At 35.7% G+C, this 132750-nt stretch overlaps 3 protein-coding genes, 1 long non-coding RNA gene and 1 pseudogene across 5 annotated transcripts in view; all 5 read right to left on the bottom strand.

Moving 5' to 3' along the window:
* Positions 1 to 44818: 44818 nt before the first annotated feature.
* LOC147388355 (galactan beta-1,4-galactosyltransferase GALS3-like) lies at positions 44819 to 48300 on the bottom strand. Its single transcript, XM_086421964.1, has 2 exons — positions 47068 to 48300; positions 44819 to 45362 (listed from the first exon to the last, which is right to left on the bottom strand). Exons 1-2 carry the CDS (start codon positions 48213 to 48215, stop codon positions 45017 to 45019), a joined length of 1494 nt encoding a protein of 497 aa, XP_086278090.1. The 5' UTR covers positions 48216 to 48300; the 3' UTR covers positions 44819 to 45016.
* A 1213-nt stretch (positions 48301 to 49513) lies between these two features.
* NUA (nuclear pore anchor) lies at positions 49514 to 98402 on the bottom strand. Its single transcript, XM_086421963.1, has 49 exons — positions 97950 to 98402; positions 97691 to 97837; positions 96870 to 96968; positions 90041 to 90169; positions 89860 to 89952; positions 89704 to 89769; positions 88840 to 88929; positions 88668 to 88745; positions 88267 to 88376; positions 86247 to 86367; positions 86032 to 86124; positions 85359 to 85407; positions 81836 to 81939; positions 81690 to 81758; positions 80554 to 80694; positions 80345 to 80449; positions 80102 to 80215; positions 79848 to 79932; positions 78019 to 78062; positions 77864 to 77937; positions 75364 to 75466; positions 75130 to 75264; positions 74897 to 74995; positions 74787 to 74828; positions 74628 to 74681; positions 71278 to 71457; positions 71073 to 71120; positions 67553 to 67600; positions 66575 to 66658; positions 65767 to 65841; positions 65467 to 65651; positions 65233 to 65335; positions 61777 to 61893; positions 60185 to 60277; positions 58472 to 58630; positions 58287 to 58340; positions 56913 to 57026; positions 56725 to 56802; positions 56429 to 56578; positions 56268 to 56339; positions 54131 to 54286; positions 53971 to 54024; positions 53738 to 53825; positions 53579 to 53658; positions 53392 to 53499; positions 52575 to 52637; positions 51370 to 51559; positions 49947 to 51268; positions 49514 to 49832 (listed from the first exon to the last, which is right to left on the bottom strand). The coding sequence occupies exons 1-49, from the start codon at positions 98253 to 98255 to the stop codon at positions 49749 to 49751; spliced, it is 6255 nt and encodes a 2084-aa protein (XP_086278089.1). The 5' UTR covers positions 98256 to 98402; the 3' UTR covers positions 49514 to 49748.
* An 11702-nt stretch (positions 98403 to 110104) lies between these two features.
* Positions 110105 to 112562, bottom strand: LOC147388353 (uncharacterized). The gene is made up of 5 exons (XM_086421247.1): positions 111810 to 112562; positions 111565 to 111622; positions 111400 to 111483; positions 111149 to 111284; positions 110105 to 110662 (listed from the first exon to the last, which is right to left on the bottom strand). Exons 1-5 carry the CDS (start codon positions 112456 to 112458, stop codon positions 110387 to 110389), a joined length of 1203 nt encoding a protein of 400 aa, XP_086277373.1. The 5' UTR covers positions 112459 to 112562; the 3' UTR covers positions 110105 to 110386.
* A 12147-nt stretch (positions 112563 to 124709) lies between these two features.
* On the bottom strand, positions 124710 to 126111 carry LOC147388352 (uncharacterized). The gene is made up of 4 exons (XR_015171259.1): positions 125891 to 126111; positions 125656 to 125807; positions 125146 to 125218; positions 124710 to 125025 (listed from the first exon to the last, which is right to left on the bottom strand). It is a non-coding gene; the product is annotated as an uncharacterized LOC147388352 (long non-coding RNA).
* A 1134-nt stretch (positions 126112 to 127245) lies between these two features.
* LOC147388351 (ent-kaurene synthase-like 1) overlaps positions 127246 to 132750 on the bottom strand; it is a 12951-nt pseudogene continuing 7446 nt past the window's right edge. The window contains exons 3-12 of the transcript XR_015171166.1: positions 130627 to 130844; positions 130426 to 130546; positions 130251 to 130348; positions 129950 to 130176; positions 129747 to 129859; positions 129554 to 129649; positions 129240 to 129458; positions 128974 to 129115; positions 128501 to 128746; positions 127246 to 127668 (exon numbers count right to left, since the gene is read on the bottom strand). The product of XR_015171166.1 is annotated as an ent-kaurene synthase-like 1 (transcript). The remainder of the gene's footprint in view (positions 127669 to 128500; positions 128747 to 128973; positions 129116 to 129239; positions 129459 to 129553; positions 129650 to 129746; positions 129860 to 129949; positions 130177 to 130250; positions 130349 to 130425; positions 130547 to 130626; positions 130845 to 132750) is intronic.

Below are 132750 nucleotides of genomic sequence, written 5' to 3'. Positions count from 1 at the left end.
TTATGTATATGTTGTCTTATTTTGATATATAAAATGAAATGCATGTTTAATGTTTCCATTTGATCAATTAGATTTGTATAAAAAAAAATACTATAGTAGGTATTGTTGATTGATGTAATGTAAATTTTAAAATGTTTAGTTGCTCATCCCTGGCTATATGTACCAGTTAATCGTAGTTTCTTATATAAAATTTTGCATATTTTAAAATGATTCAGTATGTTTATTCGTTAATGTTAGAAGAGGTTATTGAAAGAAATTGTTTGCTTCCTTATTGGGTAACCATTGTTACTCATCCTTTCTTTTCTAATTTTTTTGTTTCAGATTCGAAACTTGGCAAGGCAGGTGTAGCAAACGAGTGAAGACTATCTGTTAGGTCAGATAGACGATTAGAGTCCGTTACCTGGTGAGTATTGGGGCTATACTCTTCCAGGTAGTATTATTGATTTTTTATTGAGCGTTAGGACTTTTGTTAGAGTCAAGAGTTGTATATAATACTGTATTTTAATTATCCTTCCGCACTCTGATCTATCATTCGTTATTAGATGTATATAGGCTTCCGTTGCTATTATATTTTGTATGTATATACAAGATATTATGGATGTTGTTTATCAGGTGGAACAAGTTTAATGCCTTGGAATGTTAACATAAACAAATGAGACCATGCCGAAATTTCAAGGCACCACCTAGTGTCTTGAGATCAACATGGGGCTTTGTGTTAGTGTTTGGCAGGGCGCCAGAGTATCAGAGCAGACCCAAAATCTCTCTGAAACTTTGAAACCTAGAAATCCAAACCTCTTAAATCCTTGAAAATCAAAATAAAACACATTACCTACTTTGGAAGTTCTCTAATCAGGGAATTAGATTGAGGGTTCCATCGTGTTGAAGATCGCAAATCTATTAAAGATTTTTTCCTTCAAGATTGGTTCGTGATTCTGTTATGATCAGATTTTGCATTTAGTTTTGGTACGATTTGTTGTAGAGAAGCAGATTTACGACGATTATTGGAGATCTATTGGTGCAAAGATCGACGGAGTTGATTTTCCAATTTGAAGGTTTCTCTCATCAGATTGATTGTAAGAGATCCAGATCGAAAGTTCTTTTCAAAAATCTCAAAGTTGAAGAGATCTGATAGTTTTTTTACCTAGAGACCTTGTGATTGGTTCGTGCGTACTTATCAAAGGAAACTTATCACCGAAACAGCAAACTCGTTCACTTGTTTGCTTTTTTTTTTTAAAGGAAAAAAGATGAGTGAAAAAATTATTAAATCATTTGAAACGAAATTGATTCTGATTGTTGTTCAATCCGAAGGTATTTTTAATGCGGTGATTATTCTTACTGAATCAAATTATGATATTTGGTCCCAGTTGATGGAGATGCGTATTGTTGAAAAGGAGAGACTCTCCTATATTCGTGGCAAGACGAAGCCACTTACTGAATCAGAAGATGGATATGAAAAGTGGTATGCTGAAAATCAGAAAGTGAATAGGTGGCTCTTAATGTCTATGAGTCCAGAAATTATGAAGTGTCATTTACGCTTACCCACTGCCCATGATATCTGAAGTGTTTTGTCAAAAGCCTTTTATGATGGGAGTGATGAGTTGCAAGTTTTCGCCTTTAACCAAAAGGTCTTCACCGCCAACCAAAATGGAAAATCTCTATCTAAATATTATGGAGAGTTAATCGAGATTTTCCAAGAATTGGACCATCGCGATAAAGTAGTCATGAAATATCTAGATGACATTGAAACGTATCAAAAGTCTATTGAATGATTGGTTCACATCTTTCTTACCGGATTGGATGATGATTTTGAGCAAGTTCGTGGAGAGATTCTACGCAAAGATCCAGTTCCAGACTTGGAAGGATGCTACTCTTTAGTTCGACGAGAAACGATACGGCGGGTAACTCTGAAAGGGGAATCCAAAAATTCTGAAGCTTCAACCATGGTGGCTCTAAACCGGTCAAATCAAAACTAGCAAGATCATACTCGGCCCAATCAACCTAAAGCCACCAACCGTGCAGACAAGTCCACTTGCAAATGCACCCATTGTAATCAGACTAGTCATACCAAAAGTCGTTGTTTCGAGCTTGTGGGATATCCGGAATGGTGGTATCATAGCCGTTGGAAAAAGAATTCAAAGAAAACTTCGACTCCAGCAGTTGTTGAAACAAAGACTGAAAATATAATTGCTGAAAGGCCTTAGGGTTTGTAATAACTACAAAAAATAATGGTAAGGTTTTAAATATTTCTACACATGTTTCTAATAGTGCATGGATAATTGATTCTAGTGCTACAGATCATATGACTTTTGATTCTAGACAAGTCTCATCTCTTAATCCGTCCTCACAAAAATGTTTTTCTTCTGCCAATGGTACTTCAAACCCACTTATTGGGGAAGGATCTTTGACCCTCACTGATAATCTGAATTTAGATTCTATTTTAGTTGTTCCATCTTTAGATTATAACCTTTTGTCAGTTTCCCAAATAACCACAGGTTTATCGTGTGTTGTAATCGTTTGGCCTGATTTTTATGTGTTTCAGGACATCCAAACAAAACAAACGATTGATTGTGGTATTAGGTAAGGGAAATTGTATTGCTTGGACTTAATGTCAAAAAGTTCTGATAAGCTACAACAAGCATTGACAGTGGATGGTTCGAAGAAGGACAAAAATAAATCTGAAATCTGGTTGTGGCATCGATATCTAAGGCATGCTTCCTTTGGTTATTTGAATTATTTCCTAGTTTATTTGCAAAATTTAATGTTTCTAGATTATGCTGTGATATTTGTGAACTAGCAAATAGCCACCGTGCTTCATTTACATTATGTTTGAATAAAAGTCCACTTCCTTCTATGATTATACATTCTGATGTTTGGGGTCCGTCAAAAGTCACTACTTTGGGTAGATCACATTGATTTGTTACCTTTATTGACAACTGTACTAGGATGACCTGGTTGTGCTTGATAAAGTCCAAAGGTGAAGTGCACTGTTATTTCAAAAGTTCCATAAAATGGTTGAAACTCAATACAATGCACGTGTTCAGGTTCTTCGCAGCGATAATGGGGGAGAATATTAGAGTTTTGACCTTCAGTAGTATTTGGAAGCACATGGAACTATTCACCAAATCACTTGTTCCAATACACCCCTGTAGACACCCGAATTTGAGTGGGCCCTCGACGCAAAATACCTCCAAAAATCGAAAAATTGGAATGGGCCCCAAAGTCCAAAACTACAAGAACCCAATCCATTTTCAACTAATAAATGTCTGAGGCCACTCACGTGACCCATGGACCCGCACACCTCACCACTCTCCTACATCCTTAAATTCAACCCAATACTATTCTACCTAAACCCAATCCATCCCAAAACCCAATCCATCATAAATCCAATCCATCCCAAAACCCAATCCATCATAAACCCAATTCAACCTAAACCCAATCCATCATAAATCCAATCTAACCTAAGCCCAACTCATAACCTAAGCCCAATTCACTACCCAAACCCAATCCAACCCATCATCATCACATCAAACCAATCATCAACTAAATACAAAAAATGACACATGTCATCATACCCTTCCACCTCCCTCATCGAATCAACCCACTCCATCACTTCTCTCCATAAATCAACTCAACCCATAACCCTACCCTAACCTAACGTATTCCCCATCCTCTCATCATCAACCACAAACATCACAACCCATACCCCACATACCCTAACCTACTCCCCATTCTCTAATACTATCAACCACCTACATCACAACCCATATCTATCCATCACTTTCCCTTAAAACACTCCCACAAAATCACCTCAACCAATACCTCCCACCATCACCCCCATACCCTTCTCTCTAATCAACCAACCACCATCACCAATAAACCAATCTCATCATCTCTCCATTTGCCACATGTCATCATCACTTCAATTCTCTCAAAATCAAACCAATCACTACCCATCCCCCCAAATCAAACACCTTACCTCTTCAACCATCTCAACACTCCTTCTCCAAACAACTCTTTTACACCCTACATTCCTCCCATCAACCATCACTCATCTCACCCCACCAAACACTTTACCCAAATGGATTTGGGTAAGATCTAAACCATTTGGGTTAAAACACAACCCATTTCCCTCATTACAAAACTACCCTTATTTACATCTTAAATTTCATACCCCTCTCCTCTCAAACCCATGCCATTATCCATTACTCTTTTCATTCACCCCATTATACCCTTAAAATAACCTCTCAACCTCTATAAAAACCCCTCCATTCTCCCCTCACCAAAACTAATGAAAAATCCAACAAAAAACTCTCAAAAGAACTAACAAAAGAAAAGAATCAATCTCTCAACAATTCTCCCTCAACTCACCTTACTACTCTCAACCATCAACTCTCCACTCTCAACTCAACTCAATCTTCTACAACCTCAAGCAAGTCCAAGTCAATTCAAAGGAACACATATTTGAAGATCAACTCAAGGACAAGGTGGGTTTGAAAAAGGAACACCCCCTCCATCTCCCCTCTTCTACTCTCCCTTTTCCTACACATTCACACACACCACCATGGTTTAAATCACCAAAGGGCCCCTTCTTCATAAGGGTGCCCTCAATGATTTGAACCGATATCGAAAGCCCCTTCACACTTGAGGGCACATTATGTTTTTATTTTAACCATTTTCTCTTTTTATTTTAAGAAAACCGAATCCGAGGTTACCACTTATGGTGGATGGAGTAGGGTGCCTAACACCTTTCCTACTCCATAAATGGGACCCCTTACCCGGAATCAAGGTTGGACTAAACGTGCATTATCCAACGAGAGTCACCAAACGTACAAAATATATGATTTTTTGAAAAATGTGACATTGGGTGACCATTCACACCCTTTTACCAATTTGAATGGTGGCGACTCCAAAATACCCCAAAGTGGAGGGATGTTTTAAAAATATTGAAAATCCCATGTCCACAGCTTGGCGACTCCGCTGGGGAGGACATACTAGCGGGTCCGACCCTCTTCCTTGATTCGGTTATTCCAAAACAAAACAAAAAAGTTTGTTTTCTTTTTGTGTTGTTTCTTTTGGTTTATCTACTAACGCGTTTGTTTTGTTTCTTTTTTTATTTTCACAAGTTTCATATGGGAATGGTTGTAATATTTATTTACATGTACCTTTTGCTTTATTTTTATTTTTGGACAAAGATTGTAAGGATGGATACATTTCAAAAAATGCACGCACATGCACATGCGATTCACCCCCCTATGCATAAGCCACCCCCCTCCCCTTTAAATTTCTAACCCCGGATGCCGGTACTCTCAAGCCCCCGAGATCGCTATTTTGGGTGGCTGGGAGGAGAACATCCACCCCATTCACCAACCTAAGACATGTACACTTCGGTGTACATCGAGGTTTGAAGAATGGGTAGCCGAAAAAATCACCTACAAACCGCATGCATCGAAGCGTAATTAATAGACAAAGGACACTAAGGCTTACAAAACCAATTTGTATCCATCCCAAGTTCATATGTGATGTATTTTTTTTAAGCCCACGAAGGCAAGCTGTATAGATTTTAGGATTTTTATTTTGTTCTCGTTTATATGTCCCCCTAGGTAAAATGGGGAAATCTGTTTTCTTTTTTTTTGTTATCATGTGCATCATCAAAAAAAAAAGTGACATTTTTGTGGCCCAAGCCAAAAAACAGAGGCTATGTGCCTCAAAACCCAGAAATTCTAGGTTAAAATGGGATGAGGACCAAAAACAAAGGAAGTTTGGAAAGCCAGAAAAGGTTCTGGTCCGTGCTTGAAGCACGGACTCAAGAAATATTGTTAAGTCCGTGCTTAGAAAATGGACTTGGCAAAATTTCTTAGGTCCGTGCATGAAGCGTGGACCAGTGCAAAAAAAAAAAAAAAAATTAAGGTTCTGGTCCGTATTTGAAGCACGGACCAGCCAAAAAATGTTAGGTCCGTACTTGAAAAACAGACCAAAAAAAATTTTTTGATGTTTTGGTCCGTTTTTGAAGCATGGACCAGCCAAAAAGTGTTAGGTCCGTACTTGAAAAACGGACCCAAAAAAAAAAAAATTTTTTTGCTCATTTTGTTCCTTATGTCAGTCCTGACAACTTTCCTTCTTGGAGTTTTTTTTTATTTCGAGTTTTAAAGCTCAAAAATGATTAAATGAAAAACTCAGGGCCTACCACTCATAATCGATCCCGCTCAAAATGGATTTTGCCCAACGTGGCTCACTATCGATCTCGGTCATAATCAAACCCGTCCTTCACTGGGTATCCATATCAAACTGGGTCCACGACCCAGATCCACTTCAACTGGGTCCACAACCCAGATCCACGTCAAATTGGGTCCACGACCCAGATCCCTTTCAACTGGGTTCACGACCCAGATCCAATCAAACTGGGTCCACGACCCAGATCCATGTCAAACTAGGTCCACAACCTAGATCCATTTAAACTGGGTCCACGACCCAGATCCATTTCGTTTGGGTCTACGACCCAGATCCACTCCAACTGGGTCCACGACCCAGATCCATTTCAGTTGGGCACGACCCAGATCCACTTCAACTGGGTCCATGACCCAGATCCATGTCAACTGGGCACGACCCAGATCCAATAAAACTGGGTTCACGACCTAGATCCATTTCAACTAGTTCCGACCCAAATCCATTTCAACCAGATCTATGACCCATATCGAATTAACAAAGATAACAACCGATCAATCAATTCAAATACATGCAACTTTCTCTATAAAAAAAAAAAAAGATTTCAGAAAGTACCAATTGCAGTCCTTGTTCAAAGTCGGTGCCTAGAAAGATCTTACCCTGTTGATACGAGGGGAATAGACTACGTCTATTCAGGGAACAAGGTGATTTAAGATTGCCATTGTGCACCGCCTCTTCCTTGGAGATCGGCCTGGCCGACGATGATTTCAGATAACTGAATTGGAGCCTACCACAAACATGGATTTTTTCATCTCGATTTATTTCAGAAACTACTATTTTAAAATACTTTACCGACTCCGTGTCAATGCCAGCTCCGCGCTGATGAAACCTCTTTTTCAAAATATTTTACCGACTCCGCGTCAATGCCAGTCCCGTGCTAATGAAATCTTTTTTTTAAAATGCTTTACCGACTCCGTGTCGATGCCAGCTCCGTGCTGATGAAATTTTTTTTTCAAAAAGATTTACCGACTCCGTGTCGATGCCAGCTCCGTGCTGATGAAATTTCCTTTCAAAATATTTTACCGACTCCGTGTCGATGCCAGCTCCGTGCTGATGAAATCCCTTTTTCAAAATGCTTTACCAACTCCGTGTCGATGCCAACTCTGTGCTGATGTAACTTATTTTTCAGAATACTTTACCGACTCCGTGTCGATGCCAACTCCGTGCTGATGAAATCTCTTTTTAAACTGCTCTACCGACTCCGTGTCGATGCCAGCTCCGTGCTGATGTAATTTCTTTTTCAAAATATTTACCGACTCAGTGTTGATGCCAGCTTCGTGCTGATGTAATTCTTTTCTCTTAAACAATCCAGCTCTGGGCGGACAAACCGCATTTTCAAATTCACCTAACTAAATTTCCCTTTTGAGTACCATCCCTGATAACTTCCGGACTTAATAAAACATCATGCATTTTCCTTCTAGTAAGTAAGATAATGACACTTGGTCTTCTGTACCCACAGGTGGCCAAACGAAAAAAGTACAAGCACCTTGAGAAGCTTCCATACTTTCTTCGATCATCTTCATCAACTATGAGTAACTCAGATGAACCACAGCCCGCTACAAATGAACTGGCTGAAGCTAATGCGATGATAGCAAAGTTAATAGAAACAACGAAAAGACAGGAACAAATGTTGATGGCCGTTTTGAGTGGTACCAACTTTTTACAAGCCACCCAGCACCAAGCGTCTGGGTCGAACCCCGAACTACCCGAGCAACTCCGACCAAATCAACAAACCACCCCACCTCCTACTGTGCCAATATATCAGGGTCCTCCACTCTACATACCACAGAATCAACCACCTCCGGTGGTGATCCCAGATGATGAGTGTGACTTTAGGGCTCCTGAAGCTAAGAGTGCTACTGACGACAAATTGGCCCGACAGATCGAATCTCTCCAAGAAGAAATGCGACGGATGAAAGGCACAAATAATCTGGGGGGAACAAGGTTCAGAGACCTGTGTTTCTATCCTAACGCACAGTTTCCGGCTAAGTTTAAATGCCCGGAATTCGAGAAATATAATGGCGTTGGGTGTCCTCTGTCACACCTCAAATTGTATTGCGGATCAATGTGCCAATATGGAGAGGATGACAGGCTATTGGTGCAACTGTTCCAAAGAAGCTTAACAAGACTGGCTCTCAAGTGGTTCTCGGGATTGGACCATACACTCATCAAGAGTTGGCAGGATTTGGCTGAAATTTTCTGACAAAACTACCGGTTCAATACTGATGTGGGGCTAGACCGAAACGATATGGCCAAAATGACAAGAAAGCATAAAGAAACGGTGAAGGAGTATGCACAGAGGTGGCGAGAATCTGCCTCCCAAGTAAGGCCTGGAATGACCGAGCAAGAGATGAACACCACGTTTATCTCGACACTATGACACGCCTTCTATACTCATCTGGTGGGGCATACCACAGGCACATTCTCAAATCTGGTACAGGTAGCGGATCGGGTCGAGGACGGGATCCGAACTGGCCTGATATTTGATTTTACAAGTTTAGGGGCAGCCGCAGGGATCCCCTCTCATAAAAAGCCAATGCCTCAAGGAAAGAAGAGGGAAGAAACACAGGTCAACAATGTACAACCAAACCGACCCCTCTTCATTCCAACTCCAGCACCAAGACCAACAGCGCCATCAACTTCATGGGCACCTGCACCGCCAATATGGAACCCCCCACCTCAGAACCAATTCCGAGCAAATCCTCCACCTATTGTACCACAAGCACCACTTTATGGGCAGAATCAGCAGGCACGACCCAACAAGGTAAACAGAATATTTACCAGATTGCCCATGACACCACTCCTACTCAGAGGTGAATATCTGGTGAAACGTCCATCGAACCTTGAGGCTGCCAAAGGGCCAGGCTACAATCCCAATTCTTTTTGCGAATTTCACATGGGTACACCAGGGCACTCTACGGACCAATGTTGGCAGCTCAAGCATCAAGTACAGGACCTGATCGATAAAAAGGCTCTCATTCTAGATGGGCCTGCCAACCCGCCCCAACAACAGAACATCAATCAAAACCCCCTACCTACTCATAATGGGGAAGGGAGTGGGCACAGGGTAAATGTCATCTGCGAAGAATTTGACTTCAATCCTTCAGATCTGATAGCACCTGCCAGAACGAAAATCAGGGTCCACTTAGCCCAAAAGCAAAAACGTCAACAGTTAACACAGTCGACCATTATGCAACAAACCCATCACATAATACACAACTACCTCTCAAAATGGCCAATCTCACCATCCATTCCCCACATCAAAATACTACTACCCGACCACCTTTAGTCATACCTTACGGATCACCCCATCATCAAAATACGACCCGGCCTCCCCTTGTTATACCCTACACATCACCATATCCACAAGGATCAACTCGACCCCCCTCCATATACCATACACTTCATCTCCACGTCCACCACTCGTCATCCCATACACTCATCGACTCCACCAACTTCCACCAGCACTACATCCAAATCACCACCACCTCCTCTCATTCTCAATATGAAACCCGATCCACCCCCCATAACCATACACTCACCTAAATCATTCCCCTATAGCTCCGATCAGGCAATTCCCTAGAGCTATTAGACTACCATCACCACAACCGCCGGGGTCGAAACAATGAAGAAAGCAATGGTGGCTAATATCGACCGTATAACCAGGGCGGGAAAGTGCCAGAATTTATCAGAAAATGGGGTGAAAATCAGGAAAAAAAGCAAAGAGACTGCAAAAGAGGTGACCGACGAAGACAAAAGAAAAGCAAAGGGAAAAGGCAAGTTGTATAAGGATGAGAAGATGGAAGAAAAAATGAAAGTGACAGACAAAAAAGCCACAGACTTTATTAAACTCATCCTCAAGAGAGAGCATAACATAGTAGACAAATTGAACAACCAGCCAGACCAAGTCAGCATCCTAGGACTAATGCAAAAATCGGAAGAGCACCAAAATGCATTGTTGAAAGTCCTAGGGGGATCACATGTACCTTCGACACGACACCAGCGCAGTTAGAGCAAACAGTCGGCTAGATCATGGCCCCCAATCCTATTATTTTCACAGAAAATGAATTTACACCTGAAGGAACGGGGCACGTCGAGCCACTAAACATTATGGTCATATGCAAGGGCATGATGGTTGCCAGGGTACTGATTGACAATGGCTCAGCGCTTAATGTTTGTCCACTTGAGACCTTCCGAAAGCTGAACGCCGATTGGTCGCATGTGAAACCCAACAACAAGGTTGTTCGAGGGTTCGATAGTTGGAGAAGGGACTCGCTGGGCGAAGTAGAACTACCAATCACAATAGGAACGTGCACCTTTGAAGTGACGTTTTGAAGTTATGGAAATACCAACAACCTTCAACTTGTTACTAAGCAGACCTTGGATCCATACTGCTGGGGCTGTGCCTTCCTCGTTGCACCAAAGAGTCAAATTTATCATGGGACAGAGGATGATATCAGTATTGGCAGAGAACCTTATTCCAGCTGGGAGAGCCCCAGACGTGCCATTCATTGATATCGAAATGACAAAGGACAAGGCACTCTACCATTCGTACCAATTCGCGACTGTCAACCACATCGAGAAGGGAAAGGAGAAGGTAAGGGCAAAGCTATCGAGAGCAAACCTTATGATTGGTCGGGTCATGAAAAGGGGAGGATACCGACCCAAGCAAGGTTAAGACCAGGAGGAAGAGGAAGAGCTACACCGGTCGAAGCAAGCAAACATACTCCTTATTTTGGTCTGGGGTTCAGGCCCACAAAAAAGGATATAGCAGAAATGAACGAAAAGAAGAAAGAACTTCGACTAACAAGAAAGCAAAATTGGGAATCGAACGTCTAGAACCTGAGCCGAGTCCCTCACATTAGTGCTAGCTTCTCAAAGTCCCATATCAGACTCGACAACTTATCAGAACCACCACAGGCAAAAAGGGCAAAAATGGTAAATATCGCACCACTGCACAAAGACCCAATCGTCGAGTCCCAATCATCCTTCGTAGAAGGCATTGACATTTTGTTCAATGGGGATTTCGACGAAAGTTCATCAGAGATCTCTCCAAAATCCATCAAAGTGGAAATCATTACTAGCCAAGGGAACGAATCACCTTTTCCCACCGGCATTGACTGGGCATCAGTCGTCATCCCACCGAGTTTGAGAGGGACTGTGCCCCAACCTGACAACAACAACAATCAATCGGAGATCCTGGTTATCTCTGAATCACCAACCAAATCATCCAACACATCACTTTCACATCTCATCCGCCCCCTCAGAGCAGGGGAGATTTTGAACAATTGGGACGAATTCCCTCTAACCCTTGAGGCTACCATAGCCTCGAAAGAAAATGCTGTTAGGCGACATCAGTTTGCCCGAGGTTCATAACGAGCCCTCGTCCTCGGGTAAAGACTGTTTTGAGGGCTCCCTATCTTTACTAATGCATGATTGTTCTTCTTACTTCAGATGTCCGGAAAATAACACTCAAAAATCAAAAAAATCAAAAATTCTTCAAAAATCAAAAAAATCAAAAAGTTTTCAAAATCTCAAAAAAATTGATATATTCCAAAAATCCAAAAAAGAGTTTTCTCAGAATTTAAGGGGTTTGTCTCAATCGGATGGACCTTTGGACAGAACAAAATATGAAAAGGACGAGTATGACTTCGATCTTGAACTCAACTTCGATCTCATGGGAATTGAGGAAAAGTCTGAGGACGAAGCGGAATACCCTCCTAAAGAAATCAAGGACCTGTTAGAACGACATGAAAAAGGTGTTCAGCCAAACATTGAGGATACAGACTCGGTTAATCTCGGTACTAAAGATGACCTACGTGTTGTGAAAATCGGAGTCTTGTTAATCCCTCAGTAAAAAGAAGAAATGATCGAACTATTACGTAATTATCAAGACATCTTCGCCTGGTATTACAAAGATATGCCTGGTTTGGACACGGATCTTGTTGTTCATAAACTACCGATCGCTCCTGGGAGCAAGCCGATCAAACAAAAGTTAAGAAGACTCAAGCCAGAATGGACACTCAAAGTCAAAGATGAAGTGATGAAACAGTTCCAAGCAGGATTTCTCGCAGTCTCTACGTACCCTGAATGGCTAGCCAACGTCGTTCCGGTACCAAAGAAGGATGGGAAAGTAAGAATGTGTGTCGACTATCAGGATTTGAACAAAGCCAGTCCTAAGGACGATTTTCCATTACCTCACATCAACACCCTAGTCGATAGCACAACGGGGCATGGTATGTTCTCATTCATGGATGGTTTCTCCGGGTACAATCAGATAAAAATGACAAAAGAAGACCAAGAGAAAATGGCATTCATTACACCCTGGGGCACTTTTCATTACAAAGTCATGCCATTCGGGCTTAAAAATGCAGGGACAACCTATCAACGTGCAATGACGGCTTTATTCCACGATATGATCCATAAAGAAATGGAGGTCTATGTGGATGACATGATCGCTAAATCAGGCATAGAAGAAGATCATCTGATAAATCTCAAGAAACTGTTCGACAGGCTAAGAAAGTACAACTTAAGGTTGTAGACACCCCATTTTTGCATCCGCCTGATTAATCAAGTCGTCAACCCGATCGCAAAGGTTCCCAATGATGGATGTCTATTCCAATGCTTTATTTTGTTACCAGATATGTTTCAGAAATCCGGATGAGGTATCTCGAACTGACAAAACTTAGAAACCACGCTACGCTAGGAAAATACTACCCCAGAAACATAGAAATCATCATCCTGCAAACCAAAAAGAAGCTTCACGATAAAAATCACTAAAAATGACCAAATTACCAAAATACCCCTAACATCAAAACAACCTTAGAGCCTACATTACACTTAGGAAAATCTGTTCAAATACATAAAACGACAAATCGAAACCAAATAAATCATTTCGTCAATTTTCACAAAATTTGACAAAATTATAAAAATACCCCTCATAAAATTCATGATCATTTCACACAAAAAATTTCATAAATGACAAAAACCAATATTCACATTGAATTCCTTACGAAAAACTGATTTCAAAACATCCTGGAATATTAAAAACCGACTTAAAACGTGAAAAGTCCTCTCCGGGGGCAAAACGATAATTTCATAATTTTCATAATTAAAAAATTTGAAATTAATAAATAAAATATTAAATAATTAAAATGAAACATTAATGAAATTAATTTAAAATTTGAACCTAAAAAATCGATTAATCGGACTCTCAGCAAAATTGTTGAGGGTTCGTGGGATATTTCTTTAAGGACCCCTCCATTTGGGGGTCCAAAGAATCAAAGATATAATAGAGGGGGGTTCTCCAAAAATTTAAAGTCAATCAAGCAAGACTAAAGTCAAGATATTAAAGTCAATCAAATAAGACTAAAGTCAAAATTAAAGTCAATTAAGTAAGACTAGAGTCAAGTATTAAAGTCAATCTCATAAGACTAAAGTCAAAACCCTAAATCAAAATCCTAATCTAAACTAATCAAGTCAGTCTCATAAGACTAAGGTCAAAACCCTAAATCAAAACCCTAATCTAAACTAATCAAGTCAATCTCATAAGACTAAAGTCAAAACCCTAAGTCAAAGCCCTAAAGACTAAGTCCATCTCATGAGACCAAAGTCAAAACCCTAATTAAAACTCTAAAAGAAATCCTAATCAAAGCCTAATGCTTCTAAAAACTTTATAAATAGGAGCCTCCACACCCTATTTTCGGATAAAAGAAAAAACCCTAGAAAAAGTAGTGAAGAAGCCTCCACAACCCCTCCAAAGCCTAATTTTGGAGCCCCAACTCCTTCCCTAAGACCCCTACTCTGATTTTAGCCTAAAAAAACCCAAAAACCTCTCTGAAACATCCTAAAAATCCATAACAAATTCGAAGCACCCAGATCCAAGAAGGAGATACCTTACCTCGGAGATCAGAAATCAGATCCGGAGATAGAACGAAGTAAGAAACACAGTACAAGGAGTCGTTTTCGCCAGATCTAGGGAATAGCACTTTTGCAATCAAAGGTAAGTTTATTTTTATTTTTATTTTAATCTAGGTTTATCATTAGCGATGTAGATCTATTTGGGATAAGTAGAGACCGGCATTGGCCGGGCGGGGTTGGTGCCTAACACCTTCCAACCCCGTAACATGATCCCCGGATTCAGATTTCTATAGTAGATTAGTTTTTTTTATCCATTGTAGGGTCAATTTGGTTCCTAGACCGTAATAACTAGGTGGCGACTCCCTAACCTCAAGGGTCAAAAGCGGATCCGCGCACCCCGCGGATCGAGGACGCTTTCAAAGGCTCAATCCAGCAAAGTGTGTCTTCGGGGCAACATCAGGCAAGCTATTGGGCTTCATCATTAGTAGAAGAGGCATTGAGATAGATCCAACAAAGACCAAGTACATTCTTGAAATGAAAGTACCAGTATCAGAAAAGAATGTCCGAGCATTCCTGGGGAGAATACAATACATCAGTAGGTTCATTACGCAACTCACGCCTATCTGTGAACCAGTATTTAAGCTGCTTAGAAAAGATATGCCAAAAGCATGGAACCAGGATTGTCAAGAAGCCTTCGACAAGATAAAAAAATATTTGCTCAATCCACTAGTCTTGGTTCCTCCTACGCCAGGGCGACCCTTACTGATGTATATCTCGGTGCAAAAAATGTCTATGGGCTGTGTACTGGGGCAACACAATGAGTCAGGTAGAAAAGAGCAAGCCATTTACTATCTCAGCAAGAAATTTACTGATTATGAGACGAAGTATTCGGCACTCGAGAAGACTTGCTGCGCACTGGTATGGGCATCTCAACGACTACGCCACTATCTCCTCAGTTACTCGACTATGCTCATCGCTCGAATGGACCCTCTCAAGTATCTCTTCGAAAAGCCAGTACTAACGGGTCGTTCTGCGAAATGGCAATTACTATTATCTGAGTTTGACATCACCTATGTCACTCAAAAGGCCATCAAGGGGCAAGCCATCGCCGACCACTTAGCCGAGCATCCATTGCCTGATTACGAACCATTGAAAACAAACTTTCCTGACGAAGCCATATTGCTCACTGAGATTGAGGACGATGATGAAGAACCAGGCTGGAAAATGTATTTTGACGGAGCGACAAATCAAAAGGGGAACGGAATAGGAACAGTCTTGATCAAATCAAATGGGTCCCACGTGCCAATTGCAATCAGACTGAAGTTCCAATGTTCTAACAACGAGGCTGAATACGAAGCATGCATAGCAGGGTTGAAAGCAGCATTGGATCTCGAGATAGATGAGATCGATGTTTTCGGAGACTTGAGCCTAGTAGTCTATCAGACAACTGGAGAATGGAAGACCCGAGAGCAGAGATTGATTCCTTACCATGAGTACCTCGAAGAGTTAAGCTCAAGCTTCAATAGGATTTCATTCACATATATGCCAAGAGCTAAGAATCAATTTGCTGATGCACTAGCTACGCTTGCTTCTATGATCAGTATTTCGGAGGACTTAGTCATTGATCCTATTGAGATTGGACTTCAAGACGAGCCAGCTTACTACCTACCCGTCGAAGTTGAAGAATCTGAAGAAAAGCCATGGTACTCAAACATCAAAGCCTATCTCGAAGATCGAACTCTCCCATCGGACGCAACATCTAATGATCGAAGGACTATTCAGAAGTTTGCAGGTCAATTCTTCTTAAGCAATGACATTCTGTACAATAAATCACATCATAAAGTCTTACTTCGATGTGTGGCAGAAATAGAAGCAAAACGACTGATCGAAATCGTACATGGTGGAGTCTACGGACCTCACATGAATGGCCACATGCTTGCTAAGAAGATCATGAGAATGAGATATTACTGGACTACCATGGAAAGTGATTGCTATCAACACGTCCGTAAATGCCATCTCTGACAGATCTATGCTAATAAGATCAACGCGCCACCATCAGAATTGCACAACATGACTACTCACTGGCCCTTCTCACTCTGGGGCATGGACGTTATTGGACAGATTTCACCAAAAGCTTCAAATGGGCACCATTTCATCCTAGTCGCTATCGATTACTTTACAAAATGGGTAGAAGCAGCTTCTTATGCAAATGTCACCAAGAGCACTGTTCTGAAGTTTGTCAAGAACAACATCATTTGCCGTTACGGACTTCCCAGCGGATTAGTGACTGATAATGCTAAGAACTTCAACAACAAGGATATGATCAATATGTGCGAAGACTTCCAGATCACTCATCATAACTCTGTACCTTATAGACCAAAAATGAACGGAGCCGTTGAGGCTGCCAACAAGAACATCAAAAGAATCATCGAGAAGATGGCAGTCACTTACAAGGATTGGCACGACATGTTGCCTTTTGCCCTTCACACTTATCGGACTTCGTTTCGAACTTCAACTGGGGCAACTCCGTATTCATTGGTATATGGAATGGAAGCAGTCTTACCCGTCGAGGTTGAGATTCCCTCCCTCCGGATCTTAAAAGAAGCAGAGTTGGATGAGACAGAATGGGTTCAAGCTCGATTTGATCAATTAAATCTGATTGAAGAGAAACGCCTGCAGCTATTTGCCACGGACAGATCTATCAGAGAAGAATCGCACGGGCTTACAACAAGAAAGTCAAACCCCGAAATTTCTCACCAGGAGACCTTGTCTTGAAAAAGATTTTACCGATACAAGAAGATGCTAGGGGAAAGTTCAGACCAAACTACGAGGGACCATTCATTGTGCAGAAGGTGATGACGGGAGGAGTTTTGATCCTTACAGAGATGGATAGACAAGTCTTCCCCTCAACCGATCAATGCTGACACCGTTAAGAAGTACTACGCCTGAGATTTGATCCTGAGATGACGAAAGGCCATCTTTGCTATACTGAAAACAACTATCTAACCCTAGTCAACCCCTTTGAGCCATCACGTTCATTTCACAACCTAAGACTGGGCAAGTCAACGTTACAAAAACCAAAGAAGAAAAAAAAAACAACAAAACAAAACAAACAAAAAAAAGCAAAAGAAAAGAAAATCAGAAAGTCAAAGCATCAGTTTACTCCTGGCCCGCATGAGGATAAACTGTGAACGGCTAAAATACAAAAAAATAAAAAAACTCAAAAACTCGGACACTTGATCTGAGCTCGATCCAAATCTCCAACCTAAACAAGTTCGAGAGACGTTGGAAGGAGACATAGATCACCTTTTCGAAACAAAAACAGACAAACCCCATGTCTAGCCCACTTTAGATGAACTAAGACCCAGACCTTAACCTCTTTTGTACCTTTCCCCTACACTTAGCCTTAGCCAACACTTCGTCCCACCAAAAGTCCTTTCGGATCAGGAAATGTTCTAAGGCATCATAACGACGGTAGCAGCATCAATGATCTTGTGACTTGGTCCAGACCTCAAAGTCTTGTTAGTCGTTGGAAGATTCGAAAGGGGAGTCCAGGTCGGATATTCAAAAAAAAAGAGTACTCGAAGTGCAGAGTAATCGATCTCACGGCTCAACTTGAGTTGTCAAGCCACGAACAGTCGTCAGCAAACTCGAAAGGAGAATCTAGATCTGTTACTCAAAGAAAGAGTGCCACTACAAGAGTAGAGTCGCCGATCTCGCAGCTCAACTTGAGTCACCAAGCCACAAAGACACAGGGGCTCCAAGCAAGATTTGCAATGTAAAAATCCAAAAAAAATACAAGCATAGTCTGAAAGGGCATAGTGAAAACCCGAAAGGGCGCTATGAGTAAAAGAATCAGACTATGGCAAGATCAAAGCCACCGGCACGATGAAAACCCAAAAAGGCGTCGATGCGCAAAAATGTGGAAAACCGGGTCTGGTGAAAATCGTAACTGGCACCAGGGGCAATAAGGGGAAACAAAAAAAATAAAACAAAAAAAAAACAACTCCTGGCCCGCATGAGTATAAACTGTGAACGACGAAAATTTTCCAAAATCCTAAGTCCCATTACTCAATCGATATTGACCCAGTACTGGGGCACTGGGGATGACTCTAAAAAGAGCCTAAGAACCACTGGCATCTATGTCCTCAGTAGTTGGCAAAAACACCAATATCATCGAGATAACAAAGGTTTTTTGAAAATCTACAATATCTATTCGACAAAGACAAATTACCAAAAATTCAAATGTTTTCAAAAGTACTATTTTGGCCAATAACGAAAAATCTAGGACTTATTCAAACATCATGTTTTCAAAGCAATAGATACACCTGAGGCCAAGTAAGTAAAAAACCTATTTTCCTTCCATTTCAAAAAGTTTCACATTACATTTTGTAAACACAAAAATAAAAACAAAAAAAAAAAAAAAAACAAAAAAAAATAGAAATGAAGAAGGAATCGAGTCTCTCTTCTAAGGTGCGAATGCGGGCAGCTTGCCTCATCATTACCACCTCAGCGTCTGAAGCATCACGACTTACCAGGTAGGATGCAAAGGCATCAAAACAGGGACCTTGAGCAAGTCTCTCCCGGAGATCATCAATCTCCGCCTTCAGAATAGAAGACTCTTCATTCTTCAAAGACTCAAGTCGAGCTATCTGGTTCTTCAGATCATTCTCAAAACGTAGCCAAATCTTCTCAATCCGCTTATGAGACACCTTCATCTCCGCCAGTCGATCACGGTGGTCAGAGGAATGAGAACCAGAAGACCTCTTTGAACTGAAGGCGTGGCACAAGTTCTCTCAGCAATCTGTTGTTGCATCCAAAGTTGGTAGTTCTGAAAAGAATAACCGGGAAATACAGGACGATTGAGAGTCACCATGTTCTTCCAAGCTTTCTCTAATCGATTACGCAATTGCCATGAGGAGGGAGAAGGAGAAAAAGACCCGACCAACTCTCCAAAATCTCCATGAGTCACTATACCCTGTTCTTCACCAAATTGCCGCAACACACGAAGAGGGATGTAGTGAGTAGCTCCAGTCAAACCAATCAATATGGCAAAACAACTCTGAGATAAGGAAAGAACAGGTGAAGCCGAAGGCTGGAAGGTGCTAGCCAACGTATCTCTTCATCCGGCATACCTTGCAAACCTTCAAGCCAACCCAACTTGCCACCAGAATGGACAGGGAGTTTCCTTTGGTTCATCAAAACTACTAAATCAGCGTGAACATTGAAAGGACGACTAATGGGCGCAGTCAAAGCCAAGTGATCGAAGAACCAAAGCTGCACAAAAGGGAAGTCAACTCTAATCACAACACTTCAAAATTTAAAGGCTTCAATCGTGATGTTTACAAACTTGAGAAAAAAAAAGGGATGTTACCTGCAATAATGAAGCACACCCGTGATACACTCGCTCTCTCCCGCTCGAACAAGCCGTGAGAGACAAATAGGTTTCTCCTAGAAGCATAGGAGCCAATCTAAAACCTTGTCGAACGTGGTCGAATACGCTTATCAAAGCTAGTTGGTTCACTACCACCAAGGTCAAAATGTCAAAACGAGATGGGGAACTCGTATCCCCAAACCATCGAAACAAAAATTCCTTAGAAACCTTGAGTAGATTTGAGTTCCCATCAATCCGTCCTAGTTGTTGCTTGGTGACCCCAAAGAATCCCGACGCTTCTTTCCTATAACTTTCTCGTAAGGGTGGTACAACCACCCTAGGCGATTAGCTAAGGCCAAGTATCCGTTCAAACTCCTCAATCGTAGGAGTCATTTCTTTGTCTCCAAAGTGAAATAAATTGAGTTCCGGGACCCAAAATCCCATAAGAGCCTCTATCAAGTCCCACATGATAGTGACCTTCGACAAAGAGAGAGTGAACCCAAGCTTGTTGGAATCCCACCTAACCTCTCTTCATGGGTCATAGAACTAAGCCATTGATGTAAAAATGGGTCTACAACGGCGTACCTTTTGAGATTTGGAAGGTTGAAGTTGCCTTCAAGAGCAGAAGATGAGCATTCGACCGCAAGATCAAAGTGGGTCGAATCCTCCAAAGCATGAGTGGGCTCCATTGATGCCCTAGGGGGTGTGAAAAGCCTAAAATTGTGAAAGAGAATGACCAAATAAGAGTTTGTGGGTTAAAAAGGTGAAATAAAAGGTTCTGGTCCGTACATGGAATACGGACCGAATAAATCTATTTGAGTCCGTGCTTCATGCACGGACCGAATAAAATTTTTACAGTCCGTACATGAAGCACGGACCGTTTAAAATTAGCGCAGTCCGTGCTTCATGCACGGACCAGTACATTCAAGATGTTGAATTGACGAAAAAGGGGCCCACAAACCCTAATTATTTGATGTTACCACCCTAGTTGCTCAATGATGGTTTCAATCATAATTTCACAAAAGGATCCAAAATGAAATTAACAATGGCATATATATAATCAAAAAGAGTTATACAATGAGCACAAAATACCAAAAAAAAAAAAAGAGATATATATACATGTATTTCAAATGTTCATAAATATATCCTAAGATCTATCGTCATCTGATCCAGGAGCATCTCGAGCAGCAGAATCAACGCCAGATAGATCTACGTCCCTCAGTCCGGAGAAGACAGAGCCGGTACCCGAAGAGGCAGGCAGATCATGCATCCCTAAGCCCATATCGGAAGCCTCCGAAAAATCTGCAGTAGAAGCTGGGGGTCGGGTAGAAGGTCCGGCACCATCCGAAGCCTGAAAAGATGAATAGATGCACTCAAATGACAGGCAAATATACAAGCAGGCTAATGAAAAGAAATGACTGAAATTAAATGTACCTGAGTGGGAGGAGGTGGATGAGCAGATGTACTGGCCCTATCATGGCGTCGATGATAGTCCTGAAACATCACAATCAGTCTACAGTGATAGAAATACTGAATTGAAAGAGGTAAAGGAAAAGAAGAGCATACCATCTCAGCTTGTGAACGAGACTCTCTCATGGCCAGCCTCATCTCCAACTCATGGATACACTCGGCCTGAGCTGCCACCTCTGCCTGAGCCGCTCTCCATCGAGCCTCCATCTCAGCACAACGGACCGCCTGGGCCTCGATCACACTGTACCCCTCTCGGAGGCGACGTAAATCATCAATCTGAGAAAAAAATAGAAAATTAGACTTGAACAGATATAGAGAATCAGAAGACAAGAAGAAGAGATAAGTCAAGACTCACGGTATCATCATGCTCATGAATGAAAACTCCACCGATCTCAGTAATCCCGGCACGCATGGGCATAGCAGGCATCAGGCAACCACTGGAGGCGGTCCTGAACCAACTAATGTAATCGCCCTCCACTAGAAGCCCTCGTGTTGGTACCCCACCGACCTGAGCCAAGTACTCCTCAGCCGATAGATCCATAAAAGAATGCGTCACTGGAGCTGCCGGGATACTGAGAGATCGATCATGCTGAAAGAATAGCCGCTCTCCAAAGTAGTATACGTAAAAGAGACGGCCGATGAAACAAGGATAGAGCTCTCGTCGCATGTCTCGATCGAAGGCTGCCCACACTTCTTGGCGCTCTGGACCGACTGAGGAAGGTCCGGAAAGGTGACTGAAAATATCTGCATAACAAGGAAAAAGAAAAACAATAAGATTCTAAAAATGTTGGAAAGAAACTCCAGTGCTACAAACCAAAATAAGTTACTCACCTCATGAAGCCTACACTTGTCAAAGTGGGTCCGAGCGCTACGGGCATTGCTCTTGATAGTGCGCCCGTCTCGAGTCGCCCAGAAAGCACCAAGAGGATAGCCCTCATCTGGATGACGCATCTCGGGAAGATAGTAGGGAAAGTATACATGTACAAAAAGTTGGAAGAAAAAGAAGCAACAAGATCAGACCGATAGATCATAAGAAGTGAGAAACCAAAAGTTCAAGGATTGAGAAGAAAGTACCTCAATAAAAGGCCAGAAGAATCTGGCAGAGATACCGCCACCTCGTGGGGAAGTGATACCCTCCACGATGCGATCTAGGCCACCAAGGATGGTGCCATAGATCAGACTCCCCCAGTCATAGGTGGCAACTCTGTGAATATCCCGAAGAAAGGGAAGGAACCATGTCATCATTGTGGAGTCATCCTCCAAGAAAAAGAAGCTCCCCAACAAAAGTAGAAAACTGAGACTGACGACTGCTGCAAAATCGGCATCTCCTCGCCTCACGGTCCGACCCCGCTGACCTAGGTTCGACCACAAAAACTGCATACCCAGCCTATGCAGCTTGCCGACCTCGGTGGCTGGAATATAAGGAGCCCCAATCAACTCGGCAACCTCGTCTAACGACAGCATATGAGGAAAAATGGCCTCTCCCTCCATAGAGATCCCAGTGATAGTGACAAAATCGGACGGTCGAATACCAATCACAGTCTCTGGCATATGAAACGTATGCGTGGCTGGGAACCACCTCTCCATCATCGCGACAAAAATGGGTCGGTCTGATCTGAAGTAGGGAATCCTTAAGAAAGCTCTAAAACCAGCCCGAGTAAACTGGCCTCTCAAATCCTCAGTAAACAGGGCGAACTCCAGCATAAAAGTCCTCTAACTGCCCCTGTAGCTGCTGGACGGGTAAGGAGGCGGCACGTCCATCCACACGTACATCGAGACATGCCTGCTCAATCCAGTGAGAAGAGGGGTATCTACTACACCCTCCCTAGCCTCAGCAGGAATCGAAGTACAGGCTCCCTCTACCCCTCGGCCTCGACTACCACTGCCACCTCGACCACCACTACCACTGCCACCGCTACCACCCTCACCAATACCATAACCTCGACCACCACTGCGACCATCACCATCACCACGACCACCCCTACTGGCCGCCTCTCCCGTCCTGCTCCTCCTAGGCACCCATCGAACTGCAGCACGACGTCGCGAAACGCCAATATCCACCTCACTCCCAGAGGATGAACCACTCGATGAAACTGAGTCGCCTTCTCTGTAGGTGGGACCCTCACTGTCTCATGCTCATACCGAGTCCTCGCAGACTGTCCACTCCCAGACTCGCCAATCAAAGCTGCCCTGCTCCCTCGAATGCGTGCCATCTACATTGAGAAAAACCAGCTACCCAATAAAAAGGCATACCCAAACCAAAAGCCCTAACAGTGATCAAACCCATTAACCTAAATCAGACTAACCAAAGCGTATCCACAAGCTAAAGCCTTAACCCGAACCAAGCCCTACCAACAACCAAGAAATTAACCCAACCAAGACACTCCCTACAAATCAAGCTCTACCTATCTCTCTCCAATAGCCATGCCTTACAACCTCGAACCTCGAAAGCCAATCCCAACCTACGCCTAACCTTCCCTAAAAGCACTCAAATCACTCTACTCAATTGCTTAACCATTGTCCCCATCATTTCCTCAAATCCACCACCATCTCACTACACCTACATCTAAGCAACCCATCCCAACATCCATGGAAAATCCTATGATTTATAGGAAAACATGTTTAAATATCAACATGATGAATAACGAAAGCATGTAAGGCAAAACGAAAAAAATTATAAGAGACGGGCCATGAACGTTCCATATCCAAAAGTACATACGGCAAAGATGTTCAAAAGAAGTACACAAGGCAAAGTGAACATGCTACAAGGGTTTTTCATACCAAAGTCAGAGCAGGCAAGGCAGTACAAGCAAAATATATTGGGCGTAAAATATAATTCAAAGGCACATGCGATGAAAGGTCCTAAGGAGGTGCAAAAACAAACAATAAACTCTCAACACAACGAGCAAGGCATAAAGAAACTTTATCCTAATAAGCATGCATATAACAAGACTTGCATGTTTAACGTGGATTGTTCGAAACAGGTGGTCATGCGATAGAGGTTTGCAAAATCAAAAAAAGAAATTAATCTAAAAGGAGGAAAGATAAACTAACCTCTATCGAAGGAGAAATCCAAAGAAATACCAAAAGTGCTCCAAATCCAAGTCTCCACGCGCCCAACATGCCTCTTCGACCACCCAAGCACGCAAGAGAGAAATGAGAGAGGAGAAGATGAAGAACCAGAGGAGAAAACGAAAGGGAATAGCCAAGTAAAACGTCTAGGCGCCACGTTCGGTTTTTAAAAAAAATGTTCTGGTCCGTGCATGAAGCACGGACTGAATTAATTTTGTGCAGTCTGTGCTTCAAGACGAACCAAAATAAAAATAAAAATAAATGAAGTTTAAAATAAAAACAAAAAAAAAAAAAAAAAATCAAAAAAATCAAAAAAAAAAATAAAAAAAAAATCATCAAAAAAATCAAAATGGTATTTTTGCAAAAGCCAAATTCAATTGCTTCAAGACTCGTTTGAAAATACCTAAGTCAGTTTTTCTCAAATCATCACAAATGTAAGACCTCACACGAGCTCCACGCAACGAGGTCGAGGAAATCAACCGGCGCCCTGTCAGACCCCGTGCTTGGGTAGCCATCTCTCCTCCATCAAATCAAATCGGTGTTTTCAAAAACTTGTCTGAGCAAGATCCTCGGGCCCGCACAAATCAGGGTTTCGTCTATTCTTTGCAGTTCTTTGCACGTAATTCCTACAAAGAGGGGCAGCTGTAGACACCCGAATTTGAGCGGGCCCTCGACGCAAAATACCTCCAAAAATTGAAAAATTGGAATGGGCCCCAAAGTCCAAAACTACAAGAACCCAATCCATTTTCAACTAATAAATGTCCGAGACCACTCACGTGACCCATGGACCCGCACACCTCACCACTCAACCATCAACTCTCCACTCTCAACACCCCACTCTCAACTCAACTCAATCTTCTACAACCTCAAGCAAGTCCTAGTCAACTCAAAGGAACATATATTTGAAGATCAACTCAAGGACAAGGTGGGTTTGAAAAAGGAACACCCCCTCCATCTCCCCTCTTCTACTCTCCCTTTTCCTACACATTCACATACACCACCATGGTTTAAATCACCAAAGGGCCCCTTCTTCATAAGGGTGCCCTCAATGATTTGAACCGATATCGAAAGCCCCTTCACACTTGAAGGCACATTATGTTTTTATTTTAACCATTTTCTCTTTTTATTTTAAGAAAATCGAATCGGAGGTTACCACTTATGGTGGATGGAGTAGGGTGCCTAACACCTTCCCTACTCCATAAATGGACCCCCTTACCCGGAATCAAGGTTGGACCAAACGTGCATTATCCAACGAGAGTCATTAAACGTACAAAATATATGATTTTTCGAAAAATGTGACATTGGGTGACCATTCACAACCTTTTACCAATTTGAATGGTGGCGACTCCAAAACACCCCAAAGTGGAGGGATGTTTTAAAAATATTGAAAATCCCATGTCCACAACCCCAGTAGAACGGGGTTGCAGAGAGAAAACATCGACACTTGTTGGAGGTTGTTTGTGTTTCATTAATAGAAGCTCATATGCCTTTATCATATTGGGGAGAAACGCTTACCTCTACAGCATATCTAATCAATCGAGTACCTTTCAGTTCTATTAACTTCCAGACACCATTGCAAGCTCTTACTGACACAGTTGTTACCCTACTCGTCCCCAATTTACCTCTTCATGTCTTTGGTTGTGTAGCATTTGTACACCTCCATAAGCATCAATGCAACAAGTTAATTCCCTCGAACATTACGATGTGTTTTTCTCGGATGTACTACTTAGCAAAAGGGATACTGTTGTTATCACCCTCAAACTCGACAAATGTTCATCACAATGGATGTTGTTTTCTATGAAGACTCGATGTATTTTTTCTCTATGCCTGAACTTCAAGGGGAGTACCAAAAAGAAATTTAGACTTTAGATTATAATTATCACATTTTTTAGAAAGGTGAATCCTCTAAATTCAAAGATAATGACCATGATGTGGACATAAACTTGGACTTGGATTCTAGTAGTGATGACTCACAAGTTGGACCAGCCAATCAGGAATTGGGCGAATTGGATTCAAGTGGTATAAGTTTGGATCAAAGTGGTGATGAATGCCTAGAAACAGAAAGTATGGCTCCAACCCCACCATCGTCTACGTTTGTGTCCCTCGCAACTGATATACCAAACCAATCGATTGTTGAGGATGTTCTTGATTTAATGCCTGAGTCACTCAAAACAAAACAACTACCACAGCGTCACACTAGAGGTATTCCTAAACCCACATATGAACCTGAACTTTATAGTAAAATTAAGTATCCTATGAGTCATTATGTGTCAAACCATCATTTGTCAAAATCAAATTTGTCATTTGTAAATCAATTATCTATTATATCTATTCCTAACAGTGTGTAGGAAGCCTTAACTGACCCTAGGTAGAAAGAAGCTGTGAACGAGGAAATCAAATCTCTGGAAAAAAAATGAAACTTGGAAACTCGTTGATCCTCCACCAAGAAAGAAATTAGTCGGATGTCAATGGATTTATACTATGAAGTATAAAGCTGATGGTACAATTGAACACTTTAAAGCGAGATTGGTGGCAAAAGGTTACATCCAAACCTATAGAATCAATTACACAGAGACATTCGCACATGTAGCCAAAATGAACACAGTTCAAGTCTTATTGTCTTTAACTGCGAACTTGGATTGGCCATTGCAACAATTTGACGTGAAGAATGCATTTCTACATGGCAAACTATCTGAAGAAGTCTATATGGATCTCCCACCATGATGCATGATACAAAAAGGGCATAGTCGAAAGGTGTGCAAGTTAAAAAAATCATTGTATGGGTTGAAACAATCTTCAAGAGCATGGTTTGAAAGATTCACAAAGTCTATGATAGCCTTTGGCTACCATCAGAGCAATTCAGACCACACTTTATTCTTGCAAAGACAACAGGGTAAGATCACGGCATTCATTGTATATGTGGATAACATCGTGGTTACAGGAAATGATCAAGAGTAAAAGAAAGCTCTCAAGGATTACTTGTCCAGAGAATTCTAAATGAAAGATCTAGGTCCTTTAAAATATTTTCTTGGGATTGAAGTATCTCGATCTAATAAAAAAAAATTTTTATCTCAAAGAAAGTATGCCTTAGATCTATTACAAGAAACTGGTATGACAGCATGTCAACCAACTGATACATCAGTGGAAGAAGGACTGAAATTATGTGTTGAGTCCAATCAAGCACCAGTTGATAAAGGACGATACCAAAGACTTGTAGGGAGATTAATATATTTAGCACACACGAAACCAGATCTGACTTATGCATTGAGTATTGTGAACCAGTTTATGCATAATCTTGGAGAACAACATATGAATGCAGTTGTGCGCATTTTGAGATATCTGAAATCTACTCTTGGAAAAAAAATTGTGTTCACTAAAAATGCTAATTATCAAAGCATAGATGCATATACTAATGTGGACTGGGCTGAAGCCATAGATGATAGGTGATCTACCTCTAGTTACTTTACTTTCGTAGGAAGTAATCTTGTTACATGGAAAAGCAAGAAACAAAATGTTGTTGCTCGCTCAAGTGCAGAAGTTGAATTTAGAGGTATGATGCTTGGATTCTGTGAAGCATTGTGGTCAAGACTTCTTTTGCAAGATTTGGGTTATCCATTTGGGCAACCAATTCGACTATATTGTGACAGTAAAGCAACATGTGATATTGCCCATAATCCAATTCAACATGATCCTATAAAGCATGTTGAGATAGACAGATTCTTCATCAAGGAGAAGTTGGATGAAAAAATTGTGGAGTTGCCTAAGATTCGATCTGAAGATCAACTGGCTAACATTCTCACCAAAGCAATCTCAAATCGAGTTTTTTCAAAAATTTTAGACAAGTTGGGTATGTGTGACATCTATGCACCAACTTGAGGGGGAGTGTTGAGATTTATTCTCTTGTAATTTGGGATCCACAAATTGTATAGCAGTAGGATACTGATTTAGAGCTAATTTGTTGGGAATTAGTTTCCCTATTCTTGTATGATTAGTTATCTAACTAAGTTAGAATTGTTTTCTATAAATTGAAACAATTTCGATCTGTAAACAAAGATTTTTATAATACAATTTGAATTCTTTTTCTATTTCTCTGAATTGAAATAGCCATAGCCACACGAATCAATTTGACATGTTTGATTTTCTGCGTGGATGAACTCACCATCTCCTTGCATTTCACCTCGGCTTTGGAAAACGAGAGATGACTTCAATGCTTATTTAGAAGCACAAGGTGCTTAATACTAGTGAATATGGTTCTTTAGGCATCCCTCAAAATTAGAGTTATCTACCCTCCATTTTGATACTCTCAGTTGTGCTTATTTGAAAGGATTTTACATAAACGTTTTTCTTTACATCCTTGAGAAGTCTCTGTCTTTCTAAGATCTAAGAATTTGGTCAATTATACTAAGGTTTCTTCCTTTTATTTTTATTGAAAAGCAAGCGGATTAGTGTCACGAGTAGGTGAAAAGGGTTTTGAATTCAGGTCGTGATATCAACACTTATAGACTTTAACAAACTTACACCTTCCACATGGGTACTTTGGGAATGTACAAACATGGTGGATTGTAAGTCAATTTTTGTGCATTTGTATGTGTCACTAACTCATTTCTATGGTTCAATTTAGATTAATTATGTAATTATAGTAATTTTTTAAATATTTTCATAGTTACACTATTGTTGTCTTTCAGTTAAAATATTAATCGATATTTCATTGCAATGTTTATTTTGGAGGATATACATGATTAATAATTATATAATGCAAAAAAAAAAAAAAAATACTTGATATAACGCATATAATGAGAGTGGGGATGGAAAGGGGATTCACTCACAAAGTGCGAGAACGAGGATTGAGAGTGGAAGTGGCACCCTTAACAGAAGGATTGGGTCACTAAGCTGATGGCCAAACACACATGCCATTAGGGATATCAATGAGTCAATCTTTAAATAGACCAACTTAATTGAACCTTGCAAAATCCAGCTCAAGTCTGACCCACTTATAATTTGGGCTAGGCCGGTCAGGCTTTTATGAAGATTTAATAAACTAAACCTCATCCGACTCCTAAATTCAATTGATGCATTCTTTTAGGGCGTGTTTGATTGTAGGGAAAATATTATGTGGAAAATCATTTGCCTGATAAATGATTTTCTAGGTAAATCCTTTTCTTCTATTTGAGCAGATCACGGAAATTTTCACGAAATATTATTTTTTGTTTTTGGAGTTCCATTAAAAGATAAAAACAAAACAATTATTTTAATTCGATTTTTGTGATAACTATAAATTTAGAAAGATGCTATTGGCACCCCAACTATTACTTATTACATCCCAATTTCTTATATTATGTATCAAACCACCATTAAAGATTAAAACACACTATCCAACACTACAAACGTTTGGCTCAAATTATTAGTGCAATCCTCTCCTTACTCACATAGCAAGATTTTGAGTCTTACTAAGAGTCATTTTGCCGAAATGAATAATCACATTAATAATCCAACACCACAGTCCATAGCCCTCTATATATCATGGAAAAAAATTCAAAACATAATTTCTTTTTAACTAAAACCAAGGTTTTGAAAATGGATGGCTATGGCCTCCAAAACGTTCACATAACTCCCAAACTTAAAAAAAGGGAATTCAACAATGAAACAAAACTTCATTTTTTTTTTATTTTTTTTTCAAAATTTATAGAATTTCGTCCTCTTCAACCCCTAAGCATTGGATCGTGTTTTTGGATGCCAAGTGGTGAGCACAAGGAACCTTAGTAAGAGTGAAATCTTTTCTAACTTAGTAAGGCAGTTGGACTCATAATAAATGAGTCCAAGTCTAACTAGCCTCCTTGGACTCAACTTTTGGCATCAAAACCATGATTCGATGTTTTAGGGTTGTAGAGGATAAAATTCTATGAACTTTGAAAACAAAAATCCAAAAAAAAAAGAGTTATTTTTCACCGTTAAATTCTACTTTTAATTTGGGAGTTATTTGTAAGTTTGGTAGCCACCGATTTTCAAAACCATGGATCAAGCGCAAAGAAAATTGTTTTTTTTTTTTTTTTTTAATCTGGATATGAGTTCTTCCATGCAATCTAGAGGGTTTTGGTGTTGGATTGCCAATGTGGTAATCCATTTGAGCAAAATGATCCTTAGTAAGGCTTAAATCTTTACTAAGTTAGTAAGGAAAATGTTTCTCAAGTATCATCTCCAAATTATACCACTCCTTCAATACACTAGTTGTTTAAGAGATGTAAAAAAACAAAAGGGTTTCAATGCACACCCCAGTAGTTTACAACTACTATAACTCTTCAAATCGTTAAGCTTACATAAAATCCTATCCTAAAGTCTAAAAAATAATAAATATATTAAAAAGAATGTGTTAGACTAAACTTATGATCCGAAGTATAAATCAAACAAGAACACAAGAATCTCACACGAAACAAGATATACGTGGTTCGGTCAAAGCATCAACCTACGTCCATTGGCGAAAAACGGCAATTTCACTATATTAACCAAAGAAGAATTAGGTTACAATTTCTCTCGATCTCTCGTATATCTCTCACGACCCTTTCGGGTTTCATCTCTTACCCTTTATATACTTAGGGTTACAAAGAGGTTAAACGGCTCAGATCCAAAACCAAACCAAATGGGACTAATATTTTCCCGGGGCCTTCGCCTCCGGACCCCCAATAATGGTGGGGAAATCCCACACATTACCAATTAAACGGGTCAGGCAGGTCGTTAACAGATCATCAAAAGATCCGGTTTGAATCCACGACAATCTCCATATACAAGAGTAGAAGACATAACCCAACATAACGAAATAGGTTTCTAATTCTATTATTTTATTTATTTTATTAATAGTTCGTATCTGCTGGCAAATCAATTTCCAAAGGGGGGGGGGGAATTGGATTTTCCTATGATCATGGAAAATCATTCGCACAGAAAAATCAATTTTCCGGCATTTTTTTTTTTTACTTGTTGCGTCAAACACGTGAAGATACCCTTTTGCTAGGACAAATTGTTTTCCACCTAATTTTCGTTGCAATCAAACGTACCCTTAATTTTGAATTGTGCTAAATCAAAGTTTTTGGGTAGTTTTGAGTTATTAATTGAGTTTATTGTGATTTACAGACAATGAGGCACACATTCAACTAAATCATAGTTTTGTCTTAGTTGAATTCAGTCACGTGTGATTGATCATACTCTTAACTATATTAGTTTAAATTTATTGTTTCTTTGATATGTATTTGCAGATTATGAATGGCCAATTTCTTTACAATGGCCAGATAAAGTTGCCTTATGCATACAAGAAAGATTCCAAAGGGAATGAGTTATTAGGTAATTTCTACTCTTTACTTCTTGACCTCTTTGCAGGTGTCTATTTTCACCTGTTCGATGTTTGATACAATTTTAATTTAGATATGTTTTTAAATAACATTTCTTTTCACTTATAAAATGCAGAAAGATATTTAGTTGCAAAAAAAAAAACTGGAGCAAGATATTCCCTCCTCTTGACCTTAGATGTCCATTTCATGCAACTAAGGAGTTTTTAAAAAATTAGGCAGATTTCATGCAACTAATCACATCCTAAATCCCAAAATAGAGTTAGTACAAAACTATTTTTGATGGTTGACTGTAATTTTCCTTTTTCTCTGAGGTGGTGGCATGGATATCTAAGATGAAGAGGAGGGGATAGCTTTATTACAATCAAAGAGCTTAATTTATGTATTTTGAAAGTGTTGAGAAATGTTATTTAAAAATATATCTAAATTAAAACTTGTATCAAGCAACATCAAACAGTTGAAAATAAACACCCGTTGCAAGGAGGTCAAGAAGTAATTAGTAAAACTTGCCTCTAGAATCTCATCCCTAGGAATCTTTCTTTTGCAAAGAAATTGGCCATTCATAATCTACAAAAACAAACAATAAATTCAATCTAATATAGTTGACAGTATGATGAATCACACTAAGGAGACAGAATTCAACTAAGACAAAACCATGATTTAGTTAAATGTGTCTTATCGTCTCTAAATCACAATAAAACTCAATTAATGACTAAAAAAAAAACCAAAAACTTTGATTTTAGTACAATTCAAATTGACTCCAGCATAGCTTTTAAAAAACTAAAAACAGGAAAGGAAACAAAAGAAAAATTAAAATTAAAATTGATGCACTCAACTGATTTGTGACTTTACTGACTAAAGACTTAACCCTTAACCCTTCAATTAGCAAATTTGGCTATAAGCTTCAAATTATTCCCAGCAGAAACAATAAGGCCATGTTAGAGTAAGATATAGAAGAAAGAGAGGTACTTGAATAGTTGCACATATGCTTCAAAAGAATCATAGCTAAGAAAGCCATGACCGCAGGATTTTCCGATTGTCTGATCTCTAATAATGTGAAATAAATGAACAGAAAAAATAAATTAAAACCTGACATTAGATAGAAATTACAGGAATTTCAGCAATTACAACAAGTTATTGTAGGTCAACAATTCAAAACACCAATATGCGGATAAATTTTTTACAATGAATAATTGCACTTTTAGGGAAATGGCCAAGTAGGAGAAACTATAATCCCTATTTGTTTCACTCACAAGGTTGGTAGCTATTGGAAATGGCCAAGTAGGAGAAACTATAATCCCTATTTGTTTCACTCATAAGGTTGGTAGCTATTGGAAATGGCCACTTAGGAGAAACTATAGTCGGTATTTGTTTCATTCAAAACTTTTCTAGATATATTTAATGGCATGCACAGAAAAACTACATAATAATTTAAATGTAACAATTGTAGTAGCTAATGTATACTTACAGTTTGGTACCCTAGTACCTACTCTTCCACGAGTAACCATATGATGGATAGAAGAATCCGTCAGTAGAGGGGATGGTATAAAGTCGTTGGATTGCATGATCGGGGCAATGGGTGTTAATGGAACCAATGGTTTAGGTGATGGAGGTTCAGTAGAGGTAACTGTGGGTGTAGCTGTAGATGGGACAGTGGTGGTGAAGGTAGGAGATGTGTGGTAAGTGATGGGTTAGGGTAAAGTACCACCGAGGAAAACGATTCCACCGGTGATGGTGTAATAACCTTGAGTGATTTATATGGGAAGGTGGATTCATCAAAGACTAAATTTTGAGACAAATAAACTCTCCCATCCTTGATGATTAAGGGAGTATCAAAGAAAAACACATTGTTTTGAGTGAATATTCATGAGGATGTTGGCATGAGCCAAAAGAGTAAGACCGGCGTCAACAATATGTCGGTGTTTATGCTCAGCCACCCCATTTTGTTCGGGTATATGAGGACATGACAATCAATGAGATATGCCATGTTCAGCAAGAAAACGCTGAAAATAATTATTAGAATTGGTATTCCCATATTCACCACCCCCATCAATTTGTAAAGATTTGATTTTACACGAAAAAATATTTTCAACACGCAATTTAAATTTCACAAAATTATCCAAAGTTTCATTTTTAAAGAGCATTGAAAAAACCCATGAAGATTTATGGTGAAATTGAAAAGAGCCAATATGAGAAATGTGCAAACCTGAATCATTCCCAACTGTGACCTGATCCTTACCATGGTACTCATTATAAATTGACAAATTTGTCAGATCTAGCTGTTTGAGAAGCAACCATTGCCGCAAGTTCCTTGGTTGGAACTCTACCTTCATAGGCATGACTCATGCAGTGATAGTAGTTGATAGCAAAGTGGCCTGGACGTCCACAAATCTGACATAGCCCAAATGAGTAGATAAAGGATGTTGTTTTGATGAACCTCGAGACAAGCCTCGAAAATGTGGTTTATTTGAAGAAGAACGAGATTGATTCAAACCTCGACCTCAAGATGGTTTGTCAGATTTTGGAGGTTAAAAGGTTGTGACTGACGATTCAAGTTTACTTGAATTTTGATCCATGAGACGCATTTCAACGTTCAATAATAACCAATTAAATCATCCAATGAAATAGGAGTGTCACGGGCTTGAGCTAAATTAACAGTTAGCCCATAAGTAGGTCCAACATTGTTAGTGACGAGATCGTCATCATTTATAGGTTTTCCCAGAAAGAGTCAAGTTATCAGCAATACTTATAATTTTATCGACAAAATCAGAGATGGTTAGGTCACCTCTCTTAGTATTTTCTAATTGATTTTTCAACTGAAGAACACGAGTTCAGGATTGCGAAGCATAACGTTTCTCGAGTGAAACCCAAACTGCTCGTAATGTTGTCAATCGAGCCACTGTGAAGAGCACTGTTGAAGTTAAAGATGCATTAATCCAACTAAGAATGGTTTGCTCTTGCTGTTGCCATTCAAGATAGTTTGAATTAACAGCTGATTTACCATCCAAATCAATATTGAGTTGTGTTTTATTTTGGTAAGGTTTCAAACCTTTTGATCTTGTTTCTTTTTCATACATCGTGATTTACTTCAAGCACCGCTACGCCAAGGGTTTGTTTTTCCAAAAAACTTATGTTAATTGTCTGACCATGCAACATTTCAAATAATCATTCATCTTTAATGTTCCTATTATTCTAAGTTGCCCAAGACAATGAAAATTTCGATGTTCGGGCCATCTATTTGTTAGAAATCTTGAGCATGTAATTGTCAATCTATATTAATATAAATGAAGATCTTTTATACGACACTTTTAGCACATTTAGGTTTTTGTTCAGATATCCAAAAGCTTTTTTCTCTTTGAGATTAATTTCAATTATTATCTACTTTTTTTTGTGCATACCTTTATATATATAAGAAATATTTTTTTTTTTTTTTTTTTTAAGGTGCCACTTAGCTAAGTGATAAGACTTGAGGAGGGTTGATCCCATCACTTAAGGTTTAAATCCCGTTGAACCCATCTTCACCCCCATTAACCACTAAACCCTTGCTTGTTTAGTTAAAATAAATAAATATATAAGAAACTTTTGAATGAAACAAATTGTGACTATAGTTTCAAATTATTAGAGATCTGACAACTGGAAAATCCCGTGGTCATGGCTTTGTTAGCTATGATTCTTTTAAAGCTTCTAATGTAGCCATTCAGGTTCCTTTCTTGGGGTTTATAGTCAACTTTGCTAATTGAAGGGTTAAGTGTTAGAGTCAAGTTTTTTAGGGCGTGCTTGATTGTAGGGAAAATATTACATGAGAAATCATTTGTCAAGCAAATCATCATTTACTGTTTAAACACATCATAGAAAATTTCATGGAAAATTATATTTTGTTATTTGAGTTGTATTAAAAAACAACAAAAAATAATTATTCACAACAACAAAAAAATAATTATTCCCAACAACAAAAACCATTATTTTAATTTGACCTTTTTTTTTTTTTTTAATAACTATACATTTAGAGAGATTCTATTGGCAGCCCAACTTTTACTTATTACACCCCAATTTCTTATATTATGTGTCAGACCTCAATTGATGAATATTAAAACACACTATCCAACATTGGGAACATTTGGCTCAAATTATTAGGAAATCCTTTCCTTACTAACATAGCAAGATTTTGAGTCTTACTAAGAGTCATTTTGCTAAAATGAAAAATCATATTGGCAATCCTACACCACAGCCCTCTAAATTTCAAGGAAAAACTCTAATCCAAAAGAAAAATTATTTTGAACTAAAACCAAGTTTTTGAAAATGGACAGCTATGACTACCAAAACTTTCACATTACTCCCAAACTTAAAAATGAAATTCAATGATGAAACTTAACTTTTTTTTTTATTTTTTTTATTTAAAAATAAAAAATAAAAATTCATAGAATTTTGTCCTCTACAACCTCCCAAGCATTGGATCATGTTTATTGATGCCAAGAGGTAAGTCGAAGGACCCTTAGTAAGGGTGAAATCTTTACAAACTAAGACAGACTAATTGGACTCATAATAATATGAGCCCAAGTCCAACTAAACTTGTTGGGCTCAACTTTTGGCATCCAAGACCATGATCCGAGGCTTTAGGGTTATAAAGGATAAAATTCTATGAACTTTAAAAAAAAATATAAAAAAAGAAGTTATTCTTCACCATTAAATTTTACTGTTAAATTTGGGAGTTATGTGGAAGTTTGATAGCTGTCCTTTTTCAAAACCTTGGATCAAGAGCAAAGAAAATTGTTTTTTGAAAAAAATATATCTGAAGATGAGTTCTTCCATGAAATCTAGAGGTTTGTGGCTAAGAATTGGATTTGCCTATGATTGTGGAAAATCCTCCATGCGGACAAATCAATTTAGCAGTAATTTCTTTTTTATTTGCTGCATCAAACTATGAAAATACCCGTTTGCCATGGCAAATTATTTTCCATCTAATTTTCCTTGCAATCAAACATACCCTTAATTATAAATAAGTAGATAGAATAAAGGGTGGTTCTTATGGTACAAATGGTTGGTGCAATTAGAGGAATTCTAGAATTAAAAAGGTGAGAATGATAATACTGCTCCCCAAGTGTACTAACATTGTGGATTATAAGCCTATTTCTATACATATGTACATGTGGTTTGGTTTAGAAACTCGTTTCCATGGTTCTATTTTATTTGATACCTCCATTGCAAAGGAAACTTGTCTAACCTAGTGTTAGGGTTAGAGTTATTGAGCAAAGCAGCCAATTCACCCTTTTTTTCCCTTTTAATTTAAAAAGGAGCCATGATCAATCGATGCGGCAAAACATACGCGATTTGTATACAGCTGACGTGGTAAGAGCACAAAACCATAGATCTTTTAATCCGGGATACACAAGGAAAAGATCAATGGCTTTGTACCCTTGCCACATCACCTGCATACTAATCGCGTATGTTTTGCCATGTTGATTTATCATTAGTCTTTTAAAGAGGGCACAATTCAACTCCAATTTTAATTAAGACGTAACTTTTTATTTGAATGTCCGTTTGTCTATTATTATTATATGCATTTTAGATACTTCGTGAAGATCTATATATGTGGCAGAAAAAACAAAATTCACTTATAAAAGTTGCATATTCATTGTTTTTAAACAAATAAAGCAACAAAAAAAAAAAAAAAACCTTGCCATTTTATAAAAGAAACGAATTCATTCCCCACTATAGATCTTCAAGAAATATCAAAAAAGCATATACAATAACAGCGATACTTGGGTCAAAAGTTACACCTAAATCTTTGAAATGATGAGTATGCTATTCGTTGTCACAATTTGTCAGAATGTAATGTTATGACCTTTAAAAAACTTAGGTAGGGTAAAAGAAGTGAGAAATTAAGGGTATTTTCAATATGTAAGAGTGTATATTTTCCTCCAGTCTAGGGTATGTTATACTCCAGTTAAGACCTGTGACACTCTTATATTCATATAAAGTTCTCCCCCGTCGATCAATCTTTTGGAGTAGTTGAGTTGAGGGAGCATTTAGTTGAAAAAACTAAGGATTTATTTGATTACGCACGAAAAATGGGTTAGGAAAATACATTCTAAAAGAAAATTGCACTTGGTTAAGTAGTATTCCTGAAATTCAATTTCCTTTCCAAAATGATTTTCCACCCTGGAAGAGAAAATCGATTGTCACCCCCCATTCCTTAGGAAAATGATTTTCCCACTTCCTAATGTTATTCTCTAACAATTATTCTCGTTCCCAAATGATTTTCAATAAATATTTAAAAACAATTTTAAATATATTAAAATAAATAGAATATTTTAAAATTATGCTAGTAAACAACAATCTTTTTGGTATTTTCCCATGTAAAATCGCACGGCGAAAAAAAAAATTTCCCATTGTATTAATCATTTTCCCAAAGAATTCGTGTATCGAGGGGCATTCCTAAATTTACAAAACTACTCTGGTTAGGTTACACGTGTCACGCAAAAGATAATCTGTGAAAGTTGTGACGAAAAAAAGTTTGTGAGCATCGCGAGCTACCAAAGTAAGAGTTGCCACCCATATTCACATGATATGAACCACACGATGGGAAGAATCAGACAAGCCAGACCCATGAAAAGGATCATTCTTTTTTATTTTTTTATTTTTTTTATTTTCCTTTAAAATAAATTAAGAAAACGTGACCCTCCCTAATTATAACCCCTAAAGAGAAAATTTAGATCGAACCGCCTCACTATACAATGTGGGCCATAGTGGCAATACGTGTTTATGAAAAGGTCTCCATCACCGTTAATCACCAGAGACCAAGACAAAGGGATCTATATCATATTAATCAACCAAGTTGGGCCCACATAGAGCTCATGTCAATATTCTCAAAATTGATGCTTTATTTGAAGGAAAATCCTCGGGGGACTTTGATTTTCACTGTGTTTTTTACTGCATTGAAACCATAGATGTGTTTCCTCGAGATACAAGTAAAAAAAGCATCTACAGCTACGTACGTACGCATCTCCATGTCAGAAATGTGAGAATCACAGTAAATCCCAATGTCACCCTAGCATTACTCATTATAGTTTTTCTATTATGTTAATTACAAGGTTAGTTATATAATGCTAAAATGACCTCAGGCTGGAATGTCATATCGTACTTCTTGACGTGAAAGTGTATAGGAATCATAGACATTTGCATCGAGATACGAATGAAAAAGTATATATATGGTTCCTATACATTTTCATGTCAAGAATTGTTGTATGAGGTTCCAGCTATCTCAAGGAAAGCATCTATAGTTCCCATACACTTTCACATCAAGAAGTGCGATACAAGATTTTAGTTTAAAGTCACTCCAGCGCGACTCAATGCAAAATATTCATTAGGGATATTTAGAATTTGCATAAGAATCTTATATTATAATAGTATTAAATATTAGAAGGGTGTTTTTAGAGTTATTTAACAAATTAACTTCACATTATATTTCAAAACTAATAAATCAAATCGGTCTAAAATGTTGAGATCAACACTTCAAAATGTCAATCTTGATACTTCAAAAAAAATTTTTTTTTCTTTTACGACCTTCACATTGGATAGATCTGTCAAAAATATTCAAAATGCATATATTATAGTGGCAAAATTCAAATTTGGATCAAACATTACAACTAAATCTTTAAAAGTATGAGTATGTCGTTCTTAGTTCATCATCATTGTAGCAAATTATCAAAATAAATCAAAAGTTACCTTTAAAATGTTAAAATTATGAGTATTTAAAATTTACATAAGTTAAAATATGTAAGAAAATGACATTTTGTTAAGGAAAATGTTGCAGTAACATTGAAATTGACATCATGGGAGACATTGGGGTGCATAGAACCATAGACGCTTCTCACTTGTATCGAGATACTTCTCACTTGTATCGAGATACTTCTCACTCGTATCTCAATGACAAGCATCTATGGTTCTAACACACATCCCCCCCCCCCCCCAATGATGTTACTCCAGCACTATTCTTTTGTTAAAAGACATGAGGATTTGCATCTTTTTTACGAGAGAAAAAAAAAAGTAAGGGCATTTGTGAAATCCAAATTCTAATGTCGAGCTATTTTTACCATGTTTTCTCTCATTGTAATAATAAAGATTAAGATATTTTGTTGGTAAAATCTTTAAGTGATGATATCAGAGACCTGGATTCAAATCCCGCCAACACATAATTATTGAGCTAGAAAACAAAGATAAAGAAGTTTGAGGTGTCGTCACAAATACTTGGTTCCCTGCATTGATAACCTTGAATAATGTCACACTTAATGTGCTTTTTTGATCCCACCTTTTGTTTGTCGTGTTGTTTGGTTCCCCTTGGTTGCTTCCTCCAAAAGATTAGGCTAATAATAGAATGTAAAGTCAAATTTTCTTCAATTACAAACAATTCAAGATCTCCAACGCATCACACTTGACGTTGAATTCTTAGTCTTTGGACAACGATGGGGTACCAACTAAAGAGGTTCTAACGCATAAGTTAGTAAGATTCTCAAATTTGAAAGTAATTAATGATCCAAATCCTTTTAATTACTTGCCTTTTCCCATTCCTTATATAGGATCTTTTTAGGAATATTTATGATTCCGGTTCATTGTTCATTTTAATTACCAAAACGTGAGTTATAACGAATTCAGAGGTTTTTAAACTAATTAATTGGAAATAACCACTTCAAACCTGCGAGGGGTTCACTTTAAAACCACCGAATTCGTTATCATTCTGAATTTTTTTTAACGAAAACATGATCATTCACATTTTGGTAATTAAAATGTACAATTAGCCAAAATCGTAAATAACTCATTTTCAGCTCGTGAAATGGTAATTCACCCATCTTTTTATTAATGCTTCCTATTAGTTAGTTTTCTTCTATCATACTCCTCTTCGATCGTTCTTACGATCTTAGAAATTCATGTTTATCCACTTAGTAGATTCTCATCCTCAGTTTACTTCTTGGATTGTTCTTGTTTTAAATCAATGGGAGTACCCCAATCTGATTGACATGTTGTCTCCGTTAATTTGTTTAGTTCATAGAAGGATTTTTGCAATAGACATGCTTAAATAAAGAGTGCAGATTTTTGAACTCAAGCTGACAGGGAAACTCACTAACGTGACATGAACAAAGAACAGTAGATTTTGTCCTTCGAGATACACAATCGACTTGACATCTGCAGATGTATATCCCGAGGGTACAATTGTGTATCCCAAGTGAAATAATCTATTGTTCTATGCACATGACACAGGTGAGTTTTGAGTCCGGTTGTTAGGTTGAGTTCAAAAATCATTAGTCTTAAATAAGTCCTTGACACATGTGTACTTTGGATTGGTTGTATATTTATCAAATAATTAATCATTGAGTACTGATTTTCTAACTACAAAGTCTTTACTAGCTAGGTCAATACTCGATTGACGTGGCACGGACACAGAACCATAGATCTCTTTCCTCAAGAAACACAATTGCACATCCCCATAAAAGAGTGGAGTTGTGTATCCCGAGGAAAGCGATCTATGGTTCCATGTCCATGTCAGCCGAGTTTTGACGGAGTGAAGACTTTCTAGTTAGAAAATCATTATTCTTAATAATTCTTGGCCATACTTGATCCTAATACTTTCACTCTGGCTAATGAGGAAAGATGTCATGATGGAACCAATGTCTATGAGGGTTGAAGGAACATGAGGTGATGTCGAAGGGTTGGTGAGATGGCTAAGACCACATCTCAAGAAGTGGAGGTCTTTAGTTTGAATCCCCTCTTAGCAGGTTGGAGCCAGGATTTTGCCCACATGGGGAGGAGAGCAATAGTGGTAGATTTTTTTTTATCCACCACTGTCACAATAGCTCATAAACCCTTAAGATTTTGATAATTCTTGTGTCTTGCCTCTTAGAGATTTATCTTTAAAATTACATGATTGGGAGAGGGGAAGGAACAGTGTATCCATTATAAAAGTGATGAATTCACTGAAAAACATGTTTTGGGAATTAAAATGAGTAGTGTACCGAACTTAGAATTTGGTCATATTCAACACAAGAAAATGGAGATTCACTTAAATTAAATAAGAGAACTTTTAATTCCACTCCAAATTTTACTAAGAGCACACTATTCATGTTATAACAAAGAATTTGGCCAAGACCACATTGGAGTGCTTTTAGTAAAAGTTGGTTTGGCAAAAGAGTCTCTCTAAAATAATATGATTTTACCTAGGGGTACAAATTGGTTCATTTGAGGTCAAATTGGAATCGAACGAACATAGGTCAATTCCACTAAATAAGAATCAGAATCGAACCAAATTCCATTGGAACCAAATCGAACTAAAGTCAGTTTAGTTCGGTTCGATTCTATGGGTTGCCAATATTCTATAAATTACAAGTAATATTTTTTAACGAAAAAATATATATATAATAAATATAAAATTTCATACAATAAATCATTAATCCATCCATAAAAAGTCATTAGTTTATCCATAAACGATCATTAATCTATATTGTAACTCTCAAAATACTTCATAATAATTATTATTTATTGGGGAAGGCTAACATCCAATATTGCATGAGGATTTTATTATTGTCCAATACTTTTTTTTATTTAAATAATACCCCTCCTTGTTTTGTCTTTTTGTGAAAAAAATAAATGTATATTAATATTTTATACAATAAATACTTATTTACATAATAAATTATATGAGCATTTAAGTATTTTGAATCAAAAGTCTTTGTTGTAATAATGTTTTGGCAATCCATACTAACATGATAAATGCATTTATTAATAATGGTATAATAACTGTACTTCTTATATAAAAGTCTAACATATCATTATCTTTTTCACTAAAAGATAAAACAAATAAGAGATATAATAATATATAAAAAATATGTTGAACAAAACTAACATCCCTATGACATTTTGGACGTTAGCATTTTCTTTATATATATATATATATATATATATATTTCATAAGGGTTCGATTCTCGATTTGATTCGATTTTATACAAGTTTTATCCAAAAATCGAATCAAATTGATCAATTCTCCATTTTTTATGATTCGAAATTGAATCACAACTTGTTTTAAATCAAAAGCAAACCCACCCAAAAAAAAATTGTCGGTCTGATTAGATTCTCAATTTGTACCTAACCAGGTTGCACCCCTAATTTTACCGTTTCTTTGAAAATTTTATTGATGTCGCTGTCGTTTCGTTTTCACTTTAAACTTGAATGGCAGAGCCACTAATGTATAATACAGTCCTCGAACATACATAAACCGTCATTTGTGTTTGGTGACCGTTCGATCTTATTGCTTTTGACGACTGGAACTTCAATGATGGGTCCACTTATTTCAATCAGAGCTTCTGACCCACTTTAATTTGCTTCGTCAAACACTGGATCGTCTCCCATATTTTATTTTTAATAAAGTTTAAAATACACCCAAAAAAGAAAAAGATAGGAAGCAGCACGTGCCCCCTCTCTGATTGGAGGTGGTCCCCACTCCCACACCCGAGTCTCATTCAATCACAAAACCAACGATAATTCAAAGGTGATTTAGACATCCCCCCTCCACGTTTTAGTAAATATCTGAGATACCCATATTTTAAAATTGATGATGACATACCCCATGACCTCAGTTTTAAAATACCCTATATTGTCGGCTGGCAACGGATCGGTTCTGTATCGTATCAGTACCACTCCAAAACTGATCCAAATTTTTTTAAACATGTACCCGAGTCAATTGGTTTAATGAATATGTGAATCAAATTCGATCTATTTCATTTCATCGTAAATCCGAAACCTATCCAATTCAAACACATGTCTATCAATATTCAAAAAATATAAAATTTTAAAAAATCTACTTAGGGAAATCAAAAAGACTAAAATGTTTTATTTATATGTATTTATATGAAATTAAGAATAAATAAAAAATTATTAAAAACTTGTTCGAATCAGATATTTTTTCAGAACAAATTGGGATATATTTGAATTCGGTCTGATCGGGTCGATTTGAACATCAGGTATATTTTGGATCATTGTCAACCCCAATAAAAATTGACAATCTAAATGATTTATGTTCAAACTATAAAATCGATGATTTAGAATCATCAATCTCGACAATTGTAAAAGGTTGAACAGGACAATTGAAAATAAGGTTAATTTAAATTGCTGATGTTGATAATTTGATTGGAAGGGGGTGAAGAGGCATTATGTACAGATAATCAAGTTACAGTAAAAAATTAGGGAATGTTTAGAAAGAAACCCTCCATCATGGTTCATTAAGTAATTTTCTCAACAAAAAAACAACGAATAAAAAGACTTTTCTTACCTTAAAGTATACACAACATCAAACATGGTAGAGATGTGAAAGTTTTCTTGAGTGATACTATTTGTGTAGAAATATGATTTTATTGAGAATTCTTGGATGAATATTACAAAGACTCCAATATGATATTTATAGACATTACATCAACCAAGTTATATGAAAACTACCTAATATAAATATTCTAGAATATTCCAATTGATATATTCTAAATATCAATATATATTCTAACTTCATCACAATCTTCCATTTGTAATGACATACACTAATAATGATATAGTGTTTCTCATGCATCTTATTCTCTAACATTTTCTCGCAATTGCATGGTCCTTTGAAAAAGGAATATACAATTGGTTTTGTTGAATAATTGCTTAATCTCATTAATGGATATGTTCATTGATCGTCGAAATGTCAATCGTGCTCGCTGGTGATCACCATTTGTCTATGCAGTCTATCACTGTCGCATCCCACTCTTTTTTAAGTCTGTTGAAGCCGGTGGCTTATTAGACTAGATCTATCATGATCTCTCCTAGAAACATAAAAAGTAGGATTGTGCCATTTAAGTGAAAAAACTCTCATTAAAGAGATTTTAGATATGAACAAAAAAATGAGATCGTTTAACATGGATGTGTGAAATTGGGAGATATGTAGAGATATAGAAGGAGTTATGATTTTTATTGGAAAAACAGAAAACCTAAAATAATAGCAAAAAAGAAAATAAAAGATATCTAGGTCCAGAACATAGAGAAAGATGGTATTTTTATTAAAAAAAATACTAATAACAAAACAAAATGATTAAGGTTCAACAATGACGGTGGCACCATCACCGAAGCACCAAGATCGATGTGCTCAGTGGAGCTTGAACTCTAATACCATGTAAAAAAATATGATTTTATTGAGAATTCTTGGATGAATATTACAAAAGCCCCAATAGGGTATTTATAGACATTACATCAATCAAGATATATAAAAACTACCTAATATAAATATTCTAGAATATCCCAATTGATCTATTCTAAATATCAATATATATTTTAGAATATCCTTCGTCACAACCTTCCATTTGTGATGAGATACACTAACAATGATACAATCTATCTCATGCATCTTAATACAGTGCATCTTATTCTCTAACAATTTGTTTCCTAGGGATCCATTTCATTTGCAAATCTTTAAGAAATATTCTTCCATCTCAGTGGTTCATTTTTCAAGTTAGCATTTTCTAAAAATAAATAAAATAATCATTTACCCAACCAATTTTTCATATTTATAGAGCCTATAATATATATTACAAAAGACAAAAAAAGTTCCTCCAAAAAAATTTCTAAAAAAAAAAATATATTGAAATCCTCCTCATAGCCAATGGTGGTCTGGTCACTGAGGGGTATGTTGCAATATGGACCCAATGTTCTTCAGCTCGAACTTCTTAACATTTGCAGCCACAGCTCGTAATGTGGTGTCGAGGACATAAGGCGTGCCCTCGAAAGTAAGCTTGGAAGCATTTATGAAATGGCGACATGGCTCATGCCTTTCAGCTATGCTGTCATGGTAATGGAAGTATTTGATCCGACCCTCTGTCTTGTGTTGAGTCTTTCCAATTAAGTTCTGGGACATGTGTACCCCCGTCGCAAACACTGCACGTGGTTGCACTGCATATTTACGATCCCTCCTTGTCACTTTCTTCACGTCCCTGTAAACTAGCTTCTCAAACCCCCATTTCCTATAATTATACATTAAGAAGAAAGAAAAATGTTAATCGCCGTCATGAGAATGAACTAATGCTTAAGTAATCCCGAGGGATGACATGTCGTCCGATAATGATTACAATTCAAGTCCAAAACATACATAATTGGATAATGATCACATCCCTCAAATCCTTTTTTTCTGTTTCTCTAGAATCTTTTGTTACACTCCTCCATAATTTAAGAATGGGGTAATTTTCAATGGCTATGATCACATTATCATATTGATCTTTTCGTTTCTTTTTTTACTTGGATGGTCTAATGGAATGGTGGGTCCTAGTTTATCCTCTATAAAAACAATCAAACTCCATAACAATATCAAGCACTCTATAAAACAAATTAGACACATTTCACTAATATAATTCAATGAAAAATGGAAGAATTTAAACTAAACCTCAAACAAATGTGCCAACACAATTTAACCACCTTGCAAAAAGTTTTATGGAGCTACACTCGAGAACTCTTCCCTGAAATGCAGAATTTCTGAACAACATTTTATGGCACGACCGTTGTGCATCAGAGAAAGTGATAGTAGAAAAGTAGGACTAAGGTAGGCTCAAATAGGTAGCACAGTGAGAATGGATGCACGAAATGCACCCCAAGTTGAGAGGGACGGAAGACCCAAGAAAGGTGCTTGGAGAAACGAATGATGTTTTTTTGTTTTTTGTTTCTTTTTTTTTTTGGATAAGTAAACAAGTTTATTAATGAATGATGTTGTAACGGTCAATTTGGGTGAGGGAAAAAAACCCAGGAAATGGCTTACTTAGAGAATCGAAGGATGATGGTGGGCAAGGAGGGTGTCGATACAATACTTGAGAAGCATCCCTTCAGGAATTATTCATGGTTGAGAGCAATACTTGTCTTTCTTTTAAATGACTTGTGTGCTCTCTTTTGTGGATGAGTGCCATGGGAATTTGGATGATCTCCTAGGACAACTTGGGGAAGGCTGACTTGGGCCACATTGGAAGATTAGTTCAAGTATCATAGGGACTACAATTGGGATGGTTTGGTCCATGACACATCGTGTTGCAAGCCCATTGAACTATTTTTGAAAAAATGGCAATAGAAGTATACCGCTTTGATCGCATGGAGAAATCCTATTATATGGAACCTTGGCTATTGAAAGATGCTGAGGTGGCAAATAACATACCCTTTGAGCTAGCCACGTCAGCTGCCACATCTAAAAAAAACCATGCTACTCCTGAGAGGATTTCTAGTGTGTGACACCAGAAAGCTCATCCCTTCGAATATAAAAATTTCTAGATAAACCAAATCACAAAGTTCCAATCACTCAACCACTTCACCACCAAGAAGTCTATATCACCAAATCAAACAAATTGACAAAGGTTGCAATTTGTTAATAATTCTGTTGAATCCAGCAGTAAAGACAATTGAACTTGAATCTCGATTTGAGTTGATAAAGCAACACAGTTGTTCAATCTAATTCAACAAGAATTCAGTAACAAAATTCAAAACCCAATATCAATTCAAATTGAATGGCCGAAATTTTCTCTATAAACCAAACAAATGATGTAAAATTCATTATTATTGACTGATTTTATTCCAAAAATTTTCAGTTTCTTGCATATATGTGTATATGTTTTCGTCATCACTATTACTAATAAGCTAAATCATCAGCAAATAAGGAACACAAATTGAGAAAGAAAACAAAGTGCTTCTAACCTCACAGCTTTTTTGGCATCGACGAAGAGACAGAGCTTATTAGACATGGGCATCTGTTCGATCGTAAACTGGGTATAATCCGATAGAGAATCAAGAACCGATCTAATAGTACTCTTGGACGGAACGTAAATGAACTCATCGACATCAAAAAATAACATCCACTTAGCCATGAACCGATACCGATGCAAACAATCATTCACAATAAGAAATTGATTATGATAATAACCATCAAATCTTTCTTGCTCCCTAATATCCTGCAATGTCACATACCCTTTATCCATCCATGGCTTAAGAACCTCAAACACACCATGATGAACCCCTCCGGCATCGTGTATAATAAAATGTGATTTCGACCCAAACAACCTTACATGATAAGCAATCCATTCTCTAACTCTTTGAGGACTTAAATTACCATATAAAGATGACCCACAATAGAGATAATCATACTTAGGCCGCGAAGTAAAAATTGAAGAATTAAAGCTCCCTTGAGTTTCAACCAAAGCTTCGATCTTTTCTATTGAATCGACATCTCGATCGCCACCTCCAGCAGTGGAAGCATGTAAAATTAATTTACCACCAAACCCATCGGAACCAATTGGTTGGGAGAAAGTGCAATTGATTACAACAACAGTGTAGACTCTACCATAACCCCAATCGGGAAGAAACTTGAAACCAATGGTTGTGATGTTAGTTTGATTGAAACCAAATGGAACCCATTCACATTGGAAATGAGGCTTACCATAGAGATGAAGAGGTTTTGAAGCTAGACCAATAATGGAGAAAGTGTTGAGACCTCCTCTGTAAGAAGACATGTGAATGAATGTGTAGGAAGCAGAACCAAATGGGTTGAAAGCTCTCTTGAGTATGGTTCCATTAATGATTTGATCTTGTTTGATGGAAGGTGATGGTAGTGGTGGTGATGGAAGAAGAGAGGAGGATAGTGGTGATGGGTTTAGTGAGGAGTTGAGTTTGGAGAAACAAAGGTGAAGATCAGAAGGGGGGAGAGAGAGATGAGAAGGGAGGAATTGAAGAAGAGTGGCTACAGAACAGAGGAAGAGAAGAGCTGTTAAGACGATTTTAAGCTCAGCTGCATAGTTGCACATGATTCCAACAAACATCTTCTTCTCTTTCTCTGTTTCTTTGCTCATTTATTTTTTTTTATTTTTTATTTTTTTTTTTTTGGGTTGAAAGAAAGCTGACACAAAAGAAGATTAAGGATGGAGCAAGAGAGAGAGAGAGAGAGGGTCTGTGGGTCACTCCACACTTTCCTTTGTGAGAAAGAAGAAGTCATTATTTTGGAATTTGGATTCATTGTACGTAGTTTGTAGGTTAGTATTGTGGAAAGTCACGTTGGAGAGCCTCTCTCTAATCTCTATTCCATGGTTTCAAAACTCGTCCGAGACTTAGACGTATCGTCCGAGTCATCTCGGTATTATCAGGCATGGACGAGACAGACGGATAAGTAAATTTTACGAATAAGATTTAAACCCCCACGTTCATGAAAACTCGTTTAAGATGACTTGATATGTAGCATGAACGAGATGAGATGAGAGATGTTCATGAAAACTCGTTTAAGATGACTCGATATCTAGCATGAACGAGATGCGAAACCATGAATTTGAACATTACAAAACTACCTTCTTTTTCAATACTTACGAGTTCAGAAAATTCTTTTTAGGTGTCTCTACAAATTAATACATCTTTATGTGTGTGGGGAGCAGATATTAACAACACCCCAACTTTTACTTATTACACATCAATTAAAAACAAAGAAAAGGGTGAATCTACACTTCGTGTGCTGAATCTGATGCAATTTTTTTATTTTTCCTTTTGAGTCCGGTGTACAAAACATGTTTTTCCCAATGAATCCATCACTTTCGTAATCAATGAAGAATTCGTTGTTCAAAAAAAGTGATGAATTCGCTGGAGAAACATTTTGAGAAATCTCTCTAAAGAAAATAAGCTCTCTCCCATTTTCTTCTCTTTTTTTTTTTTGTTTTTAGGAATTTTGGAATGTTGTATTTTAAGGTTTAAGGTTATATATGAGCCTAATCATAATTGCAATCAACTAATGAAATTGTTTGGATGAGTATTAAGTGGGGGTGTCATCATACATTTAAAATGGATGAATTTACCTATATGCCCTTGAGTTGCAAATATCCCTTTCTCTGACTTGAGCTTGAGCATTAAAGCAGTGATGATTTGTGGGAATCTTAATGAAATGACACATGGATGATATTTAAAAATACACGGTGGAAGATGATCCTTTTTTTTTTTTTTTTTTTTTTTAATAATCTTTAGGGGAATTATAAAGAGGATTCATAGATAAGATGATCATCATCATTAGATTACGACAATGATGATGAAAATAGATAGAGAAATCTCTCTCTAATATATTCACCAAAACTTGGAGGGATGTATCATTATTGACTTACTCATAAATGCATGCAGAGAATATAGAATGGCCTTTTCTTATGTGCAGTTGAGAAATTTTTTTAGTAAATCAGAAGCAGCCCAACCATATATGTTCTTACTTCAACTTCCCATTGAAAGTACCCATCATATTAAACAAAAATGCCACAAAAATAAAATGTTTCCCCTCAAAAGCTTTCAATCTCTCCTTCAATTATAATATATTGTTAAAGAACGTATTGTGTCGACCACTACCTTACTTTCAACACTCAACTTTGTCCCTTGTCATCAGACGATTGCCCACGCCCGCCTCGTCCACCTCGTATGCCTCGCCCACCACGAGTCCCAGCTTTCTGAAATTGCAGAATATTCATGAGAAACTTCCTTATGTTCAAAGCCAAAGGAAAAATCTACTAATTAGCCATATACAGAAAAAATTAAATTAAATAAGGAATTTTAGAAGTTACCCTGGGACCACCAACTGCTCGGCCACGACCTCTAGTGAATGGTGGAGACACCACACCAGCCTGTCTTAACATAGCCCTTTGTCTAGCGCTCTCCATCAAGTTTATGGTCCTGCCCCTTCCTCCTTGATTTGCCTCCCTTCCTTCATCTGTATCTGGTGGTATGGCGGCAGTGACACTATCTTGTTTTGACACACTAGACTCTGCAGGCTTACTTGGCGAAAAACTCTCATCAGCACCAGATAAAGCTTTAGGACTTTGCTCAGTCTCCACAACACCCTGATCATTGCTGTTATTAGACTTATCTGAATCTTCAGCGATCTCTTCCATTGTCTCACCCGTATCATTCTTTTCTTCAACTAAAATCTCGGAACTAGTTTCAACTATCTCACTAGCTGCAGAAACAACACCTTCTTCATCAATGCCATCGGGAGAAGCATCTGTCACGGGCTCGTTCTGACCCTCACCTGGTTCAGGGCTTGTCGTTGTAACAGGAATGTCACCGGCCTCCGGTTGGTCAGTCAGATCCGGTGGCAACTCTCCTTCTTCCCTATCACTTTCAGCCTCCACAGTAGGTGGTTGGGGATCTTCTCCTTCTACATCCTTCAACTCTTCGTCAAAAGCATCATCGATTTCTTTTGTCTTATCCAATACCTCTTCTGAAACAGCATTAAACTCATTTTGTGATTCACCTTGGCTCGCCCCATCTAATGGGGATTCCTTCAATTCCACTATCAGCTCTTTTGTAGTATCTACCTCATCCTTTTCTGCATCAACAGCCTCCTCATTTGCAGGACGAGGTAAATCCCCGGCAGTATCAAACGATTCATCTAAGCTGGGCAGTGTTTCAAGATTTTCTGTAGGAGGAACTACTACAGTTTGTGCTTCTACACCCTCTTGGAGAGAATCTGAACCCCTTGATTTCTTCGGTAGAGGTGCTTCATCATTGGAATGAATATCCTGTTGAATGATTGACTCGTCATGTAATTCAGAGCCTGACAAAGAAGCTGACCGCTTGCGAACAGATGGTTGCGTGGGTAAAGTAAGATCGCCTTGAGGTTCTGTATCAAGTGATGCCATGACCTTCCCCTTCGTATTAGAGGATGTGTCAACCTCTGACATCTCGACATCTCCTGAAGGCTCTTCAGGTCGGCTAAGCCGAGGTCGTACTAACTTCCTTCCTAGTTTACGAGCTTCAACATTGGATTTGGGTAAATTGGATCTTTTCTCTCTTTCATCTGCTGCAGTTTTAGTTTCTGAAGGACCTGATATTGTACCCACTGGAGGATGAATGGTGGTGAGTGCTTGAGAAGGAACTTGCCGAGCTGCAAACGAAGAATAAAATTTTATAGTGTAAGAAGTAACGTCTTCAGTACATTATAACACAGAAATAGATTAACTGTAAAGGAAAAATAAATAAAAATACCATTAGAAGCCACGGATGATGTATCCACAAGTGAAGTTGTCTCTACAGGGGTGCGCACTCCACCAAGCCCATCATTGAGAGTCGAATTTGCTGCCTCTTCTAAGTTTTCAACAGCTTGTAGATAGGCAGCTGTCTGATTATCTAAGACAGTTTCGGCAGTAGTTTGAGCCACAGATGGTGGTCCGCTACTCTGGGAGTTGTTGAAAAAAAGTAAGAAAATGGAAACACAACAGAAAAAGATAAACTTTAGGATGATGAAAGAGCAAACAAAATCAAGAGATTAGTTGACAAATGTCAGAATCACAGTTAATCCGCAATCTGGATGTAAGCATTTCAAGAAATTGAATAATGAAAAACAAATATATTAGATTGATATTGCACCTGCAAACTATAAACCAAATAAAAAAAATACTTATGCACTACATTTATAGATAACTGAAAATAATTTCATGGAAAGTAATTCCAAATTCATAAAACCAAACCAAACAAAATTGTACTAGATATTAGTGAGACTATTTCTCAATATAAGGGGACGGGATTCAGATGTTATTTTTTTCAGGAGAAAAAAATATATATCAATAAATAAAGCTTCTACACCATCCTAAAATTTACACGGGTACATATATTTTTTTTTTTTGATAAGTAAAGAATTTATTAAAAGGCAGTCCAAAAGACCACAATGAAAAAAAAGGGACTTGTTCTTTTTGGTCAGTGCAGATTTTTTTTTTATTATTGGTAAAAAGCATTTTTTTGTATTCGTGTTTAAAACATATATTGAACCTGCAGTGATAAAAACGAGTAAAAGATGTGTTTCTCAAACACATTTTAGTTTTATTTCTATTTTATCATTGTTTCCCAGTTTTTTTTCAGAAGTTTTTCCTTGCCATTTTAAATCCATACTCAACTGTTGTAACTATGGAGAAGAACAACCAGACGAACATAAAAAAGCAAAAACACAACCAAAAAACCACACAACTGAACCAAAGCAAGAGACTGAGATCGTATAAACCCATTCCTATCTCCACACAGTCTTCAAAAAAGATGGCCTTAAACTCTCTAAAAAGCTTACATCATAAAATAGCAAACAAAAAATAGAAATAACGATGTCCTGGGTAATGAATAACTGATGCATAAGCTCTAGGTCCAACATTCTAAATTTTTCAGAAGAATTAACAACTTTCAACTGAGACATGATAACTATATACCTCTGGAAGACTGTCTTTGGCTTGCTTGTGTCTATCAAGTTCGTCAACCAGCTTCATTTTCTCCTAAAGTTGACAAGAAATGATGTTAAACATGTCAATCAGGACAAACAACACATATCATACAAGAGAATGATTTGGTAACAAACAACTATCGTTTTGTCTAAATAAAAATAAGTTTGGATTGGATGCATGACGGTTTAATTTGGAGGAAAGAAACTTAAGAGGGGGGAAGAGACCAGTCTCACAGAAATTGACACGTGGATTATGAACTCAAATATCAGTGTAAGAAATGATACATAAGCTTCTTGAAGTAAACTCTTTAGGAGTTCAAAGGGGTCTTTTTTGAAGATTTTACGGTCAATTGGGAAAGGGTTGTAATTTTGACGCTGGGGTAGCTCGTTTGGGGATTGTTTCTTTCTTTTCCTCTTTTTATTTGCTTATTTGTTGTTTTGGGTTGGTCCCCTCAACACCCCCCCCCCCCTTTTTTTTTTTTTTTTTTTCCCTTAACAATAAATTTATCTCTACTGATAATAATAAAAAGTGATACATAAGCTCAGACCACCATGCAGATCACAAATGTTCTATAAGAGATTTAACAGCAGCAAGCAATGGCATAAAAAATAACCATTGAAGTACCGTTTTGTGAACTGGGAGGAAGTGTTAGAACCCCATGAGTTCAGTATTATAGAGAATGCCATCTTTTGCTTCAGTAATTTGTATGTGACGGTATCAAGGAAGCAATGGTCTTTATCTACACTAACAAATCAATACTTTGTCTCAAATAAATAGAAACGTTGCTGAAAGAATGATGAAAAACCTGATGAACAATCATAAGACGATCCAAAACTGCCTTCTCATTCTTCAGACGCCTTCCTTTCTCTTTCTTGTGGTCTTCCCTCTCCCTCTCAAGAAGTTTTTCCAGAATCTGAAAGGAAATTTGACTAAGAATGAAAGTAACAAGTGTGCGGAAAAAAGAAAAGAATTGAAGAAATTTCTCTGGAAACCTGTATACGAGTGTCCTTCTCCTTCTCCTTTTCTTTCATGGCCTGTTCATTTGAAGTATCCCCAACTAACCTCTTGCCCGCTAAGTTCAAATTTTAGGATTAATGAGTGCATCAGATCAACTGAAAAAGTACTTTTTACAGAAGAGCAGAAATGTGTACCTTGTCTAGAGTCTTCTAACAGTTTGGAAAGGGACTGTTTCTCTTTGCTTAGTTCCTCCTTTTCCTTTGTCAAAGTATCAGCCCTTTTCTGTGATACAAGTGAAAGAAACCATATGAATATATGTAGATTATGAAAGTAACAATGAACAAATGTTTTACCATAATAATAATGGGACTGAGAAACTGATAGAATCGTTTAAGATTTCATTTAGGAGACGGGGAAATATCAAAACCTTGAAGTGAGCAACCAACTTCTTCTGCTTTTCAAGATCAAACTTGAGAGAAGCCTGCATGTAATTCTCAATCAAAGATTTATCTAAAGAATGCTGCACAAGTAAGTCACAGGCTGATGCTAGATCATGGAAATCAAGAAATAACAAGAATGGAAAGTACCTCAACTTGAAGAAGGTCATTTATCCTTTTTTCCCTTTCAGTTAATTCCAATTGGCTGTTCGCAAGGTCTCCCTCCAAGCGTGATATGACATCCTGCTTCTCAGAAACAAGCTTTCTACTTTCCTCCAATTCAGCTTCCATCCCTCTCAGCTTTACCTGGACCACAAAATATATAAATGTAGAATCACAGCATGAAAATTTTCTTAACATATCATACAAGAGATAGAGTTGCATGGGCGCAGATGGAGTTGTAAATCATCCCCTTTCTTGAGGAAGTTGGAACTGCAGAAAATTTGGGAGAAATTGTAAGAGATGTGAGGATTTTGTGAGTTCTTCTCAGGAATTGACAAACCCAAAAGTGGAGTCAAGTCACAAGAGTTAACTCTTTCTAAACAAGCCCTTATAAAAATAATTATAAGAAGCCAATAAAGTTGGTTATGCTTTATATACATGAACTTGAGTTTGTCCGTGCCTACTGAAACGGGCATCAATTTTGGATTAAGGGGGTAGAAGAGGAAGACAATAAAGTTGGGAGGGGTACCATTGGAAAAAAGAGAGAAGAGGAAAGGCAATATAAAAAGTTGAAGGGGTGGGTATTTTTGGAAAGGGAGATAGAGGAGGGAAGGCAATAAATTGAAGAGAAACTCTTCGAAAGGAGAGGAGAGAAGAGAAGACAATAATGTTGAAAGTTTTCCTCAAGATTTGTGGTGAGATCAAATTCCAACCAGGACGAAGCCAGGATTTTGCCCATGTGGGGGCAACTAAGAGCGGAAAATCTTTTGCGGGGGCAACCAAGAGCAGAAAACTTTTTGTGGGGGCAATAGCGGTGGGTTTTTTAATTCGCCATTCTATTTGTCACAATAGCTCACACCCTTCTAGATTTTGAAAAATCTTGTAGGGGCAAGTGTCACCATTGTAATCTGGCCCTGATTCCAACCCCTTTTTACTGGGGGTATAAAGATTGAGACAAAGGGGGAGGGGACCACCATCCTATTTTATTATATAGATGTTGGGCAATATAATACAATGTTCATTGATTAAATGTAGTAAAGATGAGGAGGTTGGGATGGATGAGTGGAGAGACTATAATAATAATAATCAAATTACAAATGAGAGAATTCATGAAACCCTAAAAAAAGCCCCATTACATGAAAAACTAAGGTTAAGTCGATCGGGGTGATTTAGCCCGTACACCAAATACAAATCCCATTAGAAGGTAAGAGTTGAAGGTTCTAAAAGAGCGAGAAGATGAAAAAAGATATGGATTGAGGCAATGACAGCAGATATGAACAAACTTAAACATGGTAAGTGAAAAGAGGGATACGACCCGTTCATCAGACCCCATTTTTTGGACTAAGGCCTTGAATGATGATGTCATGACAGAAAATGAATTTCCAATCCTCAGTTGCAAAAACTATGGGGGAAGCAGGGAAGACTGTTACAAAACAAGTGTGATCGAAAAATATAGAAAATGTGAGTGAGACCCAAAATGTGAATCCAGAATGGGAAAGACACCTTAGGCTAGAAGGTTGCTGCGAATAAGATGCAATCCGAAGCGGGGTGTAATGACTGCAAAAAAATTTAACAATCTGGTATCCACTTGACATGTTGATATAGAAGACCAAGTTATGAACCCAGAGGGAACCAAGTAACAAGTTGAAACTCTAGAGGTGCCAGGCTAAGAAGGCATACACAAAGGCTTCATATCTCAATGCAAAATGAGGAGAAAAAAGTGTAAATGGACAAGAATCTAATGAGTACAAGATGAAACATCAGATTAATACAATTCATGATAGTATTCACTGAAGCCACAAAATAACATGCATCTAAATATTTTTCGCTAGTGTATGCTCCAATAACTTTGACAATTTCATAATTGTTTCTTTCTAGGACAAAGTTTTCAATCTAAACTTGTATCTCCTGTCCTAACAACTACTTCAATGAAATGTACGAGATCTTCTTTCCAAGAAACAAAGCAATGTTTTATCACCCGTATATGAAATTGCACAACTAGTCATAAAAGTATAAAATGGGTAAGCATAATTAGTCTTCCAAGTGCAGGATGCCATCATAATAAAGTAAAAGCACAATAAATTGCATTCCATGTACATGGCCAAGTATCAGAAATCCAGTTTACCTGCATCTGTTGAAAATCATCCTTCATGCGTTCATAGGTCTCCAAATCAACATTTTTGCATGTTTCAAGCAACTTCAAACAGAAGTAAATATCAAAATTCTGAAATAAGGGGAAAATGAAAAAGAATGTCATTCAAAGAAAACAGTTTCAATAGGCAATACCTCAGAAATCCTGCTTTCCAAGTGCCCTTTCTCTATCTTTTGCATCTCAATCTCTTTCTGAGAAGCATCAACCTCAATTTGTTTCTCCCTCAGAAGAGTTTCTAATTTCTCAGTACCAACTGCAGCTTTTTGCGCTATTTCACGCAATTTCTAAGGAAAAAAAAAAAAAAAAACTTCTATGTAAGTAAAAGGCAAAGAAGTTTCAATCAGATTCTTTCCAACATTGATCAAAAGGAGGTCCTTAGCATAAACAACTTGGGTCATCTAAAAGAGGTATAAATTTCCAAGAGAAAAACCTGGCACTCCTCAAAATTATGCTTGTTTTCCTCTCGAAGTTGCAAGTTGCTTTCACGAAGCAAGTTCATTTCTCTGACCTGCAATAATGCCCATAAGATAGGTTAGACTGTGTTAGGCCAAGGATGCATGAAAGAAAATGCAAAGTCATAGAACACTTTTCAAAAAAAAAAACAGTCATAGAACTTACCTGAATCTGCAGGGATTTAAAATCTTCATCAGTGAAAAGTAATGCTCTAGAATTGGCGCGCTCCGCATAAAGTTGTGCCTGAGCTGTCTCAGATGCCTTCAATGCACTCTCAAGCTATAAAGAATAAAAATGTATGAGAAATAACGGTAAAAACACAGACAGTATGATGAATTGTCGTAATAATTTATGCCTTGACCAAATATTTGGATCATACATGTAATCATTTTCAGTAAAGAATGAGAATTTCATCAAGATAAATCTTAGACATACTTAGAGCATGTAAGCAACATAATTACCAAAGACCAAGAGACTGCATGCTGCTGGAAATTGTAAATTCTATGGTTTAGGATACATCTACATGTGCTCATTATTATTATTAAATAAGATAAATGTCATAAATTTGTGCAGGTCATCAAGCTGTTAGTTTTCTTCTTTATTAAAAGAATTAATCCTTGTAAACTTGTCGAGGTTATCATTACATACAATATAGATATCTAGTAAACACTTCTTGTGTATACAGGTTTAGGGAGATGAATGAGAGAGGAAGGGCACAGCCAAGAAAGGATATCATAGTCAACAAGAGCTTGGGATCGTAACATAATGATTTAAAAAATATGGGATACTAGGACACATCTACTTCGCATAACGAATTATGAACTTCATAATAGCTTGTCACTTAGGAGCTTTGAAGTGAGATGATCAGAAAACGCGGGGGGGGGGGGGGGGGGGGGGGGGGGGATGGTTTTAGGCTAGTGGTGATGATTCATCAGTCGCATCAATGAAAAACTGAAACTTTCCTGAATCAGATGCCAAGGGACTCCATGTTTCTCAAAATATAAGAAATGGATATAAACAAGGACATCCCATCCAATACCTTGATACCATGCTTTACTTTTTACTATTTTAAGTTACGTATCCCATTTTTGGATTTACAACATGATGTGAAGAAGCTACTAATATTGCAAAAAAAATTTGAAGACAACTTTTATAATATACAAATCCCAAAATTTCGTCAAAAAAAAAAAAAGCACGAACACATCTTCAGTCGAATTCTTAGTAGGATGGTCTCTTAGTCACCTTCTTTGCATCTTTTCTCCCTCTACTAAAATTACACTAAAAAGATATGAGAAGGTAGGAAGAACACTCACAATGAAGAACAACAGAATTTACAAAAAAAAAAAAAAGGGACAAACTAGGAAGCCTCGAAAAATGAGGCAACCTAATAAAATCACTTCAGAATACTAGTTCGCATTGTGTAGAAACAAACTAATAAAATAAAAATGTAAGACAATATGGAGTTCCATTACAAACTAATTAAACTAAAAAGGTGAAAATATTAAGGAAACCAATGTCAAGGGAAGAGTGATAACATACCTGTGATTGCAAGCGCATCTTTTCCTGCTTTAACAAGGAAATTTCTGTTTCTCCCTGCAGAAAATTAGACAATTTTCATTTGAGAACAATATTAATGTTTGCAAAAAACAGTACCAGTTCACCATTTCTACCTATCGAACATTGACAAGTTGCAAAATTTACCAAACAGATATATGGAAACTTACGATTTCCTTCGTTCGCCGGAGATATTTGACTACATTTTGAAGGTCACCATCACCCTGTTGATCTGAACCAGTGGCTCCCATTGAAATTCCGGCATAATTTCGCTCCTTCTCAGCTACTTTAATGTGCATAGCCTCCAGATGATCGTGCAATATCTTGTTCTGAAGTGGGGAGATAGAAATCATTATGGAAATAATTTTATAAAAACAGAAAGAACCTACAAATGCCATTATAAACCATGAATGCTACAAAAAGAGTTTGAAGCGAACACCATAGCAAAAAAATATTGTAGTAGAGACATGTTTCAGTAGATAGTTCCACTCATAATCACCAAGTTGGAGTACGGATTTAAAATGGCATGGAAAAACTTTCGAAAAAAATGAGAAAAAAAATATAAAATATAAAAAATTATGTAAAAACGGTGTGCATGCACACATTTATACTACGTTAAAATTTAAAAAAAAAAATAGCAAAAAAAACTCAATTGAATATCTATGCATGATACCATGTTCACACGCACATAAACACAAATGCTATGATGATAAATAATTTTTTTTTTTAAGTGTAACCATTAGCATATCTTATGAGCAAAATAACACAGTATTGAAAAAATTACAACCATAAAATCGGAACATTATCATCAAATCCCACATTAAACTGCATTCGTGAATCATGAAAGCCATGTTATGTATCAAATCCCACATTATACAACATTCACGAACAAAATCACAACCCATGAAGACACAAAAATTAACCAAAGGCCCAGGAAAAAAATTGTTTAAATTTTTTATTTTTTGAAAAAAAAAAAAAAAATCTTAAAAATGAAAAAAGGCGAAACATAAAAATCATGTTTAAACATATTATTTTATTATTTACAATTTTTTACTTGTTTTACTCACAAGAGGTACATAATTCATTTTAAACACAATTTTTCAAAAATAATAATAATAATAATATTTTTTTTTTTTGTGAATGGCTGCACCAAGTAAAATATAAAAAGCATGGGTACATCATATTGACAAATACAGGCTTCTACCAGCTAGGTTGGATTGTGAAGTTATTAAACAAGAAATGAGAATGGTATTCTTCTCATTTAAAGAGGGTGTTTTGTAGTCTTTAACTGAGGTAAAAGAATTTTAGTTTACAAAGTGATCAACTTTGAAGGTGCCAACTCGGTGAGATGTTAATTTTTTTTGGTAAGTAAAATTATTTAATCAATGGCAAGTAAGAAAAAAGTAAAGGAAATCGAGGAGACCTGATTTACGGAAAGATAAGAGAAATACATAAAGCAACCCTACGAATGTGTAGAGAGGCCATTACCACAAACAAACTCCCATTTGAACAAGAAATCCTCAAATAAGACCTAAGATGTTTCCCCACCACAAATTGTCATACACACATTTGCCATTCCACAAGAATCCAATTTTTCAAAACTCTAACCCTCCAGATTTACACTCTTCCCACTAACCAAAATGAATTTTCTCAATTCATTCTTGCCATTCCACAAGAAATCCTTCGATAAATTGTAGAGTTTTACTTGCACAAAAATTTGGGACGAAGAAAATAGACAAAATAAATAAATGGGAAGATAGCAAAAGTGCTCTTGATCAAAGCTATTTTCCCAAAAAGTTGTTTTCATTAACTACGAAAACATGCAGAAACAAAACGAAATATATTAGCTAAAAATAAAATCAGTGGGGGCACAGAAAAACCACCTGTTCATTAATTTCATTGTACTTCCGCTCGGCTTCACACTTTGATTGTTCCAACACTGATATTTCTGTTTCCAGTTTTGCCTTGAGTATGTCCTGCACAAAACCCACAAGCAGGTCATGCCAGAGAAAAAAACTACTTGCAACACAGCTTCTGTAACAAAAAAAGGTGCACTTTTTTTTTTAATTTATTTTTATTTTCTTAAATTAGAGTTTTTTTCATAAGCTATGCTGTAATTGGAAATATTATGGTATTAAAAAATCTAAGATAAGGAAAACTTAGGACTGGATCACCACAGCCAGTCAATTTGAATGACATTGATAGGCAATCGGAAAACTTTTTTTTTTTATTGATAAAGATGAATTTATTAAAAACCAAAAAGAGCGGGGGTTTGAGAGGACCCTCCCAGAACAAACAAAGACAGAAAAAACGCTACACAAGAAAATTAACCCGACAATGAGCAAACCCTATCCCATCTTACAACAAAATCCTCAAAGAAGATCCCCCTAAATTCTCTATAAAGTTTGCTCCAAGTGAAGAGGAGCTCCAAGATTGAGCAATCGGAAAACTTTAAATCAAACATTGATAAAACAAAGCAGATCAATGCCGGTAAAGTCACAGCCCACAACGGTTTAGCTGCAGATAGTATCAACAACAAAGGCACATCTCTAGGTAAGCGACCTTTCATTGTGTGTTACTTCCAGACCCATCATGAATTCATGATCATGAAATTATGAAGTCCTGTGAAGGTTCAGTCAATTTGGATGGTATAAAATCACAAGCAATCCAGTGTATTTCTTTCCTAATCTTAATCCCTCAAAGAACCCATTTGGCACTCAAGTTAATGAGATGAATCCCAAGAGTCCTAGGAACTCCCATTAACTCACAAAGGCACTCACCTTCTCAAGTCTCAAACAGAACAAAGTAATTTTCCATGAAATTATACTACTCTTGAAGCATGGCTACAAATGATGACTGCCACCCTTTTACATAGACTTCAGAAAGACGAATGAATGGCTTGGATTAACACATGGCAACAATCCAACAGACATGAAACTCTGTGCTCCATCTGGAACTCTTTTACCATATACAATACATGACCCAGGGTAACAACATCGGTACCAGCACTCTCCGGGCTCTTCCAGATGTTCCTAAGTTACCTTGATCATGTGGAAAGGAGAAACCTCCGGTTGCACAATGTGCCCAGATCAATGGTGGTTACTGTATGGTATAATGGATGCTCTACTGGACAGAAACTTGTACATGTCACACACCAAAAAATTGGAAGTACAGTTCCAAATAGAAGAGCAAAAGCAAAAGTGCTGGTCTTAAAATGAACTGTGTAGCCACCTAAACACACGCCAATACTCGAATCTCTTAAAAAAATGCTACAAAAACTTACGTCCATCTTTGGATCTCATTTAAAATCCTTTTCAAGATACATATAAATCAAATTGCACCCAAAAACCAAGCCATTCCGATAGGGTCAAAGAAAAAACAAAATTAGATTTAGCAACACTACCAGATCAATTAACATAGTTAAAAGAAGCTCCAAAGTGAATGCAAAATTTGACCAATATAAAAGGGAAGTTACATTTTCACTTTTTTGAGTGTCTGTCAATTTACGTAACTCGGATGCTTCATCTTGTAGTAATGCCAATGCTTGTGAAGTTTTTGTTAACTCCTGAATTGTCTCAGACTGCAGGATAACCTGAAGAATATAGGTGTAATAAAATCACCAAAATTTTAGAGCTCAAATGAATATGATAATAAGGCATAAAGCTACTTACTAAAAATGATTCGTAACAAGGATAAGAAAATTTAAAAAAAATAGCTGCCAGGAAATCACTAATTAAGCATTATATGATACTGTTCTAAACTACTCTTACTTATACAAATCAAATAGAACTTTTTTAAGAAATTAAGAGCAATAATATAGGACAGCAGAGTTGGGTTATATTGGTTCTAACAAGGGTAGAAGGACCTGGGATTTAGAGTTTAATTTTCCAGAAAAAAAAAAAAAATTGGGCTCAAGGTTATGGTTATTGTGAGAAAGTTTTGAGCAAGATATCGATGAAAGAACTAATGACATGGTAAAATTTCTGTGGGATTGGATAAATTTGACTTTTATGTTTTTATGGCCGGGTATTGTTATGTTTATGGTTATCGTGGGAAAGTTTTAAGCAAGATAGAGCTGAAAGAACTAATGACATTAGACAATTTCTGTGGGGAAAAATTTGGCTTTCAGGATTTTATGGTTGGGTTATATGTAGAAAATAAAGATGAATAGTTAAATAACTTAAGGGTAACATCACTTCAATTTCTATCTATAAGTCTCACCACACAAACAATTTCATTGAGCTCACTCCTAGAAGTTAAAATGAAAACAAGCACATTTCATATAATCTATTCCAACAAAATGAAGAGATTATATTGTATTGTATCCATAGATGCTTTATATCTTCCAATTTTGTGAACTTAAACAAGCAAACTTGCCAACATGGATGAAGGAAACTACTAAGAGCAAAATACTTTGATATCTTACTGACTTGCTTATCAAGAAACAAATAGGAATCTTGTTATTTTTTTATAAGTAAAGGTGAATTTATTAGAAAAGGGGGGAGGTTGGGGTGACCAACCAAAAAAACAATGAAACCCAGGGCAACTCTGCAAGCACAACCAAAAACAAACCGACAAAACAGAGTCAACTACCTCGGAGAGATATTACAAATCCTGTCCCATCTAACAAGAAAATCTTCGAAAAAGATGCCCTTAAATTCAGTAAATAATTTACTCTAGGTGAAAAGCAAAGCCAAGACTGACAAGATAATGTTCTGAGCTGAAAGCTCCTTTCCTTCAAATTTGTGATGTTTCCTTTCTATCCACAAACTCCCAAGACTGCAAATGGTAACAATCCCACAGAATGCACTTCGAACTTGAAAACAAGCTACCCCAAACCAGCCAAGTCTTAAAAAGCAATCGGACTGAATATGGAGAGCAGCCCATCACCCTCAATAGAGACAAAAAATACAACCAATCTTGTAGCTCAAAAATAAAATGGATCAAAACATGATCAGTTGATTCTCGCTTACTATACAAAGCTAGCAAAAGTTTGGTGACCAAAGACCATCCTAATTAGTTGATACAAGGTGGGTAATCTCCCTAGAGTCGCTGACCACACAAAGACTGAAATCTTAGATGGCACTTTCCCTCCCCAAATGAGAATGAGAGGAAAGTCACAGGTACGCATTGAAAGACCCACATGATACAATGATCTCACCAAAAAGCAACCAGTCCTAACATTAAGAGCAAACATTTCACCTAACTTGTTTAATGAATAGAATCCTTGACTAGCAAGCTACTCAATCACTTACCCTAAATAACCAACTATGCAATTAATGGTCGTCCAAAATAAAACTCTTAACCCAGAATTTACCAAAGAAATTTTTTTTGCTATAATGGTAGAAGTGCAATTTAGTAAAATGTAATTAAATGTATATTGAGTATCCTCTTGAACTTTCTTCTTTCTCCTCAAATTTTAGGGCCAAACAAAGATACCAGCAGATCTTTATGATGAACTGTATACCAGAACTTGTTTGACAGCTCTGATGTTCAGCTAGAAAATGAGTGAAACTAAATAGGTACATTGGTTTAAGAATTTTCCAGCTTATAAAAAGATTAAGCACACAACACCTTCATCTTCCTTATATTTATACTAATAATATAAAGACATGCCCAATGGTTGCTAGGCCAGTAGAAGCCTCAGTTTTATGCGTATAGCTCCATCACCTTCCCTATATCTATACCTGCATTTCTAGGCAGTTCCAGTTCCAATTATTTTAGAACTGAAACCACCAAGAAGTGGAAACAAAATATATTTATATATACATATATATATATACAAGGGGCAGTTCAGCAGCCCTAAAGTTTGCCAAGTTTTGTGCCAAACATTTTTCAAAATATGGGTTAGAAGCTTTGGAATGAGCTGATTTTTTGTGAGGATGATCTCTATGATGAGGAAATCATCCTCACCAAATATCAGCCTATTCCAAAACTTCTAACCCCATCAAAAGTGATTTACAAAAATTAGACGGTCCACGATTCTTCAACTTGTAAACTAGGGTTAGAAGTTTCAAAATGAGCTGATTTTTGGTGAAGATGATCTCTTCACCGTAGAGATCATCCTCACAAAAAATCAGCCTATTCCAAAACTTCTAACCCCATCAAAAATGATTTACAAAAAATGTTTGGCACAAAACTTGGCAAACTTTAGGGCTGCCGAACCGCTCCCATATATATATATATATATATATGATTCTGCTTCTGGGTACCTTAGGAACCAAATCAGAACCAATTCATTAACACTCTTAGTTGGGGCTAAGGAAGTTAGGGATCTCCTTCAGTTAGTTTGATATCTGATGTACTATACCTAGTAGCTTCCAAAAGTATTTTAGAGTTGGTCCAAGTGCACTCTGTTTAGTTGAAGATAAAAGCTCTCTTGGGGGGGTTCTCTACATTCAAAGAATGCAAAGATCTTATCATTTCTGATTAGGTGTTTAGATGGGCATCAATCGTTCAAAGAGAGATGAGTTTTGGGATCGTTCTCTTTACTTTGCAGCTCACCTAGGTTTCTTTTTATGGTTTTTGGAATTTGTCCCCTTGAATATATATATATATATGAAGATACATTTAGCTGAGCCCAGATAATGGGGGAGAAGGTTTTAACACTGATGAATTATTCTTAAACTGAAATAATGTATAACAATCATACGATACCTTTATATGACCGCAAGATTAGGTGAAATGATACGAGCAAGAGATAATTTAAGCTTGCCAACATAGAACCTCATATACAACTAATAGACAATACTTGCGAGTAATACTCTAAGTAGTTTAGCAAAGTTTATAACACCCAAGACAAAAGAATACAAGAGCAATACCTGGTTAAACATGGAGATATACTACAATCAACTACCAATGAGCAACACAAAGCACAAAACTGCAAGATAACAGTAAGTAGTGTTACACGCCAAGAAGGCAAGAACATAACCTGTCTTTCATAGTTGTTTTGCGTAGTGCGCCAGCGTTGGTGTTCCTTCTCCAAATCTTCTTTTAAAGAAGAAATTTGAATCTCCATCTCCATAATTCGGGACCTGCAACAATAAGAATGCTGGGATATGACTAGAAGGATCTATCAAAAAATAATATGACTAGAAGGACCACCATTAAAACACAGACTAATACATAATAATCTAATAACAAACCACCACGAATATAAACACACCTTTTTATGTTATTTTCCTCCTTGAGGTTCGTGATATCCGCTAATGCAGAATCCAAAGCCACTTCTTTCCCAGAAATTACAGAGGCAACTTCTTTAGACTTTGATATAGAATCACTTTCAAGTTCAGAAATCCTACCCTTTAGCGAAAGAATTTCAGCTTCCAGGGACTTTTTTAATTTTTCTGCCTATAATAGATGATATCGTGGGGACCAAGTGAAAATATGCATACAAAAATTTAACCTGATAAGTACAGCAAAATTATAACTTAAAAAATAAATAAATAAATAAATTGGATCTTACCTCAGCCTTGAATTTTTCATGAGCAGATTCCATTTGTTTCAATGCAGCATCATTAACTTGTGCTATGCTTTTATACTGTCAAGCAAAATATACAAACATGTCAAGCTTTTCCCTGGTAACCGAAACTCACCCAAAAAAAGGATCCTCAACCCAGGTTTAAAATCTTGTCTTGAGGCTATCATTCAATAAACAGAAAAATCGAGACAGGCCCTCCCTCGCTCGGTCATACAACAAAGAAACAACTCCCTATTCTGTTCAAGATGAAACAGAGTCATTGGACTCTCCTCTTTTCTGTTTTAGAAGAGGGGTTGCATCTATGGAATAAATAACTGGTCATCCATTTCTATGGTTTTCTTCCTTCTATTTTTGCAGCCACCCTCCTTCAGGCTGTTCATATTTTCTCATTTGCATTTTCTATTTGTTTTTTCTCATCATGCAAAGAGAAAAAAGGCAGTGGACTTTGTTAATAAGTCCATCTCATTTGCATAGAGCACTCAATAACAAAACTGTCATAGAATTTATAACATGTTACGTAGTCTATCCCCATGTGCTTGTGACATTTTTCTTTTAAACTTACTGGCATATTATCATTATTCTTGAATTCTTATGAAATAAATTCAAAAAGAAATTCATAAATCGTCACGTAAGTTCCACCAAAGCAACCCCTCACACAGACCCATATCACATAGACGCATAATGATTTTGACCACACCCATATCACATAGGGCATTATGATTTTGATTGCAATGGGAAGTATATAAATTCCATTGAACACTAAAATAAAAAACCAACTTTAAGTTGCGAGAACCTGAAGCATGTGATCCCTATTTGCTTGTGCTTCCTCTTTCAGTTTTTCCATTTCTTCTTTTGCTTTGATCAGGTCCACAGAAACCTAGTTCAAGTTTGGTGAGAAGTCAACACCAGATTCTAGTAGAATCAAACAGAAAATTATATTCCGCCCACTAGTTAGAGCTTTCTTTTTCGAAACATGATAAAGGTGAGTAACTAAACTTAAGATAAAGTCTAGCGAAAGAAAGAACACTTTAGATTTAACACTAAAGTAACTCCAGCTTAAGGCCGAAGCTTATAACAGCAACCAGGAATTTGGGATTAACCCCAGCAGCAAAAAAATCAAAGAACAGAAAGAACATGCTTGCAATGAGAACAATCAAGTCCAGAAATAAGTAATTGATAATTTTTACTACCCATATCAAGCATAGCCCATGGAAATATGCTATACATATTACCTTAAATTTTATCATATTATACTTATTCTTTAGTTCTTTCATAAGCAATGCCTAGAAAAATAAGTAAGGCTTTGTCTAAGCATCGGCTCGTCTAAGGGTCTCATTTTGCCTAGCCATCCCTTAATTTGTATTGACCACAAAAGTCAAAATAATAATAATAATAATAAAATAATTAAAGAAGTTAAGAAGTAATATATATATATATATATATATATATATATATATATATTACTTCCCATGGCGGTGGTGTGTGGTTTTTTTTTTTTCGGTGGGGATCTGGGGGTGTAAACATAGTTAATAAGTGGTTGGGATGTTTTAATGGTAACCTACAGGAAGGTTTTGTTCGGTGGGACATGACATTATCAGAATGCCACCACTTAAAAGATAACGCACAAAATATACTAGAAATGCCGCAAGAATTTTTTAATTCCAGGGAATGCATCAAATCCATCTATACAAGACACATACATTTTTACCTAATATGTTAATTTGAAACAGAGTATCGATAAAAACAAAATTAAAAATAGTGAACAACAGACCTCATTAGTTGAGGAAGTAGAAGGATCGTGTCCACCATCCAATGCAACCTAGATTTGTAGAGAAGTCTAATATTAATAATTATCTTTTTTGAGCAAAATAAGAATAAACATACATTGGATGCTGCAGCGAAACCATAAAAATAAAAAATAAAAATCTTAACAAAATATAATGCATAGGGATATATTAATATTCTACAAAAACAGGGAAAAGAGACTTCACAGTGAAATATCATCTGTTGAACCTTCAGACTCTTTACTGTTTTCATTTTAGCAACTCCATAAAAAACAGTCAAGTAGAGCATTGGTACCACTTCTTTTAATAAGTGCTTTGCTGCCACCTCGAACCTCATACTCCAATTACACCACTTGGCTCTGCCAAGCTCAATAAAGTCATTGTAAAGTCCAAATTTGACAACTTTTTTTTCCATTATTGTTTCAGGCATTATTCCATTGTTAATCTTATACAACCTTCTTGACACTGTTGAGGAGTCTTCTTTTCCAATTGCTTCGGTTTGGTCTACTTCCATACCTTCAAAAGTTGCTTTCTTTCTTTGGGTAGGGACTTTGGATAGACTCCTTACAGTTGATCATCTTAGATCGAGGGGAGTAGTTATTGCAGAATTTTGTTCTCTATGCAAATCTAATGGTGAGTTGGTCAATCATCTTTTTCTCCATTGTGGGTGGCCCATCAGGTTTGGTCCTTTTTCCTTTCTTTGTTCAACCTCCATTGGGGTACTCCTTTTTCAATTTGGTGTTTACTCGATTGTTGGAGGGATCCTGACTAAGTCTCAAAGAGAGGATTCTATGGAATTTCATTCCCCCGCCATCTGTTGGGGTTTATGGAAAGAAAAGAATGGGCGGATCTTCGATGGGAAGGAGCAGTCGACGCAAGAGATCATCTTTAGCATAGTGGATTTATTGTTTTATTGGTGCAAGCAGTTTCACGAGTTTAGGGGTTACCGCTTTGAAGATTTCTTATTCAGATGAGATCTTCTAGCTAGTTCATTATGTGTCTGTTCTGGGTGGTGGTTGTTGGCGCTTTTGCTTTTGTGCTTTTGTGCTTTCGTTTTGTGTTTTTTTTTGCTAGTTTTTCATATGTTATTTCTTGGTTTGTTGTTTCCGGCTTCTCTTGTTTCCTCTATGGACTCCTTGTCCTCATCTAATAAAATTCTTGGTTATCAAAAAAAAAATCTTATCCACACCTTGTTATTTTATGATGCCATGAATAAATCACAAAGGGAGCCCACAACACTGGCTCAAAAGTACATAGATAGAGGATGTTATTCTATATTTAAGTCAATTGGGACTCCATTCGCGATTTATAATGCTAATAGAGTTTGTAGGTGCCTACGGCACAGGCATCCTCTTTGGGGTAAAAGGGGTAAACGATGAAAGATAGTGAAGTTAGAGGGTATTATTGAAAAGGGAAGGGAGGAGAGGAAGGACGATAAAGTAGGGGAAGAAAAGAGGGAAGGCAATAAAGTGGGCTTGTGTAGAGCCCACTCCTTTGTCTTAATCATTATACCCCCCAAAAAACTGTAGCTACAGTTTTGTGGGGTATAAGACAGTGGGTGTCGACCATTGTGTTTTATTACATAGATGTAACATCATTTTTATGGCGACTGCCAATAACTTTTACAAATCCTAGACAGGCTTCATTATTTTCTTTGAAGGAACTATTCTTTAAGAAATCAAATAGTAGGGACAAGGCTTGTTTTTTTACCAGAAAATTTCTGATTGTAGAAGCCTAAATTATTATCCTCTAAGAGCATAGTGACAAAGTCGAAATTTGGAAGAAAAAAAAAATCAGCACAGGAAAATATGGTAAAACCAGCAAAAGTCGGGAAAAAGGGAGGGAAATGAATAAACAAAAATATATATTATTTCTTATGGATGACATAAAAATGTTTATTTTATATATTAAACCTAATGTTCAACAAAGTTCCAAATTTTCATATTAAATTTAACATAAAAATTAATTTTCAAAGCTTTGTGAATAACTCGGGATTAAATCACGGAATGAAAGAATCATGACTTATCAAAAAATTATGAATTTTTTCACCAACTAATTCACAATATATTTTTTTTATCGTGGAATCTTTCACACCAAAGAGGCCTGTTGAGAAGGCAGATTTTATGGGGCCATTAGGAACATATAAAATAAATGGCTATGGTTGCTATATTCATTTATTAGCTAAATTACCTTCTTCTATAGGTCACCTAAAGTCAATTTTTCCAGAAAAGAAAAGCAATAATTCTAAACAAAGCAATTATTCATTTGAAGGAAGAAAGGAAACCACATGTTTATAGTCACAAAAACTACTGCCTTCATACCCCTTTCTTTATTCTGCCATTTCACCCCACACCATATCATACTCTCTATCGACCATCAACTCAACTGTCACCACGATAGTTACTGTCATCACTAACACACCTCATAAGCTCCATGGAGACTACGATAGTTACTGTCGTTACTAACACACCCCATCACCTCCATGGAGACCGCCACCATCACCATTGTCATTGTCCCCAGTGTCAGCACATAACAACCCTTACAGCTAATGCAGCTGCAATTGGCACTATGACTGCTGCTGCAACCACACAATTGCCTCATCACAATCAATGTAGCTACCCTCACAACCACCACCATTTTCTCACTGCTGCCAACATACCCCTGTAACTATTGCCACAATAAACAACCACCATCTAGCATCAACATTTTTCCAATGACAACCATGTATCACCACCACCAAACTCCATCCAAAGACAAAACTGTTTCCGCTAGAAATACTTTTAGCAAAACTGTTTCTAAGACAAGAAACATTCATGGGATAATCATTACATAAGGGCCCTAACAGGTCTTTTATCGCCACTTTAAGTTTCTATTCTAGAATTTACCTCTGTTAGAGCTTGCCTTTGAGACTGGCATTAAAATTTAAGTCGTACAAGTGGTACAAAAAATGTTAACAATTGGGGGAAACATTGAAGCAGATAAGCATAAACAGTAAATTTCAGTACTTGAAAAAAGGGGTAAATTCAACATCAAGTTCTGTCAAATTTGGCTAAATCCAAGCAAATTCGACGGACCTACACATCCAATTTGCCTTTTTTCATTTAGTGTTTCCTACAAAATACTTAGAAGTGAGCTTCAAAAAACTTAGGGAAAAAAAGCCACTCGTGTCCGATTTCAGATAAAACATTAGAATAAAAATAGAAAGAAAAAAAGTAGACAAAAGCTGGAAAGCTTTAATTGAACTGCATGACTATTACCACCGCAAAGATTATGACAAAAAAATTGTTTAAAGGGAGACTAATAGAATTTTCTGAATCAAATACATATCACATCAAGTGTGGGGCAGATTTCATGAGCATAGGCAGAGGTTCAACAACCCAATAAGAAATAATATCCTTGCAGAAGTACCACAACAACAAAAAAAAACACAGGTGCACTGTTACTTATGTTTTTTGGATAGGTGATGCATTAATGAAAAACAGGTTGCATTTCAGAGAAAGTAAGTACCTTAATTTGAGATGATTTAACCTTTGCCTCCAAATCAGAGCATCGAGCCTAAGCAACAACAAGTCAATCAAAATGCAAGTCAAATATTTATTTTCATAACATGCTAGCAAAGATTGATCGCATGAGATCATCACAATTCACAGCAAAAGGAAAGGCCTGGGCCCATAGGAGAAAATAAAAGTAATCTTTCACAATGAATATACACCTCAGCCACTGCTGCTCTTGACTCTGCCACCGCAACAACACGTAAGGCATCAGCTAATTCTTTTCCCATTTCTTCTACTTGTCGCATAGCATTTTTAAGTGTATGTTCCCTGTCAAGAGTAAGAGTCCGTACATTATCCCGCTCTTCTTGAAGCTCTTTCTTTACTTCAGCCCATTCCCTCTGCATTTAGCACCAAGTAGCATCACAGTGCAGAACTAAAAAATCATTAGCTTAGAAGCATGGTGAATTCCAACATTTAAATCAAATACAAATATAAATATTAAAAATTGATAGGAAGCCAGCAGTGGAGACAATAATATTCTTAAGCATCATTCCCAATAAGAAAAGACGGCACTTCAATGAAAAGGGAAAGCAATCAGAAACATTTTAAACACGGGACAAGAAAGAGAGAGAGAGAGTGTGTGTGTGAGGATCTACAATCCAGTACAACTACACTACTTGCATCCAGATTGCCCCTGCAAACAACATCTAACTGTTCACAATCCCACATTAAAACCCTAGCAATGCACCAAGTTTAAAATAAAAAAACAAAAGGTTCAAGCAAAAAAACTGTCCATAAAACTCAATACCTTCCTAAGATACACCAACCTAATCTAAGTATCTAACAATGGAAAAAAAAGCATACTGGCTTAAAATATAGATCTAGAATGGGAGTTGTTCAAATACCTTCTACTAGGACAGGTGTTTGGAAAAACATTAAAAAGAACAAGAACTATGTGTTTCCAATATAGAGTTCAAGGGGCACTATGGTGTTGCGGTGAAGTTTAAGGACTTATGAGCAGCATACTCTTCCTGCAAGAGGGTGTTCAAGAATTGAATTTATTCAGTAAATTTCGAAATTGAAACAATGTTACCCACTTCAATGTGCACACTCTAGTTAAGATAGAGGCACAAAGATGTACTGCTCTTGGCCAGTGAAAAACAAATGGTGCAACATTTAAAATTACCCCCAACATAAAGTAGAAGTGTAACAAAGTGTGAGTGCACCTAGGATGTAGGTATTATAGGTCAAGTTTTAACATGAGTGAACCATAGTCATTCTTCACAAGGATTGGGGTGAATGTGCAAAACTAAGGACAAAGAACAAAAAGAAAAAGGTGAAAAGATAAGATGTATGTGATGTGTTGTGGATGGAATGTGCGTGTAATGTAAAGAAAATAAAGACGTAAGAGAAATATAAGAGTTTGCTTGAAGTGTAAACAATAAAAAATGTAAAGGAAATAGCAAGAGATGGAAGCTAGGGCATAGAGATTCAACCCAAGCATTCCTCCTTTGTTACTTCTTGGATGCTATCAAGAAAGGTGGGGTGAGCTAAAGAGCTTTCCCAGTCAAACCAATAAGACAATAAACTCAAACTATAAGTCCAAAATAGGGTAGTTCTCATCAATGTATTATAGCATTCAAAGCCAAGTCTAGAGTAAACTAGAACATAAATGACGTAACTAATGTAAACCCCTAAACATTAATCATGTTTGACATGAAAAACCAAAGTAGAACAACACTATAACACAAACAAGATCATGAGATACCTCTTTAAATTAATTAATATAAAGTGTAGTAATAAAGATACATACTTTATATACAAAATTGAAAGCATTTACAATACAAAATGAAAATAGAGAATAAGCCCATGTACAAATAAGTTCCTCAAGTCATGATGATGTACCAATAGATATCCCAAAGAGAGGAGGAGAGAGTCTCCTATTTAGCCCTAGAAAAAAGTTTCGCCAAGCATGATGTAGGAAGACATGGTAATGAGAAAAAATAATAAGATGGAGAGAGATTTCCTAATGTGTCAAGATGTGTTCTAGAGTGAGAGCCATTCTAGAGATGAAAAGAAGTGATTAAATAGAAGAAGAAGAAGAAAAAAAGGACAAAAAAAAATGAGAGAATAAAAGGAAAATCAATCAAAAGCTTGGTAGGTAAAAAGTGAGGGAAAGAGGTTGGTGAAAAGGTGGGTGATGTGGCAAGGTATGAATGGGACAAGAGACGATGGTGGTTGACTTTTGCTCCCAAATTAGTGTAAAAGGAGGATATGCTCAAAAGAAAGATATGGACGAAGCTTGAAATGGAAAGATATGGGAAAGAGAAGAAAGTCTAAGAGAAGGTGTCCAACAACTCTTACTTGTGGAGGACTTCCATTGGTGGAATTTGGATTCTTGGAGAGAGCATTGGCTTATCCTTTGTCAATTCTTCAACATGCATTGGTGTTGGGGTGTGCATCCAATTAAGGATAAAATTAACGAGAAGGCTTTGATGTAGTCATGTAGTACCTTTAGATGGTCTCCAAGTGGATGTGGTGGAAGGAGAGAGAAAGCTCCAAAAATAATGGGCCCATATCAAAAGATTAATCCAAGTTGGGCTTGGGTGGCCTACATAGTACAATGGCGCATCTCCTATTAGATGTTGGCTAAGTACCATGAGGCATCCACAAGTCAACTTGGGGTGGAACTTTTGACTTGGGTCTCAATTAAGCGTTCATGTTCCTCTCCTAAATGTGCTATAATTTAATGATCATCATGAGAATCCATTGGCTCCCTTCGGTGCTCCTAAATATGTGATTATCATGAATTATCCAAATTAACAAGTAATGCCTCTATCACAGATATTTTGTAGGAACATGAACTTTACGTGTAAAAATGGAGATATACTCCGGATGATCTCGATAATGCCCTTTAGTTAAAAAGGATAATTTGCATGAAATGGGCATTATCAATCGACTGATCAATCGATCTATGAGAATGGACAGCCTTCAAATTGATCTTTTAAGAAAATATTCAAACGGGGCGGGTGGCTACGGTTCTTGGATTCCAAATAGATCCAATAGACAGTTAGACCAAGGTAATTTTCGCCCTAATATTGGAACTCTCACACGCTAGTTAACATTCTTTAGGCTTCATGGAGAGGTCAAAAAGTTATGAAAAGCGAAAAGTTATGACTGAAAGTTTGCCAAGTAAAACACCCCAATATTTGTATGGCTTCCTGAGTGAGACAGTCCATGCTAGTCATGTGTATGGTTTGCCTAATAGAACACAGAATACTGTCTCTAGTTTCCAAATACAAATGCTCAGCCTGCCTCCGCAACCAGTCATTGTTATAATGAAGACTAAACAATCATGACTTTACAAATTGCTCAACATGTGACAGATTTAGGTAACTAAAACCATCCCATCAATGAAACATGACACAAATCATAAAACAGAAAGGGAAAAAATGACAAAAATTACGCAAAAAAAATATTTCAAAAATTTAAGAAAGGGAGATCATGGTAGCTAGACCTAATAAGAGTTTCCAACAGCTTCATAAAGATACGTGTATAAGAAACAAACCTCAACTTGTTTTAAGTACTCATCTTGCTTTCTCCTTTCTAGAGCTTTGGCATCCTATGATTCCAAGGGAAGATGTGAAAGTTTAGTAAACATGAAATTTATTCAGATCGAAGAATTAGAAAAAGAAGAAAGAATAAATATGAATTAAGAAGATCTTACCTCACGAACTTCCTCAGCACTCTGAATTGTGTCCAAACTTGCCTACATCCAAAAATTAAGACCAGATAAAGATTATGCAACAAATGAGATTGTGAGTGTATTTTTCCTACCTGAAGACGATGGACTCTCTCTGACAAGCTACGAACTTCATCGCAAGCTCTTTTTTCAGAATTTAGTAGCATATCTTTTTCATGCTTCAAAATAGAAACCTGTTGAGGAATAACCAATGCATTTTGTATTCACTAGAAGGAAGAAACTATTAAATATATAAGTCATAGGTCAGGGTACAGTGAAGAACATCAAAAGAAATATGCCTAAAAGGTGTGTTGGAGATAATCCTTACCTCCATAGTTAATTTTCGTGAAAGATCCTCCGCGGCATGCAAAGAATCAGAACTTTCACGAAGTTTTCGTTGGTACTCAACAATCAGCTGAGAGAACTCGACATTTCTAGCAAGAACTCCATTGATTTCGGATCTCTGGCATAGTATCCAATGAATGTGTTAAGAAAGGTGTTATACATACAAGAATGCATATAGTAATACAAATACCCATATAAGTGTGTACATATGTTCAACCTGATGGTCAAATTCCTTCATAAATCTATCAAGTCTCTCTCGTGCAAAATTGGCCTCCATAGCAAACTTATCACGCTCTGTTCGTAGTGAGACAGATTCACTCCTGATGGCAACAAATCAAATATCCATGACGTTAGATTGAAAGAAAACAAAGGCATGATGGAAGTGATAAAAAAACAAATAAAAATTGGTAGCGGAGAAATTGGACATAAATATTATCAAGTATGCAAGGAAAAGCTTTACAAAATATATCAACCATAAAGAGAATCACTTTTAAGAGCTAAATGGAATAGCATACACTGAGAATAAAATGCAAAGCCAATTTTAAAATGAGTTTTCATAATGACTATGTCAAGCAAAACTCAAGTCTTTTTTTTTTTTTTTTTTTGGATCGATAAAGATGAATTTATTGAAGAACAAAGAGAGCGAGGGCGGTCAAGGGGACCCAACCAGAACAAAGAAAACAGCAAAAAAAGAAAAGCAAAGAGCACCACAAGAAACAAAAACTATCCCGACAAATAACAAACCCTATCCCATCTCACAACAAAATCCTCAAAGAAGACCCCCTCAAATTCCTTAATGCATGTCATAATGAGAATGCCACTGAGTACAGAGTGTATCAATTAGAGGAAATGATGATGGGATTAACCAAATAGTGAAGCAAATATTGTCCAAGTATTCCTAGATCAATGCAGGATTGTGCCAAGAGTTGGTCAGGTTGGGGAAGGTCTTTGTGACATTCACATTGTGTCGGTGCATTTGGAAGGAAAGAAATCAGCATACGTATGAAGATAAGGAGAGGGAGGAGCATGAGGTCATGATTGGTGTGTTAGCTTTGCTGTTGTTGGCGTAGAAGGTTTAACGAGTTCAGAGGGGTCTTTTTTGAGGATTTCCTTGTTAGGTGGGAGGGGGTTTGCCTTTTATAGCTCCTTGGGAGCACGGTGTTGGACTTTTTTGATAGGTTGTGTTCATTGTATCTTTTGGGTGGTCATCTCGACCCCTTTTTTTACTAATGAATCTATCTTTACCTATAAAAAAGAAAGTGAGGATGCTAAAATTGATGAGTGAAAAAACTATGAAAGATAAAGTAGAACTGAATTCATCATGAGAATATAGCAATGAAAGAAATATGTTGGGGGAATATGGAAAGTTAGAAACCAGAGGATCTCTCGGGGAATCAAAGAGCATGTCACAAGATTATTTGTCTATCCTGGGTCTTCTGTTTTATTGCTGTAAAAATTTTAAGGAGTTCAAAGGATGATCTTTGAAGATTTCTTAGGTATATGGGAGCGAGTGTGCAGTAATTTGGTGATTTAGTGTTGGTTCTTGTAGCTCTGTGGATGTATTTGTGAGTTTTGGCTGGTCACCATGACTGCCTATTCCAATTCAATGATATATTCTGCTTATAAAGAAAAAATGGAAATATAGAAAAAGTCACAATAAGTGAAAAACAATGGCAAAGTCGATTGAAAACATTTGGTCATGTGCAGGAAAGGCCGGTTGTGCGAGTTGCAGCATAAAAATTGTGTACCATACTTGGTTCAACTCATACTCTATCCTATAAAAAGTTGAACCATATGCAAATTCATATGCTCCCTCTAGCACAGATCAAAACTTCCAGTTAAGACCATTTATGGCCAAGTGTGAGGGTTGTGTCAATGTGTCATGATTTAAGAAAATATCCAAAGGTCACAATTCGTATGCTTTAATAAATAAAGGTATGCTAAATGTCTAAGTGCACAACATTACCGAAAAGGTTCCCTATGATAACATTGTGATACCATTAAATTTGAACAAGCTTAAAATCATGTACCTTTAAAGTCCATCATGTAATATAAACGACATATTATTTCTAGAAAAAGGGAGGTATATCATTCGTGAATGTATAACTTTCTCAGCAATATTCAGTCTACGACTGAAAACTAGGTAAATGGTTTACATAGATTTTGCTCTTCTTTAGTTTCTGGTAAGAGGGCCAAAATAAGTACAAAGCTTGCCCACCCATAAAAATTACTGTAATAAATAAGAAATAAAAAACTTTAGGATATGTTTTGTTATTCATGGAAAATGGGTGGGAATTGCTTCTTCCATGGAAAATTGCATTTTTGGTTGTTTGATTGCACATTTTCCTTGGAAAAGAATTTCACCCTCATCTAAAAAATCACTCTTACATGGATTTCATTTTCTCATCCAACCCCATGGGAAAAAGAAATACGCCCCCCCCCCCCCCCCAAAATGAATCTCTCTTCGTCTTATCCTCCTATATTTCCCCAGAAACAGGAGCTCCGAACCTCTTCTTCTTATGTTCTTCTTTTTTTCTCTTTTTTCCCCTAAAATGCAATCAAACAGAGAGTTTCATTTTTACAAGATAATTTTCCCATGTATTTTGAAGTTCCTAGTCTTTCATTTTCCAGGCAAATAGACCCTTCTAACTTGGTGACTGTTAAAGCAATCACATGAATCCATAAGATGATTTAATGGGTAATAGAATTAAATTTACCTAGATTTAGCCAACTCCTCTTCAAAAGTTTTAGCACGCTCAGAAGCCTGTTCATGCGCCTTTTTAGAAGATTCCTGAAAATATATTTTACCAAAGAATGTTAACAAAAGAAAAGAAACATATCCACCTTTCACTGTGTCCTTTGTGACCCATACCTGAGAACCTTCGAGGAGAAGCATAAGGTCCTTCCTTCCATGATCTGCTACCAACAAATTATAAGTTGCATTAGCAGAGCCATGCCAATCAGAACTGTGCATACATCAAAATTTACACGGATTTTGAATCAGTGAATGATGTTTTACATATATACTAGAGTTCGCCCGTGCCTATGAAGAGGAAAGACAATAGAGTGAGCCCCACAAAAACTGTTTATCGTAGCTGGCACGGGCATCCTCTTTGGGATTAAGGGGGTAAAAGCGGAAAAAGTAAAATAAAGTTGGGGGTATTATTATTATTTTGGTTAAAAGGTAAAAGATGGAAAACAATCAAGTAGGTTAAAGAGGAAATATAGTAAAGTTAGAGGGGTGAAGAGGAAAGGAAATAAAGTATGCCCCATAAAAACTCTTGCTAGATGGGATGGTTATCCTAGTTGGATGAAAGTTTGTCCCCCACAAAAGTGGATCTACAATTTTGTTAAGGATAAACTTCTCATCCAGCTATAGAATAGCAGAGGATAAAACTCCCATCAAGCTACAATTTTGTGGAGCCCACTTTATTTATTTTACTCTTCACCCCCTCTAACTTTACTATATTTCCTCTTTTACCCCTTTGACTCACTTTATTGTTTTTCATCTTTTACCCTCTTAACCTCCAAATCTATATTAAAAAAATACAACTGAGTTGCTACAGTTTTGTATTTTTTGAGTTGGTGATAAATGTCCCCATAACAACAATTTGTAGTTGGATAAATGTCCCATCAACCTACACCACATTTTTTTGTCTTTCCTCTTCACTCTCTCTAACATGATTATATTTCCTCTTTAATCCACCAATCTATCAAACTATAATTTTGTGAGGTCCACTTTATTTCTTTTACTCTTCACTCCTAACTCTACTATATTTCGTCTTTTACCCATTCTAACATATTTCATTGTTTTTCATCTTTTACACCTTTAACTTTACTATATTTCCTCTTTCCAACTTTATTTATATATATATATCAAAAGAAAATCAAGCATATTCAAAAAAGATCTGCAAAAAGAAAAAAGTAAATTGCTTTAGAAGAGTAAGAACAATTCATCATGATTTGAAGCAATGAAGGAACATATAACAAATATATATATAGAGGAATGCTAACGTCCAAGATCTCAAAGGGGATGTTAGTGTTCTCTACCACATTCTTTTTCCAATAATACACCTACCCATTTTGTCTTTTAGTAAAAAAGACAAGGGTATGTTAGTCTTTTACAAAATAAATGCATTTATTATGCCCTTAATAAATGCATTTATTATGTTAGCATTGATTGCTAAAGCAATTACTACAAACAAACCATTTAAAATTCCCTTAACATTTATTATGTAAAAGACAAACATTTTTATAAAGATTAACATACCCTTATCTTTTTCACTAAACGACAAAATGGGCAAGGGTATTATTAGAAGAAAAAAAAATGTGGTGGAGAATGCTATCGTCCCCATGAAGTCTTGGAAGTTAGCATTTCTCATATAAAAGACAAGCATTTATTATGTAAAAGACTAACATACCCTTGTCTTTTCACTAAAAGACAAAATGGGAAAAGGTATTATGGGGGAAAAAATGTGGTGGAGAATGCTAACGTCCCCATGAGGTCTTGAACGTTAGCATTTCCCATATATATCAGAGAAAACAGAACATATGCTTTCCATCATTCGCATATGCTTAAGAGCCTTCTTAAACGGTGGAAGTAAATAAATAAACCCAGAAATAATGTAATTTTTTATATGTAAAAGGAAAAAAAAAAAAAAAACAATCAATCAAACACAAAATCTGGTTTAGGTAACATACCAAGGGTACCTGGAACAATTTCAACAGAACCAGAAGAGGCCCGAAGTTTAAGTTCCTCCTCATATAATCTCTTATACATTGCAACCTATGAAGCAATTTAAAAATTAAAAAAAGTTAAAATCAGTAATCTTTTTTTTTTTTTTTTTTTGATCGATAAAATCAGTAATCTTCATTCCCATGGTTTGATAGATGACCAAATTATCAGCAATTCGCATAAATAGAAAAACAGTTTAGCCTTCGTAGTAGAAATTTACAGAGCTGTGAAGTGATTCAATCATGCTCCCTTGCTCTTCCGCTCTCTTTAATACAATTGAAACTTTATTGGCAGCTTCGTCACTTTGCTTTTGGAGCTCCATTTCAAACGCCTCCTGAAAGCTCACAGTTGATCACAGAATCAACTCAACTAAAAATTAACTAATTTCGGCATGTGAAACAATTCTCTTGAAAGCAACTATCCATTAATTATAATACAGTGTAAAAAGAAGCTTCATAATTACCCTTAACTCTGAGTCTCTTTTATCATTCTGGTCGGAAAGGGTGCGCACAAGGCTTCGTAGCTGTACATTCTGCTCAACTAGTCCATTTATATCCTTAAAGGTCAGCTGCATCAAACATTTCACAACAAGATAAAGTCAAGGTTTACAATTTTCATCTTGTAAAGAGAATAATCAAATAAAAAGATAGCTTTCAAATAAATAATACTCACTAAGCGTTCTGAAATAACTTTTTCAGCATCAGACTCATCATTCAACTCAACATCAGATGTAGTAGAGTCATCAGCATAAGCCTGACTAACTGATCCACAACGAAGTTGAATATCTCGGCATTCCTTAAGAAGAACTGTCACCTGAAATAAGAGCACCCAAAAGTCAACTACCATAATGGCTGGTATTCCTAAATTCAGATGAGTAAATACAGTTATCCCAAAAATGATATGTCAAGATAATTTGACACACTGATATAATTACCTACCATCCATAACCTCAGAAGCCAGAAGTACTAATACAGGTACTATCTAAATAGACATTATGTTAACTACAAAACCATTTTACAGGAAGAGGATACTAGTTTCAGTTCGTTCCAAGTTCAATTATCAGCATCAGCAACTTGGCAAAAGAGGAAAGGAAGGGGTGGAAGAGGAATCTGACACTTTAGGCAGAATTCGCACAATTTTGATTACAAAAACTCGTCCACAAAATTGAAGTCACAAGCATTTGTTATTTGCAGATATATAATTTCAAGCAATAAAAAAAATTAAAAGAAAGAGAGACTGCGTGTGCGTGCGATGCAGGAGCATCCAAGAGGCGCACCAAGGCCAGAAAGAACACTAGCAGGCTTAGGTTGGGCTCTAGTTAACTTAGAGTTTTTCTTATATTTCTGGAGTTTTTTTTGTTTTATGTTAGTTTTATAGGTGATAGTTATGCTCCTAGTCCTTGAAAATAGTAACGTACCTATTATCATATGAGTTTTTAAGTATCTTGAAAGGTTAGAATTAAAAGTTTAATGAAGTAATCAAGGACTAGGATGTTAGGATTGTTGTAACCCTAATATAAATACTTTATTATGATTTTTGCAATCAGCTTTTCAGACTTTTCTCCATAAACAGATTAAGGAGTCTTTCTTGGGTCTTTTTTTCCCCTAGAAATTCATATTCTTATTCTAACTTTGATCCTATTGCTTGTCTATCGCTATTTTCTGTTATTCTACTGCTAGAAATTCATTAGAAGTGAAAAATCTGTCTCAAAACAGCAACTAACCAAAATTCGGTACTTTCCTACTGCATCAGAGAGAGAGGAAAAAACTAAATCTTTTCATTAGTAATAGGTCATAGAAAAAACTTACCTGTTTCTGGAGATCAACTATTTCTTTCTGTGCAACACCATATTCACGCTCATGCCTCCTTAAGTTAGCCTGAGACAGAACTATATGAAGATAAAGCAGAAAAGGAACAATATGCCACTCAAACTGATACAGTGAAAATATTATACCTTTAAATCCTGGATGATGCGCTCTAAATTTGACTGTTCAGAGAGTGACTGCTGTAAATTTTGATTCATCACAGTGTAAGCTTCCACCATTCTCTCATGTTCAGCTATGACAAGTGAATGATAGTGATCAGTGATCTAAATAATGACCTTAAAAGGAAAAAATATCTAATGAAAAAGGCTTATAGTCTGAAAGTATCTTCAGCAGCAAGACTATCATAGTAATATACATCAACAAAATAACAAATGGCTTTGATATGCCATAATGAGTTCATATTCAAGAAATGCAATCAAACAAGAAAAATAATATGTTCTTTATACAAAAAAACAGACTTCAAGGTATCAAAGGCAAAATAATGGTATGTCTGACGGAGCTTTTCTACATACATTTTGGATACAACTCGGGTGAAGTGTTCAAAAAAAATATTGATCAAAGAACTTTCCAGAAAGGTCAAACAAAGGCGTGGAATTCCTCCCCAGAGGATAATTGGGGCCATATGGTAAAAGCCTTCATTCAAGGTCGTATTGTTCCAACTAAAGAAGATCTCGAATGCCTTAATTTTGGCAACTATGATTCAACACGAATGAAAAACATTAAAATGAAAAAACAACAAACAACAAAAAAAAAAAAAAAAGAAGATATATCATACAAGATACTCAGCACAAGAAAGGAATACCTACAAGGAAGAATTTCTCACAGCCAAGGGAACTTGAATTCAGCAAAACAATGCCACTTCATTTATAGCATCTTTATCCATGCCAAGGAGAATGTCTTAACTTTGGAAACCATTTAAGCAGTCATCCAATGGCCAAATACTACATAAATCACATATGTTCAAAGCGAAATACGATAAAAGTACAGACTATGACGATTTATGGAAGGATACTAGTTATGATTTGCTCATATTATTTAGGGTTCATTTTTAAAGTTATTAAGCCTATAGGTCGGTTGAGGTCAGTTAAAATTGGTTTCAGATGAAGTTTAGTTTAAAGAAGTAGAATCAATGTCTATTTTCTGGAAATTTCTTAAATTTTGAGCAAGTGATTTTATTTTGTAAATTCAACATGGTAACTGGGTCTATTAATCTCTTGTATAAAAAGTAGCCAATGTAACCAATGAAAAGCTTTTCTTTCTGTTTTAGGTCTTATGAATTTATTTTTTTGCGTGGATCCCGGGGGGGGCGCTAATGAACAATTATATTCACAACATTGGGTCAGAAATGCCGAAGTAATAACCTTATATCTTGTAATTTAATAAATTATACCTCAAAATCTATTTAGTCTAAATACATTCATCAACTAAACAAACAAGCTTTTTTCTCCTAGCAGTAATTTTCAAAGAAACAAGATTTTAATGCAAATTGACCATTTCTAAAAGAATAAAATTCCCCTATCAAAAGATATAAGCCTAATTAATGTCATAATGACAAGATATGTTACTTTAGCTTGGATCATACCTAAAAGTTTGTTTGAAAATATTAAACAATGCATAGTTAAGCTCAAGTTAGAGCATGAAATAATAGAAAAACATAAGTTTGAGGAAAAAATATATGCTGCTTGGAAGATTATTGCTAGAATCAAAAATTTGTTTCATTGGTCAATTGACCTTCTTTATGTGAAAAATCCTTATGAGATAATAGCTTCAATTTGCAAATCACCCTTATGGGTGCCTAAAGTTCGTGGTTAATCATCTATCGAAGGTTATATCCTAATGGTTGCTCAAATGGAAATCCTAGATCAGACAGCAATATGGTTATCAAGGATGAAGTGGTTATACTACAACTTTTTCATTCTTACCTTGACTGCAGAGTATAAGGCGACTCTTCTGGTTTCAAGTCTCATATACAAAATCCCTATACTGGCCCTCGGAAAATCGTCGCCAGAATTCTAACCAACCAACATTGTAACATTTTGTCTAACAATATTCAAATGTTGACCTATCAAAAACAAAACAAAACAAAAACAATATTCAAATGTTGATGGATAAAGGAAAACAGATGTTCCTTTTTCCATCGGTAAGGGACTTCAGAAAGAGAGGAACAGAAGGGTCTTCCAAGGTGTGGAGAAGTCAGTTCAAGAATTGATTTTGGGCTTACTTTTCATGTGGTGCAAGTTGAGTCAAGAGTTCGAAGGGGTATTCTTCGAGGAGTTTGTGTTAAGATGGGTTGAGTATTGCTCTATCTAATGCTCTTCTTTTGTTAGATTGTTCTGGTTCTTTGCCTTTTATTGTTTGTTTTTTTCTCTGTTGTCCTCGTCTCTTGTGCATTTGATGTAGGACATCTACATGATGTAGAACAGATTGCTCTTGATTTTCTAGAGAAAGTGAACCATAAAAAGGGTAAAGGGAAGAGAATTTTCATGGCCGAATCAACCTATCCAGATCTGACAGAGTTAACTCAGTTTGACCAGCCTGATTTGATTTGACCAGGTTGGGTCCATACTCAACCCAATTTTGATTTCAGTCATATGTGTTTAGTCTATTTCAGTTTTAAATAATTTAGAAGTTATTTGTTTTTATTTCAACTTTAGGAAGTTTCTATTTTTGTTTAGTTTCTAATTTGTTTAGGTTCTAATTTGTTTTCTAATTTCTTTTTTTTTTTAATTCGTTTTATTCTTTAGGTTATAATTAGAAGTGCTTAGAAGTTTTCAAATTGAATTGTAATAGATTTAGATACTTAGTATTATATTATACATAGATTGGTAGTTACTTTTTAGTATTTTGGAAGGTTTCTAAGTTGTTATGAAGTTATCTTTATAAGGAGCTTCAAAAACGAAATTCAATCAATTAAAACATATCAATTCAATTATCTTTTATAACTCTTAGTTACTTTCTAGTTCTTTGTTTTATCTTTTTCAAGCTATTGTTTGTTTATCAATTGAATCTATTGATTCAAATTGATTTTGTGTTCCATTGTACACAATCTCTTAATTCCTTTCAAATCTATTGATTCATACGTTTCCACTACATCAGCTTTGTTCTTTGTGGAGGCTCTCTCATCCTCCTTTTGCGCTTTTAATTAAATTATAATTATCAAAAAACAATACTTATGTGTGCGTGCACGTGTATAATCCACTCCTTAGTATGTTTGCGATGGAATATTGTTCATAAATCTATGATAGAATAGTTGTATTTCGTAAACTTCATACCAGACAGATTGCCATCAAGCCTGGTTGATATGATTGTTCAACCTGTAACAAGCCAGCTTTCTTCTATTCACTGATGTTATCTAGTGCAGATCAAGTCGCAAGTGTACTAGGTGGGTTTCTTCTCGAAGAAGCCATGTTTAGTATTGCTCTATTTAGTTATAAGTCTCAGATTTTCTTGACCACCTTAGAAACCATGTTCGAACTCTTAGAATTCTCTCTCCACCCTTAGCAGGAGAAGCAACCAAAATGAATAAAACTCGTATATATTGTTGGTTGCACTTCTAGAAACTCTTTTCAAAAGAAATAAACAGTCAACCATGGTAAGAATTATTCCCCTTGAAAGAATAGCACGCCTAGCTAACTTTTAGGGCATCAATACCTCGTTCGTCCAAAATAATTTCAGCTTTCTCCTCTATTTCAAGTAGAACCTGCAAACAGAAAATTATGAAAAAAAATAAGTTTACACTCCATACAAACCAATGCTCGCACAGAAATTTTCCACAGCTCTTATCAGATAATTGCTAAAGGTACGTACGTTGGTCAAAACCTAGAAATATCCGCAGGGAAAAAAAAAAAAAAAACTAAACAGGAGGTATGATACACATAGTGGTGGGGTCATTTGGAGAGGACCCGGGGGGGTTGCAGGGGCGGATTTAGAGTGGGGGCTGTGGGGGGCACTTGCCCCCACAAGAGTTTTTCAAATTCTAGGGATTAATGTGCTATTGCAACAGATTTTAGTGGCGGATAAAGAAATCTGCCGCTATTGCCCCCACAATTTTTTTTCCGCTCTTAATTGTCCCCACAAATTTTTTTCTACTCTTGGTTGCCCCCACATGAGCAAAATCCTGGCTCCGCCCCTGGGGGTTGAGTGTATTCTGTATTTAAATGGCCCTAATCCTTTGTAGGTCTTCTCAAGCTCTTAGGACTTCATATATTTTCTCTTGGGTTTCACCCTCTAATATCTTCATTTTACCAATTAAAAAAAGGGAGTGAGTGTGAGTGACACAGATAAAGGGAAAAGAAAAGAAAATAATACACAACGTCAATATTACCCGTTCTAAAATGGCTTGTGATTGCTTTCGTCCCAAGCTCTCATGCCTCAATGCATCAACAGCATCTTGATATTTCTCATACATTTTAGCCAACTATAAGCCAAAGAACTTAATCACAAACCCATGAATCTTAACCAAAACAATAGAAACACTTAATACCATGAAAATATAGAAGGAATTTACTGAAAGCCATGAAAATATAAGAATTTACTTACACTCCAACCATCACGCAGAAGGGAAGCCGCTAATGCTGTTCCTGAAACACCTGCAGGTATCTTGGGAACAATCATGCGATTATCCTCACCTATCTCATCAGAGTCAGTTCTACACATCCATCTGAAAAATTGCAATCAAATTGGAACATAAACATCGAATATGGAGATTTCTCATAGACTAGATCCCAAAGTAACAATTGTAAATTGATGATATGAGCAAATCAACCACCACAGATTGACTTTACAACAAATTTTAAGCATTTCAAACTAACAACGTCATTTTTTTTTTATAAGTGTAAGAGATTCATTGAAAGAAAATTAAAAAAAAAAAAATCTGCTTATCAAAAAAAATATACAAAAAACCTCCCCTCTAGCAAAAACAAGGTCCCATCTAGAGACAAAATCCAAAAAAAATAAAAAAAAAAAGATTTCTAAACTTTCTAAGAAAAAGAGGACCATTGTCCGCAATAGACTACCACCATATTTGGAATCAAAAAACCCTCCTGCAAAGATATGAACATCCAAAATTATTTACCCACAACAAAATATGCAGAAGATACGAACATCGAACCCACGAAATTTTTGATGAATTTGGGGGGTCCAACCCAAAACCAATTGGCAGTGAGTGGAGAGGCCCGAGAGCTTTTAAGGAGAGAGACAAGGCAATTTGTGTCCGATGTGAGACTAAACTCAACACGCCCCCGCACGTGTAGGCCGGACTGGGTGAAAGCACATGGAGACATGAACTGGGTAACGTGGCGATGAGAAGGCCCACTCTTATACCATGAGAAATTTTGGGGTCCAACTCAAAACCAATTGGCAATGAGTGGAGAGGCCCAGGAACTTTTAGGAAGAGAGACGAGGCAATTTGTGTCCAATGTGGGACTAAAAACATTTTTCTCAAATGACAAACTAAATTTTATTTTCCTAAATAATATTTGGGATTGTCATCCTGATCATGCCAGCTTTTCCAGCCTTTTAACAATGCATGCAGGCATAGAGAAAGGAGAGATAGCAGATAGGATAGGAGAATCAGTTTGTTTCCTTTAGATAAGAAATAAGATTTCCAGTACAGAAATCTCATATTGACCCTCTCAATGACAGGATCACAAATGGTCTTAGACTTGTATCTAGCACCTAGAGGAAGATCGAAGAAAGACATGGGAAAATGCACTATAACACTCACGTCTGCAAGACAATTAACATAATTCAACACCATTACTCTTATGAGTTTGTTTTTACCTAGATAAATGCTCAAACTAGAAGAAGCATCAAAACGACAAAGAAGACATCTCAAAAACATCAACGGATTGAATGAGACACCAACGGAAGGAAGTGTCATCCTCAAACTGTAGTGGGTCATTTTCACAACATCCTACCAATAAGGAAAAAAGGGGATAGAGGATCCCCAACCTCAAAACCCAAGATCTTCTAAAATAACCCACCGTAGATACATTCACCAACACCAAAAACGATAAGGAAGAGAGTTTTTTACAGGAAAGTATGTTAGTGGTCAGTAATTAAGGGATGAAGGCGAGTTTGAAACCCCCAGGTCATGGTACCAACACTCACAAACACTTGAAGGGCTTATATTGTGGGATTTGATTGCCTTAAGACCTGATCAACTTCTTACTAGATTTTCTCATCAATTTATGTGCGCATGAACATTTAATTAATGTTCACATTGCTTTTATGATTCACTCGATCTCAGATATATCATTCCAAGTTAGGCATCACCATCCTACATCATACTTGGGATTAAAACCTCACTTTCAACCTTAAATAAAAAAGGAGAGAGAGAGAGAGAGAGAGAGAGAGAGAGGGGGGGATAAATATGGTTATGTCCAATCACTCACCACAAAGTACAAACAAAAGCATCAACACTAATTATGTAGTGACAAACAAGTATGTCATTAGCAACATTAGTCCAGAACCAAGAGGATATTTTTTTCATGGCATGGATTCAATCAAAGAGGAAGAAAATAAAATAAGATTTCTGCTAAATTTCAGTGTAGTATACGTCTTTTCGGCGAAATTGCTGAGTGGTAGAAGACTCAATTCATTAGCCTTTCTACTGCTCTCAATTTCAGCTTCACACTTTTCAAGTTTCTCTTTCAAGTCTGCTGCTTCCTGCAACAAAAAAGAAGAGTATTATATGGCAATGGACATTAAGAGAAGAATAAATCACGATTTACAGTGAAATCAACCTTATAGTGCAGGCAAACTGGTAAAGATATTAGTATCTAGAAAAACACTGCGATGCCCCTAAGAAGGCCTAAATAAATAGAAGTACACCATTTCACCAACTGATTTGCTATCAGTGAGGCGTGACCCACAACTTTGAAGGGGGTGCTTGCTTAAGCGACAATGAAAAGGAAAACAAATAAAATTAAATAAATAAAAGAATACAAGATAGCATACCTTTTCAAACTTTGTTCTTGCAGAGACTTCCTTTTCAAGCTTCTCCTTATAATCATTCTCAACTTGGCTCAAATGTGTCTGTGGCAATAACAACGAAAACATGACATGAGAATGGCATGCCAAAATAATATGAAGTGAGTTAAAATGCACCAATAATACTGAATGTTCCTACTTCCAACGCCTTGATCACACCCTCAAGCTCTCCTGCCTTTTTAGACCATTCCTCGGAACTCTCTTTGTAAAGGTCAACAAGCTTAGTAACCTTCAACAATCAGGGGGGGAAAATCAACTGGACATTAAAGAACTTAATAATGACTTATTAAAAAAAATATTAATAATGGATAAAACAATATGAGAAGGCATTGAAAATTACATAAATGCACACATCCAAAAATGTGAAATTTAACATGGCAAGTAACATGAACTTCGAAGCAACAGAATCACAGTATCAGAAAAGCACATAGAATAATGTGTTCAGTCGAAGCAAACCAGATCATAAAAAATTACTGTTTCTGTAAGAAAAGTTGAAAATCAATTATTCACCACAAATAACTATATACATCCCCACTAGAATGCTTAAAGTCATCTCCATTTCCATTAAATAAGATCGCCCTTTTCTAAATTAGCATCAGCTAATTTCTTCTTCGTTAGTTTCATGATCTCAAGGCCTTGATGTCAAGGATAAAAGCCAAGACTAATCTACTGCTATGGATGATGTACCCACGTTTAAGACTCTTTGACCAATGCCTGGCCAAGCTATCCCCAAACTGAAAATTGGGGTCAATAGTTTTTTTTATAGATTTTTCCTATTCAGACAACAATTTGCAGCTTGCTACTGGATTGGAGCGATAAAGACAGACACTATATATTACGATGAGGAGTACACATCCAAATGACCTGGCCTTGGATGAGTGAGATCAGTGGGTTGATCGTGTAAGAAACATTTGATAGTGAATCCCTATCAACAATATGTACAAACTATGAGAAAGCAAAGAAAACACCACTTCAACATGCAAATATTTACAATTATACTCACAGTAGAAATTTCAGCAGAGAAGCGTTCTTCATTTGCAGCGGCAGAATCTTTGGATGAGCATAACTCCTTCATGAAAGGACATAAATGCATAAGCCAATTCGGGTAAAGGACTTTCAAATATAACTTTTTTTTTAATTCTAAATAGTGTAAACATACCTCCTGCGCAGATGTCAATTTCAGTTCTAGCTCCTTAACTCGTTCTTTGCTCCACTTTAAAGCGCTTGAACATTCGTTGGATTTTCTCCCAACCTAAAAGATAGTTAGAAAATGATTGAACAACACATAAACCATGGGGCCATGAAGAATTTTCTACAGAAGGGGTAGAAAGAATACATACATCCGCAAGCTTAGCAGACATATCTGCCTCAAGTTCAGTATGTGTTCTACGCAGTTCAATGAGACTGCCAACTTTGGCTGTTAACTCATCATTAAGCCAAGCATTATGTCTTTCAATAAGTTCTTTCTCCTGCTAGTATCCAAATTAGACATTATTAGCATTATAACCATTCAATCTAGAACAAAAGCCACTTTAAAACCCAAAGTACGAAATAGTGTGCGCATCAAAACAAAAAAAAAAAAACGATTGCATCATGGAGAATTATCAACTTCTTTAAGCAATATCTAAATTAAACTAGTTCTTGTAGGCAGATGATAGCATAAACAAGGCAATGGAATACTTTTTAACTAAGATTTTTTTTTTTTATCAGTAAAGATGAATTTATTAATAAATAAATAAAAGATAGAGAGGGGGGTCGAGGGGACCAACCCAAAACAACAAAAAACAAGAAGCGGAAAATGAAAAAAAAAAAGCCCAACAAAGCTACCCCAACGTCAACGAACAAATCCCATCCCAATGAACAATAAAATCTTCGAAGAAGATCCCTTTGAACTCCTTGAAGAGTTTGCTCCAAGAAAACAAAAATGTCAAAATAGATAAGATCAAATCATGAATGTTGGACTCCTTCCCCTCAAAAATACGAAGATTGCAATCTTTCCAAATACCCCCAACAACTCGCTAGAGGGGCCAAACACTAAAGAATCATCTTGGATAGAGAGAAGGAGCCTCCCCAAGCCAGCCAAAGTTCGAACAACGACTTCACTGAAAGCGGCAAACAACCCATTAATCCAAACAGAGGCAAGAAATGTAACCAAATTTGATGGGCAACCCGGCAATGAAGGAACAAGATGTTAGATGATTCTACACCAGAGCTACATAGACAACATTGATATGGAGAAATGAAACATTGTCTGATTAATTGATCCAAAGTTGGCAACGTCCCCAAAGCAGCTAGTGAAATTAAAGCCAAAATTTTTTAAGGCGCCTTCCCACCCTAAACAGGCACGTGGAGGAAATCTATAAAACATCTTGGAGAGATGGCGTGATACATTGGTTTTACAGAAAATCTCCCATCCCTTGCACCACCCCACAATCTCCTCCATTCCAAACTCCATATGAATATTTTCCACCAAAAGAACCAACGTAGGTCGAGTTGGTTCCGATAACCTTTTTTTTAACAAATCTGGTGGCATTTACTACTTGGAGATTTGTTAAAATGCAAAAAAACCATCAAAAATTTTATGCAAATCAACTAATGAAAAATAAGATTTTAATCAAGTATGATTAGTAAAGCTCCTCAGCATGTTGAACTCTACAGCAGATATCCAATTTGGGCTAAGGACCATTTGCACAGTTGCACATTAAATGTTTGCAATTGGTAATAGTTAGTAATTTATTTATTTTTATATTGTAAGGGTAGGTCGAGGAGACCTACCTTGAAAATATATCAACATAGATAAAAGGAAGAAAAAAAATGTAAGACATGAAAATCACGAAATGGGCTATACTAAGAATCCTCCACAATTAAACGATCCCACCTCAACAAAAAACCTTCAAAGAAAATGTCTAGAATTCTATGACAATTGTAAACCTAAAAAACAGAGCACCCAAGTATTGATAATCACATAATTCACCGGCTACTCTTTCAGTCAAAAACACTTATGCTCCTTTCCTTCCAAAGGCCCCAATCCATCATAAAGAGAGATCAAGCCCCACAGAAATCCCTTTCCGGATTTAGAAGCCTTGTAATGCCATGCGTAAAACAGAGAAAAAATCAATTTGGGAAAGAGTCCATAAAATATTTAGGGAGACGAGAGGGATGGCAACAAATAGGACGAGCAAGGTGACAATGAATAGGAGGTAATCGACAGGAACCAACCCAGCCATACAAAGAGTGAGGTAATCAGCATAATAATGATGCCACAAGAAATAAGGCCAACAGTCAAGCTTACTCAGAATGGCCCAGCTGAAGAAACAAGCCACCTTGGAGGGTATTTTACACGGATTATGGAATTTGAAAAGTCAAAAGTACGTGAATAACCAAAGAGCTGTAAAAATATTTTTCTAGAAAAAAAATTATCAGCATGACTTTTCTAACAAATTTGAATGTCGTCATCTAACACAGTTATTGGGTGCATTAAAGACATCTAACAGTAATAGCTAAAAAGTTCACAAAGACTTAGATCCATAGCTCAGTTGGTTTGACACATAGCAAAGCAACTTTGAGGTCATGTGTTCAAATCCAGCATACCCATCAAAAAAAAAAAATTTATTACCTCCAATCATTAAGGTTGTGTTTGATTCCGCATTAAAACGGGGCTTTTAGTGGTCAAAAACGCAAATTTTCAAAGTCATTACCGTTTGTTAAAATATTCGCATTTAATATCCACTTATTTGAACGCGATTTGGTTAAGCAGGTTTCAAGAGCTTTTCAAATATGTGTTTGCGGGAAAATGTCATTCAAGGTAAAATGGTGGAGGCAAAGAAGAAGAATGATAAATAGATCTTGTATGCATTTGTAGGATGTATATTTTTCATGTTTTTATTTATCTACTTATAATATTAGTTATGGTTATTATGTTTAAATTATGCTAGAATATTGTATTGTACTGTATGGGATGCTATGTGAATGTGGTATGTGTATTATGCAGGTATTTTCTTTATCAGGTAAATTGTCATAAGTCAATTTTTTAGAGGAGATGCTACTGAAATTTAGGTAGAATTATAATATTTTTAAATTTATCTAAATTAACATTAACTAATTATTTTCACTATTTTATAATATTTGAATCAAAATATCAAATGTCATTCTGTTGAATTTGAAGCATTCTAGGTGCATTATTAAACATTAAGGGCATTCTAGTCATTTTACCAAATACAGTAGAATCCATCAGCTGTAACAAACAGTAATTACTAGATTCTGATAGCAGCACAGTACTTTTACAGGACTCTATCAAACAAGTTTTTCAAAGTTCTAGCTTTTTACAATTGTTTTTAATCGTAGAATTTGCCAGGAAAAGCTGACAGCATTATCAAATGGGGACTAAATAACTCTCAAAACCAAATCCCAAGATATATCATCATCATACTCACCATGAAATCCTGAATAGCCATATTTTTCTTAGTAAAAAATACATAACAAGTCAACAAACTACAAGCTAAGTGTTAATTGCCACACTATTGCTCCTCCAAAAACCCACCTTATTGCTTCTAGCCACTCCTAAACTCATTATTTTCTTTTACTTGGGAAAAACATACCCACATGAGAATCTGACCTTTCTCTCCCAACTTTGGGATAAGTAAAATTTTATTTAGAAAAGGGCGGTCGAGGAGACCAAACCAAAAGCAAACCAAGCAGCCAAAACAACAACTAAACCCACTCCTCCCTGACTAAGAAACCCTGACAAAATAACAAAACACCAAGAACTAAAATAATTATCTGTAGCATAGATTGTTCCTTGTTCTCAAAAATGCAATCATTCCTTCCACAAACCCCCGACAAACTACAAACAGGTTAAGACTCCAAAAAATCCTTTCTAGGTCAAAAACAAAAACCCCCAATACATTCATGGTTGAAATAGGAATCTCACTGAACGAGGAAAGCATCCAGCAACTCCGAATAATAAAAGAAAACGTAACCAAATAATATGGGCCATTGAGCAATGAATGAGAATGTGATTCGCTGACTCCACAATCCTCTTGCATAAGGTGCAAAACTTTCGCTAATTGGTCAAAACTCAAAGATTTCATCCATTTCCTAATTCTTGGGGGATCAAAGTCACAACATCATTATTACAGCAGTAGTCAAGTTAGGCCTCATCCAAGAAATATATAACTACTTTTGTGACATAATCTTTAATTACATCCCAATAATCTTTGAAGAAACCCCTAATAAAACAATCAATATCCAAGATTTGAACCCATCCATCCTCACAAAGGCATCCCAACCTTCCTCCCATGACGAAGGGTCTCTAAAGCCAAGCTACCTTTTCTTGAGGGAGGTTATTAAAATGGACATACCCCTAAAAGGTTTAACCTGTTGATGCTCCACATAAAGATTATCATAGAACTCCAACAGACCCTCCCGATTACCTTCCTCACCTTCTAAAAAATTACATCAAATGAATAAACAAGATATTAGATTAGACCTTAGATAAATGTTTTCTATTCAATAAAAAAGGTGTTACTCCAATCAAAAGAGAGAGAGGAAAAGAAAATAACTTTGTACTATTGTGCCTTTATTTCAACCATCTAACACTAGATTTTTTTTTCTTTCAACTACTTTAAAGGGTCACTAACTTTTGGAGTTCCATCTTTCAATTCATTCATTTTTATTTCTCAACTTTCAACAACATAAGACCTTCATTATTCAAATTTTTCACAATGAGGACAAGCTAATGATATATAAATCCAAACCAAAAATGGCCTTGGCAAACCACATTCACTTAAACTTCTGTAATCGTCACGACAAAAGCCTACTTTGAAGCAAGGTTTAAAATCTCGTCTCAATGAATATTCGGTTGTGAGAAAAATTGAGCATGCCTCAACTGAAGCATTTCAAGACATTATGAAACATTCTATGGCAATCAGAAACATTCAACATTTCATGTCAAGTTTCATTTGGCCTCAATTGACACCAGAATGTCTCAATTGAAACATTTCAAAATGGCACAAAACTTTAAACCATGCTTTGAAGTATCCAGGTAACATAATGCAGAAAGATGCTTATAGTTACAAATCAATATGCTATTGGTATTTTTTTCCTAATATTTGAATAGGGCTATTTACCTTCCCATGTGCTTGTTGTTTCTTCCACAAAGCAGAAGAAAAAAAAAAACCAAAACAAAAAGTGCAAGAGCACAATCCATTTATTTATATTAGTTTATTGCATAAAAGCTCGTGTAAATACATTATTTTTCATATTGTGTGCTTAACCAGACAAAATTCTTTTTTAAATGCCTATCATAACATATGGAATAAATTGGTCAAAAGTGCCAGCATATCAAGTGTGTGTGTGTGTGCGTGCGTGTGTGTGTGTGTGTGTGTGTGTGTGTGTGTGTGGGTGGGGGTCAATGTGTCTTGATACTTTTTAACAATGTCATAGCCAACACATGTTTGTGTCTCTATTGCACAACTCAAAAGATTTTTGTTTGATATGTGACAAGAAGAGATCAATCTACACTTTGTGAACCTCCATCAACATTCCAAGGAAAACCACCACTGTCAAAAAGAGAGCATGCACCATTCTTCAACACATAACATTATTTAGCACCTTGTAAAAGGGAAAGTCATCCATATGTCAAAGAAAGTGGGAGGTTTAAGGATAAGAAAAATCAAGTTAACCAACTCAACGCTTCTCGGTAAGTGCTTGGAGCAATTCGATCTCAAGAGGGATACCCTTTGGAAGAGTGTTATTCATGGCTCAGGTGAGACGGGATGGAGTAGCAGTGTTGCAAGGCCATCTTATGGTTGGAGTGTGGAAAGGAATTATGAGAATGTAATCAGAATTCCAAAAAAAGATTATCATTCAAGGTGGGGAGAAGCAATATGCTTAGGTTATGGGAGGATCATTGGTGTGGCACATCTCCTCTCAAAGTCAAATATCCAGATTCATGTGATATCTTCAAATAAATTACTCCCAGTACAAACCTCATGATTCAAGAAAGATCAAGCCTATCTTGGAACTTGTGTTTTAAGAGGAATTTCGATGATTGGGAATTCAAGCATTAATATATTTAATTGTTTTTCTTCCATGCATATAGATCCCTTGGAAGAGGACCAATGGATGTCGAATATGTCCCGAGATGGAGTATTCACAGTTAAATCATTCTTCAAAGACATTCAATCAATTTCACAAATATATTTTCATTAGGTTGTAATATAGAGCCCAAAGGTTCCATCAAAAATAGCATTTGTCATTTGGATAGCCACTTCAAACAGGATTATCACTTTTTATCACATTATTACATGAGGTAATAGAGGTATCGTTGTGGTAAATTCACGCTCAATTTGTTTAACCAATGGGGAAGATTATCATATTCTCATACCCTAGTTCAAAATTGATTGGGTAATTCCGCATTATATTTGGTCTTATTCCAATCTTGACAGTCCTTGGCATTTCTCTAGGAAATGATCCTATGGATTATGACTTATTTTGCGATTTGTTCAGTCATTTAAAGATAAAGAAATAACCTGATTTTTGAAGGGACTGGTGGGATCAGGTTTTCTGAAATATCATTGGATTTTGGTTTTTTTTATTTAACCGTTTCATGTATCGGCTCTATTCTTTATTTATTTGTATCTTGTAACATGGATTGTAGGTAGGTCAATCAACCTCCTTTCCTTTTTCTAATAAATCTTCAAATTTAAAAAAAAAATTTGTACTTTTAAATTCATAATGTCTTTTATAAAAATAAAATAAAATAATAGCACTTGCAAATTTGATCATAGGCAAACAGCCCACAAATAAAATATTAATAAATTTTGAAGTGCATCCTTTCCCTAGATTCCCTAATTATACAGTTATAAAATTTAATCTAATTTGCCAAAGAGAATCTGATCCTAGCAGGACAGTTTTTCGTGTTTGTAAGCAATAACTGGTCGAATATAGTTTTGATAAGGGATTTTGAGGATAATTTGGATATTCTTAAGAAACCAATTGGAAAAGTAAATGATAATGACATGAAAGGGGAATTAAATTAATAATTTGACTCAATTACATACTGCACCTAGAACAAGTATCAGGAACAAACAAAAAAATGCAACAACAATTCAAGAAACAACATCATATATGATAAATATTCTACATGCAAATATAAATTCAGTTGACCTGAACAAGACGAGTGCATGCAGCCTGAGAACGTGACAATTCTGCTTCACTATCATGCAAGCGAGCTTCCTTGAGGGAAGCATTGTCCATCAAGTTGACCTACATAATAATGGAATAGAGAAGCAAACATACAGTGGAAATCATCAACAGGTATTTATCGTGTTCCAAATTTACAATTCAACTAAATGTACAGATACATTTTTGATATCTTATAGGATCCTTAAATGCATACATATGAAGAGGCTTTTAGAAAGATATAGGGAACAATTTTTGCCGTGGCCGAGAGCTATTTGCGGCAACAGGAAGCATTAAATGGGTTTCATGCTCCCCCATTGTTTTTCCTAGAGTCTAAGAATTTAATGGTTTATATGAGATGGGTGAAAAAGATTTGTTTTAGTGTTTAGCAGTTGCTTAAAGGTACACCCACAAGTATGAAAGATTTAAAATCTTGTCTAGACAATGGATGCAATGTTTCGATCAAGAAAAAATCGATATTGTCTCAGCCGAGACATTCCGATATTTTGAACCATGCAATATGACATTTACAAAATGAATAATACAGAAATACCCATAACGATAAGATTTAGCCAGAAGAAGTACATGTAACCAGTCCTTGCACATTGGATACAATGTGATCGATGTTCAATTCCTTCCGGTTTTAGAAATAAATATATCAAAAATTGCAGAAAATTGAACAAAAACTACTTAGCGTGGTTGCAATGTAAAATTGAGATTTATTAAAAAAATGAATCAAGAAAAATATTGCAGAGAGATGAAAATTGGATTAAAAATGAGAAAATTAGATAAATGGAGAAACTTACAATCTTGTCCAGATAACTTTTAATGGTAGCATTTTTCTCACTAATCTCTAAATCTTTCTGCTCCACCAATTCCAGTAACTGTCTCTTTGATTTATGAAGCTCAGAAGCTTCAACCGAAAACCTTTCAATTTCTCCATCTTTGCTAATCTAAAATAAACCAAACAAAAAACAAGAATCAATCAAGAAACCAAAAAAAAAATAAAAATAAAAATACATGAAAATCAATTAAAAAGCCAGAAAATCGAATCAAATCGCTTACGGCTTTGAGATGAAGTTGGTGCTTCTCGGATTGAACTTCAGCGAGCTCTGAAAGGCGTTGTTCGATTGAGATGTTGAGTTGGGCGTTTTGAGACTCGAGTTTGGCGAAATCGGAAGAGAGAGAGATGTATTTCTGCTCAAGTAGGGCACAGGTTTGTTCGGATGTAATGGCGGTTGCATCAGCTTGGGCTTTTATAGTCTCGAGTTGGCGTTGAAGGTTTCGGATGAAGGAATCAGCTTTCTCTGCAACAAGAGATGCGTTGTTCGAGCATCTCTCGAACTCCTCATCCGAGAGAAACAGAGGCATCGCTGTTCCAGTTTTGTGCCCTAATCGATCAAGATGAGATGATCGAAGAAAAACAGAGTTTTTTTGTTTCTACAAAGAGACACAGAGAGAGGTTTGGGGAAGAAATGGGAGAGGAAAAGAGGAGGGAAGATGAAAAGTTGGGAAAGAGAAACCTCTCGATCTGCCCTATAAGGTTGTAACGTTGTGGGACAAGTGCCAATCCGGCCCAATGGGCCTTTGGGAAAAGTATCAGTTTATTGGATTTGAGCCCAAATAACTCTTTTAGTAATTGGATTTCTGATGACCCAACCCATTATGTAATATGGAGTCACCACCATTTTTTTTTTCTATTTATGGGTTTTCTCGATCTCTCTAGATCTCGGACTCTGTGATTGTGCAATTTTAGGGTGTCTATAGTTCTATTGAAATAAATCTGTCGATCAAACTGTATTGGTCCAGACCCACTTGCTTCTACGGATAGAATCAATTGAAGAAACTCAAGTTTAGAAAAATCAATTAGCCCGCTTGATTCTACCAGTATAACTAATGACCAAACCGGGTTTGTGAAAGGACCAGTCCAATTTTTAGATAATTTTTAATATGCCCCTTAATAATTTAATGAATATTTGATATGCCCCTTGTGTTTTGAAATTGGTGATAAGCCTCATTGACTTAAGGTCTTCACTTATAAAATAATGGAAAAATGATCAAAGTTAGTAAGATTTTAATTAATGGGCCCAAATGGAAGCCATATTGGAGAAATAACATTACAAACCTCTAAATTTCATATGATCATATAATATTTTTTTGTTTTGTCTTGATACATGCTTTAAAAATGGACAAGCACAAAACTCTTAAATTTCAAATGCAAACTCAATGGTGAAAATTTTTCTTTTAAATTTTTTTGTGTAAAAGTTTTTAAAATATTGTAATTTATATCTTGTAGCATTAGATCATGTTTTGAAGTTGAAGGTATCTAATTTTGAGAAAAACCCAAAAATACTTACTTAATATTTCATTTTTGAGTTCGACCAATTTGACCCATCAATTGGACCGCTTTGGACGAACCTATTCAATCATACAGGGCAATGAGCAATCCAGTTTTTAAAACATTGGTTCTAAAGACTTGTTTATCCAAAAAAATATATATATATTATTATTCTCGAGAGTGGTTGAAATTAGGGCTACCTAATAAAAAATGCAAAGTTTTACAATAAGTTTACTATGGACATGGGTTCAATTCCCACCAACACAAAGTTATTGAACTCATTAAGAAAAAGGCTTACCAATCCAAAAAGGAAATATAGCGAAAACTTATTTTAAGTGGAGCTCAATGTGACAAATAAATTTTAAATCAGATTTCTTTCTCCACCAAGGCGTACTACAAAATCGAGCAAACTCCTGGAATTTATTTTTTTAGGTGGATGTTTTTTAAGATTCTTTCGTATCCTTTTATTTTGAGTTGAGATACAACAACTCCATTGTATTCAACCTATATCCAAAACCATTACTTTTATTTTTATCATTTTAGACAACAACCTTCTTTTGAAGATATAGTTTGTTTGATTTTCTTTTGTGTTTTTTGTTTAAAAATATAGACCTCTAAATTATTGTTTTTTCAGTTTTATTCCCTAATTTAAAATTCTTTTGTTAAAGATTTTTTTAGAGATAATTATCAAAATGACAAAGCAAAATTGAAAAGTTACCAAAATGGCACACTATTCATTTTAATCCCAAATTTGGTAAATTATTGTATCGAATTAAATCTTTTTACCAAAATGGTAAAATTTTGAAATGAATATAATTTTTTTTCCTATTCTATAAAATACGAAATACTTTATTGTTTTAATTTTAGTAAAACAATTAAAAAACTTCTCTTTTATAAATAGAGCTGCTATTGGAACCCCAACTTTTACTTATTACACTAAAATTTCTTAAATTTTCGACCACGCCCCTTTTAAAGATTAAAACACACCATTGAAACATTACAAACAGATTTGCTCAACATTACAAAACATTATGACACTCATTCAAACAATTTCAATAGTTGTTTACAATAAGGATCATGCTCATTAAAATTCAAAATCTAAAAATAGAAATCTAACAACAGTAAAAATGAGAAAATTTCTAATGGCACCCCAACTTTTACCTATTCTCAACCATTTATATGTTTATTTTTTATTTTTAATTTTGGTGTATAAAGTAAAAGTCGAGGTGCCAATAACAGCTCTCTTTATAAAATAGTGAATTTTTAAGTTTCAATGCATCTTTGGTAAATCGCCTTTTTTTTACACTTCTTCACATTGGATAATATTTGAGATACCCCTTGAACTCGAGTCTTCTATGATATTATATATTTTTAAAGGATGGCTTCAACACCTAATATTTGACATAGCCCAATCTTCAACCTTTTATCTTTCATCTTCAAATTTAATCATCAACAATCATAAATATTGTTTCTAAAAGATGACCTCAACCTCTAATATTAGAAATACCTTATCTTCAACTTTTTAGTTTTCATCTTCTAACGGACTCATCAACCACCTACTTTGACCTCCAAACCTCACTCAAGGCAAGTTAAGATTTTTGAGTCTGTAGAAGACCATGGAATTGTCGGTTACATATATATTTTAATCGTAAACATATATTTTGTTAATTTAGGTAAAGTATTTTTTAAAGGTAACATTTAGTGCTTTTTAGTATTTCTTTCAACTTAACATTTTCATTTAATAGGATTTCTATGTTGCGACTTGCAATTTTAGATGGCTCATTCTTAGTTTCTGTTGTATTATGGCTTTTTAATTAAATCTGGCTTTTGGTTCAATTCAAAATCTTACATGTAGGTAATGTTTCCTATTTCTCAACTTCTGCTCATTTTTCATTAGAATGATAAAAATAAAAGAGAGAACTTAATTTGGACCATAGTGTATTTAGATTATATTTACCATTTTCTATTGTTATGTATGCTGACATGGATGTTATTTTAAATTGCGACATCATTGTCCAAATTTTTCCTCTTTATTCTTTTGTTTTTGAAAAGTTGACATGTCATTAATTCATTTCTAAACTGTTAAATAATTAAAAGATTTTGGCATCTTTCTGCAACCAATTATTGTTTAGTGCTTACTTTCTGTAAATGAGATGAAAGACTCCATTGTACTTTTTTTTTTTCATATATATGTATAAACTCTCTCTCAAAATCATATATTATTGTGAATTAGTGGCTTTAAATTGATTCTACCTTATGATGAAACATATATGGAAAAATATGATTATCTTTTCAAGTTTTTTGGTTTTCACTTTGGCTTGATTTCTATTATTTTTTTCCATTAATATTTCAATTTTTTTACTTGTTACATACACAAAATCATTATTGAAGTAGCTTATGCTTATCACACTAAGAAAAGTAAAATTGGTATAATATCTACAATAATTTATAGAATTAGTATTAATGAATACCTTCTAATTAGGGCTTAGAACCATAACTCAATTGGTTTCGCACATTGCAAGTCATGGGTTTAAGTCCATCTTACTCCTAAAAAATTAATATATTCTAATTAGAAAAATATCTAATTATAATTAGTATCTTTCTAAGTAACTTTTCTCTATTTATTGGATGATGCAATTTTTCTATAAAAACTTATTAAGTTTCATGTAATCAATTTCCAAATCAATGGAATCTTTTTTATTTACATTATAAACTAAAATTACTGAATTAGTAAGGTCCAAGTTAAAGTTGAAAATGATTTATTTTAACTAAATAGAAAGAATAAGTTGGTAGGGTTTATGTAAAAATTGTAGATTCATAGGATTTATCTTTATATCCATTACCTGTTGTCCCAAATTTGCTAAAAGACTATCTTAGCACTTGTGCAAAATTGTTGTTGATCAATTTTAGAAGATTGTGGATTGTTGAAGGGATGTGAATCATATCACCATTATAGGAATATTTGATTTACAATTTAGATAACTAATTAAAATGAATTTTGATAATATGACTCTGTTTTTTGTGCACGTCCCTACCCATAGTAAAAAAAGAAAACTTTATGATTTGATCACCTTGTGATATTCAAAAACATGATCCAATGCAATGATGTTGTAGAGGACAAAATTACATGAACTTAAAAGAAAAAATATTTTTCATTATTGAATTTTATTTTTAAATTTGGGTGTTCAATGGCCGTCCATTTTCAACACCTTGGATCAAACTATTTTTTTAATATGAATATTTTCATGAAATCTGAAAAAATAAATTTGTGGGTAGTGGATAAGAAAAGAAGCTCTCTATATTGTTGATGTCATTCATGCCACATGTCAAACGTTTGTTGGGTTGTGAGCAAACATGTCAAGGGCGTCAAAGGTGTGTGCAAAAAACGATGTCATATTATATCATTCATAAAAATATGTGTGTTAATGCACTTTTGTACTGTTGAAGTTGCAAAACTCTTAAACTGATTAATTATAATATGAAATAATGATGGAATTAGTGATAATGTCCACTTGCTCAAATTTGGGATTAAGGGGATTTGAAATACATTAGATAATGTATCAAAATCACTAAAATGATTAGTTTTGAATGATATTTTTATTTAACATCTTTCTTGCTCAAAAGGATGATTGACATGTAAATTATAAGAAATTTATTTTAATTTTCATTTCACAATATTCGAAAGGTGAGTGGTAGCTTAAGAAGTTGCTTAGTTTCAATATATCCTTTTATTGATCTAACAAAATAATTGGAAGAGAGAAGATAATATTTTGTTGAAGGTTAGCTCATGATTATCTTATACTACTCATGTGTGACTGATTAGGAATGTTGTTGATTTTGATAAGATTGATTGTTATGATTTTTTGCATTGGTTTGCATATGTATTTAATGAGAATACTATTAAGAAATAAGTTTTTGCCTTCTAGCTATTGTTGGTTCTGGCTTTTGATATTTGAAATGAAGTGTTATTGAATTAGATGAAACACGTACATTTTAAAAGAGCCTAAACTTAGCTACATTTCTAATTAAATTTATTTAGAAATGACATTCAATTATTATTTCTTGAAAATAGAGTTCATGTTCTTGACCCCAATATCCCGGATAAAATATTGAATTAGATGGAATTTATCATCAATTATCAAATCAATGAAATTTGAATAGCATATAAAGTTACAAAGGAAACCAAATAAAGAGTTGTAAGTTTCTTTATAGAGGCCAATCACATATTTCATTGTACAAGTAAATACAATCATATAGCCTGCATGTGCAGGTGCAGGTCCAACTAGTATATAGAGAAATCACTCCTTATAATATATTTTTCACCATAACACCTCTTTATAGATTTTGTTTTATTGCAGTTCATAATATAAATTATTTTGATGTTATTCTCTAAAACATTTTCAAAGTCACTAATCTTATAGGTGAATCTTTTGGTGGAAATATGTGCATCCATCAATTTGATTGATGATTTATAGATATTAAATTTGATTTTTTTTTTTTTTATTGATTCTTTACTATTTATTTTATCATATTTTGGTACTCAAAACTAAATTTTATGCACTTAAATCCATTTTTTAGCTTATAAAACTAAAAATAATGTGAATATCATGATGAGTAATGATAATCTGACACCCCCACGTGGCATACTCTAAACACTCTACTTACGTGGGATGTGCCAGAACCACAGATTTTCTTTCATTGGGATACACAACTGCACAAATTTATGGGGTTGTGCAATTGTGTATCTCAAAGTATAAAGTCTATGGTTTTAGCATAGGCCACGTCAGGAGAGTATTTTAAGTGTGCCACATGGGGGAGTCAAATGAATCATGCCAAGTGACATATTAAGAGAGATGGCTAAAATTTATATGACTTAACGTAGCAAATCAGTGCTCTACTAATGATGTCTCCATGCCAATTCCCTAATCAAATTAGTTCACCATCTCTACATGTGGTTTACAATCATATTATCCAACTAATCTTGTACACAGAAGAAATTCATAGATTATTGTTGTAGACACCCCATTTTTGCCTAGAATTAGTTCAAGAACACCAAAAAACCTTTCGAGAAGAGATTTGACTCAAGTCAATATTTAAGTAGTCACAAAGACCCTGTGATGAGCCAACAAGCAAAATGACATTTGATTTTTAGTCAGGTATAGAGGTAACTAATGGTTAAACTTAATTTTTAACATGGCCATAGGTTACCAATGGCTTGAAGAGAAAAATACAATGTATGGAGGTAACCAATGGCCATGCTTAATTTTTGGCTTGGCCATAGGTTACCAATGACCAGAAGAAGAAATTACTCAACATGGAGGTGACTAACGGCTAGAAGGAAAATTTACACTGGCCATTGGTTACTTATCGCCAATTCTGTTAGGTAGTTTTGAGTTCCATGTGCACTCGAATTTGGTTAAGGTTAATTACTCATTAATCCTCATTCTAATTATTTTTTCCTCAAGAAAAACCTTCATTTTTACATTTTTGCCCATAGTTTAATTTCCTAATAAATCCATCATCAAGGTCTTATTGTAAATTCTAATTTTCTTCTAACAAATACCTCAGTCTAGTGTGGTCCCCACTTGAGGCTAATTACTCCATTAACATTGGGTTGTTGAGACTTATCAAAGGTTAATCTCCATTCTATCATTTTTTTATTTTCTACACAATTCAAAGAGCTTATATGACATTCAATGTAATTTGACTAATTTTTAAAGCTTATGATTATTTTGTCCACCCAAGAGAATTCTCTAGAATTTGTGCCTAATGACCAACCTATCCCTTAATTTATTAGAGATTCTCTCAAGAAAAATGATCAAAGAAATCCAAAACCTACCATCTAATTACATACCATTTTGGTTATTTCCTTCACAATTGATTTAAGGTTAAGGTCTTAGGACTATTCTTACATTCATCAAGAATTCTTTAAACCTCTTTGATGTTTACCACCATACCCATTGATGATTAAGATTGGTGAGAATCAACTAGAAGATAAAGACCATCAAGACTAAGATTAGAAGGTAAAAATTTCATTTTTCATGAAGGTTTTGAGAATATTGGGAATCTTATGATTTGAGACAAGTTGATCCCCAAGGACTTTCCAAAATCTTATAAATAGGACCCCCATCTAAGGTAAAAAGAAAAGGAGAAAGTAGATAAAATTATATCCACGTCTCTTCTCAAAGCTCTCTAGCCCACCAAAATTATGTCAAAATCCATTTCAAACCTCAAAGAAATTCTAGCTAAAAAAAAAAGAAAGAGAAGAAGAAGAAAATCAATGTGGGCTTGAAACCTCCGTTTTCCCCTTTTAAATTTTTCCTTCTATCTAACCCCCCTCTTTACATTCAAGCAAGTCTATTCATGTTTGCTTTGTTTATAAAAATATAGATCTTTACTTACATTCGTGAGGTAATGAGGTAGAGAATAAAATATCCTAGAGGTAATCTCCTCCTATAAGCAATCAATAAACTTCATGAGCATTAGAATATGTTAGTGTTCATTTTACTATTCTTGCAATTTTAATTTTTAGATTAATTATTTTTGTTTAATTTCCTTACAAGTTTAAATTTATAGAATAAATAGTTTGATATTTTCACTCCTAATGGCTTAAGAGCTAGAGAGTAATCCCTCTTTAAAAGTAATCTTCTCTTTCTAAGTCCAGTACATGTATATACAACAAGCACGCATACTTACTTTATTTTTCTTTAAGATAGCTAAGGGTCAAAGGTGTGGATCTACCTAAATCTACACCTAACTTTTACACTAATAAAAACAGTCCAAATCATACACATTACATGTATAAGGTCCCTAGTCTTTCCATGGTGGTATCCAACTCATGGATACCTCCTAAAGGCTAACCAACAAAAAGAAACTCCTAAGTAAGCACATAATCGTCTAAAAGAGCTTTGTATTCAAGAAGGTAAAATCCACATAGATTCTCACCAAAATCTTAGGCTCATAATTTTTTTTCAACAAACAATATTTTTGTTTTAGCTTGCTCATTGTCTTATTTTGTTTATTTTCTAAAGTTAGACTATAGTTGTTTGATTTCTTATTTTCTTCATAATTCTTTTTATTTAAAAAAAAAATCAAATTAAGAGTTTCTAATATTCACTTATGATTATATATTGATAACCATCTTAAGATAGGTGAGACAAGGTACCTAACACCTTCCTTGTCCTTCAACTGAACCTCCTTACTTTAGAAATTTATATATCATTTCCCTTTATCTTTTGTATATGTGAGTCACTATGAGTCAAAAATAGATTTTCATAAAAATATGTTTTATAATGTCCATTTATATTTTAATTAAATGATGGTGATTCCTAAACCTGTGTAAATGAGCTCAAAACCTCCTCAAAAGTTTCGAAGCCCGTGTATCTACAATTGTCATTTGGATTTCATAAATTATGGTGCCTAACAAGTTTTCATGATCTATAATACTAACTTGTCGAATGAATGCCACTAAATATTTCTTTTTTTCTTTTTGGCATGTACCTTGTGATCTATCATATGAAACTACAAATTTACTAATGTAGAATCTACAAACAATAAAATAAATTAATGGATTAGATCATTGAATTGAACCAACTATTGATATTACTGAGGATAATGTTGAAGTAACGTTAAAATGTATATTGCGGGGGACATTTTTGATGTGGATGTGTGTTAGAACCATAGATGTTTTCATTGAGATACGACATTTCAATGTTACTCCAACGCGACTCTATTACCAATGATCTCAACAAGCTATGGAAATTTGATTGAAGAATTTTGTTGTGTTAAATCAACATGACTACATACGCATATATGTGAGTTTTGGGTTATATTAAGATGCATTTAAAATGCCTTGGAATTATGCATGTAAGGGAAGTTTTGGATTGAAAATAAAATAATCGAGGACATTTTGGATGGTAAGATAAGAGTTTGAGATGTATTTAATATATCTTAACTTGTGCCCTTGAGGCAAGTTAACCGCACCTGTAAGTTTTTTGGCTAAAATTTTCACATGAATGTGATAATCAAGAAAGAAGGGCAAAAGTAATATAGGAAATAGATCCATTTGTTCACTACGTGAAAACTGGAAAATTCAACAAAAAAAATTGATGGGCTAAGGCCTGCGAATTTTAGAAACTGAATTTTGATTGTGTAGGACCGTCGAAATTCTTGATGTTCCCAGATTTAATGGCTTAGAGTTATCGAATTTCTCTCATCCTTCATTAATTGGACAGTTTCGGCCTGTTGAAAAAAAAAAATTTGACAATGAAATATTCGACGCCAATTCGACCTTTTGGTCTGTCGAATTTTATGAAATTTGATGGCCCAAGATTGTCAAATTTGGGCTTTTTCACATTGGTTTAAATGATGAATTTTGGAATCAAAATGCCCCCATATGCTAAAACAACAAAATCTATTTTTCTCTCTTTAAACCAAAGGCACATCGACTTCTCTATCTCATCTCTGCTTCATCACAACACTTAGATCAATTAAACAAATTCACACATTCCAATGATTTGTGGTGGTGAATGATGAATGGAGAATAAAATACACATAGTTTTGAGGATTTAGATGTAGCTTTTTATCTACTTCGATGATTTGTTATAATGATGATGAATGGAGAAAAACATATTCATATTTGAGGATCCAATCATAATGTATGATCCGAGTATCCATTTCGTCACTATAATATATGTGTTTTGGGTGTTTTGAGAAGATTTGTCAAGTGTCATGGTCAATTGTTTTTTTTTTTTTTTGAAGAATCAAGATCAATGTTTGCAATGTCGAGATCGACGTTTTGAAGCATTGATCTCCATGTATAAAGTGTTGACCTCGATGTTCAAAGCATCAATCTTGACACTTCAAATGTTGACCTTGATGATTCAAATTTTTTTTTCTTTTTTCATTTTTCTAGCTAGACATTGGATAGTTCCTCGAAATAACCGAAATGCATGTATTATAATGACGGAATGGACACTTGTTCCCTATTCATGACCCAACTCTCCCTCCTTCCCTATATATCTCTTGATGTAGACTTGGAGCAAAAAAATAAAAAAATAAAAAAATTAAATAATGGATATCAATATTTGAAGCATTTAGGTCAACTCTTAAAACGCCAAGATCAATGTTCTAATTGTTGATCTCATTGCTTAATATTCAATTTTGAGATCAACGCTAATGAATCTATTTTGACTTATAAAACATAAAAATATGGTTTAAACATCAAGATCAACCTAATTGGAACCAATCATTGAATCAACCTATTTGGAACTAGTCATTGAGATCAAGAATTCAAGATTAATCCTTCAAATCATCTATTTTGACTCTGTGAACATTGATCTAGACACTTCATTTATTTTTATTGTATGATTTTTCGATTTACAACCTCGACACTAGATAGATATTCCAAAATACCCAAAATTAAGTACATATATTATATAATGGTGAAATGGACACTTGGATCAATATTACAATTATATCTTCAACATTACGATTATATCATTCTCCATTCTTCATTCATTGTCACAAATTGTCGAAATAGATTGGAAGTTAAATCTAAATCTTTGAAATTATGAGCATAGCCAAATTAATTCTCTAATACAAATAGTGCAACACGTGCCTATGCCAACTTAGTTTTGTCATGCCTTGGTGGACACATGGCATCATCTTATTAGTCTACGTCAACATGTGTAATTATGCCCTTACAATATTACGTTTACCATTCTCTAACAATAAATAAATATGATTTTATATATTAAAATTTTCATATTAATTATTTAATAATATAGATTTTGTCAGAGTTGGCTTGCAAGTCATCGACTCGACTCGATGGACATCATAGTTGAGTTTTAAAGCCTTGGTTATAATAAAAAGGAAGCTATCAAAGCTTTATCTAAAATACTTAGGGTTGGTCAAATAATTTTTGTTCCCATTATTCTATCTTGTATTAAATCATATTTTTTATTTTAGTTCAAACATATTTAAATTCTCATTATCTCAACTCACATCTTTATGATCTTCTTGGCATACTTTACAACGAGAGAGAGAAAAAAATTGGCATGTGGGGTCTCTATGATTGCTCTTGGAAAATGTGATTTTTAGGTGTATGATTGCACACTTTCCTTAGAAAATGAATTTTCACCCAAAGTGATTTTCCACAAGGTGGTAAATGTTTTCCCACCCCACCTCCAAACAAAATGATTTTTTACCATATTGACCTGCACCCCCAAAGCTAAAACCCAACTCTCCTTTTGAAATATTCGTAAATACATGCAAATGGTGGAATTCCTTTTTTTCAAGAAATTCTAATCCTCAATAATCATTTTGGCAAAAAAAGTTATATTCCCTCTGAAAATAAATTTCCTACAATATTATGGACCCATAATAGAAAAGAGAGTGGGCACATGGTTTGTGATAAAAAAACGAAGAAGAAAAGAGTGAGCACATGAAAAAGATACTTATCTTAACTGATTAGTATAAAAAAAGTCTAATTTAGTAAGGCAAACTTAACAAAACCACATGACAAATATATATATAAAACAACCTTCAAAATCACACCAATCCATGATACATGGGATTTGTATTCCCTTACAAAGTTAGAAACAGTTAAAAAAAAAAAAAAAAAAAAACTTACATCCAAATAAAATGAGGATATAATGGAAACCCTACCTAATAAGAGTTGAGAAAATGGGAAGAGTTGTGGGTCCTATACTCCTTGCTAGTATCATTCACAACTTGTTAAAAGGAAAGAAATAATGAAGGTGTGGTGGTCACATGGAATGAAAGCCTCTGACAACTAACACATGCCATGCCAGCCAATGCACATGTTGTCTGTCTCCTCCACCACAACATACACATACACACTCCTTCTCACAAGTCACAATCTCTCTTACATTCTAGTGATACCCATCTTAGCATCTCAAACCATCACTTTCAACTAAAATCTCACATCATCTCACACAAGTCACAAGCCCCACTTTTTTTTTTTTTTTTAATCTTTTCTTTCTTTAATATTATACACAACCAATCCAAAAGTAAACTATAGTTAGAAAATGAGCAAAGTATGCATTAGAAAATCTCATATCTGAGGCCTCTTTTTTGGGTTATTTCTTCTTCTTCTATTCTTCTCTCTCTTCATTCTGATTTTGTTATGATAGATCAGGGACTACAATAAGGTGGTGTGTGATGCCAACACGATGCATTGTAGATGACGTGGGCAAGTGATCAAGTGATCGTTGGTGAGACCCGCGGCTTGCATGAACGAGTGCATGACGGTGGGACCGACGAATCTAAATCCTCTCCTCACCATGTCTTTGCTTATGGTTTCTGACTTTGATGTCTTCACCGGGATCTTCTGGCATAATTTGTATCCAGTGATGATGGGTTTGTGATTGATGAATCCCCACAAGTACTTGTCAAATGAGCCGAAGTCTCTTTTAATCTGTGATCGTACGTGTAAATTGAATAAGATATGATGTATTGTAATAAACTGTACATCAATATACTAGAAGATCATGAATACACCATATCATCTTCTCATAAAGATTATGATAAAGAAACCCAATTAGAAGAACACCCTTAATCACACACCTTAGCAACAGCTAGTCAAAACCCAATAAATAATGGGTCCCACATGGGAATGAGAAGTGAGTTGGTGATTAACACCCAAGTGGGCCATGGGTTTAGGACATTCCTGGGTTGGGCACCAAATTCTTATAAAAAAGAAAAAAAGAAAAGAGGGAAAAGATTAGGCTTCTGCCAATCAGCCCTCAGTCCTTAAATCTCTTCTTTATTGAAGTTTGCATTTCTTTTAACATAAACAACTACTTTTTCCAACCAAATCATAGTTTAATTACATCAAAAACAAGAAAGAAGGAACAAAAAAGATGGAAAAAAAAGAGATTGTTTAACTTTCAATGTTTGTTACCTCAAGAATTCGGTTAGAGTTGTCGACAACTCCTCGAACTCTGCTTAATTCGATGCCATAATCAGAACTAATAGATATTATCTGTCTCTCAGTGAAGTTGGCAACAATTTCTGCATCAAATCCTGAAAATGCATCTCTGCAAAAGAAAATCTCATCAGACCCATTAATCTAATTTTAATCTATCTTGAAAACAAGAACTATATATTTAAAATAAAAAAACAATTTCTTTGTTGGTTTTAAAGAAGACCCACTTGAAATCTTGGCGTTTCTTCAAGATTGAAGTCCAATCTGACCCAACTTGTGCACCACTTAATACTAGCAATTCAAACAATATCCTGCACAAGTTCCATAAAACTAATCAGAATTTTTATATATGAGAGAGAGAGAGAGAGAGAGAGAGAGAGAGAGAGACTCACTTATCATCATGAACAGGAACTCCCCATTCTTCATCATGGTAAGCAACATAAAGAGCATCTGTACATCAAACCAATAAACAAAACATTCAATTCTACTACATAGAAATAACTCAAACATAATTTTTAAACCAAACATGAAGATTAAATGATTTTGCTTTCATTTAGATTTCCAAAATTATAAATATAAATGTGCACTTTCGTCATGAAAGATGAAGAAGAAGGAAACAAATGATAAAGGATAATACCTGAATTGGGTGTAATAAAACTACATCGTTTCTCTCGATCAGTTGTAGTAGTAGTAGTCGAATCGTTTGAAGCCACCTTTCCTTCGAACTTCGCTGACTTGGTTCTTCCATAATGAGCGATTCGCATCTTTCGTTGCGCTTGTATAAGTGTCACTTGTTCCCTCCTTGCCGCCGCAATGCTTCCTGGGGACTCGACGATCAACGAAGAAGAGTAATTCAATGTAGGAGATTCGATAGTAGGCGCGACAACACCACCAACACCACAACCACTATTAGTAGATTTCTTCGACTTCTTCCTTACTAATGTTGCCAATTTGGGTACGGGTCGTGGTGTTAAGGCCTTATCGACACTTGAATTCAACCCATTAGGATCATTTCCTCTCTTAAGTGCCGGAGGTCTAGGAGACTTTGAATTGGGAGAAATTGGTGGAGTTGATATAGACTTAATTCTAGTAATATTAGTACTAGAATATGATGGTGGTGGTGGTGGTGATGATGGAGATTTTGGAGAGATTTTCTTTAGTGAATTACGGCGTTCTAAGCTTGGGACGCGGTTGCCTCCTGGTTGAAGGACTGGGCGCCCATCGATTTGAGCTATCGATGGGTTAAAGTCGCCACCCCGACATGTCTTTGCCTTAGAGCTACACATTTTATGTGTCTTGGTGCAATAAAATTATGAGTAGAGATGATGAGAAGAGGAATTGGAGTAGAAGCAATGCTATAAGATGGCAATGAAGAAGGTGGAGAGGTTGGGAGGGTGGTGGGGTTTATAAAAGGGGGGAGGGAAGGACAGGTGGGGAAGTTGTAACATGCTAACATGGTGTGGGGAGGTTTGGGTCCACCATTAAAATTTTTAATTGGAGAATCACTTTTGCTAACGGGTGCTCGAGGGCGACCCAAACCATGATGTTAAGAATTGGATTTTGGGATCGGATTGGTAACCATCGGTTCTAGTTCAATTTGGTTGATTTGATCCGACTATGGCTGAGTTGGTGAGTCAAATCCTTTCATAACAAAAAATTATGGGATATTTATGAAAACGTGATCAACTTTTGATTAACTTACGATTCCGAATCAGTGTTCATTTTAATTACCAAAACATGGACAGCAACAAATTCGGAGGTTTTAAACCATTCGCATTTTGGTAATCAAAATGAACACTGAACTCCAAATCGTAAATTCTTCAAAGTCAGCTCATGAAATGGTAATTCACTAAAAAATAATTGTTTGTTTTTGTTATATTATAAACCATAGATGTTTTATAGAATCACAAAATCTCTATGTATTAATCACAAATATTTAAAATGGTTTGGATAATTTAGATGATTTTAGGGGATCGAAGAGGGTCCACGTGACCTAAATGAGGACCGTGGTCCAGGCCTACATGGTCCTTCGGTCCATACAACCTTTTTCCCTATATATAGTTGATTTGAAGGAATTTCAGTCATTTTTTTGTTAGTCTCATATCGACGATATCTGTTAAGGGAGATATATCGGTATCTCAAATATTCACCAAAATGGAGAGCAATCTCTAAAATACCCATATGGTTTATATATACCAAAAATCAGAAAAAAATCAAAAATCAAAAATAAAAACCGAACCAATCTGATTGATTCGAACAAAATTTCAAAAATCTAACAAGTTTTAGAAAAAATTAAAAAAACGGGCAAATAAATCAGTTCCCAACAAGTCATCACTAAGGCTATCAATGGTCTGGATCAATAATAATATAGCTAGGATTGGTTCTCAATCAACTATATCCCAATCCGATAAGGCCTTGATCCATTAATTAAAATTTTACCAAGTATGTAAATTATATTTTTTATATGAAAATCAGATTGGATCCAATTTGGATTCTAATATTGGATCTTTGTCCGATCGATCCAGATCAATATGGACCCAATCCATTGGCAGCCCTACCATTTTGTGCTAGACGCGTCCAACGTTTTAAAACCATATTCCCCATACAGCCTTTTTTGTGAGGAGCGTCCCATTTCCTAACATGCTGCACGAGGGCGTCGCAGAGCCCCACTTTTGTGGAATTATTTTTGTGTTTTTAGAGACACCCCTTTATATTTTGGTGAATATTTGAGATTTCTCTTATATCTTTAAACTGATGACATGCCCCTTGATTTCGGTCTTCTATTATAAATTAATGACAATGACCTGAATACTCTCATCTTCAACCTCTCGCCAAAACCCTTCTATTATTTCTTTAGAGTTTCTATTGGCAATCTAATTTATTAAATTATTTATCACCCCCCGATTAAAGATTAAAAACACACAATTCAAATATTACAAAAGTTTGGCTCAATTATTATCTAAATATTATAGAACCTGTTTAAACAATTTCAACGGTTGTTTGCAATTATGATTAGGCTCATATAAAATCTTAAACCCAAAAATTAGAAATCTAGAAAAAATAAAATTGAGAGAGAGCTTCTATTGCCATACCAACTTTTAGTTATAGAGTTTCAACCATTTACTTATTTTCTTTGTTATTAATTGGGGTGTAATAAGTAAGAATTGGGGTGTCAATAGCAGCTCTCTTGTTTTTTCCCAAAACAAGTTATGTTCAAGATCCTCAACTTCGATGATAAATTGTTTTAGTTTAATCTATTAAACATTATTTACGGTCCTTATCTCTTCGACTTCATCTTAATCCCTTGTAGAAAATCATTGATTTTTTGAGTTTTCTAACCTAAACCCATAGTTGAGACTCTCCATCAAACAGGCGATTGAGATGAGAAGTCAAACATCGATTTCATAACTTAATTTCTGGGGACTAGTGCATTTTTCTTCTTCTAGGGATTCATTTTTCTTAAAAATTTTGATCATCGATCTTAATTGTCTATTTGGAGTCGAGATTAATTTTTTCCTTGATTTTTCTATCCAAAATTTCTTCATCTACTTTGACATTTGAAAGTTAAGTCTGATAAAATCGTAAAGTTAAAGACAAGGGCATTTAAATCATTTTTACTAGTCTATTAGGGTTTACCAAATCAAGAGGTATCTCAAATATTCATCAACATGAGAATGGGCATATCTAAATCACCCAAAAATAATATAATCATAATAATCATAAACAAATGAAGGATAAAAGAGGGACAGTGGGAGGTGCTAACATGCGCCATCTCTCTTTCTCATGGCCCCTCTTTATCTCTAAATACCTTTAATGCACGTTACTCGATGCCTCCTCGTCTCCAGTTGGAGTGGTGGATAAGGAAGGCAAACAGAAGGAGAAAGAGACCAATCATTGATCATCCCCTTTCTAGCTGGCAGGAATCTCTATCTCTCTCTCTCTTGCTATCTTTGTTAGTTGTTTTTAAGATCATACAGAGAGGAAGATAAAGAGATCTATAACTTTTGAGTTTGATCATGATGAGCTTACTTTGTGTTTATGAAACTTGAGATTGATCAAGCAAAAGTAATTAATGTGGAAAACAAAAAAAAGAGCTTTAATTTATATGGTCATTATATCCATATATTTGGTCAATATCTAGTTTGATTGTTAGAATCTATGATTTAATGATAAATATTTCATTAGTTTCCAAAGATTAGATTGTTAGAGATTCATTAGTCTCGATTTCGATTATGACTATTGTGAATAGTAATTTTATGTATTTTAGAACTACCCCCCTGTAAAATTAGTGATATTATTAGATTTACCCCGCTTGATCCTAAGTCAACATTGTTTTTTCTTGATAATTTAACAACGGAATTTTGATATTTTCCAAATTTTGATTTAATAATTTAAGTATTTAAAGAGCTTTTTATATATAAAAAAAAATCAAAATTTCACCGTTAAATCATGAAGAAAATGCAATGTTGATTTATAGTGGACGGGGTACGCCTAATCTTGCACTTTGCAAGGGGGTAAATCTAATACCACCAATTTTAAAAGGGGTGTTTCTAAAATACCCATATTTTTTTATTTGTGATGAGTAAGGTTTGATGGGATACAATTTTGAGTGCATTATAGGTCCAACTTCTTCAAACTTAAAATGTGGCCCTATACTTACAAGTAGGGGTGCACATTGGATTGGATAAATCCGAGAACCGAACCAATCCGAAGCTTTTGCATTGGATTGGTTCGGATTGAACACACTCACGGTTCGGGTACGGATTGAAAAAAAAATATATCCGATTGATTTGGTTCGGTTCCGGATTAAGGATATATAGAACCGAACCAATCCGAAATCCGAACCACTTATATATATATAATTTTCGTTTTCTTTGTCTCTCTTCTTCTTCCAGTTAGAGTCTGGAAACGAAAACCCAGCCGCCATTGTTCTCGATCTCGTTCTCGTTCATCTCCCTCGCCACCTCGTCGGAAAACGAAGAGGTAACTCTCTCTCCCTCTCTCTCTCTCTCTTTGTGAAAACCTTGTCCGTTGACGTTGTTGTTCTCGTTCGTCTCGAAATCGAAGATCGCTTGGTTCATACTGCAATTTTAGAACAGAAATTTCTCTCTCTCTCTCTCTCTCTTCTCTTTCTCTGTGAAAATCTTGCCGCCGACGTCGTATGAGAATCGAGAACCGATCCGAATCAATCCGAACAAGATTGGATTGGATTGGTTTGATTTTATAGGGTTATTGGATTGGATCGATTCCAAATTTGTAGAACCGATCATGTTTGAATCGGTTCCAATTTTGTCAAAATCCGAACCATGTGCACCCCTACTTACAAGTGGGGACACGATTGATTTATAAATCATATTCATGATGCACTATTTTTTATCTTTTATTTTTATTTTGTTCTAAATTTTAGTCCCACACCAAGGAAGAAAAGAGTAGTCTTGTGTGTTATAAGTTCTATTTATGTTATCTTTGGTCAAATAAACAAAAGTTTGTAGACATTAGTATAATTATCCAATTTTTTTAGATGAAAAATTAAGAGTTAGATGATAATTATTTTTTTTATACCCTTCTTGTCAGGGTGGAGCCAGGATTTTCTTGTAGTGGGGGCAAACTATGTTTAGTTGTATAGTTGAAGAACTTGAAGATGAATGATTTTAGGAAAAAATTCAGAGGTTATTTATTAGAAGTTGAAGAAAAGAATATTTAGGTCATTTTCAATTAGTATGTGAGAAGGCCTGGTCAAGAGGCAATGTCGTCAACAAAAAATTGAAAGCGGGCCGGGGGAGGAGGCAAAAATTGGAGGGAGGTGAAGGTGTGGGGGCAAATGGGGAGAGAGGTGAGGGAGCGGGGACAAATGGAATATGTAATTAGTTGAAAATATAGGAGTGTCTCAAAATTTTGTGGGGCAATTGCCCCCACCAGCTCCTTACTAGCTCCGCCCTGCTTCTTGTAATTTTGATCATTAGGATTCCATGCATGAATGAACCCATATTGTGAGTTTATCCATTAGGATTCCTTGCATTGGAGACCTCTTGAATCTTGATATAAGTGCAGCCCCCCAAATTTGTTCCTTTAATAAATATAATAATGTCTCTTGAGGGACCAAATAGATGGTACGATGTTTGGGTCCCAAGCATGGTTTAAAACTTGGTTTCACATCTCGTCTCATCCATGCTAGATACTGAGTTATCTCAAACGAGTTTTTTGATACATTTGAGACATCTCATTCAAAAAAATAAACTATTAACATGGGATTTAATATCTCGTTCAAAAAATTGAGTTGTCCGTCTCGCCCATGCCTAATACTGAGACGACTCGGGTGAGGTGTCTCTATCTCAGACGAGTTTTGAACCATGGTCCCAACTCTATAAAAGGGGAGCCTCTCTCCTTCCATTTTAAAAATAAATAAATAAAAATAGAAAATAGAGAAGGTCTTTCTTTCTTCTTTTTTTTACATTAGATTCTTAGTGATTTTCATCGAATTTTTCTCAAACTTAAGGGTAAAATGATATTATGCATTCAATTGAGAACCAAGAGATTGGGGAAAAAGTATAGAGTAAATATTATTCTAGTAATATCGTCTTGATTTCCTTTTATTCAATTTGGAGAATATAGACTTATTATTTGCTTGGGTATATAATTATGCGTGTTTGATGCATCACATTCTGTTACAACCATTAATATATAAAAAGATTGAGTAAGGATAGACACATATTGTGTTATTATAATTAATGAACCCATTAAATGGATGAGTGATTTTAGTCAAGATTCTCTAATGTCAACTCCCCTATTTCTTACAGAAGACTCGGCTAGAGTGACATGTGACAAAGTCAAAACACTCGACAGAACACAACCAAGAGATTCTTTTTGTTAATAAGAAAAAATTGATGAAAATAGCAAGAGAATCTATGTGAACTATAACATAAGATTTCGCTATGAATTTCTTAGGGCCACCCTCTAGGATCCCATTGACAATTTTTTGAATTGTCAAGTTGATTTGTCAAGAAGGTTCCATTTAGAAGATTTTTATTTTTAAAATAAAAAATATCTATTTTTTCACTCTCCAAAAAAATAATTATATAGACAATTAAGTTGATTGAGTTTTAAAAATGAATTGGTGCATTTTCAAATTGACTCTTCTGATGAGTTGCCGACATGGTTTTAAAACATGGTATTTCATCTTGTCTCCACCCCACCGATATTGAGCTGACTTGTTCAAGTAATCTCGTCTTGAAAGAGATAAACCCTTTAAGTCAATTTATAGTAGTAATATATATTTATATGTAAATAATTATAATATTTTATAAAATAAGATGGATTAAAAGATTATTACTCACAAGATCATTTCTTTATTTGAAAAATAAATATTTATTTAAATCTAAAAAATAATCATTTTAATAATAAAAAATACAAAATTCTAGTTGGCTCGATCGAATTTTACTGACTTGGCCGAGATTTTCAAAATATCGTCTGAGTCATCTCATTTTACTTGGTGTGCGGGTTGACTCAATCGCTATATCTCTCTTGTCTCTGAATAATATTGAGATGACTTGTGCGAGTCGAAATCATGGTTGCCGAGTTGAGTTGACTATTTTCCGAGCTGCCAAGTTTAGGTACATGTCCCTTCCATCGAGTTTTAAATTGAGTCACCCCAAAACCCAGTCGAGTCGACTTGACTTGACTCAAAGAGGTTTAAAACTATTGTAATTGAAAGATTAAGTGTATCTTAGAGATGGTAAACTTGCTCCACATTAGTGGGTGAAGAATATGGTGTAGGCTAAGGTAAAGTCTGTAAAAGGGAATTATTATTATTATTCTCTGAGTTGTTGAGCACAAAAGATTTCTCATGGTTGTCTTGCATGGTAGGAATCCAGCTTGCAACCTTGGCTTTCAAGCCATTTGAAAAAGTGGAGTAGGGTATTAGAACCAATAAGAAAATGATGATGTAATCATGCCACGTGTCCTCCTCCTTACTCTTCTCTTATTTAATGACTTTTCATCCAAGTATGCAGATCCTCTATGCAGATCCTCCACTATAGAAGTATTGGGTATCATTAACCCACTCCTTGGACCCACTCTTTAGTGGGACTACACATCAACAATCATCTTGATTGCATATTTTGATTATTTTAGAGGTTGGGTATCATTACCCTACTCCTTGTGTCCACTCCTTAGTGGGTCTATCATCAACAATCATCTTGATTGCATATTTTGATTATTTATGAGGTAGGACTCCCCAACTATCTTATAAATGAGCCTCCATTAAAATTAAAAAAAAAAAAAAAAAAATTACTTAAAGAACCCTTGCGGAGGGAGTTCTTTCTAAATAATTCTTAAATTTTTGACGATAGCTTGGCAGGACATTTAGTAAACTTTTCTTTTCTAAATGATCCCTTATTATTGGCAAACTCACTATTTTATTTATTTATTTATTGTCGAGTTCACCACTTTTATTTACTATCGAACTCGACCCTTTTTATTTACTGTTGAGTTCAAAAATTTTACAGTCGAACTCACCACTATTTACTGTTTGTTGAACTTGATACTTTTATTTACTGTCGAGTTCACATTTTTTATTGTTGAACTCACCACTATTTACTATTGAGTTCACCTTTTTTTATTTATTGTTGAACTCAAAGATTTTTATTTACTGTCGAGTTCACCACTTTTTAAATAAAAAGTGGTGAACTCGACACTGGTAAAACCCACACATTTTCATTTTTCGACTAAAATACATAGAATGATCGACTAAAAACTTGAGATAACAACTTGTTTTAATGATTTCAACCCAAAAGAACCATTCTCGATCGATTTTCATCCAAAAACTAAAAAAAATCCTAGTTTTTTTTAATACTTCTTCAAAATGTTTTAAAAAACCCCTTGATGACTACTTCTTCCTTTGTAAATCATTTCCGTTGGAATGGAGTCTTCGAAACTCGATTGAGATGCCAAAAATCCAATTTTTTTGTATGAAAACGATGAACGATTAAGGCATTCAATCGTGAGAAATGTGGGAGATGAGGTCTATGAACTATTAAGCAAAGAAAAATTTACTAAATGGACTATAAACAAACCGCTTAAAATTTAGGGACTATTTACAAAGAAGTCCCTCCGCGAGGGTTCTTTAAGTAATTTTCCCTAAAAAAACTAATTAGGAGTCTATATTATTGGAGAAAAAACATTTTCTTGAAAATAAATAATAAATTTATCTATAAAATCGTTGTGAAAAAGAAATTCAAAGATTTTGGGTTTTAGTTTTGGGAGTTGAGGAAAGAGTAACATTAGCATTTTCCCACCCATATGAGAAATCATTTTCCCGATGTTTGTGGTCGAAAAATATTTCCCACAAAGAAAGCAAAATCATTTTCTTTGAAAATGCACAACCATATATTTTACCAAACATTTTTCTCACATTTTTTTCTATGCTATCACATGTGTTGTAAAATTCAAATTTGTTACCTTTTTGCACCAAAAATGGTTTAGTAATTTCAGTGTTATTATCCACACATGGCTAAAATTTGTTTCACCAAAGTCTTAACCTTAATACATATATACTCTTTCGCAACCCATTTAAACCTGAATTACTATATCTTTATTAGAATATTAATATGATGCATTGTAATAAAGCATATATGACACATAGATCACTCCGATTATTTTACTAAACTTATAACACATATGCGTTTGTATAGATATGGGCATAATGTATTATGTAAACCTTATCACAATGCATCATATTAATACTCTAATAGCCTTTCTATCCTTGTTTGAACTCTGGAGAACTTTGCACTATCATCCTACACTCTCACGTTATTGTGCCACTTTACAACCGAGGCAAGAGGGACACCATGTATCCGTCCTAACGCAAATGTCCACTCCAACGACATTTAAGATGCATGAGACCCTAATGACAATTTAACAACTTGACACTAATGGACCTACCCATGTTCTAGAAGTGGATTAGGTCTCTTGAACCTACGGGTGTAGTTGTCATTTTACAAGGCAAACTTAACAAAAATCATCACACTCCTTTCACTTTCTCGATTTTTCTACATAAATAAAAAACCATCAATATTGAAATTTATGATTGTTAGGGCGTAAATCCCTATGTACATGAGGACCACACAACTGGTATAAATGTATTCTACATGTCAAATTAATGAAGGGGCCAACCTTTCACAAATGTAATAGAAAGAATTCAATTAATATAGGTTATTTTAGTTTGATTAAGAAAAATTGTCCCCTTGTTTGGATATTTAATTAAGGAAATGGCCCCTCACATGTGCAAAGAAATAAAATGATACATTAGAATGGAAATTTGACATCACATCTTCTTTGGGCTGTTTTTGTTTTCTTTTTAATTTTGTGAAGTTCATTAACTCAACTAACCATCCTTTGAAAACTGTCATCACAAATGAGACCAACCATGTGCTTTGTCCCCATCTCTTGTCATCAATAATTTTAGCTAATCTCTTTGGACAAAACAAAGCAAAAAATACATGATTTGAAATGTTTATAGTCCCTCCACCCACTTTTGTGTTTTTATTTATTTAGAATTTTTTTAGGATGTTTATTATAGGTAATTTATAGACAAAATAAAGCAAAAAATGCATGATTTGAAATGTTTATAGAAGCCCTCCATCCACTTGTGTTTTTTAATCTACTTAAATAAAAAGTGTAGTAGTCTTTATTTGATGTTTTTTAAGTAACTCTGTGTTAAACTATGTAGTATTTCTTTTACATTACATAGTCTCAAACCTAGATAACCCTTTGGGATGGGATTAGTGTTGTGTAAATGTCTTATTTTCTGTTGCTCTACGTAGAATTACGGGGGTGAATGGGGCAATGCTCTCGGCACAAAATTTTAAGGGATACAAAAAGGGCAATCGTATAATATTTTGTTAAGGGTTTTCTATTTTGGGGAGTTTTACATATTTTGTTAACTCTCGACTATATAAATAGAGATCTCTAAGGTTGTAAAACTTATGAGAAAATAGTGATTGTTCTTATTCTGTTCTGTGGATGTAGGCATACTGTCAAACCAAGTAAATCCTTATGTTCTGTGTGATTGTGTTATCGTTCACCATTAATCCCTACGGTTACACATCCCGATCTCACAAAAGATTCCCAACATGCAACAGAATAAGTCAGAAGGCCACCTAGTTTCAAAGAACACACGACCAGAGTAAACAAATCCTTGTTGCTAGATTTACCGTTGTGCCAACCCCCTGGAGGGTAATGATTGTACGTTCTACTATAATGTATCCTTGATATGATGGATCAATGTGTATCTTATTACTAGACATTGTATATTCCGATAGTTTAATATAGTGAAACCGTTAGACATGCGCATTAATTTTGGGATTAGGTTTTGATAGGACGATGAGGGAAGGGAGTTAATTTAAGAATGAAAAACAAAAATATTACTAATAGTGGTGAATAGTTTTTCAAAATATATAAAATATAGCTGGGGAGGACTTTCTCAACATTTTGGAGAGAAAGAGAAAGAGAAAGACAAAGACATAATAGTACTTGGATGGTTGGAGATGGGAAATATTGTTGTTGTCTTATTTCAACTCTACATACATACAACTACAAGACTACAACCAGCCAACTATTAAACTCACGGGGAACATAAAAGGTTGTCCAAGTTGTTGGCACACCACAATGTGTACCAAGAAGTGGTACGCATTGGATAATTGAATTTTATAGATGTGAGATGATGATGATACATTTAATTTTATTTCCTTTTTAAGTTTATTTATTTATTTACTATTATTTGTTTCATGTTACTTTGTTTATGATCTAGAGGATCACCTTTTATTGGATTGAGTGGTTACGATTTAATCTCACCAATATCTTAGTGTTCAGCCAATTCAACAGTGAATCGACTATCGATCATTTTTTTATATATTGGGTTGGGATCTCATTGACTCGTGAAAGACTAATGCATGTATAAATTGGTGCATTTTGGGGTTCCAAACATTAATTATGTCAAATAACTGTAAGATACACTTTTATTTTTATTTAATTTTATTATTTACAGCTTTCTTAATATTTGAGGAATATAAGAAGAGATTAGAGGGCCACCACTCTTCTCTCACTAGTTCCCAAATTTTTGCAATAGCATAGACATTGCATATGTCTCCTTTTTCTTAATCAGTGGTATTCTCAACAGGTTTAGGTCCAAACTAGAAGTGTGTCTGAACATTCTAAAATAATATGAATCCCTTATCGATCAGTCTACGGTTTGATTTAAGTGAATAAATTTTACAAAACAAAAAACAAAAATCCCCAGATTGATCCAAAAATCCATCATGTAAAACTGCTCAGTTGTCACTAATACATAGAGATTCCTTCCACGGGCACCTCAGATAATGTTGGAGATAATTGTTATAATAGATTGAGCATAACTGAGATGATGATGCTGAGATTGAAGAGTGGAAAGACTAAGAAAACAAAATATAGAAACAAACAGATTCTAGAAAATGTATTAGCAACTTAAATATGGCATAAAAACTAAGAGAAAGTCGATTGAGATGGTATTGGCACATTTCCGAAAGGCCGATTACAGTCCATGTAAGAAGGAATATGAGAGTTGAAAGTTTTAAAAGAACAAAAGAAAGTATATGAACTCACTTCCAATAACAGTAGACGAGGCTTCAACCAACCCCAAACTTACGGGTCTTCTTGAGAGTAGACTCACTACAAAAGTCAGGTATGCTTCCTTTTCAATTATGTTCCAAGTTCTTTAATGTCTTGCATTCCTAGTAGTTTCAATGACACATACAGAACTAGTTAATTATGTATTTAAAGATCCTGACATTGCACCTGTTGGAGTAAGGGTTACTTTTTCTTCATTTTTTTTCCATTAAGGTGGCAACTACTTATACAAGATAGTACCAGTTGTGCTCGATCGGGTTAGGTGATTTCGACTCCACTGAGGAAACTTGCCCATCGTGGGATTGAACCCATGACCTCCCACTTGGGTATACACTCTTGAAAACACATACACACTGTTATGTCCTAGACAAGCATGTCAAATTCGCCACAACTGAGTGCACATGTGACCTTAATGATAACTTGAAATTTCACAAAATAAGTTGAATAATTAAACTATCTTTAGCTGATCACATAACAATTGCTTTCTTGTTTGGCTCAAATGGAGTAGTGATGGGGTGTCAACATGTCTATTCCTCCGGAAGGCGAAATTACTTGTTCTGTTGTAGTTGGTTGTTTTTCAAAGAAACTTTGCTTACCTATATGTCAGTTAAGACTAGGAAAGAAAGTCATCAGAACTAAGTGTATTCGAGAGAATTTAGGAATAGCTCCAATATGAAACAATACGAATAAAAATCGTTTGAGATGGTTTCAATATGTACTAAGGAGACCAATAATGATACTAGTGAGGAGGGGTAAAGCTTTTTTTTTTGTCCCTCGCCCCCCTCCTCTCTCTATCCATCTCTTCAGTTCCTCTGCAATTTATATGATTTTTCATCCGTGAAGACCACATGTACACACATACACACAAAGAGAGAGAGAAACGGAAATGAATAATTTCATTTATTCTTGTCAGACTCAATGTATACAGAGTATGTATGTTTATAAGGGAGACACCCAGTTCAATGTATAACATTTGGTATTGTACACAAAACATATAAGTTAAGCTGGCCATGTAAATAAATAAATTTCCATTTTTCTATTCAGGTATCATCAAATTAAATTTTGTAAATTAGAAATAGTCCGCCAGAGCAAGAACCGTTCACTATGAGTCAGAATATGCCCACACCACATCCACAATGGTATCTTGACATATCGGACATCTACCGCTACTCCTGTGCAACTCATGGGCACATCTGGAAAAAAAACATCGGAAAAATAGAAATCTGTTAAATGTTGTTATAGGCTGAAAATTCTAAAATTTGGTACTTCAAAAGTTAAAAAAAAAAAAAAAACGAAGTTTTTACAACAATTACATTTCATAGCAGATACAATAATTGCCTTTCCTCATTGGTACCCTATTGAAGATCTCCATTTCCTCCACTCGAACTGCAATCACAAAGGTAGAGGTCCTTCAAAAGCTTAATGATTTATGATCAATAAGAAAGTAATAGAATAAGTTTGAGGTGGATTGACGTAATGCACATGTGGGCTTTCTGAATGTCCATTATCGATGTTCCATGAGGGATCCAATATTTTGAGTTTTTTTTTTTTTTGGATGGATAAGCTAGACTTGAAACCACGACCTCAAAAGTTGCTTTGCAATGTGTCAAACCAACTGAGCTATGGATCTAAGCCCAATGTTCTGAGGTTGTTGACACATGGAATGTCCTAGCTCACTCATACACGGACAAACATGAACCTTGAAGACAATATAAAATCGAAAGCAGAGGAACCATGTGATCATTAGGGGTTGATGATAATAAACTGAATTCTCAAGTAATTTGTGGTTCTAATTTGAAAAAAGAGCATCTTTTTATACTTACTGGAATGAGATACAGCAGTTGAAACCTCCTGCTTAATAGACTTGTGTAACTTCACCTGCATACCTACACAGCTCTCTACTGATTTTCGCAGCTCAGACATCGTGATGAAGCCTTGCCATATTCCCTCTCAACTTGTATATGAGTTCCATAATCTACACAACGGGATTATTTAGTTGACAAGAAAGTTAGAACCTCGGAAGGAAAATTACGAATAAGGGAATGAAATGAATCTCACAAGCGAAGGATGATTTATGAATGGGGAGCATTGCCGGGCATCTTGGAAGTAAGATTGACACAGTTGAGGCAATTGCAATGATGTAGATGCAACTCCATCAGAATCATCACTGACTTCATGATAGCGAAACTCGCTGGGTTTATTTTCTTCCTCTTCTTGACATTCTCGACTATTGTTCAATGCCTTTGTCTTTGTAAGTAAGACAAGACTCATTGCTCCATTCTCTCTCAGAAACCACTAGAAAGCAAATTTGATACATTTCTTCTGCAAACATAAAAGGTCACTGATCATTAAAAGAATAATATTGGAGCTTTTCTTTCACCTAGGAATTGAATGGTCATTGATGATCAATCTGGACGCGAATAAAATTGTAATTTATGTTAGCCAACCAACTACTCCAAAAGACCGATCTGTTGGAGAGGGAGAGAGGACTATGAATGTAAGAGGGTCACAGGGTTTAATTTGGGGTATGACACACCCGAGAGTGGAGGAAAACACCTCCATCAACAGTGGCAACTCCTGTTTAAGCAATTCAAAGGGTCAAGCGTTGTTTAAAGATATCTCAACCATCAGATCAAGTCAAGGGTCATCCTAGTTGTATCATCCAAGATCTCGAGAAGTGGAAACCCTAAAAAGCTTCCACAATTAGGTATTTGAATTCAAACCTGGTATAATAACAATTTAATTAAGAAACAATGCAAAAGGAGTCCAATGCAATTAGGTCCATATCATATTTTCACATTTGGTTACAAATTCGATTTGGGAACTACATGATTGAAAAACTCAAAATTAAAACGAAATAATCAAATTTCAGGTAGAAACATTTCCATAAACAATAAAATTATATCAAAATATTATTTTCTGAAAAAAATCTTATAAATACATTAATAAAATTATGACAATGAAAAAAAAATTAAAAATTACTTACATTAGACATATGTAGCTAATATACCATTATTCTTCTCTTTTTTAATACAAAATATTTTTGTATTTGACCATCAAGCTTTGAAATACTTGTGCTAACATGCACCGCATAAGGGACACACCTCCAAGAGTAGAATAAAATGTTTAATCAGCACTCCTCCTCACCCATAACGGTGGAAAGAATCGAACCCGTGACTTATACGAACCTTGCACTTTGATACCATGTTAACCAACCAACTATTTCAAAAGACCGGTCTGTTGAGAAGGGGGGGGGGGGGGGGTATGACACACCTAAGAGTCAAGGAAAATATCCACTTAACACTCCCCCTCACCCATAAGGGACACACACTAGAGTGGGGGAAATATAAACTCAACAATACCCAAAAAAATAATAATAATAATAGCACGAGTAAAAGACAATAAAACACCGATGATTGACAACAACTCTTTACATTATTAGGGAATATAATCAAATTCGATCTCACTTATTGAACTCATATCTTTTCACAACTAGTTACATGTGGGATTTCATCTTTCAACATTTGCTAGCAATACATGGGAGATTGAGAGGTTCATGAATGTTAGCATTCACAGCTGTGGCCATTTCTTGCATGGATGTGAACCCATCATTCCTCATGTAAAAAAGGTGGACTACTTTGCTCATTTTCCAAAACAATTCTTTGCAAGCTCTTGGAAACACTACCCTTTGTCTGCAACACCAATCTCAACAGTTCTCTCCTACTATTATCAATGACACACCTCATCTCTCTAATGGCTTCTTCTTCGGTAACAACACCAGCGCCTTTGATCATGCACAAGGTTACAGCATTCAGTTTCCCTTCCTTGCTTTCCCTCTGCAACATAACACATAAGTAATAATAATAAGAAAGGTTTTATAACAAATGAGAGACTTAGGTAGTGTTTGGTCACTAATGCAGCTTCTCAGGAGAGTATTTTTAGCTTCCAACAACCAAAAACAATGGTATACAGATTATGACAGATGTGAAGCTAAGAGTAGTTTAGTGCAGCTTCTCAGAGGAGGATTTTAGCTCCCTCCCCACCTGAAAAGCGCTTTTGGGTGGAAGAATCAGGTTTGGTACAAACTCAGAGTCTAGATTCTCGCAAAAGGTAGAATCCAAAAGCGGCTCAAAAGATGATGTTGACCCATACCAGATTTTGGATTCTGGCCTCTGCGGGAATCTGGATGAAACATTTAAAAAAATGAGTTTTTTTTTTATATACAAAACTGTCAGTAATATTCAACTTAATGACCAAAATATCCTAGAAAGCATTTGGAAGCACTTCTAGATCTCCCCCCACCCCACACACATCACAAAAAATTCCCTGACACTCTCGCCCATGGTTTTAAATCTTTGTTTCATGACTCATCTTGATGCAAGAATGATAATGAGATGGCTCAGAAGAGTCATCCCTGCATCTCGGATGAATTTTAAAGCTATTTGAAGACCAGTGAACCAGAAAGGAGAAGAATAAGAAGGCATATCACCTCTCGTTCACGAAGGATCCCAAGATGACTAGGGCAAGTCATTTTTGTCTTGGATGATTTTTATGTTACAATCCCATTCTTATAGAAAGTGATCCAAAGAGGAATCATTCCACAGAAAACTGCTATTGAAAGCAAAGCCACACCAAACAAGGCCTAGAGTTCATTTAGAAAATGCACACCTTAAAGCTTGTAATATCATTGAGGAGGCGCCCACATGTGCTTGCAAGCTTATATAGATTATGGTACTCTGGATCTCTGATAACTTCCTCCGATAAAACAGGTCCGATAAAATAGAGAGCAGGGAGAACAGTAGGTCCCAAAGCAATTGATACATAGGAATTTGTAGCATACTCATCCATTGTTGGTATGGACTTGTTTCTTACCCACTCTGCCTCTTTCATCATAGACTCCAGCAAATTAAGCCACTGCCATAGAGAAATAGCTCAAAATCACCATCTACTCCAAAATAATAATAAAGAGAGAGTCTATTGCCACACCAACTTTTGCTAACGCCACTCCAAGATGTGTGTTAATTTACATATGAATTGAGGTGGTGTAAGCAAAAGTTGGTGTGGCAATAGAATCTTTCATAATAAAGGATAAACATTTCTTTTTTCTGATTGGTGACGATAAACTATATATATGATCTCACTATCTCAATTAGATGGCTTTTGACACTGCACCCTTGCCATACGAATGCCTTTTCTTCAGTCTCATTAATTGAGCTCTTAAGTGCCAAAAATATTATCTCAACTTGTTCAGAGTAAAAATCCGTGGGTAAAACTCCATCAAACCTGTGTAGTTATGGTAAAGCACCATCATCTTTCAATAGGAACACAAATCAAGTGAATCAGAAAAATTAAAAAAGTAAAAATAAAAATCGACAAGAAAGAGAAAGAGGGTATAGAGGAAACATACTTCTCAACCAATTTAATTAGGCTTAGTAGTTCTTCTCTAGAACCTCCTATGTCGAAGAAGTCATCAACCACAGTAGTAAGCACACCATTTTTGGCCCATGAAATGCGAGCATCAGATTGTTCGGGAGAGAAAAGGGTTGCCGCAGCAGAGAAATAACAGTACGTCAACTTCTGCCTCGCAAATTTTAGCTTATCTAATCTTTTGTCTTCAATCCATCTGCTTATGTAGAAATAGACATTATACATCACTTACACAAGCATTAGACATATAAAATAGTTACTCCTTGAAGATTTTAGTGTAAAAATGGGTACCACTCTAGTTGTTCGAGTTCTTTATGATGTATGGATTGACAGTTATTGAAGTCCTCCACAGCCAATTCTAGGAAATCTTTGGTGTCAACATTTAAGGGTCTGATACAAGCCAAAGGTAATAGGATCAACACATTATCGATGTTATGTGTGAATAATTTTTTAAAGTTTTATTCTTTTAATACTACTTAAAGTGTACCTATATGAAGTTTTTAGAATTCTTAAATTATCTGTATCATAGTGCTGCACATTTCTCCTGTTTTCAAGGCGTTCTAAGTTGGCATAGTAGGGAAAGTTAAGGGCATCATCCACCTGAAATTTAATCAGATGAAATTTGCAATTATCATGAAAATAAATTGGCAAAAGTATCTTGAAAATGCCAGCTTTTCACAAAGAAATTACCTCTTGAATAATATGCTTATAGAACCTATCTGCATGAATTGGATCATTGGAAAGTTCCCGTTTCAGAAAACAGCTGGACCAGGAATTTTGTTTCTCGAGAATTGATTCATGGGGGAATATGATGATTTGCGAAGCACGGTATATCTCTAAAACAATACTGATATCCTTTAGATACCCTCCAAGTGTATTCAAGAAATGTTCTTCTTCGTCAAATTGAGCAAAGGAATCTGAACCACATATATGAACTGATTCAGTCTCCATTAGCAACAAAAAAAAGTCTTGAAACTTCACAAAAATATACCTGAAGAGATGTCATATCCATGCATCCGTAAGATCCAAAATGCCAGAGCACGTGTGGCGATGTCTGAAAATATTTCTTCTTCCATCTGTAACCAGCTTCTGTTCACCAACAAAAGTTTGGTTTATCAACAACTTCGAATTAACTAATTTTAAGAATCTAGTAATTGGACCATTACCTGTATGTTTTATCCAAAACACTTTTAATTTCGCTCTTAAAATGTTGATCAATTCCCAACCTCTCAAGACTATCAACCATACAGAGATGGGAATATATATCTAGCGGATAAGCTGTTGGAACTGAAAAGGGGCAATAAAAGAAACCAAATAAATTTAAAATAACATAATTTAGTTAACTTAGGTCATTGTGGATAAGTTACCAGCATTGCCGAACTTTTCTAAGACTGAATGCAAGTAATTGAGGCAGTTAGTGTCTTGAAGGTGAGAAAGAGCAGCTGCAGTGGTGGATGGTGAATTAAACAGTGACCCATTCTTCATCTGATATCTCATGACGTCCTCCCAATCTTGTAACTTCCCCAGTCCTTCTGCCACATATACCAAATATGCTTTTCTCCCCTCAGAGTTGCTTCCAAAGCCTCTGAAAAACAATAAAGGGAAGAAGGCAAGAAAATTTAATGAATGCAGATAATGAGAACACAATGAACCCAACCAAAAAAAGCAAGAAGTTTCTTTTCCAACCAAAAAAAAAAAAAAAAATTTGATTAAACAAATCCTATAACAACAACAAAGCCTGATTCCAAAGATTTGGGGCAGGTTAAATGAATCCTATTTTTTTATTCCACTATATTCAGAGCCAAGTCTTTTATCATTGAAAATGAGTTCACATCTACTTTCACTATCTGCATTTGTTTACTTTTGGGTATTCATCTCGCATTTTTTAGGACTTTCGACTGGGGATGCAATCGGCCTTCATTGAACTTGCCCAAAACATCTCAGTTAACTTATGTTTAGTTTAAAGCCTAGAGGAGCTACTCCTACATTTTCTAGGTGTTTGTTTCCAATTTTATCTTTCCTAGTCTTTCTACTCATCCATTTCTACATCATCTCCGTTACAGTCATTTATTAACATTATACTTCTTGGATACCCAATATTCAGTTCCATATAACATAACCACTCTTACTAAAATCTTATAAATATTTCTGTTTATTTTGATGATTGGTATACATTTGTCACATAGCATTCCAAAAGTGTAACCCCAATTTAACCATCCAACTCTGATTCTATGGGCATCATGTTCATCAATCTCTCCATCTTTATGTATAATTGAAAGCGCCCTCAATCTGCGGGTGCGGATCTGCTTTTTATTTTTTGAGAGTCGCCACTTAGTTGTAAGGTCTAGGAAGCAAAACATGACTCTAACCAAATAAAAAGTACTTAAGTACAAAAAAAAAAAGGGTTCGGGGATCACGTTACGGGATTGGAAGGTGTTAGGCACCAATCCCGCCCAACGAATACAGGTCTCTACTTTTTCCAAAAATTTTACATTGCAAGAAAAAAAATGGCCTAAAAATTAAAATAAAAAAAATTACCTTATTTATCTGGGTGATTGCGATAGTCGATTCCCTCAGAACTGGCAAAGAGCGTTCCTCGTGTGAATCTTCCCGTTTTTGTCTCCATCGCTAGATCTGCTTCCGATCTCCGAGATGAGTTTTTCTCCTTCTAGATCTGAATATTTTTTAGCTTTTCAGAGTATTTTTAGAATTTCTGGGTTTTTTTTAGGTAAAAAAAAATAGGGTTTGGGTGTCTTAGGTAAGGACTTGGGGCTTCAGATTTAGGATTTGGGAAAGTTTTTGGCTTATCTTTCCTAAGATTTTTCTTGACCTACAAATTTAGGTGGTAGAGACCCCTTTTTAAAGAGCTTTTGGGAGATTAAGATTTGAGATTAGATCACTTAGAAATAAGATTAAGTTATTTCAATTAAGTTTTATTTGAATTTTGAATTTTAAATTTTGACTTACGTAGAATGAGGATTTTTTAAAATTTTGGAGAACCCCCAATGGAGGGTTCTTTATTAAATTATATTTTTTAATTCTTTTGGACCCCCGGTGGAGGGTTTTCTATAAATTATCATGTGGGCCCCATTTATATATATGGGTCACCACTTAAAATTTGACTCGTGGGCTGGATTAATAGATTTTATTTGTTCAAAATTTTAATTTAATTTATTAAGATTTCACTTTACATTAATTAGTGTTCTAATTATTAGTTTCAAAATTTTGAATTTTAGGGTTGGAAAATTACCGTTTTGCCCTCAAAGAGGACTTTTGTGTTGAGATGTTGTTTTTAGATGTTTTGAAATCAATTTTTCGTAAGGAATTCAATGAGAGTATCAGTTTGTGTCACTTATGGGTTTTTGGCATGAAATGATCGTGGACCCTATGAGGGCGTTTTCGTAATTTTATCGAATTTTGTGAAAATTGGCGAAACGATTTTTTTGGTCTTAATTTGTTGTTTGCGTAATGTAGGCTCTAGGGATGTTTTG

Source organism: Akebia trifoliata, chromosome 13 (assembly GCF_017979445.1).
Source record: "Akebia trifoliata isolate Shusen 1 chromosome 13, ASM1797944v1, whole genome shotgun sequence".
Taxonomy (NCBI): Eukaryota; Viridiplantae; Streptophyta; class Magnoliopsida; order Ranunculales; family Lardizabalaceae; genus Akebia; species Akebia trifoliata.
The sequence above is the reverse complement of the archived record's forward strand: the minus strand, read 5'-3'. Positions and strand labels throughout refer to the sequence as shown.

Coding starts and splice junctions, on each gene's coding strand:
- LOC147388355 (XM_086421964.1), bottom strand. CDS start 48,215: ATGAGCAAAGAAACAGAGAAAGAGAAGAAGATGTTTGTTGGAATCATG. Junction 45,363..47,067: donor GATGCCAAAAAAGCTGTGAG/GTTAGAAGCACT, acceptor GTATAATTATAG/GAAATGGGGGTTTGAGAAGC.
- NUA (XM_086421963.1), bottom strand. CDS start 98,255: ATGCCTCTGTTTCTCTCGGATGAGGAGTTCGAGAGATGCTCGAACAAC. Junction 75,467..77,863: donor GAGGAGTTGGCTAAATCTAG/GTAAATTTAATT, acceptor TGTTGCCATCAG/GAGTGAATCTGTCTCACTAC. Junction 53,500..53,578: donor AGAAGGACACTCGTATACAG/GTTTCCAGAGAA, acceptor ATTTCCTTTCAG/ATTCTGGAAAAACTTCTTGA.
- LOC147388353 (XM_086421247.1), bottom strand. CDS start 112,458: ATGTGTAGCTCTAAGGCAAAGACATGTCGGGGTGGCGACTTTAACCCA. Junction 111,623..111,809: donor TTTTATTACACCCAATTCAG/GTATTATCCTTT, acceptor TTTGATGTACAG/ATGCTCTTTATGTTGCTTAC. Junction 111,484..111,564: donor GTTCCTGTTCATGATGATAA/GTGAGTCTCTCT, acceptor GAACTTGTGCAG/GATATTGTTTGAATTGCTAG.